General features: G+C 43.2%; 1 protein-coding gene across 1 annotated transcript; it reads right to left on the minus strand.

The window, feature by feature from the left end:
• Positions 1–59,592: 59,592 nt before the first annotated feature.
• On the minus strand, positions 59,593–104,672 carry MKX (mohawk homeobox; the record flags this gene model as incomplete). Its single annotated transcript, XM_084260417.1, has 6 exons — positions 104,326–104,672; positions 102,035–102,194; positions 95,150–95,303; positions 93,655–93,990; positions 59,892–59,925; positions 59,593–59,779 (listed from the first exon to the last, which is right to left on the minus strand). The coding sequence occupies exons 1-6, from the start codon at positions 104,505–104,507 to the stop codon at positions 59,593–59,595; spliced, it is 1,053 nt and encodes a 350-aa protein (XP_084116543.1). The 5' UTR covers positions 104,508–104,672.
• Positions 104,673–105,345: the final 673 nt, after the last annotated feature.

Raw genomic sequence — 105,345 nt, forward strand, 5'->3', positions numbered from 1 at the left:
TGTGCCTGACAAATTTGGTGGCATTGTATGATCGGGTTAGTGCTGGTGGATAAAGGAAGAGTGGCAGACATCATCTACTTGGAATTGTGCAGAGCATTTGACACTGTCCTGCACGACATCATTGTCTCTAAATTGGAGAGACATTGCGTGCTTCCCTCTCGGTGTGTAGTGACCCAGGTAGGAAGGTGGTAAATGAGAAAAGCGTCAGAGGAGTGTTAATGTGGTGCAGGTGTGGGAAGTAGTTCAGGTGCCTGTGGCAGTCTGGCTGAAGCAATAGCTCAACAGGTGAACGTACTCCTCCAGAACGCAGGCCGCTTCCTGGGTTTTCTCTGGTTTGGTGCCACAGGGAGCATATTTGGGAGAGGACCTGCTCTGGCTGTGAGGTTTGACTGATTTTGCTCCAGGGGTAGGAACAGCTTCATACCACATGGTTTCTTTCTCCTAGGATTGTGTGCTAGCTGGCAAATGGAATGAAGGGAAAATCTGTGGTTTCACAGGTGAACGTGATGAAATATGATGGGCAGGCTTACAGGTTTCTGTGGACTGAGCCAGCAGGTGAGTTGAGCCTGGGAGTATCCTGCCTGCTTCTCTTCTCACTTTAGACAGTAAGAAAAAGCCATCTTTTGGTTTCAAAATTTCTTTTTGCATGGAGAGGAAAAAAACCTCTGAGGCTGGAACAATCAGAAAGAAGAGTGAATTTGCTTCCTCTGTAAGTTGCAGACGGATCATAGAGATACCTGAATGCCTGAAATTATATCCTTAGTGTCTCTTGTGCTCCTCAAAAATATGATTAGCAATTTTCTGAGCTTAGTGGAAATTACTTGTTATGTATTTCACAGTGGTAGTCAGAAGCAATAAAGTGCTGAAATGTATTTGCCATGCCCTCCAGAGAAGTCAAAATTGTCTGATGGTATACAGATTGGAACATTTTATCCTACTGTCTTGAAGTCTGAATACATCCTTTGTTTGCAAACTTAGTTGGGAAAACAGAGCAGGAAAGGATGTTAAGGTAGCCTTTCTCTCTACCCTAAGAAAGGATCAAGTGCACTCAAACCATTCATGTATTTAAAATATTCTTACAAGAACCCTAACAGTGAAGATTTTATTGCATCCACAGACAACCACTTCCAGCATTTTTGGAATCTAAATAATGGAAAGCTTGTCCTTCTTTTTAATCTTTATTTCCTTTGCTGTAACAAGAGGGTGTTCTGTTAGCCAGGGTTTCTACTGAAACCTCTATTTGCCAGGTGATGCCTACGTGCCTAATGGAACCAAGCTGAGATTTTTTTCATTTATGACATGTAAAATAAAGGAGCAGTTGTGTTTCCTGCTGGATAGGAAAGCTGGTCCTTGTAAAATGATGCCTTTTCAATTTTTTCTTCTTTTTGGTTAGTACAGTACAGAACTAGTAATGTAATCCTCTATGGGACAGCACTTTTTTTTTAATGCATCAGTGTCTGTGAAAATAAACCGTATCAAAAAGCTTAAACCTAGTAATAGACTTAGCTTTTAGTGTGGCTCTGAGGAAAGCAGCTTAACTGCTCTGTGTCTCTCACTTTGCATACAGGAAAACGCCTCATGGTTTTTCTGCTCCCTAAAACACTTTTACATTAAAGAGCCTGTGGTAGTCCTATTTTGGAATGTCTACCTGGAGTTTTGTTTCCTAGCTGAGTCCTAAAATGCTATGGCATCATTAGCAGTCATCCCCTGAGCTGAGGCACATTCTTGGGGATGATCAGCCCCAGTTGCGCGCTGCTACAGGGCAGTGGGTGTCAAGTCAGTGGACTTGGAAATGCATGAAAATGTGTTAAGGGGAAAACAAATACTGAGTAGCCCTAATTTTTCTGGCAGAAGGTGTTTGGTTTTCTATCTATATGTAAATCATCTAATTGAGAATTGTTTCAGTTCAGTTATTTAAATTTATGTTTTCTTGTTTGGTCTGTGCTTAGGCTTCTGTCTTGACCCAGGCATGTGGTTGATGGCTCCACATGGTTTCATGCCACTTCTAGCCCTGACAGTGATGTGTGATTGAAATTTTGTTGTGTGGCTGCTATTAATATGTTAATGACCACACATAAGAGATTAACATTAGAGTGATTTCCCTATACTTAGTGGAAAGTTCTAGGTCTAATGTTAACTTAATAATCAAAGGAGATTAGATTGAACATCCCTAAAATATTTCCAATCTTATGGGCGTAGCTGAAAATAGGAAAGGAAGAAATTACACAATGCTGAGACAGCAGCATAGTTTAATGGCATTTTATCTTAAAGAATACCATGACACTTTGTAATTACTTGCAAACACTGTGTTGCAAGGATTGCTTTGGCATCTCTAATAGGGGAACTATTATATAAAGCAGTTGCTATCTGTTAGCAAGGGATTATGTTCTTCCAGAAGGTTTGGATGCTCAAATCATACTCCAGAAACGTGCAATGTGTTGAAGGACTGTGCTGTCTCCTGCAGTGCTCAGAAATCCATCCTGCGCTGTCAGAGCCATCAGTGATAGTAGAGGAGCTGAAAAGTGTTCTGCAGCTTGACCTACGTGTATAGTGTGAGCAAAGTCTTCTGTGTCCATCCTTGCAAGTACCATATGTTCTTTATCCACCTTGATCTGGATGTATTTTTACAACGTAACTGATACAGGGAAGTGAGGGAACATATTGGGGGGCTGGTGTGTGCGAAAAAGTAGGGCTGTTAATGTTAAAGAGAGAATCTGCTTCTTTCTGCCTCCCCAGCCTCAAACTGCTTGCATGTTCGGCTTTGGGTAAGAAAGATTGACAGAAAGATTGACTTTAGGACTATGTCATTGCTCTAGTCCATGTGTGCTTTGTATGAAAAATTATACCTAACCTATGTAAAACAGCTTTAAGATGGTGAGAGTTGATGCCTGTTATTGTGCTCTGTAACCTCTGCCTCCCTTGCAGGCCCTCCTGTAGGCTTTGCAGGGGTTAAAGGAGTTCGCCACCAAGCAGAACTCTGTCCTCCAGAGCTTTTTTCTTTGAAATGACCTATTGAAAAATTCCCCCTTTGCCCATGCACAACTGATTTTTATGAAGTCCTATCAAATCTCCTAATCCCATTTTATCCCAAAATCTAGTTCTCCAAATTGGCCAATGAAAACACCAGACACTATAGAAAGAGCATTTTAACTGAAGCTGTTTGGAGGAGCCTGCTAGGAAGATAAAAAAAAAAAGAAAAAAAAGAAAAAAAAAAAGACAAAAGGCAATGTGTTTTTAATATCTTAAATATATGTTTAAAATTCTCTTTTCTTTCATGCTTTGATTAGAAACTAAATGGACCTTTGAAATCACAATCTCTTTCCTTACTGAAATTTTATATCTCAGTAAGGGGCCGTGAAAGTGCTGGAATTTTTATTTAAAGACCAACATGAACATTATAATAAGGTATTTGCAGGCTTAACTAAGAAGTGCTGCTAAATGAGACTTTGCAAGCTGATATGAGAGAAAGAGGATAGTATATTTGTCTTGGGCACCTGCGGCTATCCATTACCTTTGCATGTGAGCTCTCTGCAGTCATTAGCCCTCTGCAGTGCTTTGAGAGAGGCTTGCTGGGTCACTGCAAGATAGGTCTTAACTTCTGTAGAAGAATATATGTGACAAAATCCCTTTGAGTATTTGGGCACAATTTATTTGTGCAACATTCCACAAGGAGACAGAAGCCCACAGCTTGAACTAACATGCCAGAGTTCCCAGCTAGTGCCCTTGATGCCAATCAGTTCTTTTCCCCTAGTACAGTGATGGTAGCTTCCCCGTAATAGTTCAGTGATGCTATATATAAGCTTCATTTAGGATCACTGGGGTTGTGGGTAAATAGGAAATACAGCATTAGTTGGTGTCCCAAGGCCGGCTGAGGGCTGTTGTTCTGGTGCTGTGGCTTTGGGTAAGAGAACGGATGCAGTTATGGTTCTGAATTAGAGCAGATTTCAGCTACACTTCTGCTTTGGGAAGGAATGATGCAAAGAGACTGTGCTGGATGTATGTGCCCTTCTCAGTAGTCCATATTTTTTAAATTTTTTTTTTTTACTATTGCTAGCAATGACTCAACAACTTTTAAAAAACTCTTGATGGAAATAGAGTGCCCGCAGTGTCATGCCTGTGCTGCTGTCTGATGTTCTATTTACCTTGTTAGTAATGTCAGTTTAATCTATTGAGTGTGGGTCTTATGGACACTGTAGCATGGAGTTTTTCTTTAGTGTACCTGATCATGATGTGTCAAACTCCTAAAAACTGCGTCACTTTCCTCACTAATTACTTTGTGCTTGTCCCAAAGAAGGAAAGCAGAATTTCCTAGTGAGACCTGTGCCCAATAAATGGTGCTTAAGAATGTTTAATTCTGCCAGCTATTCCACTCTCCTGCCAATCCATTTGAAAACTTAGGCTCTTGACTTGCCTCTTGTTGCCATGTGTCCCTCACCCAGCCTGTGCAGTTACACGCAGCTCTGGAATCTGTAATGGCCCTTAGCAATCTTTTCAGTCCCTGGTGTAGTTTTGCTCTCTGGTTCGTGCCTCCTAGCAGCACAGTGATTAAAATATGCTTTTATTCTTTATTAATGACATACTGTATCATCTTCCTACTGTGTTGTCTGGGATTAGTGTTTGTATAGCTCCAAATCTTCCTACTTGCTTTCTTGGATAGTGATACAGCACCATAACTTCTCTTTTACATGGAATTTCAGTGGAAAGCAGTATTTATTAGACATAGCTATCAAACGACTATACATCTTAGATCTTAGAGTGTTCTTGGATACAAATTACCTAAATCTAGCTAATATAACTTAAAAATCTAGGTATTAAGCAGGCTGTTTATTCTCAGTAAGAATTCTTTAATTACCAGTGGATTGGAAGTGGATGGGGAGGGGGAAAATGAAGAGCCGAGGCCAGGTAAGGTAAAAAGAAGCAGGGTGTTACCTGGTGATTGTGTTTTACCCTTGGTGCTAGCTGCAGAAGGGCTGGGGAGCTTGGGCTTGCTGGTAGCAGGTCAGTGTTTGCTGTGGGTGGCGAGGAGAACACTGGACTTCTCTTGTGCACTTATCCTGATCTTGTGAAGATCTTGTATCTTAAAGAAATGTTTTTGATTTAAAAGTTGAATACTATATCTTAGGCCACAAGAGCTGTGATCTTGCAGGAGTCCTGCGTTCACAGAAATGCAGCGTCTTCTTCACCTTGCTGAGCACCCTCCTTTCGCTGGCAGTCCTTGTCTGCGATCTTGTGTTTCTATCGTGCAGTAACACAGAAGCTTGTGGAGGGGTTTCCCTGTTGGATCAAAGGCAAAATCTCTCACAAAGCTCCCTCATATCCTGCAAATGTAGCTCTTTCTGCCTTACAGATGGAGAAATTGAACCCTTATGTCCATGCTGATTCCAGGCTTAAACTGGCATATTTTCATTTGTCTTAGTAAGCACGTTAAAACTCACACCTGTAGTTAAACTGGTTCAAGCTGGCCACAGAGAGAAGGCCGGAGATGGAGCATAAAGAATGACTGCCTTAAGACTGGGCAGAAATGATGACTATGCTGTAGTAGCTGAATGGCTCCAGCTGGCTTTTGTTGTATCGTACAAGAAATGTCTGTCTGAGGCGGTGTCAGGATTAACAGCCTGGCTGCTTAGTTCCCTTTCTCAGTGTGCAACTTTGCCTGACTTCCTGGATGCTCTGAAAATTGCTGTAAGTTCATAGGTGAGAAAGTAACTTCCACAAAGAATAACTCACCATAATAGGCATTTCTTTGCAAAGCAAGGAAATTCTTTTTTAAAAAAATAGTTTTTAATCACAGAGTAACCCAAGGGAGATGAAGAAATGAGCAGAAGCGAAAGAGCAGGATTGGTTTTGGACCAAATGCTTTTCAAGGTCTCTTCCATAAGATGGCAGCAGCTTATTTGGTGAACTGGACTGGGAGGCTGATGGGAAAGGTTTATCTGCTGGAAGCCCTACAAAACGGACATTCAATTTCATAGGCTTTATCTCTGTTTGCGTGGTACACATCCCTTATAACTGTCCCCACATAGATCACTTGGGAACCTTCACACACTACACCATTTTTTGTTGCTTGGTACAGCTGTGATACAGGCACAGATGCTAAGAGACAAACTCAGCAAGAGAGTTACTGGTACCAAATGACACTTGCACTTGCAGGGGTTGAGTATACAGGATGGGAGGAGAGAGGCAGGATTGTTTCATCTATTTGGGATTTTGTTAACTACTTCCCAAAGCAACTTGACTTCTGTGAGAGGAAGAGGTAGAAAAACAGTTGAGACTTCCCTTTAAAAAAAAAAAAAAAAAGAGTGGAGATCTGTTTCATGCAGTTGAACTGTTTTGGTAGGATCGAACACTAATTGTATTTTGAAGAGGGAGATTATAGAGAGAGGGGATTTTTATTTTTTTTTTTAATCCCTAACAGAAGGAAGGAAAAAATATCCGAGTAACTATTTTCTGAAGGCTGTGTGACACAGAAGATTTAATATTTTAGCTATATTCCCTTTCCTTTCTAAAAGTTTTCTGTATTTTCAGTGACACCCCCAGAGGCTCGTGAAATACATTTATGCAGTTTGACTGTCTCCTGCTCTTTGATGCGTTCCTCTCTGCAGATGAGCATCAGACGCTTTTCCCATTAGTACCAAACATTTAATAGTCACAAACTGCTGTGATAACCTCTAATAAAAGATTCTATTTAAATGCAAATTATGAACCATTTTCTTAGTGTGTTTGCTTATTCTGAATAGCCTGATAACATGGGAGGAGTTAAAAGCAGTTTATTTTTGTGTCTCTCTGGTGCTTCCACTTACTGCCCAATGTTAGTCATCTGCTTTTGTTTCCTGTGCCCCGTTAGTATCCAATCTATCAAGTGCACAGGAGTCAGGGTAACAAAGCTGTAAACTTGAGGAGGTATTTACCTTTCATTTGGTTTTAACTTAAACTGTTCAACTTCTGTGATTCTGATTTCTGTGTGTGGATGCGTTACAGTACAGCCCAAATGGGGCCGATCATGAGACGGTTCTGACATTGCTCCTCTGTCCTCTACTTCAGGCTCCAGCCCGGTGAGGATCTCAGGGCTGGATGTTGTCTGGAAGTGAACGGGCCAAACCAGCAAGTGTGAGTGGTTTCCACAGGCATGCTGGGAAAGAGAGCACTCAAATTACTGATGACAGGGGTCTGATAGTTTTAATCCTGGAGGAGAATGTGGGAGTTTTGAGGCTGAAAACTTCTCTTAACTACTGGGCCTGCTTTTCTATTGAAAACACCAGCGGACATGGGTTGCTTTAGCCCTTTTTCTTTTCTCTGAATCGTGCCCCAACTTGAACTAGGAAAAGAACTTTCAGCTCTCGAATTTTGGCCAGTGGTGAAGTTTAAAATCTTCGAAGAAGTTATGCTTGGCAAGAAATGCAGTGTTTTAAGGGGTCATTTCATTGTTACTGGTGTGCAGTGTGTGCTGCCTGATTTATACCAGGGAGATTCCTGGAATGTGTGTCTTGGTGACTTCTTTCTTTCCAATTAACTTAAAACAAATAAAAAGAGAGATGAAAGCAAGTTATTTGAATAACATTTAAAATGTTTTATTTATTCTAGAAAGGTTCACATTCTTTCCAAGAGTCCACTTTCTTCAACTTTCAGAATGGAGTCTTTTTCATCTCAAATTATTTGTATTGTGATAGCATCCAGAGTCTCTGGTCAGGATGGCTCCAGAGGGCTTGGGGAAACAAACTGGGTGAAATGAAAAGTAAATGAGAGCAGTTTGGGGAACGCTGGGTGTGCTAAGTTGGCTTGTGGCACTGAGCACAGGAACAGATCAACACAGAGCTAGAGCCTGGATGGGGAGGACCAAGTTTAAAGTGAAGTGCCTGGTTCATTCAGTTCAGGTGGAGTGGACGAGGCTGAGAGGGATGGCCCAACATCTAGCTGACTGTTAGCCTAAGGATGGGGCTTTCCATGGCCACATAAAGGGCTTTTGTTTTTCTTTTGTGCAAAGTTTTGCTATGGAACAAGTTAATGGCAATAATTTTGGTTAGTAACTAATTCCTCGGAGCAAATGGCTTTAGGTCAGTTGCGTATCAGATGTTGCCACATAGTACTTTGCTTTGGTGTGTAGCCACAAATAACTCACAACAATATTTTTGTATTATAATACACCATAATTTACTTGTAGCAAGCGTGTAATTCCTAAGAGACAGAGTGGCATTCAGCCTATACGTTCTTTGGTCCGCTCTATATTGAATCCAACACAATGGGTGCAGCTGAATGATTTAATGTCATCCTGAAAGAATTCACACAGGCTGCTGAAAAAGAAAACAGGCCATGGAAATAAATTGTAACTAAATGTGTTCTTAAATATAGGGCTACAATGCGCACAGAGGTTGTATAATGCTGTCCCCCGCTGAACTTTTGCAACGGTCCTGGAGCCTAACCCTGTAGGGTAAATTCCACTAGCTGGTAAATTCTGTGAAATCCTCCTTTTGTGTTGGACAGGTGGAAGTTCAGGATTCCAGGGTGTTTCAGGAGAAATGAGACGGATACCAAGCACGAAGCTATGGTGATTATTGTCATGCTGCTTTAAGTAAGGGTGGGAAATCTAAGAAATTTGCTAAAGTCTACCTACTAGGTGTGGGTAACCTGGGGAGTTTAAGTCTACTGTATATCAAAACAAATCGCTGCTTCAGCAAGTGGTAACAGAGTGGGGGGGGGTTGGGGGGGGGGGTGGGGAGGGAGGAAAGAAGACATGGAGATGATCAATAGCTTTTGAACAGGTTGGCCAGCAGTGGTATATGCCAGCGCTGGCACTCGGTATGATTGTAACTGTTCCTGAGGCAAGATCCTGACATGGCACTGGCACTAGGTGCTGGCTTGTGTTACAGTAAATCAGTAGAAATTTGGTGGTTCGCTTGATAAGCCCAATTACCTGCTGGATGCATAAAGGCTGTACACTTGTTTCACTAGGGTGGAGGAATAGCTTACATGTCACCTCTGGCTGGCACCACTTTTAGCAAACTGACTGTGTTTTGGTTTTGGGGGAGTTGTGTGTTAAAATTACCAGTTTTCAAGTCACAGAGGCTATTTATTTTTCATTTGCTGGAGGAGCCATGTGATTTCTTGCATTAGAACGTTCACTAATTCTGCTCTGTTTTAACTATGTCAGAAACCTACTAAAAAGGCTTCATAAAATTTCCATGCCAGATATTTCAGTGTACTTTAGACAATTTGTTTTATTCTACTTCTAGTTTATTTTATTTCAACTTGTACTTGAATGCTTTCTTGAACATGGGCCCAAATACATAATTTTTATTTAAAAAACAATGGAAGCAACATCAACCGATACTCAGGAGGGTATCACTGAGCAAGCACGATGTTCGCTATATGGCTTTGAATGCTGCTCTTGCAGCAGTACCTATGGCAACTGTAAATCAGTTTTTTGGTGCCATTGTCCCCTGTGGAGGCTGTGGTGTTGAAAATGCAGTGACAAGATAGAGTTCAGAAAATGTTGAGACCTCTTTCAGCATCTCCTGCCAAAGGAATGACGTCTTTATGGCTGGAGGGTTCAGGCAACTCGCTGTTTATTAGTCTTCTAGTACTTTAAGACAGTTAAAAATGGATTGAAGAGGCAAAACACAAACAGAAGTGTGGTGGTGCATGCTGATGCCCTTTACCTTAAAGTGCCTATTCTTGCAGAAATTGGTACCAATAAAAGACGTACCGGTAAGAAGCCAATTTATGTACCAGAAATGACTACATGTGTTACATAATTAGAATACCTGCCCCGACTTCTGAAGCCTATCGCTTCTGGGTCTGCTTTTAATCTAGCATCGTCTCTTCAGTTTACGAGATGAAATGTAGCTGGGGAGCGTTATGAGAACCAGATGGGGAGCCTGGCTGGAGGGCTGGCGGGGATGGAGACTACCTTGGCCTGCTCTGAGCCGAGCGTACTGTGTACCTTCGAATGATACCTTAATCCATGATAAAGACAGACAGCTCACTTTTCTAAAATCAAAACCATATTCATCCATGGTAGCCTCTTTCCAACACAGCACAGGCTACCGCTCAGAGTGATGCAGTCTGGAACAGCTTGATACAGGCAGAACTAGATGGCTACACATGGATAAGATAAAATCATTCAGCTACCTAATAAATAAATTTGAAAGATGTTCTAAGATGATACAAATTCAAGTACTAACTTGATTTATTTTCCTAGAGGGATGCTTGCTCCACCTTTCAGTCACTGAATCCTGATTTATGTTAGGTGGGTTTAGGCTTGGTTTTTGTAAAAATTTTTTTTTTTGTTAAGGAGGACAACCTTTAAAATACAGCTGACTGTCCTAGCTCTTTCTGCCTAGCTAGCTTCATGCTGCTTTAATTAATCCAACTTGTTAAAAAATGCAGTCCAATGGATGGGATTTTAAGTCGGCAAGGATTCAGTTTTGGTAACTAAATGTTATTCCTACATGGTAAAATACCAGTAGAAGTAAAGTCAATAAACTCTAAAGGCAAATATATTAAAGAATTCTTATGCATCATGATTTTCCTCTTGCCATCGAGGGAAAAGATTGTATTTTATACAGGAACCGAGATGTTTCCCTTTCTGTATTCCTGTGTGGATTTAACTAAAGCAACAACTAAGAGAAACAAGAGTTTCATAAAGAAAGCCTTGTTGATAATTACAGAGTGGTTGCAAGCATACATTCATGGCCTTTATTTTTCTTGTTCAGAACTTTATTATGGATCTCTCAGTTTCAAATGACTCTTGATACTTTGCATGTGTGAGACAGATTTTAGGTCAATAAACATAACTTATTATTTTGGTACAATACTTCAAATATATAGTTTAAAGGGTGTGTCCTTTGTGTGACCATGTATGATTTACACATCTGTAAGATAGCTATTCTAAACCAGATTATTGGATTGTAAATAGGATGGGATGGAGTTAGAGGGAGAAATAAATACTGTTTCTAGTTAACAGTTCTAGTTCTGGCAAATCTCCCTTACATTAAGCAGGTATAAATTAGGTATTGGTTATTGAAAGTTTTTGTCATGGTCAGAGATAGAAAAATTAGCCATAAAAAAGTTGTGTTCCTTTTCCCAATAACAGGCTATAGTTATGTTAGCAGAAAAGTAAGACTCTTTGACAGCAGTCTTTTGAACAATCTGTTAGGTATTTTATCATCTGCACATTCAATCAGGAATAGAAATTGGTGGAGGAAAATGTGAAACTCAGTTTACCACGTTCTGTCTACAAAGATAAAGTAACTTTTTGGCTAGGATTTTGCCTGTTGCTCTTTGTAATACCTCTTGAACTTCAGTGGTGTCACTTTTTGTAATGTAGCCCTGCACATGTGAACAATTTGGTGGATATAGTAACATTCAAATGTAAGGCATTTATTGATCTGGAAGAAAAACTTTAATCCCTGCAACCTCTTTTCTTTCCAGGTAATGTTCTTCTTGGTAAACAATTCGTATTAAACCCACAGTGTTGTCAGCACCAAGAATGTGACTGATGCAAGGCTGTACTCTGTTATATACTGTAGTGTTTGAACCATTGTGTGTGTTGGTGAATTATTTTCATAAACCATTGATTCAAAAGGCTGAGGAATTCAGAACAGTGTGTTTTGAAACTTTGAAGGCTTAACAAAAGACCCTAAATCCATCAGAAGAGTGTGATCTTACAGGCACAGTTTGCTGTGCTGCTGCTTAGAGCATTTGATAGATATCCAGGTATAAGCTCCAAAGATTTCTCTTTGCTGCAACTTACTTTGTCCACTTCTTGCTGGAATTGGCAGCAAAATTAATCATGCCAGTCTTTTTTCTTTTTTTTCTTTCATATTTCAATGTTTAAAAATTCAGAGAGCCAAGCCTTAAGCTGTATTCCCTCTGTTTTGACTGGTAGTATCTCCATTTGCATATGACACCATGAATTTATCTGATTTATTGTTTTAGTGAAGGAAGGAGAAAAACATTCAATGCCTGTTGTAAGTTATGACAGAACTACTGATTTCTTACCTGCTGCAAAGCCAAGAACCCATGGTCTGGCCGGTTCAAAGGTGTTGTGCTGCTCCTTCTTCACGCTTTATTTGGGATTCCAGCCATGTAAAGAATGTTATCCTGCTAGTATATACAACACATTAATTTTATTGCACATACTTACTTTGTTATTTAATGCCACCCAGAGTTTTCAAGGTGGTTTAGAGTGTAAGTAAAAGGGCAGTGTCAACTATTAACATCTACAACTTAAACCAGACCTGATACATAAAGGGAAAAACATTAATCACAAAATGTTTGAGTGCCAGCAGCAGAACTTGCCCTTGCATGGTAAGACAAGTCACATAGGCTGATACAGCTTTGTTTTGGTCCAACTCCTTGGTGTACCTTGAGCAGCAGGTGACCTTTTGGTAATGCTGCCCAGAAAAAGGTGATGGCACAGCACCTCAACTTTTGGGGGTTGGACTCGATCATCTCTTGAGATCCTTTCCAACCTCTACAATTCTGTGATTCTGTGAATCTCAGGAAGGGTGGCTGATACCCAAACCAGACAATGGATGGTAGAGAGGGAGGGGTGATGCCCTGTGACAGAAGGTGCACCAACATGGAGAGGCAGAGTTTTGGGAATAAGTTGTACTTAAACCTGTGGCAGTGCAGAAAGGGGAACTGTGAAAGGCATCACATGAAGAGACTTGCAGGGCCAGAGCTCAAACTAGTTTAATTTTTTGTTTGTAGCTGCACTGCCTGTGCCTCAAAGGGATGTTTTGCATGGCTTGAGGTGGTGCTGAAAGCAGGAGATGGTGAGGATGTGGGTGAGTTAATGTTTTCTGCCTGTCACTTGCTTCATATACAATATATTTCGCTGGGAAGAGCCCAGCTAGAGTGAATTGTTCCACAAAGAAGAAAGCTAAGCTTTTCACCATCTAATCAATATTTCCTGAAGGGATGCCAATGTCTACTGAGCAGAATTAGGTTCTTTCTGCCATAAATCATGTCATTTCTGACCCTAAACCTTCCCTGCCCAGATGTCCTCTCTCTTGACAAGTGATGTTTAGAATAGGAATATTAGCATTTAGGACAAGGACAGGGTGTGCTACAAAGCACATACTTGGGTGTTCTGCAGATAATAATCTTTGAGTTACTCATAACAATAATTTTTGGGAAATTCAGAATGCCTCAGTACACATGCCAGGTTCCTGGATTTTGAACAAGAGGGTATAATATATAACAAACATCAGTATCATTGCCATCCGCTCTAGCTAACTACCATCTTGGATGCAGATTAGTTTGTGCACTTGTGTTGCAGACAGACATATACAAAGTCTAGATTTCTCTTGAAAAAGCTCGGTTTTGGTAACTAACTGAATGAATAAACATATACTCTTTCAGGAGCTGGCAGAACAGCATCTAGTTCTCGTTACCCTCTTTGTTTCTCTCCACCCTTTGGCTCTCGCCATAATTGAAGACAACTGCTCTGGCCACTCAGCCCAGCATCTGCAAGATGAAGTTATACATCTCAGAATTATGGTTTCCAGACATGGCACCCAGTTGACAGCATATTTCTTACCCTCCAGTATGCTTTGGACCTCCACTTTGGTCTCTGAGCTGTCTACCTGTCTCTGAGACTGCGATGCTCTTTTAGCCATGGTGCGTGTACTCCAGGATTCCTGTGTTGCTCCCTGTAATATTATGCAAGGGGAAAAGAGTGGGGAATGCTGTGAGAGACAATTACGTGCAGCTAACGGTAAGCTCATTCCACATGCAAGCATACCCACAGCAGTCTGGTTGTTTCAGAGCCTAGTGTTTTTCTGTGACATGGAAGAGCGCTCTCCGCCCTCACGCCACGGTTCTGAGCACCTGCGTATTTCTGTAACAGCAGCACTTGGTTTTCTATTTAGTTTTAAGTAGAATGGTATTACCAGAAAATTGTTAACATTTGCATAAAGAAGGTTAACTCTTTTAAGTGGCTTCATGCCATTAAGTAGGAATGTAACCGCTCCAGTATAGCAGTTTGTCCACGGAGAGGAAAAATAACCCTTCAAAACCCTGGCACCAGTTCCACATTAGAGCTAAATTACTGTAGCAGATTGAAATGACAAGACTCACATTTTTAAATGAGCAATGTAAACGAGGCATGTGCCCAGATTGGCATGGGACAGGAATCCTAATTTGCACATACGCCTTGGGATTTGTGCACACACACAAAAACAATTAAAAGATAATCTGGCAAAGAATATATAATAGTCTGAAGGGATGAGTTTAATATTCTTATACCAGCAGTGTATGAGAAGACCTAAGCAGACTTAAAATTTTCAGTGTTTTCTTTAATAGGCAGTAGTACCATGACAGCTGAGGACAGCTCATCACAAATAAATGATCAAAGAAACCTATATATATTGAGTGTACAAGGTCTTTATATATAAGTATAATCCAGAGTAGCGGGCTCTTAGTTGTCTTTTGTAGCTTTCTAGATGTGGTGCAAGAGATTGGACAGCCTATATTTATTGGGCAGGTCCTCCCCTGTCTCAGCAGGTGAAAAGTGGGATGTCATAATTTTGTCCTGTTTTGCAACAGTGCAATACATAATTTGAAACATTTTTTTTTTGTTGTTCCCCCTCTCAGGTGATGTGTCTGCAAGTGTTGCTTTATGGGCTGAGGCAGACTGTGCCTGTCTGAAGACAGACAGCAGCTATCCTGCTACATCCCAGAGAGTTTTCTTCATACTCACTCAGGCTTTGTAAAATAATTTTTTTTTGCCAGCCATGAAAGAAACATGTTTGAATTGTAGAGGTGTGGTTGTCCTGGAGCACAGTGACAGTAGAGGCTGGATCACCAAACGGAGGGGTTGGCCCTGACACTGTTGCCATGCTGAAGACCCACCTCTGCCACCACAGCCAACCTCAGCTGTGTGGCAGATGTTTGGGCCGCAAGGTCAGTGGTCAGGCTGGCTGCACTGAGCCTCAAGTACTAGTTGTTAGTGTCTTATAGCTCATTTCAGAACTGCAGTCGATGTCTTGTTTCCACTCTGGTTTCATCTAAGTGCTTTATATACTTGAAATTTTGATAAATGGCCAAGTTTAAACTTTAAGGTGAAATCCGCGTATTTCTCAATGAAGGGATTGTGTTTTAATAGTTCGCTAACATTAGCCTGTCTGACAGCATTATGCTTTATTGTTACACTAGCTGACTTTCAAATATGATGGCACCATGAAATAATCACGTGTGGGATTTAGTAGATACCCACAAATAGAAGGTTGGGGCTCCATCAGTCTACGCTGCACAGATGAAGCGACTGACTCTGACCCAGAGACCTTTCAGTCAAGCAGGTTCAAGAGCTGAGCTCTGCTGCTGCTAAACCAGCTTCTGTATCACACTTCTGTCTCTTTCTCTTCTATTTTGGGGAAAGCTGCACAGAAAGTCTTTGCTGTTTGTTATGCTCTCAGTGCATATGCATGCACTCACTTTCAACCAAATCGCTGGCAGTGTTACAGTGCACCAAATAATCACTTTTTAAAAGTTGATTTTAAAGATGATGTTTAAAAAAAATCCTGTAAGAGTCATGGGGTGGCTTTTCCAATAACATCTTGAACTTGTAATTCTGCAATGTTGTCTCCGAGCCATTAATGAAATCCATATTGCAGGGATGGCCTTGAAGTAATGGAGGAAGGAACAAGCAGCTGTATTTGCTATTCTGTGGCTCTGTGTTTTTCATTACATTCCCTCTTATTTTTGTTTTGGGGTATATTTTCTGAAGCAAACAACCTTCTTGGAGCTGGTCTGCTGCAGAGACCAGGTTGTGTGCCTGGTGCTGGCTCTCCGAGGGGTGTCAGTTGTGACACTGCAACCTGTTTAGCACAGCACCGAAGTGCTCAGGAGGGAGTAGAAGCACTTTCTGTGGGTGAAAAGTTCTGGCACAAATATTTGACTGAATGACTGTGAGTATGTTACCAAGAAAACAACCCAACCAGCAAGATACTGCCAGCGTTAGCCTAATGATCCAAGCATTTTACATAGCTGATGCCTGGGACAGGTTTATCCTCTCCTCAGAATGACACATTGGAATAATATTAGCTAACTGTCTGTAGCCTGGTTGGGGTGTCTCCTTCCAGACACATAATTGGTTCTGTCACCTCTCGTGCTGTATGTTATGCAAGGCTGATGCCTATGAAATTTGCCCATGCGTTTTTTAAGAGCTCTGGAGGCAGCCTGTCTTGAATTCTGAACAAATAGTGATGGCTCAATAACGGACTGAAAAAGCACAACATTAAAGCATATGTTAGAGTGCATGCATTAGCTGGATGGTTTTTCAGCTAGCTGTCAGACAGCATATGTAGGAAAAGTAGAGCTACTGTGGTAGAGTTAAAGGCATAAATTAGGCAACTAGATCTAAATCTTAGGTAACTATCTAAGATTTAGATAACCAATGCAAAACTGAATTCACTGTGCTTACTTCATACGACCAGCAACTGTTCATAATCACTGTGGTGGAGCAGAGGGATGGAGCTCACATGGTTGAAGATAGCCCCAGAGAAGGGTTTAATCCCATTCAGCATTCTATAGTATTCAAACGAATCACCCCCCTAACAAAAGACTACAAAACCAAAGCTGAATTTATTAGACACTGGCTGTGTTTTAAAAGGATCAAAATAATATAGGCACATCGCTGCTTGATTTTTGGCTCTCTAGTAACTAATTTCTCCCAACCTGAATCTGCACATTTGTAATGCAAAATGTTTTACTTCACATTAAAGTAAGAGTGTTTATTTATACAGTTTCATTTCCAATAAAAGCTATGCTTTACAGTGCATTATACGGAATGACAACGGTGCACTGAATTGCAAGGTCACGCTATAGATCATACTCCCTCTGCCAAACACCCAGTGAGGAATTTTGAAGTAAGCTGTAGTAAGGGGCTGAGCAGTGAGCAGAGCCAGAAACAATACAGGTTAGAAAAATGTTTGGTTTATTTAGTGAAAGAAGAAAGAGTTTGACTTATGAGGGAGGCTTTTCCTACCGTATTCATTCTGGGTCCAGGTCCTGGAAAGAAGATTTGGGATAGAACTTCCTGTAGTTGACCCTAATCTGTCCTCAGAGCCTCATGTGTTGTCTTCTACACCAAGGAATATTGGGTGTGTTGGAAGATCTAACTAGCAGTTTATGCTCCATGCTGTTACGTTACCAGACTCACTCTTATCCGTAATATGTGTGAGGCTGCATGTCTGGTGAAAGGTGTGGAAGTGTCATCCTCTGCACATAGATTAACCATTTGCTGCTGTGCAGCTGAAAGTACAGTGGGTCTAAGTAGTAAGAGTGCCTTATTCCAGATGTTTGCAAGGGTCACTTGTCCTCCAGGACAGAGAGAGTGACAGGGTGACAGAGGTAACACTGCACAGTCCAAACACTGCATGGATTTGTGCATTTTCTGTGTATGGAAAACAATTTGAAGGTAATTTACCAGATATCTAGAGGACCAAGAAGTAGCAAAGCCAGTGTGGCAAATAACTTAGATTTAGGAGGAGTAGTTTACAAGCCTTATTCCAGTTTTGGGACAAGTGAAGAGCCACAAGAGGAATTATTGTCATGTACACAGAGAACATCAGAACAAAGTGAAATTTCAGTATTGAATAGGAATAGGTTGTTCTCTGGACACGGTTAGTCAGCTGTATCCAAAGCTCTGAGGAGTCTATAGTAGACTGGCTTCCCAACAGAATCAAAGTTGAGCAACACCTGCGGTATTCCCCAACAGACACAGCTAGATAGAATTTCGGGAATATAACTTATTGTTGAGGTTGCCCTGCCTGAGGGGGCACGCTTTGGCCAGCACAGAGATGGTGGTGCCATTTTAAAAATCTCCCCTCTGACTTGTTTTCTACCAGGTTATTCCCTGTAGAAGAAAGAAATTGGCAGGATGAGGAACATTTTTGGTGCAGTCCAATTTGTCTATTGTCTTATTTAAAAGCAGAGAAAGTGCAGGAAACTGTTTCAGGAATTGACAGCAGAAGACATCTCCAAGTATCCATCACTGACTTTAGCAGAACTGTCTGCTCCTTCAGACAGACTTGTAAGGGGTCTTATAGCAACGATTCTGACTGGAGGTTTGGCTTGCTGTTGCCTCTCTGTCAGACAATCACATCTGTCTGGGTCCGTGTGATAGTCAGATGTCATAGCAATATGGGTTTGATGGTCTTGGGGCACTTGCCCCACTGTCCTCAGTGCAAGAAACAACTTTATATTTTGTTGGTGGCCTCATCTATGGGAGTGAGTACCTGCACTTAATTATGTGTTTTCCTGAATACTGTTAAAATTTTCAGATGAATCAAGCTCAATCAAGGGTGAAAAAGAGAAAACTGTGGTAGGGACAACCAGAAAGGGTATTAAAGGGTTGGTGATGGAAGTCCAAAACAACAGAGAAGTGATGGGAGTGGGTTTCTCTATGTGGGACCACAAAGAAACTGAGTTGTTTCTGTGTTTGACCCAGAGAGGAAGGCTGGCTCTTCCACTGTCAACTCCAGTGAACTCAAGCAGTATCAGTAGCCACAGCTGTGGGGCTTTCATAAAAATATGTTCTCCCTCACCCTTTCTTGCTACTGTAGTTCTTCACGCAGGCTGCGCATCATGTCTCTGTACTTCTGAACATAGTGCAGTCTCCAGGGTGTTACAACAGCTAAGCTCCTCATTCTCTCTAGCTAATACATACCTCCACTCCTCTCACAGATGCAATACTCCTCTTCTGTCTGAAGTTCTTCAGCCTGTCATGCAGAACAGTACTGTTTTTCACCCAGCCTATGTGAACTTCGTAGTGCCATGGCTTTTGTGGTGAGCTGATGGTCTGGTTCAATCTTTATCAACAGCTCTTCATTGAACCTGTAATGCTACTTGTTCTCCTTGTTCCAGCCAGTCAGATGACCGAGGACCACAGTACCAGGTCAGATAAGTCACACCTTTGTTGTTTTAGTCCAGTCACGCTCTGGTAGATCACCACAGTGCCCAGTAAGGTTTTGCATGAAATAACATTTACAGCTTAACACACTGAAAATATAATCCATGTTGTCTGGCAATACAAGAAGCTGTTAAGAAAGGGAAACCACTGTGCAGAGTTGGAGTCTTCGATCCATGCTGCAAAAATAGCTGCATTGCTCTCCTGGGCCAGATAAGCAGGCTGTGACATGGCTCACAGGCCATGCCCAGCTACACTGAGCATCCCAGTGCTGAGATGTCTATTAACATGTGACCTATACAGATTAAGACTGATGTTTGGAACAGCTGGATCCTAGTCTGGTTTCAAGTGCAGTTGAAAAGTTATTGCTGATGGGTTTCTTGGCATGTACAAGGCAATGGCTGAACTTCTGCTTCATGGGAAGTTGTGCTCTTGCGCAATGTGTAAGGCAAAGGCTGTAAATATTACTGCTTTGGGGGATACCAGTCTGTGTACTGGTTAGCAATGTGTGGCTTTTGCTACTATAAGCCTCCTTCTGAGGAAGACTTTCTCTGGACAGATTCACATTTGTGTCAGTGGTTACTGCTGGAATTTCATTAACTCTTCAGTAAGTGAAGAAAAAGTGGATCTGACTAAAAGAGAATAGATTGCTTTTGTTGAATTCTTCTTTAATTAAAGCTCTTAGTGGTTTCATGCTGGTTTGGTGTCATAGTTTAGATTTTTACATTGAATGACAGGAGAAGGGAGAAAAAGGAGGAAATATTTGTTTAATTCATGCTATAGAATGTAATGACAAGAGATTGTTTCCATACGTACTGTTTTTGTTGACCTTTTAACATTTGGAAATGTCAGGAAATACCATTACTGTAGGTCTATCCAGCTTTAATGCTACAATAACTTTATAGCTATTCACAAGGGAAATTATTATACGGTGCCTGAAACAGTAAAGGTGTATGCAAGAATACCCACAGATCTCTCTTTCTCCTTCCCTGCCAAATAGATCTCTGTGTCTGCATGCAGTCTCTGTTGAAAATGCAACTTTTGTGTCTCTGTAATTTTGACTTTGCTTCCAAACCTGCCAGATTTACGGAGGCAGCAACAAGATGTGTTTCTGGAAAGTTTAAGGACATGTAAAATAGTGTAGAATGCATTTTAACTTACCACAACTAGACAACGTCCAAAATTGCCTAGGTTTTTCAAACACAGATATCAACCTTTGTTTGGTTTGGGGTTTTTTTGAGGGGGCTGTTAAGATTCAAAGAGGTTGAGAATCAGTCACTTTGATCCATGCATGTCATCTTGCCTTTAGAACTGAGAGGGAGGTTCCAGTCATTAACTTGATGTGTGTGTCCCAAAACCGCTGGAGGGTTTGCTGAGTAAGTAATGCTCTCCCTGGCTGTGTTAGCGGTAACACACACCTGTGTCATGTCACATCATGTCATGGAACAGCCCTGGATGCAGCCGAGTGGCAAGAGGATGCTGTTACCTTGGACAGCACCAGGAGAGCCTCTGATTTATTTGTCCCCTTGCCCTCAGCTAAAACCAAAACAACACAGAGACCAAAAAGAAGTGATTAACAGCAAAAATACCACTTGTGAGATTCTGGCCTAGAAGCCAAACCTTCCAAGATTTGAGAGGGATGGGGATTTTGTCCTTTGGTTATGAAAAAGAACCTAGGAGGTGACGGGAATGAATCTGTCTCCTTGAAATATCATCTGAGGACTTCATACACAAGGCAAGGGAAACTGAAACCAGAAAACACAAATATGTATTAAAAATATTCTAAAGCATTGACATTATTACATAATTATTGTATGTTTTACAGAACCCGACCACTTAAATGTTAGGGAATTACCTCTAGGGTTATAATTAACTTTATACCACCTGCCCAGAAATATGCTGGACTTTCCAATGCCTGGTGAAGCAAGCTCTTCTGTCTTCAGGACAGTCACAGTCAGTTGTGGATCTTGTCAATTTTACTTGCCAGGCGTACAATTAAAAACCAGCGATCCCCTAAAACACCCAAATAGAAATTCCCTCCATGGAAAGTATAATCTGAACACCTGACAAGGGACTGTTCTTATCGCTTCACAAGCTTAACTGGATTTTTGAACAAAGTAATGTTGAAATTCAGCAAATGAGTAGTAACTGGCAGGTGTCATTTATTACTTTGCAGAAGTTTGGAAATGAGAACTGTGAAAACTGGCTAACCTAAAGTATCAACAAATCTCTTGTATTGGCGGTGATCAAGCCTACAGCTGAAGTTTGTATGGGTTGTTCCAAAGAATTCATGGAAAAGATTTAGATTTTTGACACAATTTATTGAAATTTGTTTGTATATAGTCTGTCAACTATATATATTGTATAAATGTGTTTTTATAAATATCTCATTCACACAGAGTAATCGGAATACACTAAGCTTTCCTTTGCAATTCACTTGTATAATAGCTAAACGTTAGCTTCCAGATGCACTGAACAATAGGCTGAATCCAAATGTTTCAGTCACAATTTGCAAAATGTTTTTTTAAAACTATGGATAGTATTCAAAAGATTGAATGGTAATGGATTATCCTGATGATGTTTTTAACTGCTTTGTTTCTTATTCATTACATCAGTTAAAAAAAAAATCCAAATTAGCTTTAGAAATTGTCAAAATTAGAAGTATCTTTCATGGTCTTGGGATTTATACATATGCACACATGCATGTATATCCATGTTGTGGATGCACACGCGAATACCCATATGGGATTCAGCTCTATGCTTGCTCTCAGCCAGTAGAAGAAATTTCTGCCACTTGTGGACAGCGAGTTTTCACAGTCTTTGTTTCCAAAAGCTTTCAAGATCGTAAACTATACCTGACAATTAGGACTGGTATAGTTATGCTGTCTCTATGCTAGTAGCCTGCGTGTACTTTATTACTTTGGTTTCATAGTGATTTATGATCTTTAATTATAAACTCAGACACTGCTATGTGTGTGAATACTAACAGACATTTAGACATGGAATGTGCTTCCAAATTATTACAAATGATTGCTCGCTGTACCTATTGTCTTTAACACCTTTCCTATCTACATATTAAAAATAACTTGTCATTTTTAAAGAATCTGATAGATTTCTGATGAATAAAATTAAGCACAAACCCTGTCTTTAATAAATCAAATTAACCTATTGTTGACCTACTTTGAGATAAAATTTTGCACAGATTTTTCTGGACTATTTTGCATCTGTAAAGGATAGAAGATTTATTGGCCTATGTTGTTGCTTCTAGGACCTAAAGCAGAAACGCTGCTTCAGTTGGGAGTCCCCATGTGCTAGGACTGGAGTGATTCCCAGGGTGGGCCACAGGCAGGAGAAACAGCCTGCTGCAAGATGGCCTGAAGGGAAGCTATATAAAATAATTGCTTGGCATAGGTGTCTGGTAGTCTTTGTGAGAGAAGTTAAGAGCTGGGGTGACCCTCTTGAGCCCTCCAAATCAGACAGGCAAGACTTGAAGTTGGGTCTTTTGTAACATAAGAGAGTTGAGCTGACCACTGAGACAGGAGAAAAGAGGGGAGATAAACTCACCGTCTCATTTTTTCTGGGAGCCAATTAATGAACCTTCTCTTCCACAACGTGCCTGTGTTACCATGTAAACTGCTGGGGATTGCAGTAGATCATAAATCAGACACTGTTTTAGTTGATCAAAACCAAAGGTTTTTTCCCCTTTTCAATCTGCCCAGTTGAGTGCCTGCCTAGCCAGAAGTGTGATTTGAACTACTGGCCATTTGTACAGCCTTGTTACTCAGTTTCTGTAAAACTACTGATTAGAGAGCTTTACAGTTACATTGCTTTAATTGCATAGAATGAATATGTATCAAACAGCAGGTATATAGGTGTCATTATCTAGGTAGCAATAGTCTTCAAAGGGTCACAAAAGCTAATACCTTTGAGGTACCAAGGCTCTGGTTTTGCAAAAATGTCAGCAGTCTCCAGCTGGCTGTGGTGGTAGGTACTACAAGTGAGTAATCCAGAATGAGATAACACATGTTAAACGTGAGTCTTATTTCTTCCTCGCCTGCACTCCCTTTGCTAGTGGAAAACGTGAGTAGTGCCTCCTCGGCAGAAGCTTTTGTCAAGCGTTGAATGGCCTTCAGCACAAGAGGTAGGTGCTAAAAGGGAAAAATGTGCATGATTTGATGCATATAGATTAGCAATGAGCACAGTGTTGAAAATTCCTGGCTGTGGGTCAGTTTAACATAACATTTGGACAACATTTCCCTGAACTGAAGTTTCTTAGTCTGGAAATCCAAACTGGTGATAACAATTAGCTGTTCCCTTTGCTTCTGCCCTTAATTAGGAATCTGTGGGGAGAGACAGAGGGGAAGAAAATGAAAAACAATCAATCATTTTCAAACCTGTCAGAAGGTGAAGGTGAACTTAAATTTAAGCTGTGGCTTATGTTTGATTCGTATTTGATCTGAGCCACCACACACCCCTCAGACTTTAATACATCCTGGCAATCAGATGTTCCAGGGCTGCGTTTTTTCCCATTACTTGCCAGACAACGGCCGGGTGGCTCCTTGCAGAAGGCTGTAAGGAATGGAGAGAGGCGGGAGGTCATCAGTGACCACTAAAGAATCAAAGAGGGGGAAGTTGGGTGGTTTCATACCATCAATCTCATATGGTAAATGATTTTATATTGCTCAAAGTCCAGCTCTGGTGCAGTCCATTTTTACTGCTTTTCTAAATACCCTGACTTGTTCAGAAATGCAGTAAAAGGCTTTCGTTCCAGCCCATTCAACATAAAAAATGGAAAACGAAATCCTCTTAATCCCTCCTTGGATCAGCCTGCACAATGAAGTAGCCAAACTGGTAGTCACAGTATAGCTATGGTGCTCAGGCTGCTGTGATTCCTACACCTCGTCCCTCTCAGATCACCAGTGGGATCAGTCATTCACTATTAGGTTGGAAAAGCTCAGAAAATAAGAACAATAAAAATGTTAAACGTGCTGTGGAATTTCATTCCACTTCTATAATGAGCTTAGCAAACCCTAAAGCAGAGAATATGTAATTTTAAACAGATTTTTAAATAGCTTTTTTGTCAGCTCTCTTGGAAGAGGAGCAGAGCCAGTTGATGATACTTTTTCAGCAGCAGAAGCAGCAGCTTTCAGAGGTTGATCCCCAAGGTGCTGACTGCTCTGACTCCTCTTGCCATTGCCTGGAGTGGGGTGAGCTGTGCCTTGTGGAATCAGGGCCTCTCACTGGGGTAATAAGGGAGCTCCAGGGTGCTTCTACTTGCACCTATAGTACAGTGGTGGCAGCACAAGAACCCCTGGCAACTGGGTATGGTGGCATCCAGCTGGGCCCTCCAAAGGAACCAGTTCCTTTTCACAGGGCAACAACATAGCACAGCAGTAATTATGACTCCAATAATTCCTCCAACATCTTCAACTTCATTTAATTTCTGATATGACAGATGTCTGCTTTGAATGAGGAGAAAAGAGCTTTTCTATTATCAGTTTGGGGGGCGGGGGGGCACTGTAGACAATGGCTAAAAAGTAGAGGAGGCAGATTGCAACCCAACACCATCACATCTCTCACCAGACTCCTTCTCTTTGTTCTTAATCTCATTTGACTGGTAACTGCTCAACAGAGCAGTAAGAGAAGCATTTGAACCATCCCATTGAGCCAGCACAGATTTTAAACACAGGCCAGTTGAATTAGACTATTTTGGGTGGCCAAAATAAGATTCCCGTGCTCTTGATAAGTCACATGAATAAAGTGCTGGATGGTCAGGTTGTAGTGAGCAATTTGAAGCTGAAAGCAAAAAAGTTTCTAGTCTCAGTTTCTGTCTAGAAACGCAGACAACATGGAAAGGATCTGCTGCTCTTGATTTAAAAAAAAATAGAGCTGGAAAAGAAACAGATGAAACCATTAGTTTATTTCACTGGAAAGCTTCTGCTTTGAGGCGAGCTATGCCATATTGTTCTGTACAAGGACACCAGATTAATCGCCTTTTCTCTCCTTCACCTTTTATAGTGATGCTGCACAAATGGTATCAAGCTGACGGAGAAAATTATAAATATACTGTGGCTGCAATTTAGCAGCATTAATCACAGAAATTTAGTAGTTTTAGATGGTAGTAGGTCATCCATTAGCTGAAAAGTTGACAGTTGTAGCATAGAAGCCTGAGTTCAGGCCTCATCTTCCCCTTTCAGGTCATCTATTTCTTTCTCGGCAAAAACATCTGGTCATTTCAAAACTGTAATTTTCATACATTTTAGCTAACAGTGGAATGTTGAAAAGCTGTTCTGAAAAACATAGTTCTTTCCTGTGCCAAACCAGTTGGCCTAGAGTTAGCAAATGTTGTTATAAATCTTCCCTTTGCTTTTTCAACAGCTCTAAAACTACAGAATTAAATGCTTCATAAAGACTAGCCGGTGGACACAGGTTAGTATGCTGAAGAAGCTGAGCATGCAAAGCCACTCTTGAAGGCCACCCCAGTCACCCCACAGAGCTCAATCCTGCAGAAACCCCAAACCGTGTTCCAGCCCCAAACCTTAGATTGAGGATCCTTTTGCTTGCTTGCTTTCCTTCCTCCCAAACACAGCTTAATATAAGGTGCTGAGCAATCAGAAGTAAAATAACAAAACCGAAGGCCTGCCTTCAGTCATATGTACACACACTCTCCAGTTATGTGTGTCAGTGAAGATGCTCTTTCTTACTGCTTGTCCTCCAAATCTTACCCCAGATTTGTGTGTAGGGCCATAAATAGGCTGAGGCATTTCACACACATGCCATTTATTTGCCAAAAAGAAGAAAAAAGAAACAGCAACCTAACAGTTTTTATAATCCCAAAACAATTAGCAATATGAAGTGAAAATTTTGACAGTGATAAATTTTATCCAGGACATCAACTGAGGATGTCAGAGGTATGCCAGCTGGTGTGCTGGTTTGTCCCATCAAACAACTAGCCAAGAACCTGGGAATGGCAAACCCAACTTCTTGTTCCTCTTCCAAGAGATACGTAATGATGTATGCCAAATGCAAGGGGAGGCCACTGGAAGCACTCTACCCCCACTGATCCTATGGCATGTGGCTAGGTTGCTCTGTGCACAAGCCTGCTTTCAGTCAGAAACCCTGTTCTGAGTCAGGCACAGGGATGTAACATCCCAACTCCCCTCTCCATACTTGTCCTCTGGCTTCTGCTCTGGAGTCTTGCACAGGACAGATATGATCCTCTATGCTGTGAAGGCTGCATGGGTCTGAGGGTGAATCAATGTTGTTTTAAAAACACATAGAGAAATAGGGTGTAGGGTTCCTAGTTTGCTGAAAATTAAAGAACTACTGAAACTTCAAGTCTGAGCCAAAGCAATTTTTTTAATTATCATTCCTGTTTTGCGGTTCTGACAAGGACAGTAGGAATGGAATGTTCTCTGCTACCGAATCCTGATGCGCTAACACCGCTTATCCGGACCAGCAGTGCTGGGTCAAAGCAAGAAGAAAATGCTGTCTGCAAGGGATATCTTCTCAGAGCCATGACTAAATTTCTGGTTGGAGAGAGGCAGCTGTGTTTCAGAAGAGCCCAGCAGAGCATGATACACGTTTAACACATGGAGGAGGAAAGTTCAAGTTGTTCCTGTGCTCAGCAAATCCCAAACAAGGACCCGGCTGCCAGGAGTGCTGGGATTCTCTTTCTCTCATGTTCAACATCTGTCATTAGAGAGGTTCTGCTTTGTGTAAGGATTAACCAGAGTAAAGATTAAGATCCAACCACTGAGCTGTAAGCTGAGTGTCTGTCCATGGATCCACTCACAATTCTCTAGCCAGCAAGCAGCTCTTCCCTTGCTCAGTAGAAGGAGGCAAAGACTTCAAAATCCTTCATCTGAGAAAGATGAGGGACTTGAATGCATGTCTTCCCCAGAGCAGGTGAACAGCTTCAAAGCTGGTGTTCTGGGTCAGGGATCTTGCAGGCTCACTTTTTCTGATTCTACATAAAAAGGTGAAATAACCATTGTTTCATTCTGAGGAAGATATTTTAAAATCTCCCCAAAGTAATACAAGCTGGGAATGTGAACAGGAATTTTTGTGGTCATGGAAGATAGGAACCAGCCATACATTACGTTAGGAAGAAGAACCAAGCAGAAAAGTTATCTCTGGCCCCTTCTGCTGGTACTGAACGGGATGCCTAGCAGCCTGGTACCTTAGCCACTGGCCTGGGATGCTCAGCAGACAACAAGATCTGTCTTGCAATCAGAATACAGCACCAGCAACAAGGGTGATGTGATTTGCTCTCAGGCAGATCCCCTCAGCTCAGTCAAGGCCTTCTCCAGCCTAAAAGCTATCAAGTGGGCAGACAATATACCCACCCTTGGAGAGACCAAGAAACACGGGTACAAAAAGAAAGGTGTGAACCCCAGCTGCTGGCTGGCTGAGCTTCCAGGCTCACGTTTCAGTAGGATCCATGTGGAAAAACACTTCTTATTTCCAAGTCCTTTAGCCAGTCATGGTAAAATTGCAGACTAGCTCCCTATGAGCCAATGCCTCCTGTCATTTGCTGTCCAGGAATGTGGAAGCACATTGATTTTCTAACGGAAGTGAATTGAGCCTGCCTCCAATACATGAATCTCAACTAACCGATAATGCTATGGGAGGAGGACATCTTATCACTTACTACTTCTCAGCCTAAATCAATGAAGCCCTTATGTCTGTACAAACCAGTGTAAAATGCTATTTCCCTGTCATGGTGGTGTTTTATAGCAAAACTGCACAGATAGATGGGGCCTTAGCAAGCTGTAGGTTAGGTAGGAACCAGATTTTGGTTACCTAAACCAGACTTTTACATCCTAGGAGCAGACTACCACCTTGCAGATCTGACCATGTAGAACAGGACAGGTGAGACATCTGTTACCAGTCTCCCCCACAGCCCACTCCTCTCCCTCCGCTCTGAAGGCTGCTGTTCAAGGCAGGAGCAAAGTTATTACAATACCACAAAGAGATCTGGCTTTGGTTTTAGCTTACCACAAGTTTAATTCCCTTCTATCTAAACTAGTTACCCCACTCTTTCTCACTGCTGGGCTTCCTGCCTGGGCATGCTGATATTGCGGCTGATAATTATTTTGTAAGAAAAAGTGTTTTCCATCTCATCCATCTTGCCTCTACCTTTGCCAGCAGCAGCCACCGAGGTTCCCCTGCCTCTTTTGCACACTGGACCTCTCTTATAATTAAGGTTTCTGTGTAGTCTATAATCAGAGGACCTGTATTGAATTTTAGAAGCTGTATTTGGGAAATGTGGTCTTTTTTTCCTCCGTCTTGCTTCTCCAGTGGCTGTAACCAGTGGCCCGTTTAAAACTCTGTCTGTGTTTTAAGTGCCTGGGCTGTGTGAGCCCCTTCTGGGCTGGGAGTGGGGTTTCCTGGCCGGCATTTGGGGCTGGCAATCACACAGGCTGCAACTGCAAGAGCCAAAGAGCAGAAACTTAGAAAGCTACTTAACAAAAAGATTGCATATGTGCTGCTGAACCTGAGGACTGGACAATTACTTCCCTGACTGGTATAAAAGGGGGCTGTTTTATTTCAGTATCAGAAAAGAAGTTCTGGCTTTCTCCCCAGTTGTGGGCAGAGCTGTCCTTCATTAGTGATGCTGCATGGAGACTTGTATCAGCCTTGGAGCAAGCCCAGCTCCTTCAGCTTCTTAAGCATACTCTGTTGATTGTTATTTTCTCCTAATGCTTCCCAGGAGTGTGAAATGGCTCTCACTGTTAGTGAGGGAGAGCAGGGCAAGAAGAAAGGCTCACATCCCAGCACTGTCAGCTGAGACGATCCAGGGAGGGTGGTCTTGTGCATTACAAGAGAGGAGTTGTCACTCCTTTTTTCCATAACTCTTCTGTTCAGCCCTCCATACAGTGCAAACCAGAAAAATCATCCCTACCCACATGGGCAGAAGGCACAACCCAAAATCTATGGAACTTGAGTCAAGGAAATTAAATTCTTCCCTTTTATTATGTTTAAATCCACCACTTTAAGAAGTGCTGCTGCTTCTCTTCTTTCAGCTTTCTCTGCTGCTAAGGGCAGCATCTCACCTACAGCAGGACACACCTAAGCCAGACCTCAGCTATGGGTCCCCTTTTACTTGGGTACACCCTTCCCCTCTGTACTCCTTGAAGTAGAGAGCTTCTCTCATACAGTTAATGCCTGGAGATGGGGTGCTGTTTATGGCCAAAGCTTCAAGAGATACTGCTGCTCTACAGGTCAGTGCCAAGGGGCCCGTGCTGACTGGCAAACAAGTTGCAGGAGGGAATATTCTCCTTGCTAGGGCTATCAGAAGGAGTTGCAGCAGTACAGGAAGGGCTGGGCCTGAAAGGGAAGAGACAGATGAAATCTCACATTCAGAATGTGCTGGAGCCCTCACAGTGAGCTCAGATTGCTTACAGGGCATTCTGTGCAAACTGTTTACAAAGGGCCAAGGTTTAAATTATGGTGGTGTCAGCAACCATTAAAGTTTGCTGCACTGGAAGTATTTTATGCTTGCAAAATGTACCTCCTGCTCCAATACTCTTGAAAGAATTTTTGAAATAAAAATAAAAGTTAAATGAGTTTTTTCTTTTGGTTTTAACCACCCCTCCCCCCAATCCCCAATAATCAAAGATGTCCTGAAAAGAGCTCAGACTCATAGTTCTGTGTTCACTGATAGAGTGGCACTCTCCATAGTTGTTAGCAGAGGCTGTGTCTTCCCAAAGCTTTATCTCCATGCTTCTACAGGGATCTGATCCTTTTTCCTTACAATTATTCCTAAGTATTCCCTAAATACAGTTAGACACTGTAAAGAGTTACTGTGTGGGGAAAAAAAAAACCAACTAGGTGAGTTGCACTGTAGCCCACACAGTTTCTCACAGAAGAAATGTAAGACTATACAAGCATTTAGGAACAACCAGTATTTGCATTGGGCTAAAAAATGTTCATAATGCATCCCCACCCCCATCCAGCCATAAAGCAATTGTTCATTATCTGTGCTGAATGGAATTAAGCCAAAACTGGAACTTTGATGTTGTTTCCTTCAGGCAGGATCACCCAACAGAGGATTTAAATGATATTTGAGCCCTATTGGGGAGCGGGGGTGCTGATGGGCTCACCCTGCAGCACAGTGTTTTTATTAGACCAGCATAGTGGGGTCACTGTTGCTTCAGTCTTAATTTTATCCCGCTCCAAACTGCCTGGGGCAGGAAACTTCAGGTCTGGTCTCAGGACGGTTTCCTAAAGGCTGAATGCAATTTGCCCTCTGGGGCTACTCCCAAACTATACAGCAGCACAGGAGGACGTGGACCCCGTTGTGCGGGGAACACAGAGATTGTTTCAATACTGATTCTCAGGTACCTGCCCTCTCCTGTCCAACAAAATCAATACCGTGTTTCCATTTACTTGTCCTCCTTTTGTAGAGCTCCAAAGCAGGCCTTCGACTTCACTTGGGTTTCCCTAGGTAACAAACAAGACTCTCAGAAAATAAACATTTGTAATTATCCTCTGCTGCCACTGGATGTCAGTGATTGCTGGACTTTAGGAGCAGTTTTGGTTAAAAAAAAGGGGGCGGCATTTTCAGACCTGCCTGAGCCACAGGCAGGACCAGAACCAGGCAGTGCAAGTGCAACCAGATGGAGGGGCAGCCAAGCAGAGGACCAGAGATGCTGATTTGTCTCCAGCTATGTATTTACATTTACACTCACATATCTTGCATGTGCTGGTTTGTAAAGAAATACTGTAAAGCAAAGAAGAGACTGGTGAAAAAGACATGTCCTTGTGGCTAATGGATGTGGTAGCATTTAATGGTCTTCATGGGATCTGCTCAGCTTCAGGCTTACAAAGGCATTTCAGAAGTCGTAATCTGAAAACCTGGCACTGGCACATAGACACAAGGAACCCATTGAGAAGGAAAAGGCCATTTGTTCATGATCAGTGAGCCTCCAGAGCAGAGCGAAGGAGGGCAGGAGGCACAAGAGAGCAATACAAAATCTTAGACAGGCACCCCCTGAGTTTTGCAGACATAGGCAGCGAAGGGATGTGGTAGCTTGTGTGCGTTGGGTGCAATCAGTGTTGATAACTAGAGACACTAAGCAGATCTGTTCTTACACAGGAGTTGGTCACAGAAGCAATGCTCTCTGCTATACTGTGCTTTAAGAGCATGCTGGGTGCTTCCCCTATAGATTGCTAAGTCTGTAGCTGGGGGAAAAAAGATGGACATGGAAACATTTGAAGACTGGTCTGTTAGCATGCTATAGCAGCTTTCAAGAGCAAGGAAAAAAAAACCTGAAGAAGCAAACTGGATGACAGGAGGGAGAGAAGGAAGGTTAACATGCTCAATGTGTTCTACTTCCATAGTTAAAATGTGAGGAATGTATACAAGCACATGAAGGATAAAGTAAATAATGCCGGTGCACTGCAGAAGGCAACTGCAGGGAGCAGCTTCCCAGCAGTGTGGGGAGCTCAGAAGAGGCTGTTGGACACCCCAGGCACAAGGATCCACATGGGGCTCTGCAGCTGGCAATCCTTTCTGCAGCATTTGTTGTCCCACAGGGAAGGAGTAGGGTGCTGGTACTGGTTAGGATACTTTGCTGGGAGAAGGGTACAAAGGCTGCCCACCCTTTCCTTGCAAGGACCTGCCAGGGACAGCACTCAACCCTCCTTCCCACAGAGATGCTACTCATCTGCTCCCATTCTCTCCTCTCTTTCTCCATCTCTCATTCCCAGACCCCCATCCCTAACTACTTCTCACAAGACTTGCTTTGTTTCAGCAGAAGGATCAGACCCTGACTACACAGCACTGCTAGGTAGCTCTGCATGCTTCTAGTGTGCAGGAGACCAGGACAAATCCTCTCCAGCCACTGACAAGTCCTCTAGTCCCAAGCAAAATGTCATTCCATTGGGTTAGGTAGGAGCATCGGGGCTATATCACTAGACACATTTTAAGGAAAGGACTTTCCAGGATCTTACAGTAAAGCGTGATCTAGGATGTGCATGTACTCTGAGAGCAAACTGAAACTTCTGGGAACTTAGGAAGAGAAAACCCTCAAGCCTGGGTCCCAAGTAGTTTTAGGTATAAGATAGGACTGTGGGCCTAAGATGGTTCTAAACATATGTTCCTTGGGGTACCAAAACAATAAGTGAGGATGTGGGCACTGTGAGGACCACCATTTAATAAGAGACTGTTCTCATTATAATATGTTTTAGATGTAGCTATTTAAATCTTTGTTGGCTTTAGACTATAAAAACATAAAGTCATAAAGAATCCACCATAGCTCTAGATTTCTGGTGGAAAATTACCCAAACATGTAAAAGGAAGTATATTTTAGTATATTAAATACATCTTCAGCAAGTATCAAATGGCAGCTGGGTAGAAGAAGGAAATGGTTTAATGACAGCAACAGCAGAAGATGCTGCTGACACCAGACTGCTGTGAGCCTGCTGAATAATTTACAGCATTTTAGTAGACCTGTGAGATGAACAAATCTACAAGGATCTAGTCGCAATATTTAACTGTCTTTTACAGAAGCTGAAGACTGTGTACACCACTGACCATGACTAGTAGGACAGCAGGTACCTGATGCCAGCTGCCCCTAAGAATATAATGGAGGGATCTTACCATGAGTGCAAAGGATGGTAAAGTAGCTCACATCCTATCTCAGCAGCCTCCAGGCATTTCAACACAACCAGGTACAGAGATTTCACAGGATTTCCTATGCTACATAGGACCACACACTTGTGGCTACTTTGAGGTATGCTACATCTGTGACTGCAGGCAAAGAAGATGAAGCAAGAAAAGCAGCTGAACGAACTTCAGCTCTCCTCTGAGCAGCTGTTTTACCCATGAATAGTGGCTTTGCATAATACTGCAGGTACCAGCCACATCCTATAGCACAGTGGAACAGTCATAGGGAAGCCGTGCCTGCTCCCCTCCATTCTTCTGCCATTGCATGTATCTGTGACTTTGGCTGCAGTGTGTGGTGTGTTGGGATCCTGCTGGCAAGCGCAAGGAGTCTGGCCTCATGTGCTACCCCACTGCAAAGTCACTAGAGGGAAGGAGGTCTCCACACAGCCCTTACGCTCCTGCTCTACCTGCAGGGAACATGTTCTTTCTCTTAATGGTGCCTCATGCTGAAAAGACACCTAAAAGCCCATACAGAGGAAGCCAGTTGGGGTCCCTGATGTGGGGTAAATAAACCTTTCATAACTTACTAGAAAATCAGGAATGGAGGGTAAAAGTCCTTGCTTAAAACAAGCTGCTGAAAAGAAAGACTTCTTTCAATCTATTGTTAATGTAAGTATTGAGACAGTCCTCCCTTTTTGGAGTCTGATTTTCCCAGCTCATAAAGGCCAACAGTGGGTCAGCACCAGCCTTCACCCTCCTTTGACATCACATCTTGATGCTGTCATTGGTAAGCACTTTCAGTAAATAAGAAACTGTTTGGATTACTTGCCACAATCACGCCCTCAAAATTGCTTGTTTTACAACTAAAAGTGATCCCTTGTCCTAGCTGTCATCATCTTACTCCCGAACCAGATTTCACCTGACTGTTGTGGGATGTGAATGAATGTTGGGCTTGACTTCAGTGCTGGCTCTGCAGAACTTTGTAGCCAGGAGAAAACACTTCTGCACCAATGGCCAGCCCTCTCTCACACCAGGCACCACAAACACAGCAAAATCAGTGGGGAGACGTAGATTTCCAATGTGCCACGCACAGGGTGTGACGGCTTTGCCTTCAAAAGATAACTGTAACAAATGAAGCGGTTTTCCTTCATGAGCGTATGCTTTCTGCTTTAATTTTTTGTGAGCAGTATTTTACATTTTCACATCTATCCAGAGGCACGTTTTAAAAGTCCCTTGGAAAAATGACACACATACTTTATTTCAGATTCAGTAATTTTATGTCACGCTACACAGAAACTTCAGTACTTTATAGCAACCGTATTTCCCTGGATGCATTTACCATCGCCTATTAGTGGGCTAGGGAAAGAAGAGTGAAGAAAGCTGGCAGGTGTAAGACTAAGAGGAACACATTTCAGAAGGTCTTTTTCAGACTACCAAGCAAAGTTGCTATATAAATCCTAATCTTACAGTTAAAAAGTCAGCGTGAAAAAATGTCTCCCTTCTCCTCCAACCTCCCCCCAAAATCCCATTGTGGTAATTACCGCCTTTAACCTTAGGGTCAAAACACTCTGATGAAGACCACCCAATCAATTTTAGTTCTACCTAGTCTGTCCTATCCAATAGCTCACAAAAAGTAAAGTTTCCTTCTAAAGCTCTTGTGCTCCTCAGCTCTCTAGCACTTTTAGGAGGCAATATAACAAAAAGGGCTGGGAGCACCTGTACTATTTCAGCAGGGATGGAACCAGCTTTTTGGAAAATCTGTTTGACTCACAAGAAGAAAGACTCCCTAGACCAACCAGAGGCCCTAGGTTTAGCCTGATTTTCCATGTAAAATGATCTCACAACCACACAACCACCTGGCATCTTCCAACCCGTGTGGCAACACAGGTTTCCTGCTGCAGCCTGACCCTCACAGCAGTGCCAGAGGAACTGGAGCAGGCAGGAGTGCAGCATTCACACAGTGGCTGATTTATTATCCTCTGGGCACTCACGCATGACTTCTACTGCTAATAATAGACACTGCTTGCACAATGAGGGAGAATATGCTCCCAAACTGCTGCTGACATTCGCTTGCCTCCTGATCACTTATCCCATGTGCCTCTGTTGGTCTCCACTGTAGCCTGCTTAAGTGCTTTGCAGTCATTATGGGCTTGATTCTCCACTGCTTCTCACCTTGTGCAGTCATTTGCACCTATGTAAAGTGAGTGCAAAGTGAGTTTACATCTACTTTGCCCAGGTGTAAATGATTACACATCCATGGAAGCAGAGAGTCTATAATGAAGTTGCTCTGGCCAGAAATTGCATCTCTGTTGAAGCATGGAGAATCTGTAGAGGGTAGGTGATACAATTACCTAGTAGGGGAGAATAATGAATATGCCATGGAGAGGGAGTCCTTTTGTTTGAGTACAAGTCTGCCACATCCTATAGCACACAACCATAGTCCTCAGAGGCACAAGGGTTATACGTACCTTTGCATCTGATTTTGTTTTTCAAGTTAAATCCAACAATTGGTGTTTTGTTACAGGGGAAAGGAGGTAAAGCTGGAAACAAAATATGGCTAAAAGAGCTTATTAAAATGGCTTGAAAGAATTTCTAGATAACGCAGTTACTATTAGCACACAGATGCATGGCACCTCATTTTGGAAAAGGACAGGTTCCTGCCTTGCCTCTGTTAGTGTTACAGAAAACAGGATTTGGCAGTTCTTTTTGACAGGAAAAAAGTGAGTGGTAGTTCTGTCTGCAACCAGTTGATTTTATAATGTAGATTAATTGGTTTGAAGGAACCTGACATTGAGTTATGTAGGTGAGGAGGGACTTTTAAAGACAGTGCTATAGAGGGTCTTATAAAGACAGTGATATAAGTAAGTCTGCTGAATACTTACATGCAAAGTTCTTGTTAAGGATATTCTCAAAAGGTTTAAGAAAAAAATAAATGTATTACTTTTTTTGACCCGAGTAGTCACAACTTAGAGTCCTACAGGTACATTCTGTTAGGGAGAGGAATTGCTCACTAAATAATGTGGTTTTGAGGCTAGTCTCTTTATTCACAGTGATAATCCAAAGTTTTTCTCCTCGACACAAGAGGAGTTGAACAGCAAGTGTTCAGCATTCTGCTCACAGTTTCCTGTCCCTTTTCCAGAACGATTGGCCAAAGAGGGGTTTTTTTGGGGTTGGATTTTTTTTTCATTTCACCAAGCTTGTTAGGTCAAGAAACTTAATTTGTTGCTCTTCTGTTACATTCTGTCTCTTCTTCAGACATCCAAGTTTGACAAAATGAGACCAAAAGAGATTTCCCATATCTGCAAGTGTAGTGATCTCCATGTTTCATATGGAGGCTGTTGATGCTGAGTTCCAAAGCAGGAATTAACCTTCCAGCTGAAAGCCAGCAGGTGCGTTTAAGTACCTTTGCTTCATTCTCACCAATGTCATGACTCTACAAGGGTGGTAGTCTAAAGAGTATGTTCTAGACAAAACCAAAAATAGTATCTGTTGTAATCACAACTTAAATATTGTTAAATAGTAAGTCATTACATGATTACGCAATGCCATCTTGTCAGAGTATTTTCACTAAGTCATATATTCCATAATGACTTAATTCCCATCCATGTAATACTGAAGATATATAAATAAAACTTTTACCCCATGGTGTGCTTCAGTAATACAATAAATCATCTGAGAGATCTGAAACTTTGGCTGCAATCAAGAGACTTTCAAATCCTTTCTGTTGCTGTAGCAATACTGTCTCTAAACTGTAAGTTCAGTATTGGTTAGCATGATTCCTGTATGAAAGGCACTTTAAAATCCAGAAAAGCAAACTGTGAAAAGTCACAAAAGCTTTTGTAACTCCACAAATGCTAAATCTGATGCTCCAGCAACCATTGCAATAGTTCTATGTCACAAGCTTACCCAAGCTAGCTGGTAGTGCGCAGTACCTGTGAACTTGGAATTAAATTTCTTGTTAGGAAAGTCCTCCTGGATCTTGCACACCCAGGAGGAGTGGCTGTTTCTGGACAGCTCAACTGTTGTTATGTCAGTGGAAATTTCCCCTTCACTTCCCATCTGCCCAAAGCAAATGCCTTTTTATTAAGGAGTACTCTCTTCCTTTGGAGTTTCATGGCAGCCTGGAAGACTTAAGCTTGTCTCAGACCAGGTGTAGGTGTAGTTGCACCAGGCAGGGACCATGTCTTTTGATGTGTGCAACAGAACTGTCCCCCAGAGAAGCCAGAGGTGATGGCTCCCTCAGGGCATGTCACCAGTCTGAGGGTGAGCTTGGACATCCACAAGACAGATGCATCAGTGCCATGAGGAGATGCTTAAAAGAAGTTTGACTGTGTCTCTGCAGGGGTATGTTTGAATATAACCCCTTGTCTTAGAGCAAGGGCCAAGCAGCTGTATTCAATGGCCATGGAGGGTTTCATTCTATCACTGCAAAGCAAATCTACCAAGGTCCACAGCTGTTTGCCAAATTCAGAGTGGAAAACTATGCTGCAGTGGTCCTTGCAGCCTTGAATAGGACATGGGGCTGCCCTTCTTTCTTTGAACAACCAGTGAAACCCAAGGTGATATGAGAACTTGGTTTTGCCTTCCTGAAATATCCAGGTACCCAGAATATCTCCTGCACTCAGCTTCAGATAAGCAGTGAGGTGGCTGCTCCATTACCACCTTCCTATATTTTGGTCCTGTGCTGCTTTGGCATCAAGAGGTGGACAACTCCAGGAACCTCTGCAACAAAGGTCTGTAAGCCATCCTCAGTGCCAAATACTAAGTTCCCTGCATTTATCTTCACTTTTCTTTCCCTGATAGTTTTCTTCTGTATATTTACTACATCTGTTTACTTTGTTGTGCTCTTTAGCCCTCATTCCTTTTCCCCTCCTTTTATTTGCTCCTCATCAGAAATGTCTAGTACACAAGGGGGAACGGATTCCTGTTTCCAATATACCAACACTTGAGCAGCTAAAATCCCTTTGAGATCCTAGGTCTCAAAACAGGTTTCAGCTTTGGCTGGAAAGCTCCAATGGCATGTCACTTACTGCCATTACCCATTCTCTGCAAACCAGTTGCCTACAAATCATTTTGCTTACCTGTGCCACATATTTATAAAGAATTTTCACAGGCAGGGTCTGTAAGACATGGTCTCCTGGCACTTACTCAGCTATTAGGCATAATGAAATCCAAACTGTTTATTAGCTCATCCACTATCTCGGCTATCCAGAAATCTAGCTCAAATTCCAGATGTCCAATTTGCAAACCCAGCTTTCCCAACTGTTGGATGAATGCATGTTTCCCTGTCACTGTCTCCATTTGAGACCAATTAGTTGGTTCACTTTTGGACAGTCTGCTCCTTGCTGTTTTTAGCATGTCTGCTCTATTACTGATTATCCTTGAGGCAGTGTCCACTTTTTCCATGCATTTTACAGATACCAGCAGATGATTAGTAGCCAGTCTCCTCCTCCTGTTTTTCAACTGTGAGGATATAAACAAAAACCTGGGGCCTCATTTGTACAGCCCTGGGCTTCTCTGACATAATGTGGTGTCCTTGCTATTCTCAGACTGGGAAAGAGGGTTTTTACTAGGCTCTCATGATGTTTTGTTCTGGCCCAGCCTCCCATTATAACAGGTTGACGTTTTATAGCAAACGTTTTCTCTGTACCAGCACTTAACTGCTTTCTTTAGTTTTAGCATTATTGCCAACTTCTCTTGTTTTACAAACCAAATCTATCACTTTTTCTAATTGTTCAAGAATGCCATGGACCAGACTAGAATCACCTTTTCCATTTGACATATCTGTGCTTACAGGGCTCATGGCAATTAACGTCCACCTTTCTTGCTAGCAGCTGCTTCCTTTCCTGGTTGGCTGCTGCAAAGAAAAACTTAAATGGTGGGGCAAATTCCCCAAGCCCTTGGGGTGTCTGATTTCCTTTTGCTGATCTGGCCCTGCAAGCTGAAGTCCAGTTAAATGTGTCTAAGTTGTTCCACTGCCCATTTATCCTGGGAGTCCTTGTTTGCACCACACTATGCCAAGAACAGGTCTCGTCTGGTCCTCAGCCAGGCCAGAGGATCCAGCTTTCCCCTTGCTGCTAATTCTCTGATCTGGCTCTTTCTGCCTGATGGCTGCCTGTGCGCCACATCTCAACAGCTCCTGCAAACTTGGAGTGCTTGGTTGTCTGCTGTGGGCTGCACTGTAGCCCGGACAGAGCTGGCGTGCACGGGCTGGCTGCTGGAAACCTCTCCCTTTCCTCTTCCTAGCCACTCACTTGGTGAGACACTGAGCAGAGCCAAGCAGCCTGTCAGGGAGTTTGCCTCAAAGAAATCACGATTTGCATTATTTGAACTGGACCTCTCCCTGACTGGCCTCTGAGGGTTACAAATGGTGTAGAAATAGTTTTACTGAGGTCATTTGGCTAACCCACTTGTGCAGGCAGGTGGCTGAGTGAGGTCTGCTCTGACCTCTGCCCCTTTCATTGCTTTCTCAATGCAGTTTCTGAGATCTGTCATTCTGTGCTGCTGCTCATTTCTATTAGCAGTTTTCAGGTTGTCAAGACACCTTTGAGTGTCTCTGGCTCCATGAAAACCCTCCTCATTCAGAGCAGACAGGTCTCTGCTTCCAGCTATGGGGCTTCCCAGTCTGACTAGACAATGTGTAGCTGTTGCTCCAAAACCAATTTTGTCTCACCTGCAGGTCATGTTTTAACCATTATCAGGAGTCTTCTGGATGCTTCTTTTTTCTTTGAAACTTTCTTCTTTGAGGATGCCTCACATTGGCTGTGGGTCAAGCATGATGTTTTGTGGGGGTGAGGGGGCTTTAATGAGCTCAAATGTCCTGAGGGTTGTCCCAGTCCTTTCCCATCACCACACTGGCAGCTCAGGTAACATTGACAGCCACATGGCTGACATGGGATGGGTCTGTTCTTCTACCACTTGACACCATAGAGTCAAGGGGAGTTGAGGGTGGAGAGGAACACTGGGTAGAGGAGGAGGCAGGAGAACCACAGAGCGTGAGATGGAGAAGGGATGGAGGTACAGCAAGGACTTTGATTGCCCAAAGGCTTTGCAGGATGCAGCTACAGATCAGATGTAGCTTGTGAGCCCCACTTGGCTTTCAGATTTGCTTCCACCATGCTTGATTTTTTTGACATCTCCATTTCCTACTTCTCTTGAGTCTGTTCAAATACAGCTCCTCAGTTTCTCCTTCTGGAGTCTGGCCCTTGCTCCTGACATGCACAGTAATGCTTCGCACCCCAGGTTGCTCGCCAAAATTCACAGTGCTATGGGCTGTGCTGATTAAGAGATGAAGGTGATGATAGAGTCAGGCTTCTTTTCTATGGTCCTCTGTCTACAAGGAATGTGCAATGTGCAGAGATCCCAAGCACAGGAGGAATTAGGAGTTTTTTCATGTTACCATTGTCTTTTAATCATATTAGCCAAAATCTCTTTCCACGCCAATCCTGTCTCTGTTCTTGGAACCATAAACCTAATTTTTGTTTAGGCTGTGTCCTTGGCTTCTCTGGTTTGCTTTGCCTTCTTTCCATAAACACATAAAACAAACAAAAAAGTGAGATACGAGATACCTGTAAGTAGAGGCAATTTTTTAATATATTATTCATCAGGAATAGTGTCTGTCTGGAGGCTGCTTTGGTTTTTCTGGTTCCACAAAGAATCTTTAAGACTTTTGATTCTTCTATTTAACCCAAAAGGATCGTGGCTCTTTATAGTCCTTCTTGACTTAGTATCAGTGCTTGCCTGGCTGTGCAATTGGCACCTCACTTTAAAGAGTAGACAGGGTTGTGTTTTTTCCAGGTTATTAGTCTCAGTGTCACTAACATGCTTTAGCACTAACTAAAAAGAGCACAAGATTACTTCAAAGTCAGGTATCTTCATGGTGGCCTCAGTCTAGTCCAGTTAGATTGATGTCTGCAGACAAACCACCGCTCTAGTTGGGAACTATCTTGTGCCCATTAGCAGAAAGTCACAGTAATGTGCAGGTCTCTGGGGAGGAGTAACCTCCTGCTGCAGCCTGAGAGGGATTAACACATCACCATCAGAAAAGCAGCCGAGCAGCTTCTTGCAATCGCTGTGGACAGCAGATGTAGTCTTCACGCTCAAGAATCATCTATCAAAGTGTTTCTGCCAATGCTAAATTCAACCATTAGGAAAAAAGTGCTCACTGGGGACCTGTTCAAGTGTGATGCAAAGCAGCATGGGTGGGGAAGAGAGGTAGAGAACCAAAGAGTGGCTGGACCAAAGCTCTGACTTTGTAATTCAAATGGAATGAGCTCAAATCCTTTGAAGGTTGTCCATTTGAAAACATTTCTGCTAACCTTTTTCCTCACATCAATTTGCTTATAGATTAATTTTTATAAGCTTTCCATAGGGGGAAAATTGATAATGTGACCCAAAATACTTCTCTTCCAAAAATGGCCAAGTTACAGTGGAAAAAACCAGTTCAGCCACATAAAGATGTGATAGCTATAAAAGCAATGTGAGGAACTCGCTCAGCTCTCCACCTGCATTAGCTAATTAAGAAGCAACGGCTAAAGCCAGGTCCTTCCCCTTCCTTGAAAGGATGGCTTCCTGTCTGTCACTGCAACAAGGTTTGGGGCTTGTTTCCCAGTTTATTCACTGCCTCCAGCAAACAGTCAGCATGGGGGAGAGTTAAGCCCTTTCCCAACACTGATTGGTATTTCCTGGAGGCAGCATTAGACCCTAATTCTGTGTTTCTTGTAGGGTTGCAGCTAGGTGAGTGACCAAAACAGCAGCAGAGTTAGGGAAGGGTTAGGTGTTTGTACAGCCAAACAAACCGGTGCAGCACCCACACTGGGGCTGCTGTGTTAGGTCTTCTGTGTGGAGGGACAAAGCTGGAGTGGCTTGTACTTGGGCATGGCCCTCTGGGGCTCAGCTACTCCCTCTCATCTGCACTGTCCAGGGCACTCACAGGTGACCACATACCTCAAGATCTTTCAACAACATCTCCAGGCATTGTCAATGCTCATCTCTCACTGACTTCCCTCTACCCCTTGCTGCCCCTCTGTGCCCTGCCTATCCCATTGCACCCACACCCTGGGAATCCCCAGAATCAGGTAAGGTGGAGAGGATGCTGAAATCTCCACTGAAGACTAGACAGACACCAGTGGTGGGATGCCAGCCATGCAGCTTGTCTCATTGCTCCAGTTCCATCTGAGACATCTTATTTTGGCATGTACCATCAGAGTGGTTCCAAAGAATGTTTATCAATATGGTGATAGATGCTTTTTATGTATATACATACACACCAAGTACTTGCCAAAATAAGATGTCTCAGATGGAACTGGAGCTTGACTAGCTGGGGACCACAGCCTCCTTTGGGGTTCATATTTCTGGTCTCATTTTGGTAACGACTGACGTGTGGTCTGTATTTGTTTATAGACCATGGTAGTGGTCAACATTTGCACAGATGCACAGAGAGCGAGCCAAGTGTTGAATTCAGAGACCGCAAGCATGGAAGAGAGGAGCTGCCTTTAACTTTCCACTTACTGTACCTCTGTAGGCACATGGTGGTGCCTCACATTTGTTCCTCACACGCCATTAAGAAAGACCCAAGCCAGAATAAGCCTGTAAGTCTTTCTCCTTCTGTCTCTGTATGTAACATACCTCAAGCTATACCCTAGAGAAAGTCTCTGGGTACAACCACCGAATACGGAGTATGATGAATCTTCTTAAATCCTTTCTCAGACAGGGTGACCTGAAATGGTTGAGCAGAAAGCACTCTCTAGCTCTGAACACAACAAAACTTTGAGGAAGGTGTGCTAGTCCCAGGAGTAAGGCTGAGTGCTCCTTCCTGCCCTGTTCAGGTTATTATTATCTCTTCCCTCTGCGTCAGCAGCACAGCTGGGTTTTCAGGGCTTCTCCTTCTTAGTTGGAGCTGGGTGGTGCTGGCAATTTTCTGCCAGAGGCATTGTGCATGTCCCATCCAGGGGACAGGTGAGGGCTGGGCAGGGCAACCAGCATGTGGCTATGAACACAGTGGTGCTGGAAAGAGAGAGCCTGCTGCCTCTGTGCCGTTACATGTCTCTAAGTGCAGGATTTCACTTGGTGACAGTCGCCTAAATGGAGGTTTCTGAAGGTAGATGCCCACAGCTGTCTGAGGAAGCAGGGAGGTGTAGACAGCTCAGCAAGGAAATCGTGCTTTAAACAGAGCAGAATCCCCCTGCACAGTCCTCTGGCAGTGTCAATGAGATATCTCTCATGTCAGTGGGTGTTCCAGTGCCTGACTTACATGGAAACCTGCATTTTGCCTCCAAGATTTGGTGCTTCAAATGGAATCGTGTCCACAGAGGCTCAGCAGCATCTATTTTCATGAAGAGATGCTCATCAACCTCTGGGCTGCCTTACGGACCTGGAAGCTACTGGAAGCTAGTTCTGGGAGTGCTGTAAAAGCCAGGCTGCTCCCCACATCTTTCAGTCATCCTGCCTCTGTAGCATGGGACTGGAGTGTCTGCAGTCCCAGCTCCTTCTGGGCACGCTCCTAGGAAAAGCCCGAGGGATAGTGCCCAGGTGGTGCTCTAAGCACTCAGGAAATGCCCTGTAATAGCGGCTTTGACATCCCAGGGCCACCCCTACGTGTTCACATCTGGACTTGACCAATCTGCACAGGCTGCTCTATGTGGCAGACTAGTGCAGCTAAGATTAATATCCAAGTTCTTCCCTTACTTGAATCAAGCCACACATTTGGACCTGACCTTCTACCTCCCAGCTATCTCCTGCAGCCATTAAACCCTGACATCTGGCACTACCTCTGTCCTCATCCCAATAACATTCAGTTACCTTCAGAAAGAGCCTCAAGAGAAAGATGCTGAGTGGTAGGCTCAGATAATAGTCTGAACCTGAGAAATACCCTGCAGAAACTGCTTCAGCTGATGGCCTCAGAGCTGTGTCGGCTCTGTCGCCAGCCTCTGACTGGTGACAATTTCCTCCTTCCCCTTTTGGGGTTGAGCCTCAAGTTCACAACATGCCCTGGAACTTAGAAGATATTTCTTGAAAGTCCCAACTCAGCTGCCAAAGCCATGCATGAAACCAGGTGCCCTCGCTGGTCACTGTGGTCCCAGGGTGCAGCACTAATGTAGGTTTGTTCTTCACTGTCTGCACAAACATTCTGGTGCCTCACACAAAACCAGGCATGACCACCGCCCAAAGGAATTCAATCAAGCACTGAGATGTCTAGCTGCTAGAAAATCACCTGCAATTATTCACACCCTCAAAATTGCAGGAGCAAAATGAGCCCCTGCTTTTCAAAATCAGGTCCATTATGTGTCTGCAAAGTATATAATCTCCACATAATTCATCAACACCATTAATCTAGACTTCTAGGTACTGAGCTCAATAGCGCATGTGTTTTCCATGTGTGTGTAATATCAAACAAACCTGTGTTTAACTTGTCAGAATATAATCAACTTCCATTAATTACTTCAGTATGAAGTCTCCTGTACCAATGGTTCTTCATATAATCACTCAAAAAGCTTTTATTGGGGAGCTAAACAGCTCAATAACACTAATTAATTGTGTTTCTTGGACAACTGAGGTTGTATAAGTGGAAAGGTGGTTTTGGTACATTTCCCACTACATTGATTTTCACATTTCTGGAACGCATTTCCCCATAATAGTCATTAGTGCACAGAGAGAAGAGTTGGAAAGGTGCGGTAGAAGCACAGCATTCCTAAAATATGATTTGAGATTTGTACTGGATCTGCACTGTTTGCCAGAAATTCAAACTCTGGCAAATAACTTAGCCTTTCTAGGCTGTTTGCCCAATAGGCTGAGTGAAAAAAACAGCAAACCTAAAAATCTGCCAATATTTATGTACCAGCGTGTGATTCAATTGTTTTATTGCAGAGTAAAAGTGACACGAGGGAGAGGAGGAGGACGGAAACTCTGCGAGTCAGGGGAAAACGATGAAGCATTTGAATGTTAACCTTAAAGAATTTAAAGATCTTTAATTAAACTACCCCAAAACTCACAAGCTCAACAAAACCAAAAAAGAAAGAGAGCAATTGCTCTCCCGGGGCTTTCAAGGGCTTTACTTCTACACATATTTTTCTAATTCCACATAGAGGAACAAAGAGTGTGCTTTTCCCACCTGAGAAGTGTTGTTTGGTGATTCATGAAGCTCTCTCCCTTGTCTGAAGCAGAGATTTCTCAGTTATGTACCCCAGGGCTGCACCACTGCAGAGCGGAAGAGAGCTGTCTGGGAGGGGGATTGCTGGTGGGGAGGGCGTGAGGCCTGTGGACCATTTCAGATCAGCAGGATATTACTTAGTGTCGTGTGTGTATGCGTTTATATATCAGGAGTAAATGAATTGTTGCACTCAATGGCATGGAAAAGTAAATAAAGAGCCACTCTCAGATGGCTCATGAGTGCTGGCTGTGGGTTTCGATTTGTGTTTCCAGGCTCCATTCCACTGCTGGTTTTTATGTTTTCAGGCCCTCTGTGCAGCTCCAGTGTTATCTCAAAAGCACCATCTTTTTGTCTGCACAAATACTCGGTAACACTCAAAATACAAATCCTCTTATCCACGTGTTCATAGTTTTCTGCCTTTGAAGTTCCCACACCCTCCCCAGCTCAAAACACAGCTTGCACTCAATGGAAATGCATGGCACAGCCAGTGCCGTCGTAAATCAAGATCAAAGTGTGTTTAAGCCCTATGAGATTATTCTTATTTAGTAGCTAATTCTTCTTTAGTAGCAAACATTGTCACAAAGAAGTCATCATTTAGTCCTGTGCCCTATTGAGTCAACCCATCCCTGGAAAAGGATGTACTTACTGGGAAGTGCAAAGAGGGGAGGGAGAAAAGCTGTAGACAAGTGTATTGTGATAGTTTAGGGCTTTACATTTTCCTTTGGTATGAAGGGCAGAGTTCATTCTGACCTGTAATTAACTAAGGAATGAAGCCTGCACTTTAATTCAGTAGTTCAAATGAAGTAATTAAATAATTAATAATACTTTTGATTTTCAGGAAATGGAACATCTGCTACTGTGTTGCTTTTGCTGGTAATCTGAAAAATAGGTTGTCCAGCAGTTCTAAGAAATAGAAAGGATATCTTGTCAGTACATATTCCCACACCATAATTTCTTAAAAGATCAGTTCTAGATTCTTGATGTTTCACGCTCTTTCATTATGACTGTGGTGTTAATACTATATTCTCCAGGCAGACCTCTCAAAAGCCATTTGATAAAAAGCTGGTGCCAAGAGACAGACAACAGTGTCAGTATTATTCATTGCTCCTGTGATGATCTCATGAGATATTTCTGTCAGTTCCGTAAGTAAGCATGTTTTTACAAGCTGGTTTTTGCAACTCTTGTTAAAGGAGCAGAATCTTAATACAAGAAAATGGACCTAAATAAGGAACTAGGCTTGTAGGCTCACTGAAGTATTGGCAAGTTGCAGTCAGGGTCTCTTTAATCCCTGGCTCTAGGTGGAGGCAGAGGAAGGAATCCGTGTTCTGTCCCTAACAGGTGGTGTCCTATGTTGGTCAGGTTTTTCAGATCTAGGACATTTGAATGATTTCCACCCTCCACTGATTGTTAGTTGAGTTTAATAACCAGCTCCCATTAGCAGGATCTGTAATCTTCTTTGCTACCCTGAGAGCCAAAGCCTATTTCAATCATGCTGCACTTGAAGCCATTTCAGGTTTCATCATCCTTCTGAACATTTCTGACCACTTATGCGAGTCCTCTGCATCAAGAATAGCTCATCTGGTGCACACAAACAGTTGGATTGTCAGTCTTTGCTGTGAACACCTTGTGAATCATGTAGCTGGCAAAGGAAGGGGATTGAATTTGCTATAGTCACTGGGTCTGATACAATGGTAATAAAATCCCTGTCTCTTTTGTATCAAAGTGATTGTGAATCTCTTTGTCTAATGGAATTGCTGATGCTTGCAAAAAAAAATAATCTTACTGTAATGAATATACATAAGACTTAAATTCTGATTTACTTCCCCCCCCTTTCTATTTCTGGCTCAACCTCCATCTTTGTACATAGCTTGACTTTGCTTTGCCTCCTACTCCCGCCTCGCCACTTCCCTATGCACTAGTTTCTCTCTGAAGTGAGCTGCTCATACTTAGAAACATATTCAAAATGTCCCTTCAAGTCAATATACCCATTCTTTTCATACCCAGCAGAGCTTTCCTTCTGAATGATCCATCTTGTCACACAAGGAACACTCCTGGTGGTTTTTTCACACATCCTGCTGGCCTGCACACTCTTGCAGAGCAGCTCTGAGGACTCCCCAGCAGCAGCTTCCCTGCGAATCCCCACTCGGACTACAGGCATTTGTTTTCCTCTTACTAAAGCGGCATTGACCGCAAACCAGCCTGTCAAAAAGGGTGTCAGTTAACATATTCAGCAACCTCTTTTGAAGCTTGAGGCAAACTGCGAAATAACTTCTTCCCCTGTTGGCATCTGTAGCGAAACTAGAATTTCTCAGCATTCACCAGAGGCTCTGGAGCAAGTGTTATTTGAAGCAGCTTATAGGATCTATTCCTGTGTTTTTCTTTGTGGTCTGTCTGCCTGTGTCAGACTCCAGAACATGGTGAAAATGTTCAGTCTCCCATGACATTAGGTAGAGGGAATATAGGCTAATCCTGCAACACAACCTTCATAAAGCTTGTGCAGGAACTTCAGATTCTGCTCAAAACAAACATACCTTCTGGAGGGCTTCTGCCCAAGTATTTTCTGTGGAGGCCAAAAGCACTTACAGAGTGCCGAGATCCTTCAGGAGCAGTTCCATTGCACCTAACTGGAAATTTTCTTGCTTTCTCTTCTGGCAGTTTTAACTTTCATGTTAAATGTACATCCCTCTCTGTCAGCTTCCATGTTTTTCAAGTCTGTTGTCTTCCATCTGGGAGCCACCTTTGTCCTTTATGTTAGGCTCTGAAAGGCTGGGAAAGTTAAACAGCCTCCGATGGATGGCTGCCCGGTCTCCTCCACTGGCTGGCTGGTGGGATCAGAACTCGCTGTCCTTCCCCTCCACTCTTACGCCTGGAATGTAAACACACCTCCCAAAAACAGAGGAATAAACCAGCTGCTATTCACTCTTTTAACCATCTATTGAGCAACAGACCTCCATTCCATGTTTATAAGGCAGACTGCTGAAATGGAAAATAAGGGTGGGGAGGTGACCTTGAGAGGCCATCCTGCCCCAAATTAGGATAAATTGCACCTATTTAATTCCTGAGTAATATGTCTCTAACTTATTCTTAAAAAATCTTCAGTGGCAGGAAGTCTACCACCCACATAGGCAATATACTCCAGTGCTTTGCTGTCTGATCCCCCTTCTTCTGTTGGCATGTTCTACCCAGTAACTCACCCACCGTCTCCTTTGCTGCAATTAAAACCCATTATTACTTGACTGTACTATGGTACAAAGAACAGATTCTTTCCTTCATCTCCGCTGTCCACTTAAAGAGTTTTATCTTCTCTACACTTAACAACACTAGGCCAATCAGTCTTTCCTTCCAGATCATGTTTGTTCCTATTTCCTTTAAGTGCAGCCTCTGCAGAGCTCAGCAGAGCAGAAGACATTCACTTACACATCATATTATCCAACACCTAAATATACAACCCAGTGTGTCATTTCTCTTTTCATAATAGCAGGATGGTTTTGGATCATCTTCATCCTGTGATCAGCCATCATCTTCTCCTGCCAAATTCTCAGCAACCTCCCCAAAGTCTGTGCAGTTCAGCACCTTTGTTCACAGGTCCTTGCAATGCAGTTTATTAGTTCTTTTATTTTGCAGGCCATTTTCCCAATATATCAAGGAAATTTTGAATTCTAACCCTGGCCCTTGATATACTTGCAAGAAACAAATCAACAAAGTTGATTTGAAACAAAAAAAAAATGTAACAAGATTCTGTACTACAAGAGCTCCACTTTTTTCTGTTCAAGACCATTATGAGACCAAAGCTCTGTTCTGGGCTATATGCGCCCTTAGGAACTGGTTGTACAAAACTAATAGCACATATCCCACAGCTGGGGAACCTTTGCTTTATTCCTTTAGCCAAGCTATTGATGAAAATACTGAACAGAAACAGCCAAGGACAAACCTCTGTTGAAGTCCTTGATGCATACTTCCATTTTGACAATGAGTCCCTGATAACTTCTCTGAGTATGAGTTTTCAGCTTGTTTTGTACACTCTTGAGGGTAATTTCAGCTCCATGATATTTCCTCTAGGTATTTCTGAGAATGTCATGTAAGATGTTGCCAAGAGTCTAACTAGAGTCCCAGTAGCTGTTTGATCTACTGCAAATCTTCCATCCACACAGTTTGCAGGACAAAAATGAAATTGGCTTGATGTGACTTGTTTATCAGCAAGTTAGATTAAGCTGTTACTTCTAGCACCTAGATGTCCTCTAGGTTCTTACACATAGCTTGGCAGGCTGTTCTTGCAGTTCTTTGAGATATCAGCCAACCATCTGGACTTCTCCAGTGTGTTCCTTAAGCAGACAAGCAGCACAAGTTTTGGAGAAGCAGTGAACACATTTGTATAGCACAAACAGCCAGAAATGGGGCTGCTTATCCCGGCCTACTGGACCAAGAGAAGTCTCTTACTGCCTTGCTACATGCATTGCAGGCAAAGTGTGGGCAGGATCTGAGTGCAAGTGAGCCTCAAGTATTTGTTCTGGTGTTTTCCTGGTTGATCTGCAGGGACTGGAGAAGTAGGTGACACAGAGATGAAGGGGACTTGACCTTTGCCTGTGACCTGCCCTCCTGCCTGGGTTGGTGCAGCAGTGATGCAAGCCAGAGCAATGTTGAATCACCAGCACACAAGGGCCACTGCTCAGTGTGTCTCTGCGCTGTAGCGTCCCACCTCAGCAAAGAGAGACACCAAAACAAACTGCTGAAAGTAAGGCATTGAAGTATGCTGCCAGGATTCTCAGTAAGAGATGAAAACTGGATTCTCTGGGAACTTTCATGCTCAGGTGGAAACCACTATCAAAGGTCTCTTCGTTTTGATGAAAGCAGAAGTCAGCTCAGGGGCTGTGACATTTAAGACTTCATAGGTGAAAATGTAACAAGTCCTCATGGTACTACATGGGGCTGTTTTTCTTTTCATTCTTACAGAACAGGTTAAAAAAATTACACTTGGCATTTGGTTTTCAGGCTACCATTTTGTTGCTTTTGAGGGAACACAGCAAGAAGGATCTAAGGATTAGTTTACATAATATATTTTCCACATGGCGGTGTCTAATTTCCAGTTGTAAATCCAGGTTCCACCGAATCCCCCTGTTGTGCTGGTGCAGGTCCTTGTGAAACAGATACAGGAAATATTTCATGTAATAAACTGGGTACACAGCTCCCACCTCGGCTGCCCATTAGGAAATTGCAAAAAGATCCCAACCTTCTTGTATTTCTATTCCTGAAAGTAAAGCTGATTGTGATTCTGTGATTCTGTCATGCTTCTCAGGAGAGGTTTGATATTGGCTGCCTTATATAGAGATGCACATATAGTTGTTTTCACAGTGAACTCTTTTATTATGAGTAGCCTTGTTTGAGATGAGAATAACAGAAATGTGGTTTTCTAAGAACTAAGACCACGAAGGGAAGCTTTTATTTAAAAGGTGAGGGAGGGTGGGTAAATGTGACTATGTAGCACTTCGCACACTTCAAAGTGACAAAACCACTGGACTGTCCAGCTGTAGCCCTGTTCAGCTTGACCCTGGGCACAGCCTGACAAGATTGTGTCAGCCTGGGCAGGTTGCTCTAAAGAAGACCTTTCTGCAGCTCACCTACAGGCATCCTCAGCAGATGCCAGCTTCACGAGTGTAGTCAGGGGGTTAAAGCACTGGAAATTACTATGTATTTCTTTGCTCTACATCTTGAAGCGTGGAGAGGCACCGTTAGCTGTTTGGTTGTCTGTCGCATATTTTTGCCCATGGTCTCACAGCCAGTGAGGTTTTACAAAAAATCTTGGACTGCTTAGAGTTTTCTAATTGCCGTTATACTGCTCACTGAGAAATGCATTTATTATTGCTGTTGCGATGTATTTTTAAGTGATGGGGATGCATCTTCAGTCTGACACTATTGATTTCTCTAGCTTTCTCTGTTATTTGTAATCAACAGGCATGAACTAACCTCACACAGGTTCTTCCACTACCACAGCAGGTGTCTGCTCTGCAACGATGATGAGTACTAGCAAATGCCATGCTCACTGTCTTCATTTTCTGGCTGAGCAAAAATTCTTTTCCTCATCCAACAGTAGTACAATTCTTGTAGTTGAACTTAAAACCCAATTTTTTGAAGGCAATGGGAAACTGATACACAGGTGACCAAAAGCAGCATCAGGCTTGCTGAAACCATGCAGCATAAAAACTAGTACTTACAAAATTAACTACCAAGCTAGAGACTTTTACATCCTCAGGTCACCATGCAAAAGTGCTCTCGTTTTCAAAGCTGAGCATTAAAAATTCTTCCATATAACTCGGGGTGGGGGGTGGTGGTATATTTTTCCATCCCATGGAAATTTTTGAGATGTTAAAACTTTCTTGTTTTAAACTGTGTTGGAAAGTGTAAATATATAATCAAATTAATATAAATAGCCAAAAGAACATTTTTTAAAAGTTGGTAAACATATTTGGTGGCCTCAATATTTTGATAAGTTTCAATGATTTCCATTTTGGATTTGATTTCAACCTTTTTACTATAATTATCTTTCAAGACAAAAAATTAACCTGGAAAGATAGATTTATCCATTAAAAAAATAAAATAAAATTGGGGGCTTGATCATCTCCAAAGTTTCTTAAAAATAAACCAAAGAAATTAAACGCAGTTGTCCTGCTGCACAGAATGTTTCCGTTTTGCTGACCTCTCATTTAGCTTGCAAAGATCTAGGTGAAATGTTGCTGACCACTTTTCAGGGCAACACTGGCTCCCATTGAGTACTTGGAACATTTTATAATTCAGCCACATATTCTGCAGCCATTTCACAAGATCCCCAACTTAGATTCACATTTTAACTGCTGTCCAAAGCGCTTTAGCCATGGATTTCATTTGTACACCCTTACTCCTCCCTGGAACAGATGCATGGCTGCTTTTTTATCTGTATGTGAAGACAGCAAACACGAATGGAAATGGCATATCTTTTGCTGCTGCATGAGTTCTGGATTTCTGAATATGACAAACACAGTCCATGGTTTTCAGGTCTGGCCAAAAGTTTCTTGAAAGAGCATGAAAAAGGAGCACAAAACCTCTTAGAGTGAAGAATCTTATCCCCATATCAGTTAATATGAGGATTAGAGCTCTGCTGAATATCCCAAAGCCATGAGGATGATCCTAAGTGAAACATTTTATCTTGCACCTGAATGCAAGATATACAGTGAAATTCCTGGACCGCAAAGAGGTCTGTTTTTTAAGCTGGAAAGATGCATTGCCCCCTTCCTGGGATGAGGTTTTTCAGGTGTTTCAGTGTGGCCCTCAGCTGATGTTGCAGAGGAAGGTAGGTAGTTGTAGCCTGAGCTCACCATGTCTCTTCATGGTGTGGAACATAATGGTTTGTTTCCTTACAGTGTGGTTTGTCTTCCCTGACTTTAGCTGGGTCAGGTTTGGTCAACAGGTCTCATTAAGTATCTTATTCTACTGCTACAGTCAGTAAAGAGATGGAAGTGCTACAGAAGGTGATGCCTGCTATGGGATATGTGCCTGAGATGCAATTTTAAATTATCATCAGTTAACCATACAGTTCCTTAAGTGCATCAAACTGAGTGTGCCACTTACAAACCAGTGCTGCTCTCTCTGAACTTCAGAGCCTCACAGCAGCACTGAGGGACATCTTGTAGACATGATCCTCATCCCACATTCTTAGAGCATTCCCTGGGCAAAAAAGCCAGCAACTGTGCATTGACCAAACCCTGAACAAGGCTTGCCTGGGCACACATAGAAAGCCTGTTGCAGAAAATATCCTGCACTGCAGTCCTTCACCAACAAACTATCTTTCTTATTCTCAAGATAATGTGCCTTTACCATAAAGAAAGAAATGTCCCTAATTTGTGGTTATTTACAGCACTGTAAATCAGGCACATGCCACGAAGTACCAATAAAAATTGTTTAAAATCAGCCTTAAATAGCTAAACTCTCAACAGCAGCTCATAAAATGAGACTTGGCAGTTCGTAGGTAGTTATGGTTAAATTGACAGTCCTTTTGGGAGTTAAGATAGCCAAAAGCAGTAGTAGTTAGGAGTGAAGTGATAGATGGTGGAGCTTGTTGGTTGAAGAGCCTCTATTGCATGCTTCTGAGACTGCATATGTTCACTGGCCCTGGACTGGGAAAAGGGAGATAGCAGACTTTGTCCATGAATACCAGCTTGTTGAATCATACATCCTTCATCTATATGGCCCTAGAAACTGCAATGCCAGAAGAATGAGTTTTGGCATGAAGGATCCCATTGCTGTCTGCATGTAACAGGAGACTTTTCAAGCAGGAAGAGAGATAGGAGAGTCAAGTCCAAACCTGGCTGAAAGGAAAGCTAAGGAAATGTGAAGAAGGGACCAACACCACGAATGAAAAAAAGCCCATCCATAAAGAAACCAGATCTCAGCTCCTTTTATAAAGTCAGGTGCATGAATTATATTAGCCTCGATCCAGGTCTAACTTCCGCTGCCAATAACCACTTCCACTGCCAATAACCCAAGCTGACATAACAGCAACATTAAGGAGATTTGGGTGGGGGTTTTTTCTGTTGCATTAGGCATTCATGTCTCCTTTCCCCTTCTTTCTCTTTTTTTTCTTCTTTTTTTTCATAGGGTACTTGCATTGTAGCCAACCTCCTCTCTTCTTTTTAAACAAGAGGAGTTTCAAGGTGGGCCCCAAACCTGAATATTGGCTCAGCAACCCAGCACTGTGAAAGCCATGGGTTTGGGTCTTAATTCTGCAGCTAATGTGGATTGAACACACGCAAGCGCTGGGAAACCTTCTTGGACAACATGAACTGACATCCATGCTGGATTCTTGTTTCCTCCCTTGCAGTATGGTGTTAAAACAGTGCTCTCATCAGGCAATTCAGCCCTTTGCATCATGCTTCATCTCTCTTTCCTGTCCTGGCTACCTGGGTTGGGTAGGTATTGCACCAGAGTGGCTTCCAACTATCAGTGCCTTTCTGCAAAACACAGCTCAGCCATGCAGAGCAGTGTGATTGCCCTCTTTGAAATACTTCACCAAAGAACAAAGAAATTTGAGGACATTGCTGTGGACAAGTGAAGGCATAGAACAAGCAATGGTGCAAAAGCTGCATAGAGATACTCACGCTGTGGTGAATCCAGTCCATGCCCTGCTGGGGACCTTGATGTACCAGCTCAGGCTTGATGCCAAACTTGGTTACCCAGCTTCTGAACTAGGCCATACTTCTCTCCAGCTGGCTCATAGCAGGCATGCCACTGTCTGTGTTTAGTCATGGAACATACCTTGGCCCTCTGATGTTCATAAATTCTTGGATTTGTTAGGTTAGGAGCCTGGATCCCTTTGAGGTTTTTTCTGTCTCTCCAAGAGTCTCTGTTCATAGTAACACAGGAATAAAACAGGAGTTTGTCATGCTTGAAACTGTCACTATGACCACCAAATTGTGCTGACTGAACTTAAGAGGACTACTGGAGGGTCTGACGTCCTCAGTCTGTGATGAGCAGGGGTTCCATTTTTCTGCAAGTAACAGATTGGGGGTTAAGAAAGTGGCCAGAGCATGACATGAAATTTCACATCAAATAACGCTGGTATGTGTGAGAAAGTCAGCCATGACAGAAGACAGCTGCACCCTTCCCTTTGCCACATACCAAGTGGGCATCTGAGGCAGTACGCAGCCCAGTGAGCAGTGACAAGCTTTGCTATTGTAACTGGATTTCTTTTCTCAGTACCAGCTCTTCCAGGGCTACTCTGAGGTCCTCAGTGCTCTTTTGAATGCAAAAAGTATAAATAAGACTTGTATAGCCTTGGTGCTGCTCAACTTAGAATTTATTGCAGCTTTCGGAGGCTGGGTGACTAGTCACACTTACTCTCATCTTCCACCTGACACAAGGGACGTACCAGCTGATACATCCATCTCCTCCAGTCCTTGGAAGCCATGCAGAGGAATGTGGCCCAGGGTTTCCTCAAGACTAAAATAAACAGAGTCATCACCAAACCTGGACACCTCTGAAAGTATTTCTGAAGGAGAGTCTGAGCTTGGCAGCTGCAGCCCTGTTGCTTGGCCATGAAGTGCGGGTAGGCATAGTGTGTTGTGCCCCACCAGCACACTGCCTGACAGGCCTCATGCCAGTATTCAGTCAGCAGGTGAATCACAGAAACACTAGGTTGGAAAAGACCTTTGTGATAGAGTCCAACCATACCTGTCCTCTACTAAACGATATCCCTACGTACCTCATCTACCTGTCTTTTAAACACATCCAGGGCTGGTGACTCAACTGCCTCCCTGGGCAGCCTGTTCCAATGCCCGATAACCCTTTGGAAGAAGGATTTTTTTCCTAATATCTAATCTGAACCTGCCCTGGTGCAGCTTGAGTCCATTCCCCCTTGTCCTATCACCTGTTGCTTGGGTGAAGAGTTCAACACCCATCTCTCTACAACCTCCTTTCAGGTTATTGTAGGTGGGGATAAGGTCTCCCCTCAGACTCCTCTTCTCCAGGCTAAACAACCCGAGTTCCCTCAGCCACTCCTCTTAACGTTTGCTCACCAGACCCTTCACCAGCCTGCTTGTCCTTCTCTGGACACGCTCCAGGGCCTCAATGTCTTTCTTATAGTGAGAAGCCCAGAACTGCACACAGTATTGAAGGTGCAGCCTCACTGATGCTGAGTGCAGGGGCACAATCACTGGACCTGCTGGCCATGCTATTTCTGATACATGCCAAGATGCCATTGGCCTTCTTGGCCACCTGGGCACACTGCTGGCTCATATTCATCCTGCAGTCAAGTAACACCCCTAGGTCCTTCTCTGCCAGGCAGCAGGTGAGAGAAGGCAGTTACGTGGTGCTCCAGAGCATGCCCAGGGCAGCTTCAAATTCCTTTCCCTTGTGCAGGTGCCCTTTTGACTGAGGCACACGATCCCCACACTCTCTCCCACAGTGGGGGATTCGCAAAGGATAAGAAGGACTTTCTGGGTATTAATTCCAAAAGCTCATGATTATCAGGGATCCCACTCATTTTTATAATCAAGGCTGCTCCCTGCAATAGCATCTCACATTTGGTGTTGTGGGTCTCAATTGATAGCTTAGGTAGATAAAACCATCATTCATCAAAGCCAGGACACATAATGAAATATTAGCTGAATAAAGCGATCATGAAGAAACAGGTTTAAATTCACTCGGCCTTTCCTCTAGCCTAAGATAAATGCATTCTTCTCTGCGGGGTACAGAGGTGCTAACAACCTCCCTTCTCCATCTTATTCTAACCCAGTGTGCAGTGGTTACTTCACACACTCACATGTGGGTGTCCAAGTCTAGCTGCCATCTTTTGTCAAACTTCAAGTTAAAACTGAAGCTACTCAGTTATCAAAGGTCCCCAAAGTGGCCTATGTGTTGTCCTGGGACTTGCTCTTGGTCTCCCTGGTGGAACTGCTTCACCTGGAATACATATTTAGTTAACAGGCCACCAGCTGAAAACATGAGGCCACAAAGTGAGGACTACAGCTCAGTGGTTGTAGCTGTTGTATTATGCTGGAAGAGGAGCCCAATGTATATTCTAACTACTGAGCAACCTGGAAAAATTGGAGCTCCCCTTACTCGCAGTGGTTTATAGGAGGTTGGGAGTGCTCAGCTCTTGCAAATGATGTGACAGCGTAGGTGGGAGCAGAATCAGTTGGTTTCATCATGTCAGACTCAGGCATGAAGTAGGTGCCAAGAAGTTCAGCATCATTAGAATGTGGGTGTTTTTACACATTCACAACAGCAAAAGTCAGACTCTACATATTCCTGCAGGAACTCACATAACAACTGAATATCCAAGTCTCCACGTGGCCACATGTTGGATGGCCACAGATCCTACAGTGGTATGCATGTGTCACAGATAATCAGAACTTAAAACCTGAAAGTGTCAGTTGCCAACCAGAACCTTAGTTATCAACCTTCGCATGCAACTGAAGGAACGCTGAAGCGCAAAAGCTAGGAGACCAGTTGCACTGGGGTCTCACTCCTATAAGCACTGAATTTCTAGACGCGCTGATTGCATCTCTTTCTCCACCAAGGGTCACCAGCCAGAGTGTATTCACCCATGGTACTGTCAACAAATGTAGCCTGTATTCATCAAAATCCCTAACGACCAAAGTCTTTCCCAGTTTCTCCAGTGACTCAGGACAGTGGTTAGCTATGGCTTCTCTTTGCACTCCTCCAGTGTGGATGATTTCTAAGCATCACGCAGTGCTGTCATTAGCAGTCATTAGCCTAAGTGTGCTGAACTGTCATTTCCATCGATGTGCTGAACAACTTCACATAACTGTGCACCCACAAGGTGTATTAGTCAAAACACCGGCATTCCTGCTTTGTTTTGCCTATCACACACTTGTATCCCAGTACAGAGAAAACCTAAGTATAGCAGGAAACCAGAAATGCAAATGACTTGACTAAGGACAGATAAATGAATATTTAATTCAAACCAGCAAGATGTTGTTTGCAGTTATTTATTTTACTAAAATGGTTACATATGTCGAAACAAAGAAGAGCAATAGTAATAATGTTTGTTTTTCCAATATCATAAATAATTATTGAGTCTTCATTAGCTGTTGGCTCAGCACTGATCATGATTTTTGTTATTTAAAAAAAGACACACACATAATTCATTAGAATTTGTGTTTTCAGAAAACTCTAAAGCAGCAGTAGAAAAAAAATAAATTAAAGGAAATGGTAACAAGAAATTATGCCAAGTATTTCTTAAATTTAAAACCCACTTGATGTGTTTTACAGATTATTCTTTGTGCTTTGATAATTTAAAAAAAGAACCATGAACAAGTTGTTTATACAATGGCTTGTCTTCTCCAGTTTTACTCCAGAGAAGTCCCCAAGAGTACCTTCTCTACATGACAATTTTTGTTGTTGTTTATACAGACAAAAACACTGTGTATATTTCTAACAGAATTTGTCAAAACCATCAATTTATTGTCACAAAATATTTAATACCAGAATAACTTATAATAGTATGAACAAAAGTGAAGTATTAACTCTATGCTATTAGTTATAAACTCACATTATTATGATGTCAAAATCCAGTAAAGTATCAAAAATTAATGTCATGGAATCTTACACACATAATAATGCAAGTCAGTAAAACTTATACTTCAACTGTTCATACAGTCATGACATACATTTCTTGCTTGGCACTTTAAGTCATTGCAAATCAGCAATTTAGAAAACAAAGTAAAAATATATATGTACAAAATATTTTCATATCAAATCATTTTCATTGTACACTAAATAAACCCAACAACATGTTATGTTACATCAAGAAGTTTCCTAAGAAGTCACACCAAGGCTGATATTTGCAATGTATCTGGACTATTTTAGTGCAACTTGAACAGCCTCTACTTGCAAGTTAGTTTCATTAGCACGGTCCTGCTTCCATTGAAGTGGGAGTGCTGCCTTTCAACTTGGTGGGAGCAGGACTAAAGTCTTGTTCATTGATGGCTCACCAAAAAGAGAAACAAGGAAAGGGATACGTAGGGAAAAAAAAACCTGACAGGATACCCACAGGAAAAAATCCAAATCCTAGCCACAATCAGCTCTTTTCCAGTTTTCCATAACTGATTCAGTATAAATCATTTTTGGCTTTGCCACTGTTGATTCAAGCACTGTAAACCTCATTAGACTATTGTTATATGACTTAAGAATAACTTGTACACCTCCCAATAAAACTCAAAAATAAACAAGGTTCTATGCTAGTTATTATGCTCAATAGCAGTCAAGTTTAGAGACATGACAAAAGTCTAAACTACAAGTTTAGTACCTACTTAAAACCCTCCCACTATAAATGCTGAGATTTTTCAATGTTTCATTTCCCATTTATGTTTCTAGTTTGGGCTTCAATAGTTTACAGTAAAGGTTTTTCTCAGTGAAATGTGAACTGTCAATTAACTGTCCTCGTTTATGCAGTCCCTACAAATTTTTTTAAAAATTTAAACCATGTTAAAATAATAATTTCCACCATGGAAACTTTTTTTTTTTGAGCTCCACTGTAAATAATAAATGGCATTATAGATTTAATTTTGTACAAGAAGAAATCAGTTTTGTTACTATCAAGATTTCAGCAAATCTTTAAAATTAAAGAAATTCAACTTGAATTTACAGCTAGTCTGTTTAGAACCTTCTCAACTAGAAATTTTCAATGAGCAACAGAGCTGGGAGCATATGTGTAAGTTCAAAATAATCTGAACAATTAACTTATTTCCTAAATTTGTTGTGTTCTAAAGTATTGCACTTTTCAAAGGAATGATTTTGGTATTTTAATATACTGCTTATACAGGTAAGAAACATGCATAACAACCTCATTGTCACTTTGACAAAACATACTGTACATTTTTTATAACACTGTTGATTAAAAAAAAAGAGAGAGAAAATGATGTAACAATTTAATTAAGACTTGTCAATTTGTACAAGTCAAACAAGCGTAACTCTCCAGGGCCTCCAGCAGTAATGTGTTTAGCCCTAGGCTGCTTAAGCCCACTTGGAATAACATACGAAGTTTAAGCATTATGGCATTGTCATTTTGAGGCATAATACTGTTGTACTATGCCCACGTTATAGCTTATTTTTTGAAAGCAAGGCACTTACTGTAATAGCAATGCAAACATCTTATGCGCACTTTGATTAACATAAAATAAGTTAATGTTTTGATAAAAACAGGGTCTTTTTATAATTTACATGCCTTTTATAGAAGCAATTGAACATTTCATTTAATACAATGAAAATGTCTGAGTCAGGAGAAATGTGTTTTTTTAACTGACCATACTGTAAAAGGGGCCTATTTCCCACATTTGCCTCATATCTGTCAATCCGATTTTGCTGCAAACCAATCCTGTGAGGAAAATGTCTGTTTGACAGGGAAAAGAAAAAAGGACCCATCTCTTAAAACTGCTGAACTAACGGCACTTTGACAGTCTTTACTTCTGATATATGTGATGATTTCTGAATGATGCAGCTGGTAGTTCCCTGAAGTTTATCCTTCCCTTGGGCAAGATTCGTTAGGGCCATGGCTGCGTTGATCTCCTTCCAGTACGTTTCATCTTTGCTGGTTCCTTTTCTGTTAGCTGCGCTAGAGTCAAGCAATAAAGAGTATTTACACGTATGGCTTACATAGCCATGTGATGTCAGGAAAACCGTAATCATAATAATAATTTTGGAAAACTGTGAAGTCCCTTACTCACCTTTCACACTTATTTGGTCCATTCTCCAGAGTTTCTGCAAACAGAAAAAAAAAATCCTATGTCTATAGATAGTTTTTAAAACAAGGAAGTTCACAAGAATAGACACATGGAAAAATAACCCAAGATTAATTCAAAAACTGACACCAGATTTCCAAATAAAATAATTGTTTGGGCACATCTAAAGGCTCTGCTTCATACAAGCGTCTACATGGAGAAATCTACACTGAGCTTGGAGCAAAGCACATGAAAAAAAAACACACTGTGAGGATGTTCCCAAGGCATGAGCTTAAAGAAAGAGGCTTTGGTGAGTGTCCTGGGTTCAGCCAGGGTAAGAGTTAATTTTCTTTCTAGCAGCTAGTGTAGTGCTGTGTTTGGGAGTTAGGATGAGAGCAGTGCTGATAACACCCTGATGGTTTTAGTTGTTGCCAAGCAGTAGAGGACTTTTCAGCTTCTCATGCTGCCCTGCTAACGAAAAGGTGGGGATGCCCAGGAAGCTCAGAGGGGACACAGCCAGGACAGGTGACCCAAACTGGCCAAAGAGGGTATTCCATGCCAATGATGTCATGCTCAGCATTAAGGGGGGCTCGTGGGGGGGAAAGAAGTTCTTCTGGGGGGATAGTCCTGCTTTGGGATGGCTCTGAGCTGTACAGCCTGAGTTGTGCAGTTCGGTGAAAAACTGCATCGTCTGTCACCAGTTCCGTATATTTTGCTATAAAAGTCATATCATTATTATTCCTCTCTCTCTGCCATCCCAGTAAACTTCCTTATCCCAGCCCATGAGGTTTGCCTTTGGTTCTTCTTTTCCCTTCTCCCCCTTCCCCCCACCCCCTCCCCAGAGAGAGTGGCTGTGTGGTGCTCAGCTCCAGGCTGGGGACAAATCCATGACAGTGAGGCAGAATCTCACCGATTCTCATCAGACCCTCACTGGCAGAACTGGTGCTGAACCCTGTCCAGAGCATCTGGCACCAGCTCATGTCTGGCGAAAGGTTATCTTGGCAATAATGCTGGTCTTGGAGGTTCACCTACATTTTGCAGGGTGATGGAGACAGTTTTTCAATACATAAATCCCAAGGACATAAGGAATTACAAAACCTAAAAATAAAAATCAGCTTCATTGCCCTTTGGTGAATGGCTTCTTGTGTGCACTAAAAATAGGACTTTCACCCAGGCACACATGATGTGTGTGGTTTTTAATGCGCCCTTTGCCCAGGCTGTGACTCAGTCACAGAGGCTGGCTGAGAAGGGTACAAGTAACAAGCACACCTGGTTAACAGCCTGCAAAGATGAAACTGTATCACAGGCATAAGCTACACTTCCCCATCAAGAGTCACAGTTGTTCATTCATTAAGTTCTAACGTTGCAGAAAAGCCAGAAATATTTACCAGGCAGAAATATATAAGCTTTATTCAATGGACTTGCTATCCTGGCCCAGAAACACATTACAGAGGAGCAAGAAGCTGATGCCTAACTGTAACACCAATGGAGAACCAGTCAAATAAAAGAAAGAGCAATGGAATGAGTATTAATGGTTGCAAGACAACACCCCACCCCCCTCCCCGAAAAAAATGCCACACTGAACAACTCAAGTCTGCCACACTCCCCAGCACTTGGAGATGACCACAGTCTCTCCAAAAGAAATGCAGGAGAGCAGCAGTAATTTGAGAGAGCAGATGTTTGCCAAGCTGTTTGATTGAACAGGCCTCCATCCTTTTGCAAAACAGCTTTATGAATCATTGTCCACAGGTGACTGAGTCCTCAGGTTTACATTTTGTTCCAAAAGAGCATATATTGAATCAGTATCTCTTCAGCTGTCCTAGATCAATGCTTGAATGGGGCTCAAGAGGGGGAAGTTCAACTTACATAGAGGAGAAGGAACCAAGGAAAAAAAAAATGTTTGATCCAGAGAGAGGTACTGAATGACATCAAAAATCTTCTGGATGCTGTACTTTGCTACACAAAATTATTCAGCCCTGCCTCATTTTTATTTTTTTTTTTTAATACAGACAATTTTAAAGAGGAGGTTTTGGACTAGATAGGTCAGTAGGTATAGAAATGGAAATGGCAAGTAATAGAGAACATCGCTGCCAGAGCAAACCTGGATATAAATACACCTCTCTCAAGCATCTGTCAGTTTCTTTTGCTGTTGGAAAATATTTCCTATGAACAAAAAAATTGCTTGTACAAACTTCTGAGGAAAGTAGGTGTGAATGGTGACACACATTCCAATTCCAGCGTTTATTTGAAGGAGTATTTGCAAATATTTTTTACTGGTGTTTAGCCAGCTCTAAAAGAAAGTGGCTTGCCCATGGTATACAAAAGCAGTAGCAAAGCTAAAAAATACAAGCCAGGAGCAAAAAGCAACGCATTCTTTAATTTTGCAGAAGGTTTTTCTTGAAGTAAAAGTCTTTTTTTAATTCCATTCAGATTTTATGAGGGTTTTTTTTTTTTAAATTTAAAATGTCAAACTCGACACTTGGTTACAATAAAACCATCATTGATAATTTGCAAAGCTCTTTCTAATCACTGCTGTAAAAGCATCTTAGTACAATGAAGTTTGAAAATCCATCATTTCAAAGCACAGGTCCCCTTTTTCTTGCCAAAAATCCTTTGCTGATGCACCAAACCTCTGACAACACATCTCAGTTTGCACTACCATAGCATCCGAGCAGCTCACATCTGTCTGAACAGTTCTTAGTGAAGAAAGAAAATATTGTTACAATTTATTTTTGGGTGGGGCTAACTACACTGAGGGAGATAAAGACCATCTGCCATGTTCTACTCGACATCTTCCTGGTCAAATCAACTCGGTCCAACTCAAAAGGAAGAGCAGTGTTCACCTCAATTGCTATCAGGCTGTTGTCTAAGTTATGCATCTTTATCCAAGGTGGGTGTCCAGACTCCACACACACGTAGCAGTATGTCTTCCAGGACGTGGTTTCAGCACACCTGTCTAACACCACAGCCCAACATGCCTGAGTGTTGTTGCAAACCCAGACTACACAGCCCACTTCCATGGCCACCTCCTCCCACTGTTTGCCTGTGGGCAGTGTTAGCACCCATGTGGATATGCTGTGGGCTGGGTGAGGGGACATTAAACTGCTGGTGTAAGTATAGCCTCAACTGCTTAGCTCTGCCTGGAAGAATTGCAGCCTGGCCACATCTGACTCTTCACTGATAGAAGAGGACAAAAGAAGGTGACAAAATTTTATCAAATATTTTCTTTAAAAGGTGAATCTTTCCTGACATTTTCCTTCTTTTGCAATCTACCTTGACTTCTAATTAAAGCTTTTAATAATTAAAGCTTTTGATATTTGTTTGACATGTCCACATAACAACTGAAAACTCGGTTTCAACTGGAAAAGCAACATTTTAGTGAGACTGCTTCATGAATATAACCAAAGAACAGCATTCCCAATACGGAAAGTGCTCGGTTTCTTGACAATCGCACAATGTGTTCCTAGATTTCTTCTCTGAGGCAACGAGGAAATAGCACTGGGAGTGGGTGACATCTCTGAGTAGCCTCAGGTAAGGACTCACCCCAGCACAAGTGCAGACCTCACGCTTCACTCATGAGCCCTCTTTCACCACATGAGAGGCAGCACTTTCTGCAGGGTGCCAAGGATTCACAATAGCTGCCGTCCTCAAGGGCTGTGGTTAACTTTAATCTAACCTGCCTCAGATGGCAGCCACTTCTGGCCTCTCCTGAAAAAGCAGTCCTCTCACTAGCTGGATCAGTGTAGGCTGTGACACAAATTTTAACCCCTACAGACTTGTTAAGCTTAGATCAATGTGTCAAGTGACACCAGAGAAAGCCAATGCTTATGGATTACATATTCCATACTGTTCCCAAGACTTATTTGATAGGGTGTACACTGAATTTTATCAATAGTATGCCACTGGCCGGTCACGAATAACTTTCCTAAAACCGTAATTGTGTTCAATAACATATTTATTAATTGAAACTCCAAAAGAAGCTGCTGGTTAAGGTGGTTTGTCCTGTCTCAGAAAGCAATGTGCTTCTTGTGACAGGATGTTTGTAGGCTTTCAGCATACACTGAGATCGTATAGCATATCTATTTAATATTAAACATCAGAAACATCTTTTTGTTACAAGTTTGTGAATCACTTAGTGGCCGTTTGCTTTACAACTGGAAAGTTTTAAGCACTATAAAAATGGAAACTCAATCATTTATAATTACGGATTGTCATCTACACTTCACTTTCTGGTGCTTCATTCTGCTTCCAGTTGCAAGCAACCAGAGAGTCAGCTTTTGCCTGGCCAGGAATGTCTCATTCTGCTCTCACCATCCGCCCAAAGAAACCAGCAAGGCAGGATATTTGTTCCCTCTTGTTTATAATAGGAAGTCACTATAAATCACTTACCAATGGAATCCTGTATACCTTTCCATTAGTATGAGTTTTCAGTATACAGTTTACTGTAGCACGCAGTGCCAAGAGTGTAGTCAGTGGACAATACAGGCTTTGTGATACAGTATGGTATTTTTCAAGACTCACGTAATTATTAATAATATATGTAGCTTTTTTTTTTCACCACTAAATTTCTTCATAAATATTCACTGGCTGATCCTGACAGCTCTCTTGCAAGGTAGCCTGCAGTCCTGTTTTAGCAGAGATGGAAATGAGCCTCAGAAGTCCAAAGACAACATGCCTAGGCAATACTCTGACCATTTCAAAAGCGTTTAAGAGCAGAATTTTCCAGGATTTCTCCTATATTTAAAACGTTTTCTTTTGTTCTTCTGCTATCAGAAAGGTCCACCCAAAGAAAATAAACCCCAGGGTTCTTGCAGGGAAACAATCCTTCAACTGGATGATAGAATCCCTTATCTCCAGTACATTGTCATTACACCTGACTGTTGTCAAAATAATATACAAATAACTCAGAGGAAGATACAAGTCTAAGTATGTGCACAGCCTCCTTTTACATACCGCATCCAGTGTAAGAGAAGAAAGCCAGAGTATAAATGCCGTAGCACATATGTCTACCCCAATTTACAACATACAAAGGCTCTCTGGCTGCACAGTGCTTGCAGCACTTTCAAATATTTCAGAACAATTCAGACCCTTACTGTTCACCGAGCCCAGACTCATAATTTTCATATACTTGGATGACTTGAGGGGTGTGCTAAATAATGTTAATTGCAGTTACATTTTATTCTTTGGATCTAAGAATTCTGATCTAAGAATATCACACGTGTGTGGTGATGAACTGACTTCACCTAAAGGCCCTGCTGGGAACAGCAAAGGGAAAGTCCGACCACTTACGTAGGACCAAGAGGCATCCACGTTGCTCCCCTTCTCGGTGATATATAGAGCTCAAGCTGAACCTGAACAACTGGCTTCAACCGCTGCTTTGTGTTATCAGGTAACACTGACAAAGCAAAGATGGCTTGAAACCAACAGGGGAAAGAATGTGTGAATGAGAGAATGAGACAGAGAGGAAAGGCTACAGAACCATTATGTAGTGGGGAAAAAATGGACATGAGATTCAAGACATGGTAGGTCGGTCCCACATGACCATCACAGTTCTTGAAGCTGCTTCAAAACGTAAAGATTCCTGATGAATTACACACCTATTCTAGCTCAAAACGGATGGGAAAAAAAGAACTGCTGGCCTCAAATGGTGAATACTATAAAATATTTGTTGGTTCAGTAAAAGGTCCTGTATAACTTATCTTCATTTTAAAATTGGCAATGTTATTCAGCCGTTTCTCTCTCTGCCTCTCCTGAACTTCCTTTGTTGGTTTTGGAGACTCTGACTTAACATGTGTTGACCAGCATTTTCAAAACAAGCCAGAGGAGGAAAAAGAGGGAGGAACAGGAAATAAACTGGGGCAGCTGAATGAAAAATGAAGTTTACATGTGTGAGTAAATTAGTGGTGAGATGAGGTATTTCTGTAGGTCACACACCCCCCACACACCCCTTGACTCTAATACTTTCCAAACCACAATTTCAGGGCACATATGACTTTCAGATCTCTGGTTCTCCAAGAACAAAACTGGGTTAACTGCAGTTAATATTCCTGTACTCTTCTGCACTGACACAGCTCCTTTCCTCCCAAAGGATCCCAAACTAAACCACGAATCACTCAACTTCACTAACGTGGGGAGGGAAGGTGGCTTAGCCCAGGCTGCTCAGCAGTGCAAAGGAGAGGAAATTGTAGCCCAAAGCATCAGGCCAGGCCCTTTCCTCTTACAAGAAATGTCATTTAATCTTGGTGCAATGACTGTAGCACCTTTGAAAAACCCAAGCACAGCAAACCTCAGCTCCTCTAGCCTGAATTGGAGGAAGCAGGAGCTGGCCCTTCCATGCTTACACTTGCAGTGCTCCCATTTTGAGCCTGATGTGAACAGACAAATGAGTTTCTGAACACGGATACCACTCAGACAGGGGCCCACATTACCAACAGTGTTCTAGACATAGACAGGACTCATCTGATGCAGCACATCAACTCTTAAAGCCCTTTTTCTTTTGCACCATCCTCCCAGGTCTCCTCAGGGACATCAGAACTATGAAGGACGTAACATGGAGAAGCACAGACCGGAAAGCTTACACTGGAAGACCTCCAAACTCGCCCTGATAGCTGGCCTCCTGCAGACCCCAGGCCACCACCACATGGGACCCACTCAGTGAAGCCACTCCTGCCTGGAGTAGGTCCTGGACTGTACAGGTCCATGTGGAACTGCCCAGTTAGAACTGGCAGTGCTTGTGCAGCAGAGCTTTGTGGTGGAGGGACAAAGGTTCTCATTTGAGTTTCAGATGACCTGTGGCTGCAGACACAGTGAGGCAGTGTGATCTGCAAATGTGTGTGATACCAACTGCAGCTGGTTGTACCTCACGGGGGTACTGCATTTCTACTGCCACAGATTTATTACCATGTCCTTTTGTTGGGTGGGAGGAGGACAGATGTCAGAAACCTGCAGGAATGAGCTCTAGGCCCAGGCTCTAGAGAAAACTCCCTTCCGGCAAAGTTTTCATTTGCCACTGCAATCTCTTTCTTCCAGGAGGAGGTTATGGAGCAGCTTGTAATGAAGCCACCCCCACAACCCCATTACTTCACTCCTTTGGCTTCACAGTGACATCGAGTATAATGACTGACCTGTCAACAGTTGTTATGTCCTTTCAGAAGAACAAACTGCACAATGACAATTTATGTTCACAGTGACAGCTACAGTGAATATTTTTCCCTGTGCTAGTGGTTTGGTTTTTTTCCAGGAACAGCTTCAGCCCTGGTCTGACCTCTTCTATTAAGACCTATAGGTTTGGTCTTGCCAATGTTGGGAATACTCCTTTGCCATCACACCTCAGACCAAGCCTTTTCAGGGAATTTTTTCTTTGAAATTGACTTCTTGCAAAGAACACCAGATATAAGATTTTGCTGTGAGGCACTGGTACCACTCAAGCATTTTTCCTGAATATCCGAGAACCTGAAGACTTTTCTTCCTTGCTCAGCCTGGAGCCTGCTGAAGTGGGAGTAGGCATCTCGTTACATTTTAATACATGTGATTTTTATAAAATGAGTGTACATGCCCACAGAGACTGGGATAGGTGTATTTTATAAACCATAAGAGAGAATTGAGTTTGCAGGTCTATATTAACATTTGCATTAATAAGTGCACTGAAAGCCCTGCATAATAGTAGGCACGGTGCAAATGGCCTTATGGTCCTGCACCTGCATGTAAGAATTTATGAGTTAGCAAACTAGATACAAACCTGGTGTAAATCACTTCATTGTTTGGGCTGTCACGGCTGGCTCTAAATTTCCCATAGCCAGTGACAGTATGTTCTCCTTGGTGAGGTACAGGGCACTGTGTGAGACTTGTTTTCCTAGCCAGACTTTGGTAGAGCCTACAGTAGGAGTTGGGGCTGTGTAGTGTTGGAGAAGAGCTGTTAATGAACTGACGGTCACATGGAATTATTTTCTTTTCAAGTTTGCTGTGAAGCTGACTGAAATCAAATCTTTCCTCATTGAGTTGGCATGTAATTAATAGTGTAATGTTGTCAGATTCCTAGGTGATAGTCTCCCACATGCATTCCATAACGGATAAACAAATATCTGACCTAGGCTTAATTTTTTTACTGTTATTTAGAAAGGGATTTACAGCACGTGCTGTGCTAACTGGAAGGATGAAGTAGTTGTACCGTTGCAAACTGTTAGGGTTAACAGTGAAAACCAAGTTAGGCAGCAGGGAAGGGGGGGTGGTAGAAAAAGATGAAGGAAGAAAGAAATAAAGAAAAGAGCACAGAAGATGCTTTAAAAACTGAAAGGAGAAAATGGCAAATGAAGATTTATTAGTAAAAGAAGAATAAGGAATATGAAGGAGAAAAAATACCCCTGCGTTAATTTTATTTAGAGGGTTTTTTTAATATAAAAATACCCTTTTCCCACACAGGAATCTTGCTGTTGTGCAGGCAGACACGTTCAAGCTTTCACTCTGGATCTAAAAAGTTTAATTGGGAGCTTTTAAAGTCTAAAATAAGGCTTTAAAAGTAAAAAGCTAAAGTCAAATGCAGCCAGGGTAAGCACTATTACGCTCCAGCACGATTGTTTTTCATTAAAAAAGTGGGGTGAAAGGGAGGGTTTCAAAGCCGTATTTCAACCCTAGGCTGACACTACAGCAGTAAAACCTGATTTTGTTATGCTAGTTGGCTGTGGGTTTGGGAGCAGACCCTACATATGCAGTGTAACGTTATGATATGAGTGCGTGCACACAGGATATTTTCAGAAGCCTCCTGCAGAACTTGGAGAAACGTGCCCCCCATTCCTGCGGTCCTGCTTGCAGCAGCCAGCTCCTCTCCTGCCCCTGGGAGCCAAGTGGTCTCAGCCATATGCTGCTCAAAGGCAATTTAAATTACAAGGTGCTGTGTTTTCAGGCAAGTGGAGAAACTTCAAACTGAATGCCAGAACTGATTTCCAGATCGTGTTTAGCCAACAGCATGGAGTAAAGAATGAGTAAGTCTGTCTGAGAGAGGAAACTCACTGCTTCTTTCACTCACCTGTGAGATGGAGAAAAGACTGACCAGTATGATCTTTTTAAACATCGCTATTTCCATCCACTGTATGGGGGTACTGGGATGTGCATAATACTTACATCCAAATACTAAACCCCAGGTACCTAAGTTATGTTCCGATCTTACCGCCCTCTGTGCGATCACAGGCATAAAAATTCAAGCAGCTTGTAAGGAAGTGCATAAGCAAATACAGGGCTCCAACAGTCAAACAACTGTAAAAATGGCTGTGGGTTGCAACAGAGCCTCACAGTATCCCCAGACAGCTCTTGCACAATGGATCCTACAAATCAAGGGATTGCATGTGAAAATTTTAACAAATATGTCTATCTATGAGGAGATACAGACACATTCATATATACCTGTGTTTGCTGGGAATGCCTAAGCAGCCTGCCTTCCCACTAAGCCTCCTGTGAGATATAGCAGTACAATCACATGTGGCATTTTCTGCTGCTTGCCTGCCCAAAGGCACAGGGTGAACCTGCTCCAGAGCTGAACCTGTGGCAGTACGTGAGACCCTTCCCCACACAAACTCAGCATCACTGCACAGCAGCTCCAAGGCTCCTGTTGTGGTAGGAGGAGAACGCAAGAAGATAAAAGATAGTAAGATAGACTTAACACCACTAAGTAAATCATATTAGTGATTGACACTCTCTCTGCTTGTACTACAGGTGTGCATGGGGCTGGATAAGCTGTTCTAACCAACCTTTTCACAGATGCCACAGTACATTCCCTAGGCTCTGGACTCAAGAGCATAGGCTCTCACCTTCAGCAGTGCTGAGCACTCGTAGGTGCAAATGAGGTCAATGAACACCGTGCTTTGGATGAATAAAGAGCTGTGATATCATGAGCAACCACAAGGTCTTGGGTATCTAAACTGACTTCAAAATGTAACTGTTTGGTGTCTCAGTTCCCCATTTGTGAACTCCTATAGATGTCATATGAAAACAACTTTCAAACAAGTTTTCAAAGGACCAGATGGAATGTGTCAAATGACACCAAATAGTACATCAGAAAATTAATCATCCTGTCTGTGGAGATGCTCAGCTGTATTCATGTTACTGCTTTCCCAGTCAAGAAGCAGCAATGAGCATCCAGTGAGGATGCGAGATGGGTTTTGAGGCACCTTTCAACCTGGGCTAGCTCACACACACCCCAGAAAAGTATCTCTTTCCTCATCTAGTGAGAAATGTGATGGAATCCCCTTTTTTCAGCATCCTGAGGTATTGCAGGAACCTACACAGAAAGCTGTAGACACACACCTCCCTGACCATAGGCAGACAAAACAGCAGGAAGAGATATTGCTGAGTGAGCTGCAGGGGGAATAGCTGTCTCCAGATTACTTTCATGTCCGACTGCACAAAAATCATTTTAGTGTTTAATTGCATCATTTCTGAGTCAAGGTTTTAGTCCTGCTCCCTTTGCTTTCCCTCGTGAAGCTATTGCAGTTTTCATGCTCCTGCTCAGCACAACTTGCACTGCAATTATTCCCATGACAGGATTTCTTCCCAAACCTAAACATTCCCAGACACTTTCTGAATAGACCCCCAGAGACTGCAGGAAGCTAGTAGGTATCTCAAGGAGGGCTGTGTTTTCAGTTTTCCTATTCACCGAGCAGTGAGAGATAACCAGGCAAAAGAGGCAAGGCTCTTGGAGCAGAATTGCCTACCCAGATCCATTCAGGAAGATGTACCCATTACCCAGGAGGTTCTGAAGAAGTAAAGACACCTCCTTCTCCAAACATCACCCTGTATTTATAAATGTTCTGAGTTCTAGTGCAGTGAAATTTCAACGACTGCAGAACTGTACTTAGAAGAGCTCAAAGACTATCCTGACAATCATGGAGACTGGTGCAGTATAATAAATCAGCCAGACTGAGCTTGAATCCTCAATGAGCAGCACACCCTCAACACTGCAGATGCACACTAATTGAAAGTTATAAGAGCCCTTCAGAGCAGAGTCTTTGCGTAAGACCGATGAGGCTCCTGCACTCCAAAGGAGCATGTGTGGGAGGTCCTGAAACAGTAGTAGGCCGGTATTTAACATTGCAAAGGCCTTGGATGCGAGCAGCTTTGTGGAAGATGGAATTGCTCTTTTGGCAGAACATGTGAAACTGTCTGTGATAACAGGAACGAGAGCAAGGATGACTGAACAAATATTTGCACTGAATGCCTTGTCAGGACAGGGGAATTGCTACCGATATGATCTTTACTTTCAATGTTACTGCTTCTGACAGTCTTACAGACTTTGCAGATGTTTATTGGTCACTAAATCATTCTTTAAGAATGTTGGCTCCATTCCCAAACCTGAAGAGTCTGAATGCAAAGGGGTTTGTTATTCAGCACACACTGCTGCTTTTGGAGACAGTGATTTTCAAGAAACCAGCAGGGAAGCATCGTCAACTGATAACAACATGAGGCTGAATTCAGACTTCTCGGCACTTGAGGCCTCAGACGTGAGCTGTGCTTGAGTAAACGTGCACCACGCAGCAGGGCATCATGTCTCCACATGGCCTAGAACACTGCCTGAGCCATGACAGTGATGCTGCACCACATTAAGGGACCTGTATCATAGCAAAGATCGCTGTGGAGAGACAGGGCTTACTAGTTTATCCTGACCCTGACACACTGCTTGCAGTTCTGGGTATAGCACAATGCCATGAATTTTAGGGCCTCTGTAAACCTCACTCCACGATGCTGCAGAGATTATTCCTGTTCCGTTCAGCTCCTCTAACTGTAGGACACGCTGCATAACAACGAGGTGCATTCAAGCCCTCTCCCATTCATGCCAGGAAGAGCAGTTTGCAAAGACGCAATTGCTGAGCTGTAGAGGACTATGAGCCACAGTATCTCAAGCCAAACAGATTTGCTTTCAAATAGAGTATCCAAACCACGGGCAACATGCCCAGGCTGTTTCTCCAGCGTGAAGATGCCGATTCTCTGAGATCACTGCAAACAGCTCTCACCTGAAAAAACTACGCTGGCCACTGGAAACTACACCTAAATAGCAACTACACCAAAATAGTAGCGATAGTAACTGTGACAGTAATAACACGTATCTTTTAACTAATGAATGTTCAAATTTATCCATGCCTTTTCACTGATAAAACAACATATTATTGAAGGACAGTATCTTATTACCATGGGGGAAAAAATGGATTACACAAAACTAGTAAATACACTTCTCACAAAAAGACACTGTTTACCTTGACCAGCACAGGCCAAATCACAACACTGGACATGACCTAACAGCAGTTAAAGCCAACAGCCTCCTCTAAAATCTAACTGAATTACTGGCTACCAGCCTCCAAAGTCAAAGACAGCATTATCTAAGCAGTCCCTCACAACATTTTTTCTCCCAAATGGAGTTAATACTGTTTGTTTGAAAATGTAAGGTTGTTGCAGAGATAGGGTGCTTCAAAAATATGTAAGACAGGTGCAGAGGGAAATAATGTCATATATATTATATACTTCGTTTACATTAGCTCATACATGTTTTCCTGGGAGTCAGGAGATTTCTGTTAGGGAATTCTCTCCTGCAACAGTTTGCTACATGATCATTGTAACACATACGTATTTATAGTAAAGCAATATGGTATTTACAGTTAAATAAACTGAAATGCTTATATATGCATTAAAATATGGAAAATATCTGCATTCATAGAATGGAATTCCTCAAAGTGGATGCAGTTGGAAATCACTGTGGACTTTTTTTGCTCAAGGAGCAACCGAATTAACTTTATCTTGCCTTCCCTGACCAGCTTAGATGCTTTCCAAAGGGTAACCAGCATTTATAACAACCGTGTTTGTACAGATAGTCTTGCATGCTCATCTCCCTTTTAAGAATTAAGACCCTGAACTTCCACTTCTGTAGAGAATAGCAATGAGACACAAAGCCATAGTTCCAGACATAAATAACATTCATATTTTTTAGAGAATATCTATGATAAAAAAACTTGAGACCCATTGATCCCTCCAACACAGACCAACTCTAGGCTTTGAGCCTTTGGACAGCGGGTAAGAGGAGGACTCTGAGCATCCATGCCAGCCAGGCAGCTATGACAAAGGCTTTTAAGCTCTGTGAACTGAAATGTTGAATGTTCTCTAATTAACTCACTGCTACTATCAGTAGTACTTCTGTTTCCACTTTTAAAACAGTAAAAGATTTTTCTTTCATTTTGCAAGAGTTTTTACTTTTTACTTTTGCCTGTGAGCCAAAGCTTTCCCGTAGAGCAATAGCCTGTACATCACAGTGTGAAGTTTATGGAGACCTGTAAAGGATCTGCAAAGCAGACATAGAATCCCATGTGAGGACAGTGCCTGCTCTCCTCTCCACCCTCCTTCTGCAGCAGCGGGCAGACAGACCGTGCGCCACCAGCAAAAGTTCTGCTTGATCAGGGCACACAAAGCACCTACACAACCTACCCAGTTGGCCGCCACCAATCATTTTACTTCAGATGAACAAACTAGCAAGGTGTTGGTAAAACAGGCCCCTCAGTTTACCACTGAGAGACTGGCTCATCCAGCCCGCAGGCGGGACTCTGCTAGCACCCACATACACCACCAACCCCAACTGCAGCTCACGGTTAAGCACATCCTTTAAAAATACTCTTCTGGCAGCACTTCCCAGGCAACTGCAACCTCAGGTAGGAGCATCTTGAGGGCTACTCAGTGCACCATGAAGGCTCTTGATGACACAGAGTCCACAGTGAGGCTCTCCTCTTCCTCTGGCATCTCAAACACAGACAGCTGCTGCAAGCTGTTCTAACTCACCACAAGTCCTGCCTGATGGTCCTAAGCTTTGCAGTTAGTACCTGCCTTGTGCCCTCCAAACTGCCAGAAGCTCACTCCATGGGATTAAATGAAACCTGGCACATGTTCTGGTCCTATTGTTATTTCTGTAAGTCTCATTAGCCTTTGTGGTGAAGAAGAAATCCCTGAATATTACCTAGGACCCTGACACTGTGGGTGTCTATACCTTTAGTTCCCCAGGATGAGCTGCTCAGAGGAAACAAAAAACTGCCTAAAGCCCCTGGCATCAAGGCCATTTCCCAGATGATTTTAGTTAGCATTAAGAGGGAGTACTGCTCAGCCAGGCATGGGAGTGTCGTTTCCTGCTTTGTTTCTGAAATCTGCATCTCAGTACAATGAACAAAGTATAGGAATGTATAGGCGTATGCACTTTTTGCAGTTCCCAAGTAAAGTGGCTTTGCAGTCATGTCATCCTCTTTCCAATCATCTTACTCTTCCATTCCCTCCCCATTTCCCACTGCATCCTCCTTTTATTTTTTGCTGCAATGACAGAGGAAGAGAAAACTAAAGCAAGAGGAGATTTCTGCTGCAGTTCTTTCAAAAAATGTCCAAGACTACCTACTTGGGGTGGTACTGGGCTTGCAAAGTCAAAGCCATGCTGTAGCAACACATCAAGTACAAGGTGCTGTGTATGTTTGGCTGCTGGCATTAAACTGTTGCTGCTTCAAGAATTTGTTGTACATTTGAAAATGGCATTTGCAGACCCCCAAAAAAGGCAGATTAGGAAGTATGACTTGCGGCCATGGGTCACAAGGACTTTGGGAAAGCTCCCCCTGGTCACAACGGTGTGCACATATGCCCTATCTGTGAATTTGGTGAGTAAGCTGGTTTGTATGCAGCACTTAAAATGAAAAAAAAGAAAAAGAAAAAAATCCCTTTGAAATAAGTGCCTTGAAACAGATACTGGCAATGGATGAGACTCACTGTAATTACTGAAAGACAAATTTCTGAGCAAGATTCCTATCTGACTTCTGTCCAAAGCCTCCTTGAGACTCCAAATGCTATGACCTTTAGAAATCAAGAGACCAAACAATTTTCTGTTCAAATGATTGGTAATGTAAAAGCAGAAAATTTGCGTAATAAAAATAATGTTTAAATTGTACTCATGTTTGTCAATAAAATCAGACATTTCTTTTCGAGCCTCAGGTGAAAGAATACTATCTGTAGAAAATGTTTAGGACACTACATTTTTGCAAAATGGGCAAAGTTTATAAATGGAAGTGCTACTTTTTCAAGGATAATGAAAACAGTATCTAGATCTGTAGTGGTGTAAAATCTACTGCCTAAATACTGTGTTTACTTCTACAGGACATTTAAAAAAAAGATATTTATATTTCAGGGAAACAGTAGAAAAAAAATTCACTGATTATATAATGAAGCTTCAAATGAGTTTACAGTTTTTTCTCTAACTGTTGTTCTCATAGATACATGGAAGACACATTCCTCAACAAAATATTTCTAAGCAGCACAAAGGATGCCCTCCTTTGGGCAAATACACACTTTTCATTTATTTGGCCCCCAAAGAACCCCACGTTAAATTGAAACAGAACAAATTTCCAATCAACACTTGTTAATTTGAAACACTAAAAAATTCTCCTGTATTGAAAGCAGATTGCTCTGAAGAAATGCTCATTTTCAAGGTCATAACAGCGCTGGCAAAACTCAAAAAAGTTGTAGTCCAACTTGCTTGTGTTCAGCTGTGTTTACTTAGTCTCAATTTGACAAAAGTCTGCCTCTGATTATACATAGCAGTCATCTGCCCACAGATAAATAGATATTACACAAACGTTTGGAGGGAATGACATTTGGCTACCATTATTTTTGGAATAATTTACTCTGCATCCTGAACTTAAAACACCAAAATGATTCATAATGTTTTTGGACCCAAGTATTTCCATTTAATAAATAAATTGACCTCTATGGCCTTTGTGGACTTTATATTGTACCCGTTAGTGGATTTTAAAAAGGCGATTTATTCTTAAATATTCTCTATGCTTGGGAGAGGTGGATTTATACAGAACTCAGACCAAAGCCATTGGCACATCTGGCACACTCACTGAAGCAGGTCAGAGGTCAGCACCTGCACTGCAAAGGGCTCAAGGTGCTACTGGAGACGGGGCCTCTAACCAGCTCAGCTCCATCCCCACCACTGCAGCCCTGCAACGCCTACACTGGGCTCTGCAGAGCAGGCACCTCCACCTAAAGCCCACACCAGCAGAAAACCTGCCGGCAGTGCCTGGGATACAAATGTGTTTTCTATTTCAGATGTACCTAGTTCAGATGTAAACTTAATTGTTTTCTGCCTGTTATTTGTAGGAGGGGAAAATGAATACACATTGGATGCCAAACTGAAATTTATTCGAGGCAGGTAGTTGTTTCGTGACATTTATGAAAGAGCTTGTATTTTAAACCAGACCCGCAGTATTTCTCTGGTGTGGACAGGAGTTTTGTCCAGTTAAAGATATAGCATAGGGCATCCAGGAATAAGGCAAAAACGCATGTGGAAATTATAGTACTCCCATTCTTTCCCTGGCGTCTTCACCTAATTCTCTTCCCTTTGGGCCTCTGTCAGTTCCCCAACATCAGGTACCCCAACCCATGCTTCCATGTCAAGCACTGGGAGTACTGAGGCCAGTTCAAAGTCCATGAGGGATACTGTTCGTGCTCTGTGTTTGAAGTGGAAAATGTTTCCAGAGTGTGGTGATAGATGGAAGAATAAAATGTAGACCTGGCAGAGAATCAGAGTTATTAGTTTCTGTTAAGTTAGCATGCTTTCAAGAATGTCTTTTCAATTAGAATACCGAAATTAAGAAAGCCTCTGATGCAATAGGAACCATATGTGTTTGACATATTCAGCTTCCCTATCTTTGACATCTAAATATTCAGTTTAAAGAAAATTAAGACTTTTGTTTACAAAGAACTAGTTTATGTGTTTACAAGACTAAGCTGAATGTTTCTAGATGGAACAATTATATACTAGTCATTTCCCCTCATTTTCCCTTGTTTCAGGAAGGAGTATTACTGTGAAGAAGGAATGTGTTTTCGATGTGGACAGCTGGAGGTACAGAAAACAGATTTCTGTCCCGTGGAACAAATGCACCAAATTCCTTCTTTATGGGCTGTTTCCTTACAGAGCTGAAGTATTAGGAGCTCATTACACTATGATGCAAAGCCCTGCTCATTCAGAAGTGTGCTAATGACTGCAACCCAAAGAAGAGTTAATTCAGATGGAATCCAGGAAAATGAGGCAGCACAGAAACCTCATCAGCAGTCCAATCACATGACAAAATGCGAGGCATCTCCAAAGCCACTGCCTGCCAAAAAAAGAAAGGCTGCTGCAAGAAAAATACTTTCACAGCTTGATATCTGGGTCTTGTGACTGCTATCCAAACAAGGAGTAAAAGTGGTACTATATAATGTGGCAGGGTAAACAGAACCACCCACACGTCATCACCAATCATGTTTTTAATTCAGATAAATTCTGTTTCTTTAAAAAATTATGGTGGAAAAAGAAACAAAACCTTTTGTTGAACTTGAAAATTATATGTATAATCTGATCTGGCATGACACATTTAAGGTTCATATATATCATGAACTATATAGGAATGCACGATTTGCCACACAGGATCAAACTATCAGTACGTCCTGGGTGATGGCCTTCCTATGTTACTGACCAATGCTCATGTCAGATTAGTACAAAGACGTTGCTCTCAGCCAACTATGCAAAAGGTTAAGAAGGTTTTCTGCCTGCAACTTACAGATGATGACTTGAAAAATTTTCAAACAGAAGTATCTGATCTGAAAAATTTACAGAAAGTAGATCTGGGAGAAGTTCAAACTTTCAGGAATGCTGGGTCAGAGAAGTCTACACACTTGGCCAAACTGTCTTACAGTAGCCTGAAAACAAGTTACAGTTTTCAAAAGAGGCCTTTGTGGGATTCGCCAAACCTGGGGTTGGGTATGATTAAGCCAAAGCATGAAATGTCTTCTATACTTCTGTCTCCAGCTTAATCAGGATGCACCAAGAAACTGTGAAATTAATAACCACACACCTCACACAAACAGACACTCTTGCCACTACCACCACTGCCAACAGAACTAGAGTATTTCCCAGTCCCAGACTGAGTTCTGTTTTTTCCCTGAGTTGTGACAAACAGTTTGGACCAATCAGCTTTGTATTCTCAGCAAGGTCATAGTCCTTTCCGGGTCGGTATTTGCTCTTAGCCTGTGTAATATGGAAACGAATGCCAAGACACAGTAATTAGATGCAAAGGTGCCTTACAAGAAGAGTGGCATTATCTTGAATGCTTATCTACCCTCACCTCTCAAATACTCTGAAAAGGAAAATGTCAAACTTCTCACCTGGGACTGTGAAAAATGCTAGTATCTCCTGTGCTTTTCTAATTTTTTTTTCTAGAGCCCTTCCCCATTACTGTCCAGACTTCTACCAGTATTTCCATCATATCTGCTTCCCTGGTGTTTTCTCTGAACTTCATCCCTTTGATCTCTTTTCTGTCCTCTTCCTTCCCCTTTATCACTCTTGCCTTTCCTCTTCCTTTTTGTTCTTGTCCTCGGTTCTGCATTCCCCTTTCCTCATTCTCTCCCAGCACTCCCCCCTCTTTACAATCTTCAAAAAAAGTTACTGTTCTTTATTTTCCCTGGCTGTGTTTTCCTTCTTCCCTTTACTCCCTGTTCTTCCTTATATCTTTTTGCATCCTAGAGCTAAAATGATACTCCAGCCATAACCTATCTGTAAAGCGGGGTACATCTTCTAAGTCCATTGTCAGTACTAAAGGGATGGAAAGTGTCTCAAAAAGAGCTAAATGACTATTCCAGTCACTGCCCAGACAAACAAGTGTAGCTCCCATTGACAGCTGGAAGAGTTCAGCGCCTGAGTCAAGTTATTCCCCATTTGCCACCAGACACTGTTCGGCACGGGAGTCCTGCTATAGCCATCTGTCCCCACACCAGGGCACAGACAGACAGAATTTGTGCAGTGGCCACAGGGTGTTGGTGATGAGAAAAACAACTCGGATAATGTAAGCCCTTTCTTCACTCTTAACTGAGAACGACAAGTAACATAAGCGAAAAATTTGCTGAAACTTAAAAGTCTAAGGAAGGGGTCTGTGTAAATATGGAGACAGTTAGGCACTGCTTCACCCCCAGCATTCTGCAGGCTCTCTAAGAAAATACCAAGTCATCACAAGAAAAGTTCCTTGTATGGCACGCATCATGCAATTAATTTCACGGCTAATGAAAATCTCTGCCTTGGCTTCAAGTGAAGTGGTTTAACATCCTGCCAAAGGACAGAATTACACCACACAAGCAATTAGGTCAAGGGGATAAAAAGACTAGAATCGTTGATTACCTGAACTTCTTGAGATCTGCTCATTGAAACAGCCAATGTTTGCTTTCCAAGACCTAACAAGCTAATAGAAACCTGCACTAGAAATCATCTCTGTGGCCGACACTCTGGAGAAAACACTGGGGAACACTTCTGTTTTTCATGCAGAATGTATTGCCCCCATAACACTCTTCCAGTCAAAAGCCTGGCTCACCCTCCAGCTGGTGCTGCTCAGGCAAGCTGGGGCTGCCGATCCATGGCTCAACCCAACTTGCACCCCCAGCCTTTCCAAGTTTTCTGTTTCCTCTGCCTTGCTCTTTTACATTGCTTCTGCTGGGGTTTTTTTGTATGTGTTTTTGCTGCTGCTCACTTTCCACCCTTACTGCCCTCCAACCACTTGCTGGGCAGGCACAGCAATTCCATGTAAGGAACGCAGGGAAGAGAAGCATTCCTTGATTTTTCTGTGCACAGTAACTTGCACGACATTTGATCATACACAGAGATTAAGTCATTCATGAATAGGGCCCAAAGGGAGGAACAACTCCAGAAAAACAACCCTCCTTGCTGGTAGTGCAGCATCCAGGAGTCCACAGTCATTGCTGCCACACTCACAGTACGTAGCCGATCTGGCAAAGCAAGGAATCCAACTGCAGGCTCTGTGGTTTAAATAAAATGTATCTACAGCAGCTTGGATCAATGTTTAAAAATGTTCCATGTTATTTTAGTCCAAGGACAAGCTTTTAAAATTAAAAGAAAACTTTGGCTTTAATTACAGATTAAAAGTGAAAGTTGTTTAAAAAGAATGCGGTTCTGAGAAGAACAGTAATAGAAATTATTTAAAATTTAGAACTTGTTCTTCTCTCTCCCAGCATGGGACAAATCTCCTTGTAAATATTTAAAGCAAAATTTTGAAAGCGATTAATTTGTGGACAATATTTAGGGTGCTTCTGCCTTGCTGTCGTGGATCTCTGGCATAGCTCGACTTTTTCCTACATTTATGTTTTCAAGCTAAAGTAAGTGTCAGATTTTGATGCGCGTTGCAATGGCCAAAAAAGAACCACAACTGCAACTTTTAACTCCTTTTCCCCTAAGTTTTGTTGCTACACGTATGATGTAGCACGTCAGCACCTTATACATAAATGCAAAGGGTTTATTGCAGATCAGCTACAAGCAATGCGATCCCAGCGTGGTTAGGTGCTACAATAGAGAAGCTGCTGCTCTTGGGATGACTTTCAGCAACAATTGCCCATCTGAAAATCATTAGTGCATAGCAGTGGATTTTCCACATGTTCATATGCTGGACAAGCAGGTTGCCCTTGAAGTATGGTTCCCTGGGGGGAGAAGGAAAACCCAGAGAAAAATATTCTATTGTCAGATCACAGTTTTGCTAGAGCCAGACAAAAATATGGTCAAGCATTCACTTGGCTGCTCTGCTGGCAAAACTATAGGGTACCGAAATGGAGACAGCTAATGAAGAAGGCAAAGAACAAAGCTCAGGATGAAGAAGATCTTAGAGGAGTATAGATATTTTTTTTTTCTTTTAGAAAAACAGAAATAGGATTAACTGTGCAAATTTAATGACATTCAGATTACTGATGTTTATAAGGCCAAAAAGGTTTAGAAGGGGTAGTCTTTTCTCAGTAAAGTATCTCATCTTTTAATTCAGCTGTGTTTGAAGCACAAATGAGAAAGTATTGAAGTAGCCTAAATAAAAAAGGGTATAACTAGGCAGTATATTAATATTTAATGCCCCATTAATCGATAATTTGGCTTGAACCAGGAAAAAAGTTGGCAAAAGGGAATGGAATTCTTTAGCTCCTTGTTTTACTTAAGAAAAATTCCCAACGGGCTTCACTTAAACAAAGAACTTTAGTTTTCCACTGGAAAGACAAAAAGAAAATCTTGGTCTAGCATGTCCTGCCACATGCTTTAACTACACAGTAAAAGAGTATGTACTTGGATCCCAGGCACATTTCAAAAGTGTAGTATTTATTAGCTGCTCTCTTGCCAAGTTCCACTATTATCATTTTATTATAACTAAGGTATATTTTTACTAACTAAATTATATTTAGGTCTTTAGTTTAAGCATTTGAAGGTCTCAGAGTGTCACGTACAGATGACATACAATATATCACAGGAATTTGTTGATTTTCTCCCTCCTCCTCTCCTCTATAAACAGTTACCCCGTATCTGTGATCTCAGGGCATTTGACTTTCCTAAACCCGTAATCCAGTTGTAAAGATACACAGGGGCCAAGGGAGCAAAATCCTCGGAAGGAGCAGAGCTCGCCAAGGACAAAGGTGAGCCCTGTTACCGGATAACCCACGGCAAGCACGTTCCTCACACCGTGACAGGCAGCACAAACCCACCTCTCCCCCCACCCCTTTCAGACACCTTGTTCCAACCCTTCCCTGCTGCCCTTCGCCTGTCTCCCTCTGTCCTGACATTTTGCTGAGACCTCCTGTTCCCAGCTAAGGCCATGGGCAGGTTTTTCATAGGCAGGAGGTGTTCTATGGTGGGATGCAGGCTCTCTGTGGGCCAGTGTGGGCAGGCACCAATGGTTCATACCAAGTTTGCCGCAGCAAAGCCATGTCCCAAACCCCTTGTTAAAGGATTTTTGCTCCTGATGGAAGCATGGAGCTGCTGCCTGGATGGTGTCGAGATGGGACGGAAAGCAGATGTAGCCATGAGGCAGGAGGGGGTTTTGGTGGGCTCACATTGGGGTGGTTTTTGCCACTGCTTTGGGCAGGGAAGGGGTGTCTAAGCAGCCAAGACGCCTGCAGAGAGATGACAGAGCTCCTCAAGCCTCAGCAAATGTAGCAGTATCATGGTGCTGAATCCAGCCTTTATTTTTCCTATTTTGTGCAAGGAATGAAGGAAGGGCAGTACCCAAATATGAACACTTACATTCTCTGAGGGTCACAGTCTTTGATCTGTCAGCAAAGATCCCACTGAAAGCAGCTGGAGTTCACAAAATGAAGCTTGGAAAGTTTTGCAGACACATGAACATTGTGTGTCAAACCATGTAGTGTGCTTTGCAGCCAAAACATTCAAAAAACCAACCAGATTTCGGCACATTGGATTTTTTGCTTTGTCCCACATAAAGCACTTCCAAACATTTGGTTTTATGAGTGCCTGTCCATCAGTTATCAGGCGAAGCCAAAGGCACTGTGAGACAGACATCAGATGTAATTATGAGCCACTTCTGAAATAAGAGGGCAAAGAGTCAGGGATGTGAATCTGTGGGTGAGTTGCATGAGGTCCAGAGAACTGAGAAATATTAGTGGCCTTTTCCCTACACAGATCTGCAGCACATTTAACAAACAGATTAAGGCTTATATGCACTTGTAGCCAGGAGAAATTATTATCACTCCCAGTCTCATTAGTCGAGAAGTGAAAACGGCAGCAGAAATGCGAGCAGACAGGACTAAAAGGAAAACAGGCTAGAAAGACACCAGACTTTTTTATTCACTTAAAACGTTGATAAGCATTTCTCTACTTTGCTTTAGCCAGCAAAAAAAAGACCTTTGCATGAAACAAAAGATCCCTGGGATCAATACCTGCAGGTCAGCCTCCTCTTCTCTGCTCATTTCCATGAATAGGATTTTGGGCTTTGCTGGGTAAGTCGGAGTAAGCACCTCAGTGAGATACCAGATTTGAAAGGGAGGTATCTCATAATTTTTAGATAATACAGTTGGGACCCTCTTTTCCTCCATCTTTGCAAAGTTCACCAACATGGGGAACTACTCTGCACCTCTGGGCTGAAGGAGTAAGCACAGCAAATTGGCACGGCAGCAAGCTTGAAATCCACAGATATCACCATTGTAATACAGCACTGAGATGTGTGTGTGTGTGTGTGTGTGTGTGTGTGTGTGTGTGTGTGTGTGTGTATACAAACACCACTACAGTCTCTGGAGCTGACCAGGACAGGTTTTGGGGGGTTCTCCCCACTTCAAAAAGTGTCCCTAATCAGCCGGTAGCACCAAAATTCATTAATTAGGAAGCCCATGAGAACTGCACTGTGATACTGCAGCCAGGGAAGAGCCCCAGGCTTCACCCAGCATCCACGCTCTCCCAGCTGACACTGGGTGCACAGGCTTCACCAGGCGCTTACTGCTTCCACTGCTGGCACAGACAGTGCTAAAGCTGCCTAGAGCTTTCCCTGATAAAGGGAAAAAAAATCTGTGGCTTTCTGGAGGCAGCTCCTATTTGAAGATGATCCAGAGGAAATTAATTCAGAATGCAGTAACCAACAGCTACCCCAGCGTGAGAGGGAGAAAATCAGAGGACAATGTATTTTAGTGGATCTGTGTAATGGGCAATGCACCAGCCCTCCTGTGCAAAACTGCCATAAACAGCTGGGGGCAAACAGTGTCATTTTCACAGCGGCTCCAGGACCTGCTCCCCACGCAACCATGGGTCCAGGGCAAAGCCAGACCTGGCTTCTTGGGGTGGAAAGAGCAATTAGAAGAGCAAGGACTTGGGATGAAAGTATCCCTGAAGTCAACGGCCGAGACAAGTTCTCCAGCACACCAAGATCTCATTAAAACTGCCCACAGTGTCTAGCCCACAAAGTACATCTAGTGCAAGGAGAGCAATCCTGCTGCTGTTTTGCAATGCATTACAAAATACCTTGGCTAGCAGAAAGAATTTGAGGCAATTCGCTCCTGAAGAGCCAGGTTGTGAAGAGCCTTCATTTTTCCAGCAAGCTGGATTTAAGTTGACAAATAGTAACTGAGAGAAAAAGGGCCTGACAAAGTAAAGGGGAGACGGAGAAACCGACAACATTTAACTTGATCTTCGACGATGTAAATCTGTCAATACCCACAAATGACCACAAGGCCACATGCCAGTTTTTACTCCGAGATACCGTAACTAAGACATTTGGCTGGTACCTCAGGTTGGAAAGAAAGATTTTACGTTTTGAAATGTAAAACATTGTAACATTTAAGGAATTTTGGCTACAGCCCACTAGCCAGCCTTACCCCAGCTTCAGCTCAGGGATTATTTTGAATGTTACTTTGCCTTTCATGCATCTGTTGCCTAAATCAATGTGGAGGCATGAGGGAGGGACTGAAAATTGGCCCTAGAAATAGTGGTATATTTTAGTGTCATAACTGAGAGTCTTGGCAATCCCTTTTAACTTGAAATGTCAGTGCCATACCAAACGATCTGGTCATCATAACCTCAACTCTGGCCACCAGTGAAAGAACAGAGATAGAGTCTCCAACATCAGGTTTCAAGGCCACTGTGAAAAATTAAGGAAAACACATTTCATGGCTCGTTGGAATTTCGCTTTACCTATTTTCGTGTTTCTTTTCAGCTGTTCCAGCTCTAGCTGTTTATCTGATCTTTCTCCTTGAATTGTTTTTCCTTTTCCCAGATTTTCTACAATGCAGTTTACTCCAACTTACTTTCCTGCTTTAAACTCCTGCTCTTTTTTTGTAGCTCACATAAAACTCACATTATACAAGCCTTCTGCGTGCTTTGACTGTTAGGACATATTTCTCCTTTAAGAGACCTAAAGGGGCTATCGGATGCCAAGTTAATGCCATAAAGCATAGAAGAGCTCAAATGGTCATTAGTAATCACTGGTAATTTCCACATCCACCCGTTGCGTCTCACACCCAAATTTTCAAGTTTGGACTGAATTGTATTAAAACTGAACCCAACTCTGCTTTTCTGGTTTTGGATAATTAGAAATTGAGTTTTACAGACGAAGATGAGGGATGTTTTTCTGGAACACGTGAGCACTCCCCTTCCTACATCAAGGCGGCGCAAACCTCATATACAAACAAGACCCACAGGTTCCCCACATTTTTCAAATACCGGGTATAAACTCATCTGCAGCCTAACATTAGTCCCTTCAATCCACTTCACAAATTGTGCCAAACCCTTCTGAAAGCTTCTCTGTGAATACACATGGAAGATCAGAAGTCTGGTCTTGCTAAACTGCTTTCATCATTATGTTTCTGGTATTCACATTATGGACAAATGACCTAAAAAAAATTCAGTTAAACACATAAAGGAGTTTTTTTAAATTACAGAATGACTTTCAAAAACCACAAACCTGCAAAGGGAAATAGGATTTGCCGGATCAGATAAGATTACTAGTCTATCTAGTCAGGCACAATCACTGAGTAGCTTTTTGTAAAGAAAATTATAATGGGAGGAAGTGATGTTGAATAAAACTAATTTTGCTGTTCGATATTGAAGCTGTTTTGATGATACTTAAGAAGAATCCAATCAAAAATCCCACTCCAAAGAAAACAATCTGATCTTTTTATTTCCTTTTTTTTTTCTATTAGGATCAATAGATAAATTCCACTGTTTGCACCAGCATGAATAAAATTCCTTACACCACCTCGGAGTGACTAAACCCTGCTTTGGAACAAGACCCTGCAGAGTTTCAAGTGTTTTCCACCCACATCAAAATATCGCCATTGTAAGGAAAATGCATATGCTTGTGCATGTAAGCAAACACAGCAACTCCCAAAACATTGTCTTTATTTACAGCTATACAACTGAACACAAACAAGCTGCTTTCCACTAGTCTCACCACGAGCATGAAATATTTCAAGCTCCAGGACTACTGAGAAGCTCAGTTTTATTCAGCAGTCATCATGCTCCAAATTTACAAGCCTAACTCGGATGGTTATTACTGGGATGTACCTGCTTAAATCCCTTCCACAGATGGGAGAACGAACGCTGCCCATGCCAAGTTTCAGTCTGGATTGAATTTTTACAGCTGGGTCATAAATTTGCGGATTAAAAGGGTTCTAATGGAAACAGAGATACAGCCCTAACTACAGCAACATGAACGGCAGCACTGTAACGCTGCACAGGGGACAGCCCACGCTACGAGCAGAATCTACCAGGATGTTACCCAAAGTCGCATTACTTCTCCCCAGCAGTGGAAGGAGACTGGGACACACAGGGACCCCATGCCAGGTAGGAAGTTTCAATTCAGACATTTTTCCAGAAAGAAGTGAAACTTTTATGGGCACACCATTCCTTTAAATTTACTGCCCCGGAATGCGAGTCCAGCCCTTGTCTCCCCTCCTGCCACCGCCCTGTCCCACCCCCCCATCCTCATCACCTCCTGGTCACATGTGGCTGCACTGCACATAGATTACTGTTAGTAAGCATCACCAAAGACAGTGGTTTCTCATGAAGGAGATGATAGATTTCATATGTAACTCACTGGGCAAAAAAGGAAGTGGTTTGTCCCTGTAATTTTTCCTTCTCCACGCTCGTGTCCTGGGCAGGTGTCTCGGTGCAGGGGAAGAGCTGGCTGGAGACCCAGGTGAGCCCGAGGGAGCAGAACAGACATGTTTCAGTGTCAGAGCCTGGGTGAGTGCTGCTCGCAGCCCAGCATAGCACCTGGGTGATCTGCCTCCAGCCACAGCTTTGCACTCCAAAGCACGTTTCAATCAGTAATATGTAAAGGTAAGCACGATTTCAGAGCTGGTCCCAATGGGGTAACAGCACACATTTCTGTGTTTCTGTCTTTGCAAGCATTCTTGTGTCATGTTCCTCTTTTTCTTGATTAAAACTGTGTCATATTTTTCGTGTTGATTGGCCAGCATCCCCTCTTTGGCACAAAGAGACAATAATCAGATTTTGCTGCTGGGTTTCCCAGGTAGGGGAGAAAGCAGACCTGTGCTCTCTCATGCCCCCAAAAATGTACCAGGAGAAATCCACTGTGGCAAGGTCTGTCAACATAGCACAAGGCAGGCAGGCTACGGGCACAACTCACAGGATGCAAAACTTCGCTTCCCTGTGCTGCACCTCTCCAGCCCTGGCTGCTGCACCAAGGCTGCAGCACCCACTGCATTCTGCTGCCTTGCTTGAGCCAGTGCTTTTTCCCATTACCTTGTCTCATTATCCCCCTGCCTCCCAAACCCCCCTCTGGCCTCCTCATTTGAGCAGTGCATCCTTTTACACTGCACACAACCACTTGCGGTGGCAGTGACTGCAGCCAGCCAGATGTTTGTGAGGCTGAAGATCCCCTGAATTGGTGCAAAAGCCACACCAGCTGATGTGCTGCGAGGCTGCATTGAAGACTGATGTTCCTGGTGTAAGAGATCTGCACAGAAATTTGGCTACTGGGGAAAATCCTGCTCAGGCAGTGACAGGGAAGAAAGAATTGCATTCAGTTTTCCCAAGTTGTAGTTTCACACACTCCTTAAATATTCTTTAAATTAACTGCTAATTTTCTTACTAATTTCCCTATTATATTCATTACTAGCCATGCAGTCTACAGCTAAAACTGGAAAACAGTCTGATTTATGATCATGTGCTTTTCCATGCTCATAATTTCCTGAAACATTCACATTTGGGCTGGCCCCGAGTTTTAAGACCAGGCATAATTCTGAAGACATTTTGAACAATGGGAAAATGGGGATAAATATTTCTTTCTCTTTGAACACACACCTTTGCTAAACGAAGGAGCCCCGAGGCTTGCCAGGGAACAGCCCTTGCTGCAGCCTGGAGCGTTGGCTAACTCTAAAGAGAAGTACTGAAATATATAGTTACTAGTGATCGGTGACAGCACCGTACGTTTTTCCTGCTGTGTCTGAGAGAGGTCTTGGGCAAGCACAGGGGTCTGCTGCTTTTTTGGCTGCTGCTGTGGGCATTTGCATTGGGGAAATTTTAATGGTCTCAGAGAAACACAGACAGGCTGCTATACCGGCATAGGCAGCAGCAACCTGTGGCCATGGAAACATGGCTGATCCCCTGATTATTTTTTTTATCTCTCTGGGTTTTTTGGTCAGACGTTGTCATCTTTTCCATTTCAAATCATTCATGCAAGAACATCTCATTCTCCGTGATGATAAAGCTGTCAGGAATCGTGAGACGTGCTGCCCTGAAGCAAGCTGACTTGAAGAATATCCTCTGCAGCCAAACAACTGGCTCCAGCGAGTTTTTACTGAAGTACATGGAAGATTTGCCGTGACATCAACTGAAGCAAACCAGCAGAAGCGCATATGCACCTCCTCTGCTCCGTGGGGTCTCCACAGCAATTATACCTGAATTGTATCCATGGACGTGCTGCTGTTAGAAGCACATCTGACCTGCACATTGTCCAATCTCCAGACTCTTTAATATTTTGGGTTTAAAAAAACCACCCCCACCCCCCACCCACCCCCCCAAAAACATTCATAGCCATTTGCATCTGAAAACAAACAGATAAAACAAGGATGCACAGTGTTTGCACGCAGCACCTGTGAGAAAACAAGTACTCTCTTTTGCCACAAAACTGACCATTAAAAGCGGAAGGTGGAGAGAAATGGGTCAGAAAAGACAGTGGTTTCCCCTCCCGGCGAAGCTCTCGCTTGCCTGCAGACAGCCCCGTGGTGCTTTTGGGAGGATGCTCTGCCCCCAGCACCATCGATGCTCTCATCCCACCCAGCGATCTCTTTCCCCCCACACCTGAGAGAACTTCTAAGTGGAAACTGCTACCTTCCCACAAAAAAGATTCAGTTTTGATGAAGCGCCGTTTTCCAGGGTCATATGGAAACAATCCCAACTCATTCCACTTGCAACTCAAACACTGAGAAACAGAGAAACTAAAGGGAATTAGAAAGAAAAAAACAGCTTATTTGATTTTCCCTGTTCAAACTGAAAGAAATGCAAAAAGTAAGCAGCCAACTTAACTAGCAGGGAGCAGGCAGGATCCTTAAAATTCTCAAGTTTGGGCTATCACATCTGGTATATTAAACCTGACACTGTCCCTGTAGTAAAGCCGTTTCCTTTTAATCTTTCCTCAGAAAAAAACAACAGAACAGCAAATTAAATGCAATCCTCTCCTCAATTCTCAATTCCATGCTATTTCAGCATTGACGAATCAGGTCATGTAATAATAAAATTCCTGCAGAAATATGATCTTAACTGTGTAACCTTCAAATTGCAGTTATGCTGCTGTGTACATTTAATACTGCACTTGAAATTCCCCTTTTCCATTTCACTTCTGGATGACATTAGGATCTGCAACAAGGACCTCCTTCAGCTCTCCCAGGTTACCATTTATTTTAAAGTATCCCCAAGGTCTCCAGCACCATTTAGACCAAACTTGCAAAAGTCACCGGTACTAGTGGATTTTTGCAGGTCCCTCGAGCTGTTTCTGAAAACAGGTTCCATTGTGTTCGGATTATGCTTTTAAATTTTATAGCTCATTTTTAAATTACATGTTAATTTCTTAAAATGTTAAATTGGGAGGAAAAGTTGGCAAGGACCACACAAAATCACCGCGCCGCTCTGCAGCTTGCATGTGTCTCTCTACAGCACTTACGTGCACGGCTATACCCTTACATTTAAGTGCCGCGTTATGAACGTGGGCCTGATCCTGCGGCATGCTGAGGGTCTCACCAGAGGCGCTCAGCATGCTGCAATAAACAACACAGGGTCATGCCTAATAAATCACAAACTTTGCGGCGTCCAAATGGAAGGAAGAAAGGAAGGCGAGAGGAAAGAAAAAAGGCAGCAGTAATGAAAACATCAGAAACTGAACACACTACTGAGTATAAATGTCTAAAAATAGAGATCAAACATCTTCAAAAATCAACCAGTCATTCACGAGGTTTTTTTTAAAAGCCACCCTCCTTTCCAGGCCTGCAAGTCTTTAGTTTCCTGACTATTTTTATTTGTTCTGGCTTTTCTACCGTGCTAAGTAACATAAAAAATGAAATCAATGAAAATCTGCCTGCAGAAAAAAGTTAGAAAACTCCCTGTCCTGCCATTTCATCTCTCTTTCTCTCATTTTAATTTTTGCTTTCGCTCTCCAAACGCAGCTCACCAGACAGCGATATCCCAGAAAGTTGGGATTTTTCATTTCCTTGTGCTGTAACGGCGCAGAACATTTTGTTCCCGCAGGTGACTGACGACAGGGTCCTCACAGCGCGGTGCAGCGTGATTACAGAAAGAAGTCAGCATTCCAGACCTCCGCAAACCCAAGACTGACGCTGCTGCTTTAGATTTACGTCCAGCCTCGCTATAAACATGATCAGATCTTTTCCTTACAGATTTCTGCAGTGCTTGGTGAAGTTGTTTCTGCGTGCGTTTGTACAACCGAAGCAGACAGGCAAGTCTGGTGTTAGTTATCCCTGTCACACGGCGAACCTGCTGTGAATGACAGCGTGCCAAGGAGTTAATGAAAACTCCTTCTCCAGCACAGAAGAGACCTTTAACTAAACAAAAACACTGAACCAAGCCTTTCAGTGGTCAGTATAAGACACACATTTGCCCAGTTATATATATTTTTACATTTTACCTGCACTAGAATTAATCCAAATGGAATTTTTCTGCCTTTATTGAACACCCTTCACGTATGTTGCGCCACACACGTAAGCGGATCAGCTTATGACAGAAACACATACGTGATGTATCCGAGCACGGCTACAGTCTTTCCTGGCTGCTCCGCTCGGACCGCACCGACTGCCCGCACCGCATGCCATGGCAGCCCCCGAGCTGCGCAGCTGAGGCGGGACACAGCAGCACGGGCACCATACCTGTGAGGGACCCCAGCTTGGGGTTTGTTGGTCCTAACGCAGCACTAAAGCCGCTCCCAGGAGGTCACAGTAATCCCACAGAGGTACAAAGCGGGGACGCTCTCCTGTCCTTCATCTTTACACGGGATTTCCCAGCTGGAGTAGCATGCCATCCCGTGTTTATAATCATGCTAATGACTGAAACGGGAATCTGTACAACCCATTTTCCTTAAACTGCAATTTCTTGGTTTTGTCATTGTACCCTGTAAATTTGGCTGTTTAGACACACGCAGTCACGCTGACCCCAGGCACTGGGAGAACTAAGCCGCTCTGGACACACTGATGTACCTGAAATCACGGTCCAGCCCGTAATGTAAACCAGATGCACTTGAGTAAGCTTTCTACTCACAATCTACTACAAAAGTTGCTTTGCCAGTGAAGCACAACAGAGAATTTTCTTTACCAGCAGTGACTGCCCGCTCTAAGGAGCACAGCAACCTTGCCAAACGTTTCTCAAAAATAAAATGTCAGTCAGTTTTCACTCTGCACTTCTTGAAATACTACTCAAAAATGTCCTCATAGAATAAAACATCTAATAGGGACTTCACAAGTCTGCTTCAGCCCCCCTGTTAAAAATCAGATGCTTCACTTCACAAAAAATCACAGCGGGGAGCTCCTTATAAGTGGTGACGTCTCAAAAATACACTTGCTGCTTTCAGGAAGGTATGAGTGGTACAGTCAGCCGTAACCTGCTATTTTGTTTAACCAAAACGGACTGCGGCTACTTTTGAAAACAGAGATACAGGTCTGCTGCACAACTGCACTGAGAACTGCTATCCCAGCCATACAAACTACAGGGAAAAGGCAGAAACACCACCCCTCCCAAAACCTTCTTATTTATCTCTTCCTATCTAACAATCATTTGAGTAATTCCATCTATTTGCAAATAGATTTCAGGAATGGATGACAACTTGAAAATAATCTGCTCTGTTTCTGAAGGGCTCTATTCCCACATTATCATAAAATCATTATCTTGTAATCTTGTTGCTGAGAAAAGCCTCCTTGTACCTATTTTCCTGAATATGCACACATATATAGCAAAGATATATCAAATAATATAGTGTGTGCACTTTTTCCTTTCCATTAGGAGGCTACCACTTGTCTGCTTTGGAAGTGTAAAAAGAATAAAACTGTATCCTGAGAGCTGCTGGTATGTTCTCATCAAAGGCCACAGTACTTTAAAATGTTAACAAAGATATTTAACAGCTGACTTAAATACAATCTCAACAGGAGTTCCAGGAATGTCAGTTATGAAGTTTAAGGACAAATATATTGGTTTTTAGTTATTTCAGCCCAGCTTGTGAACTCACACACAGTGTGCCTGTCTCAGCCTTCTCATTAAAGACTATTTTTCACTGCAGCTTGAAACTTGGCAAGAAGAACTTCAATCCAGTAGCAAATTTATTACGATTTTTTAAAAAGTCATTGTGTCCATTTTTAAGTTATGGTACAAAAGTACGGAAAAACAGAAGTTTACATATCTGAGCTGCTGCATCTGTTCTTGAGTAACTTTTCGCTTAAAAATAAAACTTGGCAGACAATAAGCTCATAATGTGGACCAAATGCATTTGGTATGTTGGAAAAAGAAGCTAAATGAACAGAGAGAGTTAATTTTGAAAAGTATTCATCGTGCATGCACTATTCTTGCTCCCCATGAGATCCCGTTTTTCTACGGGACCCCGACTTGCCCCTCAGTCACTCACTGATAACCTGCAGATACCAACATCCCCCTACCCCCATCAGAGCCATCAGTCTCCTGCAATCCTTCTGGCCACACCACAGAGGCAAAAAAAAAACCAAAATCACATGAAATGTGCCAGGAAAGAGAGAGCAAAGACCGCACATTTGAGAGGCTGCAAAGGCAAGGGGCACCCAAACCTTCCTGCTAGGGAAGCCAAGGGGACCCAATTACAACATCTCAATCTATATAAACTGCAGCACAAAGCCATCCAATACTTTTCATCAGTATTCATCCATCCCAAAGGCGATGCTGCCTGCAGGGTGGTCCCTGGCAAAACAACCCCTGAAAAAAGCCCCAGGACAACACGAAGAGATACTGCGGTGGGTGGAAACCCTGAGACGCTGGCAGAGATCTCCAGAGCCTGGGATGCAAAACTTCATTTTTGCCAAAGGGAAGGGGACAGCCTTTGCCTTACAATCCCAAAGCAACCCAGAAGAACCTTTGCAAGAGGAGCCTTCCAGCACTCCCGGCCCCACAGGGACCTGATCTTGCCTGATTTACAGCAGTTTACTGGCATGAGCCAGTCAGTCCCCTGTGCCTTTGTCCTGGGTTACGCTGACTGCTCACAGTGGATGAGACAAATCATGCTTCTATGTTTTTACTGATACGACAAATCATAAATTATCTGTAACCTTTCATAAAACATGAAGCCAAGATATTTAATGGGCAAGTCTATGGTGGCTTAGTTCAGCCCACTCTGTCTGGAGAGCAATGCAGAAATTGGTCTAAACTAATTGATATATTCCTAAGTGATGCATGAGCACCAAAGGGCCATGCACTGGAGAAGGCAGTCTGAAGACAGAGAAGATGCTGTACAACAGGGGAAGATGGTCATGTGCACTCCACTCAGGGGCATACAGATCATGTAAGTGCCACAAACAGCCACCTTGACATTTCAGTGCTTTCCTCTTCTTCCCAGCTGGGGCCATGGAGTACTTTAGTTCTTGTCTAGCCCTCCCTTATTGTAAAGAAGATCCTTTCCCTTCCTTCAGGCTTGTCTTAGTGCTTACAAAAAACACCTGTAAGTGTCATTTCAAAAATCAGCCCCATCGCTCCATTCAAAAGAGCAACCTGGCTTCATTAGTGGTCAGTAACAGCATTTAACTTCTGTACTGCAGGTAGAACTTCTACAGTGAATGAAAGGGTGGACTGGAGTTATCCACTCTCGTATGAGAGGATGGACAGGACTGATCTGCTCTTACAAAAGACACAATCATGTGACACACATTCCAGATGACTCCATCCACCGAAGCCAGTTGTATGAGAAACGATGCAGAAAGAATCCCTTACCTGTCCTGTAGACAAAATTGCCTTCTGTCTCTGATGATGATGGAGACACCAATTCCTCCTCAAATTCATTGGAACTAAATGAACCAGAGTGATTCCTTTGCCTTGTTTTTTCCATCATAGCTGCATTAGTAGCCATGACATGTCTCAATGAGTCATTTAGGTAACGATTCAGTAGGCTGCTTTTGTATTTGGGGGGTGACACGTAATCCTCATTGGCACTTGTTTCTGGTCTCACTCCTGTTTTTATTACTGAACTTTCAGTTTTAATCACAGTGTGATGAACCGGTTTGTTATATCCCCCTTCATTCAAATGGTTTCTTGGAGGATTTTCTCCATCTGAAAACAAAGGAAGAAAGATAGAGTATTGCATTGAACACCTAATATTTAACAAGACACTTTCTCTAATGTCTTAAATTGCTATAAATATAACTAAACCTAGACAAATTATTTTAGACTTCAGCATTAGACGCTGATTTTCATTTTCTTCTGTTCACACTTTACTCACAGTAGTTCCCAGGGTTCTTAGATGTTCCAGCTCTTTGAAATTAATTAACTGTAGAAAACAGTGTCTGGGTCTAATTTGTTCATGAGCAACATGAGGCAGGTACAAAAAAACTGAGAAGTGCCCTAAATCAATGATAAACATTTCAAACTCTCGGTGAAGCAGCTGAATTCTTACAATCGTAACTTGAAATTTGCCTCTCCTGAGTACTTTGACATATTAAATACATTTACTTAGCCTGCACTCTTTTAATTGTCCTGCAACCAGTCTTTTAAAGGGAAGAGGAAACCAAAGCACTGTGAGTACAAACTGAAATCGGAAGAAAGAGAACTTAGAAACTGAGTACAAATAAAAATCCACATACACATTTCTGACAATGTTCTGTAGCATTTGTTCCAATCAGTGCACCTCCATGTCACAGCCAGCTAAGGAAAGCATCCACAGACACATTTAACACAAATGTTTGACTAAAAAATACAGGGTGCTATTAGATAAATTCCAATTTCAGTGCACCCTTTAAAGAAAATGTTTGCTGGTTTAAAAAAAAAAACAACCAACCAGTAATATTCAGACTATCATATAATAAGCCCCACTAAAATTCATCAGATTTTCTTGTTAATCAGATTCTCTTGTTAACCATGCGATATTGATATAGCCCTTCCATCAAGGAAAGTAACAGTCAGGAGATTTCTCATTTTCTTAAATAAACAAATGTAAGCAATTTTTTGATTGCAGAATATAATGAACTAAAAATTACCTTTCCATACCAGCTATAGGTAACATGCAACCAGACTGTCACCCCAATTAACTGATGCAATCCTGCTTTGCAAGGTTGCACAGGAGTTGGGAGCCCAAAACATCACCTAATTCTGAAAAAGTAAAGGTGGATCCACTGAGGGCATTTTGTGAGAAATTAGCGCTCGCTTTGGGTATCTGAAACTCTCTACATACATTTTAATCAGTTTGCAATTGATAAAAAGAGCATTAACAAACCTTCAGAGCATGAGTCATCACTGCTCACGCTGAGTCGTTCAGCATTTCCTTGAACATATTTGTTGTACAGTTTTATTCGCAAGGCCCAGCTAAGGTCTGGTTGCCTGACAGTGTTCTTCAGGCGACGTCTTGCATTGGCAAACCAGTTTGATACCTGCATGCAAACGAATGTGTTAGTTTCCCTTGAAAATAAACCTAAGCCTTACAGTTTCCAGGAGTGTTACCTATGCCCTAAGAAAATGGCAAACAAGGGAAACATGGACTGGAGTCCACAAAACTATCCCTGAGCAGAGCAGGAACCTGAGACAAGCAGGCAGGTTCAGGCTTCCCACCTGCCACAAGTGTTAGCAAGCCCTTATTATTAACAAGGCTTTAATTAAGGTGTCCCAAAACATTCATTTCATATTAATCTTTTTTTTTTTTAAATTTTAAAGATAATGGTCTGAACTTGCAATATGAACCTTCAATATATTACTAACATCCTAAATTAAAACTAACCGCCAACGTTCGGTTATTTACCTTTGTCACTTATATAGGCTACAATAAGGCTGCTGAACAGAAAAAGCAAGATGAATTCCGTTATGTAAAAGCCCAAATTCTCCCTCATGCTTTACCAGTACCCAGTCAGGTAGTAGGAAAGTCTTTCAGAGAATAGAACGTACTCTGAGTCACTGCAGAAATCAACCATTTTGCTCTACAGAGCAGCAGCTGTTACAAACTTTTTCTGGTGTGGAAACCCTAAGAAACGGTGAAGATGCAGATTTCTCCCAAGGTGACTGCTGAACAAGAGACTGGCTTTCCTTCCTTCTTAGCTGCATTTTCTAAATTTAGACATTGTGAAACGAATACACGTTAGTATCCTTCTAGTATACAGGGTCCCTACAAAATCAAGCTCAAATACGAGGATTTCACAGTGTTTTAGGCACCAAAGGAGCAAGAGGACAAGGTAGATAGTCTTCTGTGCCAGCTGTGCTAACCAAACCACTAAATGGGCTGCGTGTACTTGCAGTGTGCAGAGAAGCATACCTGAGGAACTGCTGGCCTTGATTCTGCTGTAACTTTAAAATACATAAAATAGGAAATACTGACAGAGTGACCTTACCATAACCTTACTACGAGCAAGAGCAGAGGCATGCTACCTACACCTTAACAATATTTGTTTAATGATAAATCAGGTCTTAAAAATGCTACTGGCTCCTTGCAGGAGTAAGTGTATTTTGACATGACCTCTCCAAGAAAGGGACAGAGTAACATTACTTGCAAAGGAGAATGTAAAGAATGTTGGGAGTCTATAGCTCCGCTCACATCCTTGGGTTGTCAAAGTGCTCGCAGAGGGAGCCAGAGACTTCTGCAGTCATGTTCTGACCTTGGAATGATCATATAATTTTATTTAGATTAGCCTGCAAAGCAAGTTAGCGTATGTTTTATCAATACATGCTACCCCATCTACTACGGAGCCAAACTATAGACCTTGGTGTTGGGTTTTGGCCCTAGTTTTGTCATCTATTACAGCTAAGGTTGTATAAATTACACAGAAGTATTTGGCTAATTCTTCTGGATTGATAATCTCTTCTGGGGTGATTATGAGAAAAGTAAACATGATCAGCTTAAGGGAAAAACAAAACTTCAGTGCAGAGTCCCACACAGAACTTATCAGTGCCGCCTTATGCCTGTCACTTTGATTTTACTTCAACTCTCATTTATGTGAAACAGGGTCCCACTGAAAATTCAGTGAGCCCTGGATCAGCACTGAGATGCCAAACACATAACTTTACAAACCATGTTACAAACCTGCTATGACAGGTTAGAAGACCAAAACTGTAGCTGGCAGAGGAAAGTAAGTAATTTTCATTCTCTTCCAAGGCTACTTGTTTACATTCATCATATTGACACAGCAATCATTATAGTAAACCAGAAAGGGTGGGCTGGAATCCATCCACTTTCCGATGCTGTTAACAAACTCACTCCAGACTGCTCAGCTGAAGCACCAGTCACCTGGCTGCTGCGTGATTTAGTGTAACTCTGAAAACAAGTATGTAATGATAGAGATGGATCAATCCAGGGTCCCGCTGAATATTACAGCAGCTACTGCAGCATCTTACAAAACTGACAGCATTCCAACCTCTCATGAGAAAGATCTCATTGTGTTCCATTTCATTACATATTGAAATATTTCATCACTGAAGTGCCATGTACAGAAAAGAAAGATAGGGTAGTATTAGTGTGACTCATACATAAAAGCAATTAAATTTAGCTGGAGTGATTTTTGCCTGGTACTCTTGGTTTTTTTGGGGGCTGATTCTTCCCATGCCAACACTTTGCTTTCTGCATATCAATATGAAAAGATGAGTCATATTTTAAGTCTTCTGCTATGAGAGGAGGAAATAGTAGTATTTGATCATTTCGAAAGAACCTGAAGTCAGCATTTACAAGAGAAGCTTTCTGCTACGCACAAAGCAGCCAACTCACTCCAGAAACTCCTATTCCAGATGCAATTACAACAAGGCCCATTAAAGCTGAAGGAAAGTTAGGTCAATCCACTTAAGAGATGTTTAGGCTAGATCTACAGTGTGGTATCTCCGTGTGATTTCCTGCTCTTGGGCAGTGTTCTGTGTTGCTGGAAAATACAGATCTCTAAAACATCAAGAAATTCAACATTTCTCCTGCTCTCCAGCCTTGGACAACCTCCAGGTGTGTGGATTGGAAGAGGCTGCATGGCCACAGGCCGTACAGACAGCACACTCACCCTCCACTCCAGCCACCGCCTGGGTTATTACAGGCTGCTCCTGGCTTCTTTAAAGCCAAGGACAGTTTTGTCACTAATTTCAACCAGCCTCAAATGTTACCTTGTGTACCCATGTGGTCTTGAAAAAAAGTTGCACGCCTACAGCTGTAGGTCCCACTCACTACAAGTGCTTGTTTGCACCACGCTTACTTAAGCTATTACAGAAAGAAACAACCTAAGCTGCCAAAAGCCAGTCGTCCTTTATGACGGCCCCAAATTACACTGCTGTGACCTCCAGAAATAATAATAAAAAAATCAAAACAGCGATTTACATACAAGCCAGTGGGGAAATCTTTGGCTCAGAAACCTCCGAAAGAACTAAGCGTCTTGAAAAAAACGCATGATGAAGCTCACTATTTCTGTAAATTAACAATCACATAGCTATTCAAGAAGTGAAAAGACAGAATCCAAGGAGAACAATAATAGATGTCATCTTTAGCACCCATATTTTACAGCAGCTCAGTCATTCCCAAAGAGCATCAGGAATTTATATCGGCATCATGAAATATTGACCCTCTGGCTTTGCTTCTGAAAAGACTCTCCAATTTTATTGTAATTTGTTCTTCGTTGTTTAAGAGTCACCAAGGTTTCAGAAAGGGAACAAAACTCAAGTGATTCTCCTCCTCCAGTAATCCACATATGCCTTTATGAATGTGAATACTACTAAATCCGTAGCAGCACAAGACTAATACATTAATCCTAGTATTGCAAAAAACCTTCTCTTCAACAATAAAACCATTCATATTTCTTTCTGGAAGGAATACACAGTAATTTCTCTTTTTTATTTCACAAGAATGTCTAAAGTAAAATTTAAAATAAAATAAATCAAGCACCGTGGAAATAATACAAATGAAAATGAAGCACATTAATAGGATAAATTATTGGATTCTGAATTGGAATCTAATTGGAGTAAAACATAAAATGCCTTTTCAAACTATATTGCTTTTTTGGTTTCCTGTTTTGGCAGTTGGGGAACCAGAAAACTTTGGACTGTTGGACTGAAAGCTGCAATAACATTTGCCTTGAGGACTCCCAAAGACCTTGTTGGGCTGCTCAGGAATAAGTCAGCCCAGAATTTGCCCCAGGTTTTGCTACTATTTATTAAGAAAAGCATAATTTATGATTCCTGCGAATTCCTACCTTCTTGAAAGAGTTTGACTTTCCTTCTGCAGTAGTCAGACACACAGCTGAACAGCCCCCTTGCAGTCCCACCCAGGAACAGGAGTTAAGCCAAAGTAATAGTGAGGTAGAATGAATTAATTTAAAATCTGCCAACCGGGTGATAGCAAATCTAATGAAAAATAAAACTGTGGAAGATCTGACATACAGATACTGCCCTAACAGTAACAGTGAAAACAGGGCTGGATGTTCACAGCCTTGTCTCACAGAAGGATCGGTTTTATATATACCATGGTCCTGCAAATATCTATCTCTTTGGATGGATGGTACATATTGGATGTACATTAGATGAAAGACAAGCATGTGGAGAAGAGTTACAGCTGTATTATCAATATCACTGTGACCAACAGCAGCTTCCAGACAGCTGCTGAAGACCTTTTCTGAGGTCAGCAGTCAGGTGAAAACCGAAACAACTCCAACCATTCATTCTGCTGGAAACTCAAAAGCGTTTTCAACAGTATCTTTTGTCTCCCCCAGGGCTTCCAACGGCAAGGCGTCAGCACACGAGGGATGCTGGGAAGAGGTGATAGCTGTCAGCACAGCTGACACAGGAGTGGAAAGCTGCAGGAGCAAGTGTACATTCCCACCACGTGCAAACACCACGGAACAGCATCAAGAAATGGAAGAAGAGCAGGAAATAGGAGACAGGTCATGTACATGAGGGCATGTAGCCCTGAGAAAACATCATACATTGATGCCCAGTTCTCCAATGATATCTGTTGTTACTAGATTAGAAAAGCAATCACAGGAGAGCCTAGTAGATGCTTTTGCAGAGTTCCCCTCCTGGGAGAGAGGGAAAGCTTTCCAACAGATACTGAAGCCTGGTCCTGAGCCTGCTCTTGGTTATACTCTTCATCTGAAAGAGCACGGCCTTTGGGGAAGCTATTTCAGATGTACCCAGTGTGACTGAGATCACAGCCTGGCACTTTCTCTCTCACTCTCAGAGAACAAGAATTTTGATCTGGATTACAGTCTTGTTCTTTCTGGGCATCTGAAAAGTAGATGTGGGGCGTGTGTTGTTTTCTTCTTCCAGGCTGAGGAATTACTGCTGGTGCCAGACTTACGTATTTACCTCGCATACAGATGCTATCATATTCCTGGATTAAAAGAGCATTGCACCCAAATGATGGAAGAAACATCTGGGGCTTCTTTTTGCTGGTGTGCTTCTGTAAATGAAGATAGATGTGCTGGTTTGCAGACCTCTTTCAGATTTTGCAGTTCATAGAAATAAGACGGATCAAATTCAGCTTCAGCGTAAATCCACTGGAGTCGTGGGGGTCTAACAGAGATAAATGTAGCCCTCTGTCGTTCTTTTTAATTTTATTCCACACCTTCTGTAGATCATAAAACTCTGTGGAGTAGTCACCATGACTCACTTGATGCTTTTGCAAGGCTAACGCAGCATATCCCCATCAGGATTCATCAAAGCAGCCACAAGAGAAATGCTGCAAACCCCCACCATTTCCCCCCACACACACCTTGTCTGTTCATTCCATGGCATTTATAAAAGAACAGGAAAAGAACTCCCCAAGAAGTCATTAATGTGAAAGTCTTCCAACATGTATTCTGGATGTATGTTTTACATCTCATCTAAAAATACGTGAATATTCTAAAAGCCATAGTCCATTAAATTACTCCTATTGAATTGTGGCATTGAATGGATAGTGTTTATGTAATCGTATTTTTTAAAGTCTGAGCAAACCTTTCATGTATATTTTTTAAAAGCAAGAAAAGTTGTTTTAACTATATCTTCCAGTTATAATTGGCATTTTCTGACACATTAATATTATTTTTGTCACAGCTATAGTGTTTTTCTAGTGCAATAGTTTTACAGCGAGGTACTAAAGTGTAAAAGTTTCCCACTTTGCTGTTACAAGGATTGAAGTTCATAGCACTGCCTTTTTTGAAGTACTCCTCGAAATAATAATGCTGAATTACCACCTTCTTTTTCTAATAGCTCATGTTACTTTGATATCTTCACGTCCTTTGCAAAGTGCCACATACTGTGTTAGGCAGAGCGCTGAGGACCCGATCCTGCGAACACGTGTGTTTCATTTTATGCACCTAGCAGTAGCTCCCAGTAAGGAAATTAGATTATTCACAACGCATAAATCTTTGCAGCATCCAGACCTGAGATAGCATCGCTCAGCAACCGACAGCATTTAACCACTTATTTCAGTAGTGTGCCAGATGGCAAAGAGAACAAAGAAGTAAGATTTATAAACATTTGCAGCCAACTTTATACCTCTTACTGCAACACAACTGCCAGTCATTTCAGGGGAGTTTTACCTGAGAGCAAAACAATTATTCCCCATGTCTAATTACACTATAATGATAATTCCTGCAAGATTGTGAAGCAGTCACTGAATGCTGAGCCACTGCACGCGGCGTGTACGGTAACACTAACGGCTGCGCAAGAGGTGATGAGTACTGTCTGAACAATGTCACTGGTTCCATTTTAGCCCGTTTCAAAAGGGACAAGAGTAGCTCCCTAAAATTTGGTCAACAATTCCTACTTGTGCTGAAATCTCCCATGACTGGGTTTTTTTAAAAATCTGAATATTTTTAAAGACTAAGCAAAAACATTCCCACTGTATTTATGAATGAGACTAAAGGACTTGTGCATCTTTTCCTAGGAGGAAAGCACACCTTCAGCCTTTAGCACTTCCAAAACAGCCCATATGTGTGAATTCCTGGTTGGGGGGGATACAGTCCTGCTGCAGGAGGAGCCCTGGGGAGGACAAAGGAAAGGATGAGCACAGGACCTCTGGCCTGGCTTGCTGCACTGATGGCTGCCCTGATGCCCAATGCTGCCTCTTGCTCAGCTCGCAGAGGGATCTTGGCTGATGCTGTCCCTGTTCCACCAGTCCATGAAACGCCCCAGTGCAGCTGCTTGGGGTAGGGGTAGGGGGTTCCCTTACCTGCACCAAGGTCATCTGGGAGCCGAGAGCCAGCAGGATCTTCTCGGTCTTGGTGGGGTAGGGGTTGTCGCGGTGCTTGTAGAGCCACTGCTTGAGTGGCCGGGCCATGTCCTGCAGCGCCTGCCGCTTGTGCCGCACCTTCCCGCCGCTCTGCCGCGCCCTGCCGCGGAGAAGGGGCGCTGAGGGCCGCGGCGGGGGCAGCGGGCACCTGCCCGCCACCCCCTCCCCGGCCCCGGGCTCGACGTCGAGCTTCCCGGCGCGGCCGCCGCTGCGGGTGCGGGAGGCGCGCAGGGATGCGCACCCGCCCTCGGGGAGTCCTGACCGAGGGGCGAGCTTGCTCGGAGGGGCTGCCCCAGCCCCGGGCGCGACCTGCCCGGGTCCGGCCCTGGCCGGGGAGGAGACGAGTCCCGTCCCCGCGGAGCGCCCGGCGTCTTTTCACGGCCGCAGCCCTCGCCCCCGGTCGGCTGCCCAGAAGGCGGCGATGCCCGCAGCTCCCCCCGGTCGAGGGTCTGGGGGAGCAGACCGAGAGGGGAGGACTCCCCGCCAGCTCCGGTAGACGTCCGCGATGCTGCTGCGGGCCCGTGCGGCTCCACTGCGGGGATTTCAGCGGGGTCAGGACTCCGCCGGCGAGGGCTTTGAGCGTCCCGATGCTCGGCATCTACCAGGCGTCTGTTTACAAGGGGGCTTTTCGGAGGGGTAAGGGTCCGCCTCGCTCGGCCCCGGCCGCGTACTGCAGCGCGACGCAGCCGGGACACTAGGCTGCGGTGCGGGCTGCGCCCTGGGGCCAGCCGAGCGTGACTCCTCCGCCTGAATTTATTTGCCATCTATATTCAGAGATACCCCAGCATCGAGCCCGTCCCAGGCCATTTCCCTGCACGGAGCTAGCAGCGAGGAGTGCTCCCGGGGGAGCAGGCGTGCTGCTCCCAACGCCGCCGGCACCCACGCGACGCAGCCCCCAGAGCCCCGCGCCTGCCGGGGCAGAAAGGTGAAACCGGGGCGGGGTGAAACTCAGCTCCCGACAAAACAACAACTAAACATTATAATAAAATAACAAGAAAGATGGAAAAGGGAAATGTTGTGGGGTTGTTTTTGTAAAAATAAAAAGCGGGTGAACAAAAGCGGGGGAGCCAGAAGGAAAACCCGGAGACGGGCTGCGCGCGGCGGCGCGGAGGCTCCGGGCGGCGGCGGTCCCGGGCGGCGGCGGCAGGGGGCGGCAGGGGGCCGCGCCGGGCCGGGCCGGGCCGAGCTGAGACGGGCCGAGCCTTGCCGAGCCTTTCTGAGCCGGGCCGCCGCTGCCTTGTCCACGGATACCTCGGCAGCCCACCTCCGCCGCGATCTGCTGGTAACAGCATCTCGAGGAAACAGAACCTGCGTCCTACCAACCGGCACCGCCGTTAGAAGTACGAGCTGATGCAATCGTTAAGGTGGAAATTCGGCAGTAAAAGCAGCTCCTCGGGATTTCTCAGTTTCTGTGCCTCCTGACTGTGCTCCTTCCTTCATACGTTGTAAAACCGACCCGAAATGTCAGGTCTGTCCTCGCCAGTTCAACCCTTGGAGCTACAGCCGACAACTGTAGCTAACACGGAGCTAACACGTCCTCTCATTGCCTCCTATTTCACCTGTTCCAGCACAAAAATGCCCAACCCGAAACAGCCGCAGCCAGTTTAGCCTCAGCTGCCTTTTTAGCAAAACCGATCTTAACATCACCCTGACCAGCCCTTGACTGGGAGAGACCTAATCCGTTTTAATCCCTTCCCAGAAAACGCACCGACAACGCAGCTCCTTCCCGTCCGCTCGCTCAGCGCGCTGCAAACCAGCCGGGACAGCGGAACAAGTGCCGGGGACCGCGCAGCGCCCGCCCGCCCCAGCCCCGGCCCCACCGGCGGGGGTCAGCCCCGCGGCCGCCCCGTCCCGCAGGTTTCACGCGTCGCGCCTCTGTTTTGGGGGCTTCAATTACATGAAGCGCCCCACCAAAGGAAACCCGTTTTCCCCCGTTTGTTTTTGTTTGGAGGCACAGAGGGCGAGGTCAAACACAGCAGGACAGGAGCGCTCTGTCTTGCACGTTCCAGCCCAATCGGACGCCTCTGCATCACCTATTACCGGAATTTCCCACCCTAGCTGTGGAATGAGAGCCACAGAGAGTACGGACCAGGGGACGTGGGGGAAGGACCCATCTAGAAACCCATCTCGCAACCCCAAACCGACTACGCGGCGGCTGGGAGCGCCGACAGCGGCAAGCAGGGCCGCCCCGCGGAGCCGGTGCGCGGCGCGGAGACGAGCGCACGGCATACCCCGTCCGCCGGTTGCGCAGGCTGAGGCTCTCCTTGATGGACGGGCTGTCGGGCAGCAGCACCTCGGCGTGGTGCGGCCCCTCCACCATCCCCACATAGGGCCGGCCGCTCCGATCCCGCTCCTTGGCGTCTTCCTCGAAAAGCACCTGGCCGCTGAGCTTGCTGAAGACGATGGTGTTCATGGTGGGGGGCTGGGGGCCGCCGTCGGGCTGGCCGCCGGCTCCGAGGTGCGGGGGCTCGCTCTGCGCTGCAGGGAGGAGGCAGCGGTCACCGGGCAGTAGCGCCGAACCGCCGAGACCCGCCCGGCGCGACCGGCGGGGGGGCAGCGCCGAGGCACCGGGCGCCGCCTGCCCACCCAAGGGGGGAGGGTGGGGGAAGCCCGCCCCTCGCACCCCTCCCTCCCCCCAACCCCGGTCCGCTCCCACGGCCCCTTCGGCCCGGCCCGCTCCCACGGCCCGGCCCGCTCCCGCTCGCACCTCGCCGCCAGCCTCCGCCGCGCTCCTCGTTCCGTGTCGCAATAGTTCGGAGCGCGGGTTTTCTGTTGGGTTTGGTGTTTCTCTCGCTTGCGCTCTCGCGCTCTCTCTCTCCTTTTTTTTTTTTCCCCCTTTCCCTTCCCCTCCCCTCCCCTGGAATGATTTTCCCCTTCCCCCTCCCCAAACGGGGAGGGAAACAAATTGTTTTTAACGACCACCAAATGCGCAGAGCCGGCGCCCGAAGGCACAGCTCCCGCGCAGCCACTCACACTGTCGGGATCGCCGCTCCACATCCCCGGGTTGCGAGGGGGGCAAACACCGCTGGCGAGGGGACCCCAGCAGCCCCAGCACGAGCACGGGCCCCGCCCGGGCACCGCGGCGTCGGAGGGCGGTGCGTGGACGGGCGGTAGGAGCCCGGCCAGGGGCAGCCGAGGGGACGGCACCGCACGGCTGGTCAGTCCCCGGTGTTCACGGGGGGGGGTGGCCCGGTCAAGGCGGCTGAGGACACTGGCTAGAGTCACGCTGCCCGCGGGACAGACCCCCGTCG

This window comes from Gallinula chloropus (assembly GCF_964237585.1).
Source record: "Gallinula chloropus genome assembly, chromosome: 2".
Taxonomy (NCBI): Eukaryota; Metazoa; Chordata; class Aves; order Gruiformes; family Rallidae; genus Gallinula; species Gallinula chloropus.